The following is a 142,359-nucleotide window of genomic DNA, read 5'->3' as shown; positions in this document are numbered from 1 at the left end:
GTCCTTTCTGTTTTCTAACCCATTTTGAGCACTGTAACAGGTTGGACAAACCCAAGGTAGAGCAACTTTCTAAAGCCAGAGTAACAGATTTGAATAAACCACTAAAGGGCAGAATGTGGCAAACCCGTTCGACCTAATAACACTTTGTTAAAGAGATTTAGAGCTTTACTTGATTTAAAAAAAAAAGGGGGGGGGTTTCATTGAGCCTATGGAAGATGGGTTTGGTTTTTTATTTTTAAACTACTGTGTGTCTGCAGTTACACAAATATACTTGGAATAACCTAATCCTGTGCTTTTTTGCTCCTCAGGCAGCACTGAGAGTACTCTGCTCTACAGAGTCGATATTAAGAAACATTTAGACATGCAGGAATGTATTTAGGGTAAAACTAAAACCTTCTGTAAATCATGTGACTCAACTGGCAAAGCAACTGGCATAGCTTAAGTTCCTACTATGGGCATATCACACACACACACATACACACACACACACACACACACACACACACACACACACCGAGCACGCCCCATTTTCACAGAAACTGGCTAGGTGAGACTTTCCATTCATCCTCAAGAAACAGCAGCAGCTCAGGGTGCCCTGTGCTAAGGCGGCAGAAGCCAGCAGCTGAACCCTCTTGCTCCTGGAGTTCTTTGCACGGTCCCACACTACCTCGCTGTTTGAAATAACTGGGCATGTTTAGTCTAAAGAAAAGGAGCCTTGTGGTGTGAGTGGAAGGAGGAAATGTGTTCACAGTCTTCAAATATTTGTGGAAGCGGTGTTAGACATTTTATTCCATATGGCTCCAAGGAGCACAAACGGCACAGAAACAGAAATCCATTCAGCATAAAGAATTTTTCAAGCCTGCCAGGGAGGGTTGAGTGGGCTCATGACAAGATCCCCATCACTAGAGACCCGATGAGCTGGCAGCAGGGATGCAAAAGTCCCGGTCTTTAGCTCAATGAATCGCCTTTCAGGTTTTGGGGGTTTTTTTGTTTTTTTTTTTTTTTTTTACCATTCAGTGGAAATGAAGGCACACAGAGATGCTGGCTTGGCCAAAGCGATGCATCTGCCCAGGGAACAAATCTACCACCCAGTCTTGCCCAGTCACGATCCTCAGTCAGGGTCAGTACTACACAGGCTGTTCCCTACCTGAGGCAAAACTGCAGATGTATCAATAAACTCACAGCAACTAACTCCCCACATCCCCACCAACTCACTCTTTCTCCCTCTCCCTTTCCCTCTCCCTCCAGGACTTCCACCCTCCAACGACTGTATCTAATAGATTCCTAAGTGATAGCTTCCTCCCTTTTTGGACTCTTTTTGAAGTAAAAAAGAAATTTTGTTTTTCTTTACAGCAAAGAGCTCCAAAAAATGAGTAGTGGAGGGGGAATAATAACGAAGCCGAATAAACAAATAAGATGAACCAAAAGGACAGACAGCAGCTGTCCCCTCACGCTGCAGTATACCCCTAGATGATCTGTACCCACCCTCTACTCCCGTAATTCCACAGCCGCGACTACCGAACCCCTCTGCTCCACAGATAGAGGCCATCTTAGCCACTCAAACATCAATGGGCTTGAAGGATTCTAATTAACTAATAGCATCTTACATGTTCACAGCTCTTTACCCTTCTCACACACATTATCTCATTTGCTGCTCACCACAGGCCCTCTAAGGAACAGCGACTTCCAAACAAGCTGGCTTTCTCTTCCCAGCTGCCCAAGAAGGAAGACTAGACCGCAGCCTTCCACACTTTTTCTCTCTACCCCAACCCCGCCGCCCCGCTGGGCCCTCTTTATTTGCTCTCTGCCACAGCAGGATTTTCTCTCCAGCTTGGATGAGCAGCCCCTGGGGCAGGTGATTTGGGTTGCCTCCTAGCCCTCGGTTTACATCTTCCTCAGCTGTCCTTCCCCTGGTTCTGCAAGGGCCCCATGCACACGAGCCCTTCTGTCTCGAGGGCTCTTAATCGCCAGCAGCCTGAACCCTCTGCCTGCCTGGCTGTCCAGGCCTCACTCTACCCTTCAGCTAGACCTTCCCTGCCCTGGGCACTTACTCGCACCAGCCCTTAACCGGAGAGGTGCACAGAGGTCTGGGCTTTGTGTTCTACGCGCCCTGGTAGGAGCACCCACGCCCCATTAACCGCCGTGGTGCCAGGACTAGCAAGGTTCACAATCCCACCGAGATGTACCAGTGTCACTCGTGGGCGGGCTACAAGGGTGAGAATGGGACTAGCCCTCCTTCTACCTAATTCAGATAAGACCTGTCCTACATACAGGACCTCCCCCACCCCCGCGATGGCGGGGAGGAGGAGGGTGCACGTGCCCTTCCTGGGACCAAAGGTTTGTTCTCTCCTTAGCCCAGTTCCCAGGAACTATTGGTCCAAGCCACTGAGTGCCCGGCTCTGGCTAGAGGTCTCCAGCTCGGTGCATCAGCCCACCTCCCCCAGCCCACCCGCGTGCTGCCGCCTTCTCCCGGTCAGGCCCCAGCGCCACCTGTTGCAAAGGGTATGAAATGGCAGGCCGCACCTTTGACTTTGGTCTAAGTCGATGGGTTCTCCTCTGAATACTTGCCACATTCCATCAGTGAAAGTGAAGGCCAAGCGAAGCAGTATTTTGATGGTTATTAACTGTGGAGCCATCTTGGTGAGTCTTCTGTGTATCCGCCTTTTCTCACTTGGTCCTTACCCTTAAGACTCCCATGTTGGATCTCATTCTGAAGGCTGAGGAATGGTCTACCCTCACATCTGTAACGTTAATCATGACCTCTGTTCGTCTTTACAAAGGTAACAAACATTTCATGCTCACCAAAGTCTAGGTTAAATTTGACTTCAGTCCCTGCCTCCTTCTGCAACCTGTTTTGACCGGCACCATCTGTTCCAGCCTTCCATACACAAGCAACAGAAACTGGACATTACAAAGTAATCCCCAGGTCTAGGCAGCATGGGAACAGATTCCAGCAAGTTTCCGTTTCCTTTGCATTTTACCTCCCAAGTCCCTCTTAAATGTCCCTGACACCTTTCCATTGCTACTACCTTTTTCCTTAGCTCATACCCCCTTACCTTCTACCTGGGACCTTTCTTCCTAATTGGCTCACAGGGCTCCATGGCCACACCCTGTCTCCTCACTGACACACCTGCCAAAGTGATTTTTCTTAAATGAAAACCTGATGGCATCTCTTTTCTTTTTCACTGATGTTAAATCCAACCTGTTTGGACTGGCATCCAAAATGCTTTGTATGCTTCTAGGTCTGGCCTTGGCTTCCTCTAGAATCTTCTCTCTTACCCTCCTAGTTGTTCATTATCTCCATAATGTAACCAACCATTACTCATCAAAGGCACCAGGTGGTTTCTGTTCTCCAAGCCTTCTCACAGGTCCTCTGCCCTAATCAAATGTATCCTTTCCCACCTGTCTACCTTTAAAGAAGAATCCTACTTATTCATCAAAAGTTGGTTTCGTTACTGTATCTCTTGCTGGTTTACCTCCAGAAGTATCTCCCTCCTTCTACTGAGTCCCCTGGGCAACCTTCAACAGCCTCACTTACCACATTCTCTTGTGGAGAGACTTGGAGATCTGCCTTGGTTCGCCTGTTACATACCTGAACTCCTCCTTGAGGTCAAGGGACCATGTCATTTATTTGTGTCTCTTCTGTCCACCTAATATTTTATAACAACGAAAAAATGAGTAATTGTTGATTATTTTGTGCCAGACCCTGTCTATATCCAATGAGAGCTTCAGTTGAGGCATTGAAAGCTTAAGAAGCCAATAGTATTGATGAGAGGCTAAAGGAGAAAACAACCCTACTAGGATTTCATAGCATCCTAATTTATAAGTGTGATGAATATTTTTGCTAATAATAATCTCTGCTGTTGTTTTCCCCAAAATTCATGGCTAAGTCAGAGAACGGAGATCTAAATTGAAAATCACTAGAATATTCAAGAAGTTGTCAGAGATGGAGATACCAAAACTCTGTAAGGTCCAATCAAGTTCCTGTGTGACACTAATGCACCTGGCCCACAGGAACACTATATTACCCCAATTACTGTTGTCATTAATATAACTAGCTCTCAACACAGTGTTAGGGAAACAGTGATGTAAAAGGAGAGATTATTTAATATAGCTGTTACCAAAATAGAGAGCATCTACCATATAGAGAGCAATCTATGAGGGAACAAGGAGAGGTGCAAGGGAATTAGATAGCATCCAGAGGTCTCATGATAACAGAATTTTCTAAAATTATAACTGTACCAAAAAGATACCAGAGAATCAAAAAGGGAGGAAGAAGTCATTGAAACCTATGCTGGCTTAGCCCTGTACTCAAAGGAAGTTCCAGATGCAGCCAGAAGTCCAAGTAGGATGAGCAGGCTCCTGAACAGAAGAGCCCAGTCCCATCCCCCAGTCCCAGGTCCTCCTTAGCACGGAAGAAACAGCCAAGTACAACACACAGTGATGTGTACATTAAGAGGGAGGTAAAGGGGAGGCCAGAGACCTCCTCGGGGGCCAGCACAGCCCTTGAGAGCCCACCCCCTTTCTCCCCACCCACGCCAGGTGTCTAGCACACTGCCCCACTGTTTCCCCAGCCAAACAACATGGAAGGCTGCTTAGGCACGGACATTCTCTACCACAGGCCATTAACTTGATGTAGGCAAAACATATTTATGTTCCTTCAGTTCTTCAACAAACAGAGTAAAGAATTTTCGGTGAGTAGTTCACTTGGCCCACCCCCTGGGGAGGGGGCGCTGAGGGCGGGAGCTACTGATGGGAACGACTAATGAGACGCATCAGTGGAGGCGGGGTCCAAAGTTAAACAGAGGAACACTGTGGGTAGAATTCAGTAGATCCATCTTTTTTTGGGAGGACAGCTCGACTATCAAAATGGACTTTGTCAAACTATCCTACACGTATGCTCCCTGGCACATGTCCAAGGCTGAACAATACTGCCTTATTTAGGAAAATGTTTTTTTTTTCTAAACTGGAAATGACTTCAGTGTCCATTTATAGGGTACAGTGAAGAGGTTCCCTAAGATGCCAAACTTCTCAGTGTGGCGTGAAAGAGTAAAACCCCAAAGCCTCCTGCATCTTGTAATCCTGCTCGCAGAAAAGCATGCAAGGGCCATGGTATTAAATGTAATGTCAGTATGTAATGCCGATAGCAAGGGGTATCAGCCATGTATCAGGAACGCCTGTAACACCCTGAGGGTGACCAAGCAGGTCAGGGACCAGTCTGTTCCTCTGCAAGGTTTGGTTGGTTGGTTTTAGATTTAAATGTGAATGCCTTAGGAGGGCAGCTCCTGCTGGGTCACTTCTGCTCCTCTCCCCCCTCAGTCTGTATGTGGCCCCTAAGTATGCACAAAAGCAGAGCAGAGGAGGAGGGCTGAATGGATGCTTAGTCCCCACTTTTCATTTTATGTGACAGGCAAACATCTATCTTACATCCCAAGGGAGGGCAAGGCTCAGACCCGGATCTTCCTGCAGAGAAGTGGGAATAGGGAATGGGGACTGCTGGTCAATAGGCATCTGAAGGAAGAGACATTGCTTTAGGAGGTGGGGCTGTCGTTCAGATAAAAATTGAAAAAGGACCATCTGAACCAGCCAGGGAAGCCAGAACTTCATTTTCATTCCACCTTCAGCCACTGCAATCTGAGAAACTCTGAGCACTGTCTTTCCTTTCTCTACCATGAATTCTGAAGCCTATGGTTCATCGCCTGGGCTGCTGGACAAGGGTCTAGCATCCCAGGGAAGGATAACTCTGGTCCTGTCTCTGAGGGTCTCACTCTCCCGTATCCCTGAGTGAATTTCTCCCTCTTTGCTGTGTTGGCCCCAGATGTACAGGAAACAAGAGTTATCCCAACGGAAGCAGCATGGAAATCAAACTGGAACAGCTCTAAGCCAAGGTCTCCAGAAGACTGCTGCTATCCTGGCTCACGTTGCCCATCCAAAGGATTGATGGTTTCCACAGTTAAACAAAAAACAAAAACAAAAACAAAAACAAAAACAAAACAAAAAACAAAAAAACTTCAAGTCTGCAAAAGATTTACCTTAAAATAAGAATAAGGGCCCTTTCCAAATGAAACATACTCTTGGTTTTGGCAGCAGCTAGACAGGCTGGCATGAGAATTCTCAAGCCATGCCACACCATTTCATCTACTGGAAATTCTTCCACAGAATAAAACAATTTATTTGAAAAAGTTTTACTGAAGGAAGGTGGGTGATTTAGAGTCATCTCCTCTGTGGTAGTGTTGTGTAAGTTTCCTCTTAGATTAAAACACTCTATCCTGCCGTACAGGGAAGCTCCATAAGCAGAAAGGTAAACAATTCAAAATAGCTTCAGGAAGTCCCTAAAACTGACCAGATTCCTTAGACCACTCCCTGCTATAGTAAGCAATAAAAGCTGAGAGTCCCTGTCTGAGAAGATCTCAGATAAGATCAGCTGCCTGGGAAAGGTGTAGAACAGAGTCACTTGGGCTGAGCTTATTCTTCAACCTGCTGAGCTGTCTGCAGGGATGCAGTGCGTTCCAAGGTCCCAGCTTTGGTAAGCTGTCAGCCATACTGGAGTGGGCTTTGGTGATGCAGATGTCTATGATGAATCCTTTCTGCTTCTGTAAGGAACCCCTCACCCATATCCCTGTAAGTAATCCACAGTAAAACTCGCTGGTTCACCACGTTGGACCTTGGTGCTGTCCACACTGTGTTCTGCTGTGGGATCCCCATCTGGAGTGAGTGGACTTGTGTGTTACACCTCCCTAGGAAAAACTTTGTCACACATCAGGGATGAAGAATAGGCAATGCAGTGTGATGCTGAAGTCTGACCACCATTCACCTATCATTTTGGTTTACTTTCTTAGAAAAAGAAAACAACAACAAAATAGGCATAGACGCAGCAGGGCTAACAGTCATCTGCCACCATGTCACCTCCATTTCTGTCGGGAATGTGCAAGTCCTTCAAGAAAAACCAGTCATCTGATGACTGGATACAGTATACCATGTCTACACAGTAAAATACAGTTGACAATTAGCCTCAGACTCACAGAGCTGCATCTCCTGTGCAGGTAGCAAAAGTATGCGCCACCATGCCTGGCTCTCTTGACCTTTTATTTTAAGGCACATCTCACTAAATTGCCTACCTCAGAGGTTCAGGAAAGACCTGAGACTTTGTTTGTTTTGTTTTGTTTGGACAGGGTTTCTTTGTGTAGCCCTGGTTGTCCTGGAACTCACTCTGTAGACCAGGCTGGCCTAGAACTCAGAGATCTGCCTGTCTCTGCCTCCCAAGTGCTGGGATTAAAGGTGTGCGCCATTACCTCCCAGCTTAGCTAGAGTTTTAAATTTTCTTTCTTGAGAATCTAAAAAAAAAAAAAAAAAAAAAAAAAACAGACAAAAAAATCAGAATGTGAAATAATGTGAGCACCTATATCAACTTGAACCCATTTCCATTAAAAAAAGAACAAGAAAAAAAAAAAACTTCAAGCCACTAAAGTAGAATATGCATTATTTTTAACATGTGAAATATTTACCAAGACAGATCATTGTCTGGACCATAAGTCTCAAAAATTTTTGAAACTTATATTACCTGTTCAAAAACTATAATAGAATCAAATTAATAAATTCATTATGGGAAAGCATATGCGATTCCTCTAATATTTAGAAATTTAAAAAATAAACTAAATGATCCATGACTCAAATAATACATGAGCTGGACAAGAACAGGAGCACAGCAGAGCAGCCTTGGAGGCTGTAGCCCACCCCGGGCTAACATGGCAGGCCTGGAGGCTGTAGCCCACCCCGGGCTAACATGGCAGGCCTGGAGGCTGTAGCCCACCCCGGGCTAACATGGCAGGCCTGGAGGCTGTAGCCCACCCCGGGCTAACATGGCAGGCTTGGAGGCTGTAGCCCACCCCGGGCTAACATGGCAGGCTTGGAGGATGTAGCCCACCCCGGGCTAACATGGCAGGCCTGGAGGCTGTAGCCCACCCCGGGCTAACATGGCAGGCCTGGAGGCTGTAGCCCACCCCGGGCTAACATGGCAGGCCTGGAGGCTGTAGCCCACCCCAGGGTTAACATGGCAGGCCTGGAGGCTGTAGCCCACCCCGGGCTAACATGGCAGGCCTGGAGGCTGTAGCCCACCCCGGGCTAACATGGCAGGCTTGGAGGATGTAGCCCACCCCAGGCTAACATGGCAGGCTTGGAGGATGTACCCCACCCCAGGACTAACATGGCAGGCTTGGAGGATGTAGCCCACCCCAGGACTAACATGGCAGGCTTGGAGGCTGTAGCCCACCCCAGGCTAACATGGCAATTTGAATAATGAATGAATTATTTGGATAATGATGTGTTTCAAATAAACACTACCATTTTCTCCCTAGAGAAACCCTAGCAAGAACAGAGCAAACACAAAGTCAACAGAAGAAAGGAAATGTAGAGAGCAGAATTAATAAAACAGAAAAACAATATTGTTTTAGAAAAAAAAATCACTGAAAATGAAAGCTAATTCCTTAAAAAGATCAATGCAATTAAAAACCTCTAGAAAGCAAAGGGTATGGGGAGAATTACCAGTATCCAGAAGGAAATTAGAAAGAATCCTTAAATAAAAAAGAAATGTTATGTCAATATATCTAATAACATCAATGAAATTCATTCCTTTAATCCAAATAACCAAGCTCACTGAGGAGGGAGGCTGGGGGTATCTACTCAATGAACTAGACTCAGGGTTCGAATCCTTCCTGCAAAGAAATCCCAGTGACCTCAATTGTGTCCTTCCAAATACCTCCTGAAGAAGTAACCCCTATTTTTCCAGTCTCCTAGAGCCAGAAAAGGCCACTCTCCAGCTTGTTTTGTGAGGCCAGAGCTAGTAAGGCAAAGCAAAGGTAAAGGCAAAGCAAGAAAGTGACACACTGCACTGCTGGATCCACCAAGCCCATTTGCAGAAATCCTTAATACAGTTTTTGGCAAAGTGAACCTAGCAATATATAAAATGGATGCCACATTATAACTAAATGGAGTTTGTTACGGAAATGCCAAAAATCATTTTAATATTCAGAAGTCAATTAATATAATTCACCACATTAAAAGATTGAAAGTGAAGAGTCATCTGAATAGATTTAGAAAAGCATTTGGCAAAATTCAAACTCCACTCTTGATTAAAATCTATCATCAAAGCAGCAACAGGACCCTCTGAAATCCAACAAAGCCTCAAAGGCCAGTGCCAAGGCTTTTCCTCCTGACAGATGAACAAGGCTTTTACATCCTTCCCTCCCCTATCATTCTGGAGCCTTAGCCAGTGAAACGAGGTAACAAAAAGGAAAAAAACACAAATGAACAACAAGAACCCCATAGCTATTGGAAAGAGGAGGTTGAATGTCTCCACTGATACATGTGACACTGAAAAGCCCCAAGAATCAACACAGAAAGTACCAGAAACTATCAGTCTGTTGAGTTTGTGAAATACAAGGTTAATAAAGAAAATCAATGCTATATGTCCTTTTAACAACGAGGAGCAATCAAAAGTTGTACTTCAAAAATATCATTTATAGTAACATCCACAAATATGAAATGTTTATGGATAAATTAACTATACTAAGCAAGTGGTACCCTAAAGGAAAATCAATGATGTGAGTAGGGGAAGTGCATCCAGGTGCATCCAGCACCTGGACTGGAAGAGTCGATTTGTTGAAGGATCAGTCATCTGTTGTCCTCAAGTTGACGTGTATATGGATTGAATAAAATCACAAGAATTTCAAGTGTTAGAAAAATAGCAAACAGATTCAAGTTTATGTGAAGAGCAAAGGACCAATAGTCCATATACTTGTAGTCCCAGCACCCCGGAAGCTAAGGCAAGGGGGTTATAAATTTGAGTCCTGCCTGGGCTACATAGTGAGTTTCAAGCCAACCTAGGCTATGAAGACCCAGTCTCACAAACAAACAAACAAGCAAATAACTAAATCAAACAAGAAATGAAAAGGATAAAGACAATCAAAATCATACAATGAAGGATAAAATCAGAGGACATCAGCCATCCATTTTGAAATTTATTTTTATTAATTTTTTTCACACAATATATTTTGATCAGGTTCCCATTTTAAGAGTCACTGTCATTGTCGGAACCTTGCAAAGCTAATGTTGGTGTAAAAACAAACACACAGGACAATGTCACAGTAAAGAGTCTAGAAATCACTTTACATAGGTAAGATCATTTGATTACCAGAGAGAGCCAGGATAAGGGATAATGGACGCACCAACTTGAAGGAATGGGTATGTATGCACAAAACATAAAAAATAAAATAAAAAGCTTGGAACCTTTACGTCATTTACACACCTTTAATTTAAGATGAATCATGGGTGACATTAAAATATACTTGGAATGAGTCATGGAGCTAAATATAAGAGCCACAAGGGCTCTAGAAGAAAAATCTCAGTGGGCTATGGTTAGGCAAAGTTTTCTTAACTAGAACATAGAAATATTTTTTTTAATTCTATTGCACCCTTTAATCCTATAATTTCTACCTTTTCATAAAAAGTCTTCTCTCTCAGTCTTTGGGTTGCTGAAAAGGAAACAGGAAAAGGAAGGACCTGCCATATTTTATACTTTACAGGAGCTGAAATGGACTCAGGCCAGCGCTTGGATGCAACCCATCATGGATAGTCATCTTGTCGATTGGCTACCGTTTGCTTTGTGTTGGTTTCCTTTGGGGGCAGTTGCAGTGTTTAGTATGTATGACAGAGCTCGGCAACCCCAGAGAGAGACAGAACAAAAGTCCTGGACCAACTCTTCATGTCCCAGCTTGGATACATGGCCTTCCCAGAACATGGTTCTGATGGCCAGGCTCAGGCGCGCAAGCTTGCCCTCAAAGCAGAGAAGGGATAGTAGAAAGGTACTACTTTCCGAATTGAAAAATAAGCTGTTGTTTTCTTTTCAGTCTTTAGAATGGGGCCTATGGGTGTCACCTTTGGTGGCTCTCTAAGAACCCAGCAAGAAGGGGGAGGGGGTGGCCTCTGACCAGATGTACCAGCACTCTTGGAGGTGGGGTAGAAAAGAGTAAAGGAAGATGTCGCCTGAGGGCTCCTCTTCTCCCTCCTGGCTGAAACAGAAGGTGATCTCCAGGAAGAGGAAGAAATGAAACGGAGCTGGAAGGCTTTAGAAAGGACCACTGAGGGAAGCTGGGTAAATGAAGGACCCCTGGGCCACCAGGCAGGTGGGCCACCAGTGGGCTCCTTTCTTGGGCCACTTGCCCCCAAAGCTCCGGGGTAAAACTATTGTACTTCCAAAGGTCAGACCTATTTTGCTTGATGGTAAATCACCTGAAGCACATTTATATTAATACAAATAGGAATTCATTATGAAGTCAAATACAAGCATTACATGAATTTTAAGATCAAATGCAAATTTCATGCTTACAATAATCCCTTAAAATTGCTTTTCACTCCCCTCTTCATGCAAATTCAGGCCTCTCCTCGGCTGTTAGAAGATTTTGATAGAAACATTTGCAACTTGCCATTTTAAAGAATAAAGGCTGGGAATTAGGAATGTTCCCCCCCACCCCTGCCACCCTCCCCCATCCCCCGCCAGACACTTTGGCAGAAGAAGAAGCCAGGCAACTATTCCAAGTGGATAGATTAGGTCCGTGAGGACCGAACTGACCTGTGGCTGGGTTGGGAGAGCCAATGCCCATGCATGAAGGCTTGGAGGCTGCGCATGCAGCCCTGGGAGCAGCCGCGCTCCTGGGTAGCCTGAAAAGTATGGGAGCCTGCCCTGGTCTGGGGTCTGGATGAGTGTCTCTTGGTAGAAGTAGGAATCTGGTGTTCTTGGAGAGGCAGATTTGTTGCTGGGGTCAGAGGAAGTTCATCTAAGAACAACCAGCTCTAGCAAGCTGGCTTTCAGCTGAGAGAGAGGGATGGAGCCCAGAGGTCCCCGAGTTCAGAGGTTCAATCAAACAACTGGAGTTCCACAAGAACTTCTTAACAGCAGGAAGAAAGAGAGGGGATGGGAGAGAAATAAGACAGATAGACCTTTCCCAGGAACCATGTCTGTTAGCTAGCCTCCCTTTTTATACTTCCACATAGACTCCAAAAACTGCCTTTGTGAGAGGCCACATTGTTCAGAGAGTTTGATTGTCTTCACATCTCTGAGAGTGAAATACAAACCATACTGAACTGAATTACTGTTAATATTTTTATATATTAATCGTGCTAAGTTAATTTAAATTATGTCATTCTGCAGATTGTAAGAGGTGTATTGTATTATACAGACAAACACACACACACACACACACACACACAGGTGGAAGGATCAGCTCTTGGCCATCAACACAGAACCTGCAGCCTGATTACAACATGCCCAAGGACCCTGTTATTTCTGTCTCTCTTGGTTGGGGGTCCTCTGGAAATGTTAATCAATATGTCTTGATTATCACAGTGGATTTTGAAAGGCCAGAGAACAAGGGGGTGGAGCGTAATGAAAGAATTAAATTGGCAATCTAGCTTCTTTGGCCTAGGTGATTGAAAAAAATTAAATAAGCACAAACCCAAAGGCAAAGGAAGAAGAAAAAAAAAGCAAACAAGAGAGAGAGAGAGAGAGAGAGAGAGAGAGAGAGAGAGAGAGAGAGAGAGAATCACAATCAGCCGCAGCACCTGGAGCATTAGGCGCAGAAAATCCAATTTGCACATAGCTAGTGGAAGAGCCTTTGCTGAGGGGGCAGGGGCTGAGGACTTGTGAGGGAGCAGAGGACTGTTGCCCTGGAGACAGTCTTAGCTTGGAAATGGCAAATAGGAAAATAACAAGGACTTAAGGGAGAATAGAAGGGGGGTGGGAGGGATGGGCAGAACTTAAGATGGTTGAAATCTCAGAAACCAGACTAGACCACATAAAAGAACAGTGCCTAAAAGGACAGATACAGATTTTAACCACTTTGAAAATGAAGCTAGGAAGGAGGTGGGGACTCTTTGCTGTCTCCATGTAGCATTCAAGTTAGGTGTTCAGACACTGACAGGATTTTATATTGGAAAGGAGGGATATTTGCTCAGAGCACAAGGTGACAAATGCTTACCTGTATCTTCATTTCTGCCCCAGAATGTACCAGCAAAGGCATTCTCGGGGAGCCATGAATAAAGGAGACTAAAGCTGGCTGCAAAGGCTCCTCCCAGGTGCCCATAGTCACATGAGGTGGCAGATGTAAAGGGGTATGCGCGGAGCTATTAAACCAAAGGACTTCAGGTTAACTGATGAGTTTCGAGGCAGGGTAACCATTAGGGGGAAATGGTCTGTCCAACGGTCAGCTGGACAGATGGCTGAGCAGTGAAGGTTGTCCGGCTCTTCCAGAGGGAGCAGAGTTTGGTTCCCAGCACCCACCCTGGACCGCTTACAACCACCTGTAACTCCAGTTCCAGGGCCAAGTGTAAACACATGCACATAAGACAGTACAATAAAATAAACCTGGAAAACATGGCCAGGGAGCTCTTGAGCTAGAATTGGATTAGAATTGATCTGAATAAACCATGCGCGATGCCTTAGGATTCTGGTGCTAAATTTGGGACTGAACGAGCCCAGAGCTTGAAAAGGACTCAACGACAAGAAACAGAAAAGGTCATGGAGATAAATCAAAGGGTTCAAAGATGAGAGAAAAGGAGAGTCACGAGTTGGACAGGAGCACCAACGGCGGTAGAGAAAACACCAAGAAGGTGGTTAAACGGAGTACCCAGGAGGACCTTCCACGGCTGCTTCCACGGTTGCTGCTAGTGGGCAAGCCCTGGCTCCAGATATACTAATGCCCCACACAGCAGCAGCAACTCCTAGGATGCAGTAAGAGACTCCATTCTCCTGAATCAGCCGCTGTGAGGATGCCTCACAGGCAGTCCTGAGACACCAGGAGGGAGAAGCACCCTACTCAAGCCGCCCTGACCTGTCTAGGACAATCCTAGGTTCACATTCGCTACGGAACAGACCTCTTAAGACCACAGGTCTGTTTGGAGTAGAGACGAGGTGAGATTCCCCTCCCAGGGAGCCCTGTCTGGGTTTGAGAAAGCTGTAAGGCTGATAGTGGGAGAGATTTTCAATGCAATTAGCCAGCTCCCTAAAGAGAGGCATGTAGCACCAGATTAAGTGCTAGGACTCTGGGAAGATTCCAAATCCACTGCCCCCCACCCCCTTCTCCTCTAGAACTAGCTATGGAAAACTACTAGGTTTGTAACAGATGAATTAGTGAGCCCAAAGAGAGAAAACAAACAAAGATAACCCTAGGATCTCAATGCTGAGCACGTGTGTGCAGTTCAGAAGGCCCCTAGGAAATGAGAAAGGCCCCCTCTCAGCTTGGGAAGAGCAGGTAGTGAAGTAACAAGAAGTTTTCGACGTCAGGAACCAAACAGGCAGACATAATGGGCTGAGGTCAGGGCACTAATGGAGAAGACTGCAAATGACTGTAATTTTCAGAACTCCGAAACCATAAATCGCACCAGGAGAACTCTGCCTGTTGTTCCTGTAGCATCCCGAAGAAGAAACTGAAGGCTGTGGAGTCGGTTAACATGACTCTTGGAAAAACCAAGCAAATTGTATATAAAGGATCAGAAGTGCGGCCCAAAGGGCTGGACCACCATCAGGGGTAAAACCATGTTCGCGTTTCAGCAATGCATGGATAGATTTTTTTTTTTAAACAGCTAAAGAGTCAAGGGAATTAAAAACAAACAAAGGAACTGCCTGGTCCAGTTCTGCTCTGGTTACCATTAAACTTTTAGTTTTACACTGCAGCCGTGGAAAGGCTCTAGCTTGTCCAGGTGAGAACAATGCACAGGAAGTGTGCAGCAGCAAAGCTGTCACTCTCCCAAGGGCCTTAACTTTGGGGACATAGCTCAGGAAAGACTGAAAGACCTGATGTTTCCTCCAAGTTCCAGCCCCAGAAACTGCTGACAGTGCAACAGGAAATCAAAACTGAGACATAGAGTGAGAGGGGATAGAGAGAAATCCCAGGATGAGAGCAGGCGAGTTCGGGACCCAGAGGCGGGTGACCACCAAGAGGCCATGGCCGTCAGTCACCCCTCTCTTGGGTCTGTGCTATGCGTGCTTCTTTGGGTTATAACCAGCGTACAATAACTTGCTAAAGAGTATGTCTTCTCACAAACCCCAACACATAGGAAGACTCGGAATTAACACCACATTCAAAATAATGGACACATCCGGTATCTGCCCCCACTTCCACGCACTCATGCCCCACGATATGGGACAGAGGGATTTGTACCCACGCCGGTACCGCTCACACGGAGACATCAGTGCCTTTCCCGTCCTTGGTGGTCTCTTGGCAGTTGAAGTGCTGGAGGTCTAGTTATCATCTTGCCAGCACTTCCTGGTCTGTCTCTGGTTTGGGAAGCAGCTGTCAAAGGGAGCGATTTTGTAGTTCTTGAGTTTAGTCTTGATGTCTTCTGCCATGGTGTTGCCTCCTAAAGAGTATCCAGGAGCAGCGCCCGCACTTACACATCTTTCTAACCCCTTTCATCCCAGCTCCCATCTATTCTCCCCGACCCCAGAGCCAACCTATTGGTTCAATTCCTGTTTCTATGGATTAAGCAGTATATTCTACAGTTGTATGTAAACTGTGTCATATAGTAAGAACCCTTTAATTCTTGTTTTACTAATTTATATGTCTATGTGTGTAAGTGTACACTGTGCATACATTCGGACATCAGAGGACAATTTTTGAGGGTCAGTTCTCCTCTTCTCCTATGTGGGTCCCAGGGATTGAACTCGGGTAGAACACCTTGGCAGCAAGTGCCCCCTACCCACTGAACTGCATTGCCAGCTCCGTACGATTTTGATATCTATACATGTCCTGCATTTTTTTTATTACTAAGTTGAATTTCACTATGTGTAGACAGAATTCTCTTACTAAGATGAGTTTTTCTTAATTCTTGTACCTAATTAATGCTGACCTAAAAACGTGGCTTGGGGAGTGATCTTTCTTCATCCTCTGGAAGCTTTGGTGTGGAACAAGTGTTATTCCTCCCTTAAATATTTGGTAGAATTATCAATGAAGACATTTTGGCCTGAGGGGCTGTTTTGAAGTGTTTGAGTTGGTTGGTGGAAAAGAGGTTTTAGTCTTTACATTAGATTCCTTTAATAGATACATGACAGTTCTTGGCACCTGTTTCTATCTTGAATGGGGCTGAGTAGAATATTTTGTTGGGAATTTTTCACATACTTTCTATTCACAAATATTAATGTCCTTTTGATATCTGCAGGATCCAGAGTGAAACCCATCTCTCATTCCTTACATAAGGAACTTGTCTCTTCTCTCTTTTCTTCTTGACAAAATGGCTGCAGACTTATCCACTTTATTGATAAACCCAAATAACCAGGTTTTAAACCTCTTAAAAGGGAGGAGCTCTTTAAACGTTTCTGGGACGTGGGGCTGTTAACCTTCTATCACAAGAAGAGTGTGGTCCAGTATGTAAAAAGACTCACTGAGCCACACACAGTCAGTTGGGAGGCTGAGGCAGAAAATTGCCTCAAATTTATGGTCAGCCTGATGGGAGGAGAGGTCCTTGGTCTTGTGAAGATTCTATGCCCCAGTATAGGGGAATGCCAGGGCCAGGAAGCAGGAATGGGTGGGTTGGGGAGCAGGGGGAGAGAGGGAGAAGATAGAGGGATTTTGGAGGGAAACCAGGAAAGGGGATAACATTTGAAATGTAAATAAAGAAAATATCTAATAAAAAAAAAGTTTAAGAAAATGTATGGGCAGCCTGCATTAGAGGGTAAGTTTCAGGTCAGCCATGAGAATAAACAAATCAGTTCATCTACTAGTGCAGCTGAAGTAACCGGGCTGTTAGGGCAGTTCTCCATCTTCTCGCTACCCGAGTCCACATCAGGACCAGTAACGCTGGCCTTCATGATGCCAAGAAAGCCAAGTTTTCACTCAGAATAAAGAATCTTCAGGCACTTTTAGGCCAGTGCCGGAGTTTACTGATTTCCTATGCTTCTTGGAGCTCTGGAATATTGGAACTGGAAACCGAGTGCCTCACTGTTGGAGAGAGAAGTGTCAGAAAGCCAGATAGGACATTTAAAGTGAACTCTGTGGGACTACACGGATGTCAGAGCACCAATATGAACTCATTCATCTACTCACCTACCTCTTTCTCTGCACACACATGTGTATACCCATAAACACACACAGATGGAAAAACATTTACAGATTAGTTAATTTTATGGATTAGCATACACACACACACATATATATTTCCTAGATCAATGTGCTGTGAACTCTAAACATGGTGAGCAAATCTAGAATCAGCATAGCTTAGTGTATAACATTAATTAATAAATTAATACAAAGCCAGGCTATTAATACATAGCTCAGTGGTAAGCAATTGCATAGCTCAGGCCCTGGGCTCAATCTCCAATGCTCTAAAAGACAAAATTCATTGAATAAGACAGACATCTTGAAGACTGATACTGGAGTGGGATGGGGCAATCCAAAACAAGCCCGGAGCAAGCACACTGTAATGCCAGAAGGTAGGAGATGCTCAACAAAAGAGTAGGCAGAGAGGCCTGAAGGATCAACCTGTAAGACTGCCTAAGGTGGAAATCCCAGAGAATTCAAGTGATGACAGAATCAGCATTGAATGTGAATCCAGAGTAAAGTAAATGCTCATTTTGTCCCAAATAAGTAGATAGATAGATAGATAGATAGATAGATAGATAGATAGATAGATAGATGATAGATGGATGAGTGGGTGGGTGGATGGACGGATGGACAGATGGATGGATGGATAGATAGATAGATAGATAGATGCACAGAATAACTCAAGCTCTCCATAACACCCACCCAAATAACATCTGTATATGTTCTCTGGCTCAGCATGGAGAATGAAAATCTTTCTCCCCCTGACTCCCTTGGAAGAATGAAGTGTGGAAAGGAAAACTATCAGCCATACCATAGAGATGGCAAGCACAGACTACTCCACCCAAGGATAGAGACTATCCTCACTGGTGATGTCACACGGATAGAATGTGCTCCTGCTCTTCCTGACAAAATCCAATAACCTCAGTCTCATCGCAGGAAATAGCACCAAGGAACCCTTCAGAAGAACACTGGGTCCCATCAGAAGAGGAGAGTCTGGAAACAGGCTAGAGAAGAGTAAGGACCGGATAACTTCAGAAATCCACAAGCAAACTCAAGCTGGAGGGGGAGGTCAGGGAGAGGAGGGGGTGTGTAAGAACTGGGAAGAGGGACAGTAGAGAGAAGCGGGGAGTGCAAGCAGCCAAAATACATGATGTTGGTGTATGATATCATCAGTGAATGAGAGATGTGATGGGCACATGGGCTAGGATCCAGTAACAGAAGACCAAAACAAAAGGCTGTGTTGGTGGCAGAGCTGCGGCCGTGCGGATGGAGTCTGGAAGGGAGACAACAGTGCTGGCTTCTTGCTTGGACAAGAGCACCCTGTAATGTAAGAGCTGCCAGCGGAGAAAGGTGGAGAGCTGCCAATATCCTCAGCGTTATCTTTGGAACTTTTCTATAGGTTTAAATCCACTTCAAAATTAAATACGCAATATACGAGAAGGTGAAATAAATACATTTTTAGATGAACACAAGAGAAAGAACTGAGCCCTAATGCTACTATGCAACCCTGTTAATGAAAATTCTTTCAGTCTGAGAGAAGGTGGTACCTGAATGGGAAAAAAATGGTTACTCCTTGAAGAAAGATGCCTCGTATCTACTTCTCTCTGATGCTATGGGTTTGATCTGGACCATCCCCCAGAGGCTACATTTTCAGCATCTGGTCCCAGCTTATGTTGCTCTTTAGAAAGCTGTGGGTGCTTTCGAGATAGGGTCTGGCTGGAGGAAGCAGATCCCTGGAGGTGGGCCTTTAATGTGTGTGTGTGTGTGTGTGTGTGTGTGTGTGTGTGCGTGTGTGTGTGTGTGTGTACCCAGTGCCTAAGGTTGTCAGAGAGGGCACTGGATCCCTGGAACTGGAGTTAAGGCTGCTTGTGAGCCTCCACATGGGTGGTGAGAACAGAATCTGCTTTCTCTGCCAGCATAGCAAATGTTCTTAATCACAGAGCCATCTCTCCAGCCCTCTAGCTGCTCGCCCTAACTCCTGGTCAGCTACCATGTGAAGAACTTCAGCCTCGAATTCCTGCCCCCCTGCCTTCTCCACCTTGATGGACTGAAATCCTGAAACTAGGAGCCCAGTAAACCTTTCTTCCCTTAAGGCCTTTCCCTCATGTAGTCTATCAGGATGGTACAAAAGTCGCCAATGCACACCCAAAAGAGAACGATAAGTATATGAGTTAAAATACTTTTCTATTTTTATAGTTTCCTTAGGGGATAATTGATTGGACCAACATATTAACAGAATATTACTGAGTTTTTGTGTGTACAAGCAGTTTCATGTATTCTAAGAACAAAAAGAACGGAAAAGGCATACCAAGCCTGCTACACAGCTTACTGATAAAAGCACTGGCCACACAGTCAAGCACTCTGAGTCCAGTGCCTCAAACACACGGGTTAAGGAGAGAACCTGGAAGTCCTCTGATTTCTACATGTCCCATGGCACACACATGCCCCACACACGTAACACGGTAATGAATAAGCAAACAGAATTACAAGTCATTCGATTGCACACTTGCATACTTAACATAAAATACCAGTTGAAGAGACAATGTAATCACTAAGAACGGGCATTAAATGACATCAGAGGACCACAGGAAAATAAAGCAAAGAGCTGTCACCAGTAACAAAGGAGGCAAGATGCAGCACGGAACATACCTAATTAAAACAAGAGAAAGGAAAACAGCAAACACAGATAAAAATAAATAAAACTCCAAGTAAATAAGGAAAAATAAGTAAAATACCAAGAATAGAGACGGGTTAAACCATAGATGGTTACATCTAAATGAACAAAGATTTCTGTTGCAAGGCAGCTATGATCCCAGTGAATAATAAGACGTAAGCAGATGGTGGCTACAGAAACAGGCAAACAAGTAAAGTACCAGATACAAGAATGACTGCAGTGTGCAAGCCCGAAGCATGAGAAATCTGGAGTAAAGATTTCAGCCAAGTAGACTTCAGGATAAAATATATTACCAGAGATAAAGGAATGTGTCCACTTTTTATTGCTTTATAATAAATGACCACAATGCTTTTAATTTAACTTTAAGACAATTCCCATGTGCTAGTTCACAATGCTGTACAAGGGAAATCTGGCCAGGCATTGTTGAGTTTTCTACTCCGGTTATTACAAGGCTGAAACTCACCAAGTTAAAGCTTCATTTAGAAGCTCTGGGTGGGGAAATCTACTTCCAAGAATCCAATTCCTTGTGGTTTATTACTTAGTCCTGCTTGTCTTTGCTGCCTGTCAGCCAGAGGTCACCCTTGGTTCCCACAGATTGTCTACCATAATTGACGTGTGGACCCTTCTATCTTCAAACCAGCAACAAGGTGTTAAATCTTTCTGTTTATTACACTTCAAATTGCCGCTCGCTCGGCTTTTGGGACCAGCTAGAGAAAAACTCCACTTACAAATGGTTAGGTTGGACCCACCTAAACAATTCCCATCTTAAGGGCAATAGCAACCATGTAACAAAACCAAAACTCTAAAATCGGTTAGAATAGCAGCTATCCTCACCAGAGGGACAAGACATCTGTATGGAATGTTTTAGAATTCTTCCAGCCACAGGGATATTTCATAGTGATACAATAATCAATTTGTAGACTAATAACAGAATCTTAAGACATACAAAGCAAACACTTATAAGGCTGAAAGAAATGGACAAAGTTAACCCTTATCGGGAATTGGTAGAAAAAGTAAAAGAGAAAAAAAAAAAGATATAAATGACTTGAGCAAAACTAACAACTCAATTATTGCCCCAATCGACATTTGCAGTGTACATCCTAATGATTTTAGAATGTCTCCTTTCCCCAAATCCACGTTGATTCGCCAGTATAGACAGTGTGACTGCAGCGTAAAAGGATGAGCAGCATACAGTGTATTCTCAGACCACAAAGCCATTAAACTGGAACTCAATAAAACTCCTGTCATGGCAATTCTACCGTGACGAAGAGAACATGTTTAGATGTCAACAGGATGGTATTCCTTTGGTCTGATCAAAGAAATATTAATTTCATAGGAGTGGAGCTCTCAAATTGAGTCCTAGAGAAGAGGGCTTTCCGGGACAAAGTTCAGAACGGGAAGCGAGGAACAAGCAAGCGTGCACTGTTTTATAACGGGAAAGTCCTGTCCAGTGCGGATCCTGAAAAAGGTTCCACCCACCATGAAATTTCAGAAGCAGCAAACGTGTGTGCTTGTGAGACCGGGGAATGGGTGAACTTTACAACATCCTGCAGAAAGCAACGGACACTGGCAGGAGATGAACCTCAAAGGTCTAATGCTAACAAAAGTCTCAGGAGTCTTCATATGGTCCTCATAACCAAGCGGAAAGAACGCAAACAACACATTTATAGCTGCCTCGTGGGTCAAGGCAATCACAAAGGAAGTTAGAAGATATTTTGAACCGAACAACAATGAAACTATATCGGGAGCTGGGGAATGTAGCTCGATGGGTAGATTGCTCGCCTTGTGCAGATGAAGCCCTGGGTTCAGTCCCTGGTTATCACATAAAACCAGACACATAGTATAGGTCTGTGATCCCAGCACTGACTTTGTGGTGGGAAGAGAATCACTCACCCAAGGTCATCATTGGATAGATAATGTCTGACACCAGCATGAGAACCTGTCTTTAAAAAAAAAAATAATGATGATGATGATAAGGAGTGATAAATCGGAATTTGGGAGATGTAGCTAAGGAAACCCTTTTCTAACTCTAAGAATGTCTACAATCTAAGCTTCTACCTTTAAAAAAAAAAAACTGAAAAAAAAGGGCAAAAAAAAAAAGCGCTTATAGTCCACCACAAATTAAAGAAAAAATAAAGAGAAGAACAGAAACTATTAAGAAAATGAGAAAAGTTTAAAGTGCTTCCTCGAAATCCTCGACAAACCTGACCCAGCCTAGGCTTGAGGGAGGGATAAAGAGTGCCTGATGGACATCAAAGGAAGGGCCAGCAGCACACAGGTGGAGCAGACCGTCAGGGGCTAAAACAACCCTATTAGTAAGTGTATAATGAGTTTGACATCCTAAATGAAATGGCATCCCTTAAAATATACAACTTGTAACTTAGATCCCTGCCCCCAAATTCACAACATATGTATAAGAAAAAGGACTTGTATTCAGCATGTAACTTTTTAAATCCTCTAATAAGAAAACCAAAGGTCGGGCTGGAGAGATGGCCTAGCCGCTAAAGGCTAGGCTCACAACCAGAAATATAAGAAAACCAAAGATCTGAAGAGCTCCTTTCTAAATAACTTAAGGAGCCAAGCAAGTAACACAGAAAAAGATACAGTCTCACTAAGTTTTCAGAGACAAGCATCCCAGGCTGCCATCTTTGCAGCTACACATCCGTCACAAGGACTCTGACTTCAGAACTTAGCATCTTCTGGGCTGGGGAAAATATAGACAAAACAGAAGTCTTCTTTCTGTCTCTTGTGGAGGATGCAAAGCGTTTCAGTCACGTTCAAAGAAGTTTGTCATTTCCTCACCCAGATAAGCACACCCTTATCCAGCAGCCCAGCCATCCTGTTTACATGAGGGAAAAAAGACTGCACAAAAGCTAGGAATGTTTATAGGGGTTTAACACAGAGGCTCTAAAACCCCAAAGTTATCTGTCAGTTAACGGTCAGTGGAAACAGACTGTGGTATATCTATACTAAATAACAAAAAGTAACCCGGAAAAAAGTAATTCCGGGGAGCCCGGAATCCTGAGAAAATGATGTTCTGAGGCCAGGGGTATGCTAATTACCCCAATCAGACCATTGTATATATGCATCGAAAGGTCACCCTGAACCCCAGACAAATGTGCAATTGCTGTATCCAAATTTAAACTAAGCATATATTGTAAGACAGTATGATTAGTAGCAGTAACCTCACCATATGCTTCTATGTGGATAAACCAGAAGTGAAAAATCTAATCTGTGGTAGCTGAGGAGGACAGCAGGCTGCACTGCCTGGACAAGGGGAACATTCCGAGTGAGACAGAACTGATGGTGGCTGAGGGTCTGTGGGCACACATGCTTTTCAAGATTCATCGGGTCTTAGGTTTCAAATTGGTACATGTTACTGCTTGTAAATTGCGCCTCAATAATGTTGAGTATAACAATCTTCCTACAAGAAAGACTCCAGGCCCAGATGGTCTCACTGGTTTCTATTAAATGGTTAAGAAAGAAATAATACCAATTTGATACTAACATAAAATAGAGGTGGGGACACTTTTCGATTCATTTCAGGACACCCAGAGTACCGTGACACCAAAGCTGCATACATTACAACCGAACAAAACTCCAAGCCGACACCTACTCATCAACATATATATGAAAACAGACCAGATAGTCATACATTGAATGTAGCCATAAAAGGACACTACATCATGACCATGCAGGGGTTTATCCCGAGAATGGAAAATTGGCTTAATATTTGAAAATCAATAGGTGTAATTCAATATACTCGGAGTAAAAGGGGGGGGGCATAAATGAGTCAGATGATTCTATAGGCACACACAGGGTGTTTTTCAGAAAGTCTCTCTCCAGCTGACTGTGGTTCAGAGTCGGCTAATGTTATGTGAGTGATTTGACCCACATGCTGATTTGTCTCACACCTAATCACCGCCTCTGTTTGCGTCTGGTTGGAAAGACCTTTACATTATCAGCACCGCAGGCCTGGTGATGTACGCGGGGAGACCAGACCTGGGAAGATAGCATCGCTCCAGCCTCCTGGCCGGTGTTTGTTTGTTTGCTTGTTCTTTTGAACAGTTTCTCTCTTAGGGAAGGTTTACACTACTGTAGTAATTACACCGAATTAATTTCTCATGCTTTATTATCTTAATGAACAAAATTAAAATAATTGTTCCAGACGAGGAGAATTTCCTCCTGGTACTCCTCTCTTCCCAAAACAAGAAGGCAGTGAATGAAAAGCCGGCTGTCTTCAATAAACCCGGAAGAATCCAGAGGTCTCTCAACCACAGCCAAGTTTTACCTTAAACAACCAACGGGCCTCTGTCCCCACGTTGGCCAATCGCCATGGCTTACCCAAGGCCTTGAAGCAGCACGGGGAGTCTTTTACCCAGCACTTCTGAGGGACCAGATAGCAAGCAACGCGCCAATCCCACTGTCTGGCCTCCAGAGGCCATGGTGCCGCTCCTCTGCCACTTCCCCCAAAATAACGCCTGGAGGGAGCCTGGAGGGAGCCTGGAGGGAGCCTGGGTTCACCTGGGTACCGCAGCAGGTGGGGGAAGGATCTAGCGATGCTGTTTATTACGCAGAAAGACTCAGCTCTAAGGAGAACTGCACCTCCACCACCCTCCAAAAACTCAACTTTTCTTTTGTTCAAAAAATACTCAAGAAGCCCTCAGCAGCCCCTCTCTTCCCTCACTGGGGAGTTATGACCAGGTGTTTCATCTTCAGGTTCATTCTTGACACTAGATTGCCCATATTTCTTGCAGCGGCCCCTAAAACCGTGGCCTCGCTGCCCCTTTCCCCCCACCCCACCCCCAAGCCCTCCGCAGCTGTTGATCATTAAGATGACCATAAAATATATCACCCGAACTGGGGCTCTTTTGAGGGTAAAAAATGAACGCTATTGGTTACACTGTGTTAACAAAAAATAAACTGGGTTGTTCCAGGGGACAAGGGCACATGGCCCTCTAACAATTGCCCCTCCATACCAAGGACTGGTCCTCTCAAAACCAGCAGCAAAGCTACAACCACGACAAGACGCGTGTTCTTCTCAGCCCCACAGAAATCCAGGCGGGCTTTTGCTTTTAAAGATTTTATTTTCGAAACACTAAACTGAGAGAGAAAACAGAAGTAAGCAATATGGGCAGGTTAAAAGAATGTTCCTGGGCCATCAAGATAGCTCACTGGGCAAAGGGGACAAAGGCATAAAAGGCGCCCACTGTGAGGCCTGAAGGCCTGAGTTCAATCCCTGGGACCCACATGGCGACAGAAGGAGAGAACAGGTTCCTGGAAGTTGTCCTCCAATCGTCACAGGAACGCTATGGTACACACACCACCACTAGCAACAACAACAACTAAGTAAAACTAAAAATTTAAGAACTAATAAAATAAAGAATGTTCCTAGCTTATGGTCCCTAGTTCAAATAGCCAACCTCACTCTGAGAAGGTAAGTGAAATTTCATGATTTCGATTTTACATTTAATTTCTTTCTGTATGTTTAAGTGGCTGCTTATTGTCGTAACACACGTCACATATATTGTGAAAACTTAGAAAGTTTAAATCAACCCTTAAGAAATTATTACATGGTTGTCAGAGTTACTGTTGCTGAATGAATGATGTTAGCAAAAGTGGTAAACTGAGGGCCTTGAAATCCAGTTCTCCATGAGATGAAATGCCTTCCAATTAGCTTTTTCAGAACTCGGCGACTCAACTGTGGGTTTTAGTAATCCAGGGAGCATTTACTCACGAAAGGTTACCGAATCTCCATTAAAACCATGCTTCACAATCCGTTAACTTGCTCAACCCCTGATTCTAATTCCACAGTAGCCTTAAAAACAAAGGGGCCAGGCTTGCAATAAACCCAGAGGCCTGGCGGTTACAGAGAGAGCCCACTCCTGCCTCTTTAGAGGAATGGGGGCCTCTTAAAGCCTCATTCAAAAAGAATTGTTATTATTTCACCTCTCTGGTGTTTCCCTGGGAGACTCCATTTGCAAGGCTTTCTTTATTTGATTAGAGTTCATCAGTACAAATAAAACCCACTTTTCCCTAGGATGTTTGTCAAAAACAATTAGAGCTAATTGTTTAACTTCATGGCTGCTTGAGTCGGCAAATAATGGTTGGGGCAAATAATAGACTAACCAGGAAGCTTCAAAAGGCAAGTGTTGGGGATGAAGCGCTCCTGCGGGAGTCAACATTTCTACATCCGTGGACTGTCAGAAGTTATGTGTCTGCAGACAGCATACTGCTGCCTCAGGCTATGCTCACGAACAGCAAGACCATACATAGGTCTGCTTCCTCTGTCCCTAAAGACCGCATAGAGAAGATTTTAGCACTGTTGAAATAACCTAAGAAACCTTTGCTGAAAATGGAATGGCATGCTGCTGCTGAAAATGGAATGGCTGCTGAAAAACTGGTGGATGTTTTAGTTAAGGTGGTAGTGATCCCTGAATTGATTCCATAGATTTGGTTCAGTTCCTATAAAGTTTCAAACCACCCCTCTCCTGTGGGTTTTCTTTACACACACACACACACACACACGCGTGTGTGTGTGTGTATGTATATATGTATGTGTATATATGTATATATGTATGTGTATATATATGTATGTATGTGGAGAGAGAGAGAGAGGATCTTAAAAGATTAATGGAAACACAAGGGGTCAAAAAGATCCCAGCAATCCTTTTCAATTTTCTATATACACACATACACACACACATGCACATATCTATATCTATATATCTATATATCTATGTCTATATGTCTATATCTCTATATGTCTATATGTCTATATCTCTATATGTCTATATGTCTATATGTCTATATATCTATATCTATCTATTTATATATATACATATATATATGTGTGTATATATATATATATATATATATATATATATATATGTATATATACACTTTTTATTTATGAGCCTGTGTGTGAAGCTTCATGAGTTTATACGCACCACATGCGTTTGTGCCCACAGAAGCCAGAAGAGGACTTTGGGTCATCTGCAACTGGAGATGTTTTGAGCTTTCATGTGGGTGCTAGGAACTGAACCTGGGTCCTCTATGAGAGCAGCCTGTGCTCTTAACCACTGAGCCCTAAGTCTAACCCGATGATTTTAAAAAAGAACAAAGCGGCAACACTCGTATTTCTGCTTCCCAAACTCAAGTCGTGAAAGTCACAGTGTGCAGCCCCCTGTAACTGATGGAAATGATGGAAGAGATGAAAATTCAGAAATGAACCCAGTCATTTAGAACACATTGATGTTTGTTTGTTTGGCTGTTCATTGTTTTGTTGTTTAAGACAGGGGTTTTCCCTCTCTGTGGCCCGGGATATCCTGGACCAAGCCAACTTGAACTTTGAGATCTACTTACCTCTGCTTCCAGAGTACTAGTATTGAAGGTGTGGGCCACCATGCCTAGCTTTGGTCCATTGATTTTTGATAAGGATACTGAGAGAATTCAGTAGGTAAAAAAATACTTTTTTTTTCCCAAGCCAGGGTCTCTCAGTGTTGCCCTGAACATCCTGGAACTTAGAGCAGGTTGGCATCAAACTCACAGAGATCTACCTGCCTCTGCCTCCAGAGTGCTGGGATTAAAGGTCTCTTCCACCTCCCCACAAAGTGTTCCTTTATTACCAAGGGCCAGATGGGTGTCCCTGATCCTTGTTGTTAGCAGTGGGGGATGAGGGAGGGGATGTCTATGGTCCTGCCGCAGCCGGAGCTGTGTTGGTGTCCATGTCCTGAACTGTCACCAGAGGCCAGGTGGATATTCGTGGTCCATACTGTCCCCATTGGAAGTCTATGATCCACATTCTTGCTGACTGGAAGGATGAGGAAACTTCTTCTACAGTGGTACGGATGACTGCAGACTCATAATTGGGGGCGGGGGGAAGACATAGAAGGCTTCTATGACAATGCCAGTCTCCTGCCCCCCCCCCAAAAAAAGTAGTAATCTAGACAGGAAGCCATGGAAGAGAACTCTTTAAAAATGTGATGAGGATGCTGAAGTGTTTCTCTCTGCAACAGATGGCTACGGCAGGGGTGTGGGTGGGGAAGGAGTTGCTTTTCTTTAAGGGGCTGGCCCCTGGGAGTTTGACCACGCTCCAGTGACTTTCTGGACAACACAAATTGGACTTAATCTTTTCTTTTCTTTTCTTTCCTTTCCTTTCCTTTTCTTTTTTTTAGGTTGAGACCATGAGGTAGGGGTCAGACCTGGGAGGACTGGGAAGTAAGGGTGATTGGGGTACTTTACATAAAATTCCCGAATAATAACAATATTATGCTTTAAAAAAGAGAAATATTTCTTTCAACAAATGTTTCTGGATCAACTGGATACAAACGAAAAAAGGGTAGACACTCTCTTATAGTCCATGTAAAAATTAACACTATTGATTTAAAAAATACCCAAGTTAAAATTATAAAATTATTAGAAGAAAATGTAGAGGTAAAACTTCATAAATTTAAGTCAGACACAAATTCTTAAATTCTTAGAAATGACACCAAAGGACAAATGACAAAAGAAAAATACAGATAAATTTGACCTCAGAAAAAAATTTAAAGTGAAGAAAATTTATAGAAACTTATAAAAACAAACAACAAACAAACAAACAAACAAAACCTTTTAGCATAGACAGGGGAAGTGGGCCCAAAGTCCCACCCTTAACCAAGAATCTATTTGCAACTGGTACCTGCAGGGACAGGGAGGCTCAGCTCTTTCAAGGGAGTGATGCTGGCTGCATAAACCCCAACCCAGGGCAGGCCCACACAAAACTCAGTGGTGTGTGTGTGGTTTTGTCTTTGATTTTTTGGGGGGGGGGGCTTGGGTTTGTTTGTTTATCCTTTTTGGTCTTGTTAAGAGAACATGAAGTTAGAGGAAATGATGTGATCAAAATGGGATTTTTCTTTAATAAAAAAGATAGGAAAGTGTAAAAAAGAATAACATAGCTCACAAGTATTTATATGCAGAATATGTTTAGTATCTTCCTTGATCATAAAACACCCTAATCTTCAAATTGAATAAACTTGAATAAATGCCTCTTCAAAAGAAAGCTATCTAGAAGCCAACTTGCTCCCTGCTCTTCTTACTGTATAATTCTTTCTCCATCCGATGTCTCCTGTTCTGCTGGAGACCCTCCTCATTGCTCACGTGGAACCCCCACCCCACAAAGCTTTTGTGTTGCGATTCCTCAATGTGGCAGCTTTGGAGGGAGCCTAGGGAACCTGTAACAGGTCTTCTTTGGGCTTGAGGTCCTAAGGGAACCAAGGGACGATGCTTTCCTCGAGCGATGAGACTAGCCAGCATAGGCCAGCTCCCTTCCACTTGGAAGGGCTGGTTTTGTTGTTTGCTTGTTTTTGACAGGGTCTTACTATGTAACCCTGGCTATCCTGGAACTCACTCTATAGACCAGGCTGGCCTCAAACTCACAGAGATCCACTTGCCTCTGCTTCCGGAGTGCTGGGATTGAAGGCATGAGCCACCACTGCAGTCGTTTGTTTTATTGATTTTTATGTGTTTGTTTTAAGATTGTTTAAAATTACTTCTGTGCATGTGTGTGTGTCTGTTTGTGGGTGCCCAAAGAGGCTAGAAGAAGTTAGATTCCCCAGAGCTGGAATTACAAGTAGTTGTGAGTCACCTGGTGTGGATGGGAGAACTGAAGTCTTGTACTCAAGGAGAACTGCAAGCACTTTTTACCCAGCATGCCATCCCTGCATCCCCAAGCTCCTCCCACTCTTTGCTCCTAGTGGCTCACCCTTGTGCTTCCCATTAGGACGGTCAGCATCACGAGGCCCTCGCTGGAAGATGAGATGGTGCTGGTGCCTGATCTTATAACTTCGAGACCTGTGAGACAAGACAAAGCTCTTTTCTTCACAAATAACCTCATAGCGTACCCGCTATGAGTTTTTTTGTTACAGTCACAGAAAGTGAAAAAGAAATCTGTGTAATCTTCCCTGGGATCTGAGAGTTCCAACACTGGGACTGGGACAGCTGAGGCAGGAGGATTACCTTACATTCCAAACCAGCCTCGAGGCTACATAGCGAGTTCCAGTTCAACTGGATTTATGTGAGGTCAGAGAGGGGGTGAGGTTGGGCTTGGGGCTATTTGCCATGAATTTGCTCATTTGAAAAAAAAAAAAAAAAAGTCCTAACCTGGCTTTTCTACCTCCACCCCCAAGTCCTGGGGTTAGGGCAAGTGCTGCCTTGTCTGGTCACTATTCACTATTTTTGGTGAATCTTTGTCTCAGTTTGAAATGCTCACAGGACTTCTCTCCTGCCCAGCCTTGATCCATTTGATATCTCTTGTCAGTGGTCTCACTAATTTAGCATCTATTCAATGGCGCTCAACCTTCATAATGCTGTGAGCCTTTATTATAGTTCCTCATGTTGTGGTGACCTACAACCATAAAATTATTATTATTTTTTGCTACTTCATGACTGTAAAAGTACTACTGTTATAAGTCATAATGTAAATATCAGAATTTCTCAATGGTCTTAGGTGATCCCTGTAAAAGGGTCAGTTGACACACCCCCACAGGAGGTTGTGACCCACAGATTGAGAACCGCTGAATACCATTCATTGAGGTTCAATAGCCCATCAGAACAGCACCCAGAATAGCTATAGGTCTATCAAGTCATCAGTGGAGCTTTAGAGCCTCTGAAATCATCCAGGCATCCATTCCAACCATTGATCTACTTCATCTTCTACTCCAATTCTGCTTGATGAAGTGACCCCTCACTCCCCAGACCTAGCTCAGGTCTAACCATCTCTCTGAAAGTGAGATTACTCTCAATCCGAAACCTTTGAAAGTGACCGATGAAGTGAGTGAACTTACTGGGGAAGAACTGTGGTGTGGGTAGATAAGAACCGTGAATGAGCAGGGACCAGAATTATGAAGAGGGGGAGAGGGCCAAGGACACACCCTGAATGCGTGCACTGGCAGTGGGTTGAATGATGGAGAAGAGGTGAGCCCAAAGCAAGATGGGAGATGAGGCTCGCTCGCGATCCTTTGTCCTCTGTCTACACTGAGGGAACAGGGCCCTGCTGATGGCCTGAGCAAGGGCTGGGAGAATGAGCACCTCTGCAGTCCCTGGGGTGTATAAACTGACTGATATATAAACCAGAACACTAATACATTCATATACAAAGAGAACTCTTCCTGCCAAGCCGACCAGATGTTCATGCTGACTGGTCAGCGCATTCTCTCCTATTGGAAAATCTACATGGGAAGCCAAATTATAATCAGGAGGTTGTTTGTGAGCATGAAATCAGAACAAAGGGAGGGAGCTAGATGAGTCCTGTGGCATCCGTGGGGATATAGGGTGGACTGCATGCTTGTGTCTAACGGTCAAAAAAACAACCCTTTCCCTTGACAGGGCTGGAGACATCATGACAAATGTTTGTTCCTTGGCTCCACTCTTCAGCACTCCCTACAGACTATCCCCCTCCTGTTCCCATAGTCTTGCTTCAGCTGTTAAGACCAGTGATTAGGTTACAGCTCTCCTTCACATTCCGTCATGCCTTGATTAGATTTCCAGGCTCTGCTGCATTCTGTTACTTGGGGTGACATTTGCAGGCATTTGGGTATGTATTTTGTGTGGGTCTCATTGGTCTAACAATTAAAGAAAAATATTATCACTTTGGGAGATGATTTATCATCATGCCTTATCGATACACTAGATAGTAGATAAAAAGGTTGAAAATGTCCAGAGTAACAAAGGAGGCCGCTTTCCATGTGTCAGCCTCCTGTGTGTCTTCGCAGGAACTGTCACACTTCATTCTTGACAAATATTGAGCGCCTATCTAGTGCCAGACACCAAGCCAGGCATGAGGAATGTGAAGAATGAGGCTTGATGGAGTGTCAGGTAGGGAGTTGGAGGATGAAGGAAACAGATAAAGAGATCACAGATCCCAGGCCGGGCTGTTTTCAGGCATGCATTGGTGGCATTTGAAAAGAGTCTATCCCACAGTCTGGGATGAAGACAGAGGTCAATCATGGAAGGCTCCCAGAGCGAGGTGGGCTCCTATTTATCCTGAAGGATGAGTAGAAGGTAATCAAATGATTCAAAGTCAGACTTACCAAACAAGAAGCAAGTTCAGACAAAGGACTGATCGACAAGAGATGTCATGGCATGCTGTAAGGGCTGTCCTCCAGGGTGACAAAGGCTCTCAGGATGGTGAGAGACTGTCCTGACAGTTGGTGAGAACAAAAACCTCCAAAGACTTCACTGCAGAGAATCATTGCGTGGCTAAAGCCTAGTATGGTTTGAATGTACCCTCCAAAATACCATTGTTTGGTAACTTGATAGCCAGATTTATATGTGCATAACATTTGGACATGGGGCATTTGAGAGTTAGAAAGGATTAGATGGGGTCATGAGAGTGGGGCCCCGTGATATTAGGAACTTTATAAGACAGAAAGAGACTCTGCGTTCTTGGCCTCTCTTACCACATGACCCAGGGAGAAGGGTCCCGACAGGTGCTGAGCAGATGCTGGTACGATGACTTTGAACCTCTCAGCCCCCAGGGCATCTATTCTTCATAAATTACCTGCTCTTGAGTATTTGGTTATGCACGCTATAAATCTCATGAGACATTGTTACCACTTGTACTTAATGAATTTTCTTTTAAAGACAATAAAAATTGATGGGAAATGTCTTTTGTATTTATCCTCATTTTTTTTTTAAAAATCATTCCCATTGTTCTTAATGTCTTTGTATTTGTCACAGTGATCCCACTATAATCATGCTTTTGCATGATTATATTAAATCATGCAAATATATATAATATAAATTATATTAAAGAAGTTCTTTAACTTCTTTAATATTTTGTTTAATCCTAGACAATTGCCAATGAATTTCCCAAATTTTGTCTGAAAAATATTTGTTAATTTTTAATTAATTATTTATTTATTGGATATTTTATTTACTTACATTTCATATGTTATCCCCTTTCTCTGTTTCCCCTCCAAAAACCCCCTATTCCATCCCCCCTCCTCCTGCTTCTATGAGGGTGCTCCCTCACCCACCCACCCACTCCTGCCTCCCTGCCCTGGCATTCCCCTACACTGGGGCATCGAGCCTTCACAGGATTAAGGGCCTCTCCTCCCAATGATGCCCAACAAGGCCATCCTCTGCTACATATGCAGCTGGAGCCATGGGTCCCTCCATGTGTACTCTTTGGTTGGTGGTTTAGTCCCTGGGAGCTCTGGGGGCGTCTGGTGGGTTGTTATTGTTGTTTGACACTATACTGTGAGCCTGCTCCAGTGTAAACTTCTTGCTAGGATAGACAGAGATTCCCAAAGTTATGAGCCCAAATCAGTCTTCTGCCCTAGTAACCAACCAACCAACTAACCAACCAACCAACCAACCAACCAAAGGGTCCCCTGACTGTAGAATTTAGAACTGACCCATCCTTTTTCTGTACTTAAAACATATCCCTTAGTTTTCTGTTTTGCTTTTGGTTTTTGGAGTTGTTGTTGCTCCCAACAAGAAGTTTGCTATAACCGCATCCTTGCTCTTCTGTGTATTGTATTCTTTGTCTTTTTGAGTGCATCGACTTTGTTTCCAGGACTACACTGTGTAGGTGGCTCTGATTTCTGCTTTCATTTGGCTGCACTTACAACACTCAGACTTGCACCTTGGTTGCCTTCCACTACTTTTAGAAAACCCTTCTCTGCTACATCTCTGCCATCTACCTCTGTCTTGCTTGCATGTCTTCTTGAGGACACTCCGGTGATTAAAAAAATAATAATAATTAACTCTTGTGAGTGCATGCGTTATGTCTGTGTGTGGTTGTGCATATTCGAGTCTGTGAATAAGGGTGTGCCGGCCAGGAGCAGAGCTCTATCAGCGAAACCAAGTCCCTAGGCCCAGAATTTTTAATGTTCTTTTTGTATGTCTTAAGTAGACTTTCCCTGTGTTTCATTTTTGGATGATTCTCTTGCCATCTTCAAGGTCACGTCAGCACTAGCTAGGTTGCTGTTGATATTAGAAAAATTCTTTAACGTTTTATAAAATAGGTATTTATTTAGTGCATGTGTATTTTGTGTCACATACGTGGAGGGCAGGTGACAACCTGCAGGTGTCAGGTCACTCCTACCATCTGGGTCCCAAGGATCAAACTCAGGTCATCAAATGTTCATAGCAAGAGCTTTTTACCCATTGAGTCATCTTGCTCATCACAAATTTTTCACCGTTGGCACTATGCTTTTATTCCTCCTATTTTCAAATTTCGTAGTTTCTCTATTTGCTAAAATCCTCCACATGCTAATCCATATGGGTTTTTTTGTTTTGTTTTTTGTTTGTTTGTTTGGTTGGTTGGTTTTTTTTGTTTTTGTTTTTTTTTTTTTTTTTTACCTTTCTCACTAAGACTTTTAGCATGTTAGTCAGTTATTGTAAAATCCAGATCTGACAGATCTTTAAGAATCCCTTTCTCTCTTCTTTGTCTCTATGGCATGATTTGGTACCGAGTGGCAGCCATGATGTAAGTTGGTAGGAATGAAGTGACCTGCATTTACATCAGGGTGTGGGCAGCGTGCTCTTGCAGAGGAGGCCTGCTTCCGAGGAGACTAACTCCCTACTCAGTAGCCAGTTGATGTTTTGTGCTTACTCCCACGTCCCTGGGTACCAGACAGAGCCACAGCCCCGTGTTTGGAGCTGGCAAGGTTTCCGGTTTGCAGGTTACCTCTGGTCTTCTTGCCTCCCTGCACACTGGTAGTCAGAGACTTCCCTCACAGCTCTCCCTCTGCTCCTGTCTCCCATGCTTGTCACTGGGCTGCAGTAAGAGCAGGGAGGTAGCTCCTCTGGTCTGGGCTCCTGCCTCAGTCTCTCACAAAAATTCTTTGCCTCATCTCCAGGGGCCAGCTCAGTCCCTTCTATTTTACCTGGTCAAACACTGTCTGGCACCTTGGGAGGGCTAGGCAAAAGCTTGTTCCCTTGGCACTCTCATCTCTACAATGTGTTGGTGTTGGTGCGGGTTCTTGGGATCTAGAGATTTTTCTTGACCCACCCCATCCTGCCCCTGACACAAGCACCCCCTACCCTCCCTCTCTCTAATACGGCAGATGTCTGTGGGATTCCTGGGAATGGGAAGGCCAGCTTCCTTCCTGGCCCCAGATGTTTCCCCCCCTAAATGGGGCCCCCTATCCTGACGGTCTGTTTTATCGCTTACATAGGAGTCATAGGATATGGGTAATGTTTGTGCCTGTCCCCGGCAGTGACCGATCACTTCCTGAAAATCTACTCCACCAAGGTAGCTTCCCTTGGCTACCTTGTCTTGCTCCAAGCTTTCTGTGAGTAACCAGAGGACAGGGATGGAGAGGAAAGTGGAAATGTCCTCTTGTGATAGGATCTGAATCCTGGTCAGCACTCTCCTAGAAACAGAAAGTCGGGTGTGGATATCGTTACCCCATTTATCTACAAGAATATTTCTCTGTATGAGGGGAGGAGGAGGAGGACAGGAAAGGAGAGAGTTAACTGGTTTATGTAATTATAGAGGTTAGCAAGTCAAAGAGAAAAAAGTCTGCACAGGGTGTGCAAGCTGCAGACAAAGGGAAGAAAGTCCAAAGGCATCTTGCTGGCAAATTCTCACTTCCTTACGGGTGGTCAGTTCTTTTTCTCTTAAGGTTTTCAACTGTTTGGATGGAGCCAAACCACAGCCTAGAAGGTTATCTACTCTGCTCAAAGTCAACCAATTAATCTCATCTTTTAAAACACTTTACAGAAATACCCACATTAATGTTTGACCAAACATCTGGGTGGCTTGGTGCAGCCAAGCTGACACACAGAATTAACTAGCACAGGTTCACCCGTTACTCCACATGGCTCTGCTAACCCACATGCAGCCTAAGGGCATGGCTTTCTTCTTCCCTCCATCTAAAACCAGAACCTTTGTGTCTAGCCCGACCAGATAGCGCGGGGATCCGCAGGACTCTGGAGTTAGTTATGAACATGAGCTCACGTCTCTGAGGGCTTCGGGAAGGCATGATTTTTAGAGAAGAGTTACCTTCCTATTCGTTGTGATGGAGTGATGTTCCCTTGAAGGTTTTTTTTTGCATACTAATTATGGTAGCAGAATGTCTGACAGTGTGTTGTTGTTTTGTTTTTACCACGGATATAATCTTGATTGTTTAAAAATTATGGACAAGAATTATATTTGGAGGGAAAGGGGAGGAGGCAAAGAAAGCAAGGAGAGGGGGTGCAAGCAGTGGCCTCAGGTTTTCACACGAAACTCTGAGTTCTAATGTTATTCTGACAGATATGACTATCTAACACATTCTGTCCTTATGGCTGCTCTACTGACATGCAGGCCCACTGGCCATTCCTTGTGCCCACAGTATGATGGGTGCCTCCCAACTCTGACTCTATCTCCATTCTGACCCAAGCCCGATCGTCAGAGTGCTCTTGGTACTGGGTCTGTGACAGAACATTGTTCCCCCCAAAATTTCAAGCCAGAGACCAAAACATTCCTTGTACTATCCTAACATCCTGGATTCTGTCACAGGTGGAAGATCTTCTGGGAAGGGACATCATGTCTGACATGTCCAATTCATTCTGTCACAGCAAGGCAGTCAGTCCATGTGGCCCTCTGTTCGGGTTTGAACATGTCTCCCAAATGTCATATGTTGACAGTCGTAACCCCTGATTTATATATTTATACTTGGCTATGGGGCATTTGAGGGGTACTAGGATCCTTAAGAGCTCATGGATTAATAGATGAATAGGGTATCCTCTCTGGCAAATAAGCTCTCCAGGGCATGCCCTCTGCCATGTTATGATGCAGAAAGAAACCCATCACCAGGTTCTAAGCAAGTGCCTCTAAGGCACTATGATCTTAGAGTTCCTGGACCCTAAAACTCTGACTTAGATAAATTTCTACTCTTTGTAATTTATCTGGACTCTAACATTTCATTATAAGAACAGAAAATAGACAAAGACACAGAGGTGGCTTCAGAACTGCACAGTAGGAACATGGACTCTAGCAACAACTCACCCAGCATATCACTTACGTCTTCACTAGAAAGTAGTATAGTGTGTGATTATAGATTTGGGTGTCCATCACTCTCCTTGGACTGGCTGTACGGATGTGTAGGCAAGGGCCAATGTCCCATTCAGATTTGGTGTGTTCTTCCTTTGAAAACATTTCACATCTATCATGGGGGTAGAGGCTCATTACTTCAGCCATGAGTTCTATTTCTTGGGACCCAGGAAAGGATCCCAGGACTGGATTAGACTGGGCGGAACTATTTCCTTAACATCTGGACATGTATGTCATTTAGGAATTAAGAACAAATGAAGCCAAGGAATGGAGCCAAGGCCCGTATCCAAAATGGAACATCATGAGACAGGTCTGGCGGAGTGGGGAGTTTGGACTTTAATCAAGAAATAGACTTGACACCCAAGGGAGGCACAGAGAACAGTTGGATGGAGGATGCAGCACTGAACAAGAAAGAGGTTCAGAGTGAAGGAAGCATACGAAAGGACCAAGCTGCTGGGTAGCAAAACGCCCACTTAGCTCCAGAGAGAGGAGTCAGGGGACTGAGTGGGCCCAGAGATACCTAAATACAAACTACCTGTCTGTCACCCATGCTGACCTTACCTGAGGCTCCCTCCCCTCAAACTCAATAGAGACTAAAAGCTCCTGGGAGCCCATACAGGGTTAAAAAGGAGACATCAAACAAATGGAAGTTCATAAGAGTACTTCTAACTTCGGAGAAAAATAAGATTAATCAGCGGGAGTAGGAACTTCTAAAGAAAAGAATCAGAACTTCTTCTCTTACAAACAAAGCTTAAAGCTCTCAGCAATCATCACTGATTGCAAGGGTCTTGCTCAAGTGCCTGGAGAGTCTGTTACTGCCAAGAACTGCTGCACTTCACATAGGGGAATTACTCAGAATTCCGCTCTGGTCTAAATCAGCCGAGACAAAAGCCATAGACAGCTTTCAGGATGCAGCCAGCAGCGTGAGGGAGCTTTGTTTCTTAGGGGAAGAATAGGATTTTTAAAGTATGGAATGAGTTCATGATCACTAAAGAAAATCTGTGAAACTCACAAAATGTCAACCAAATAAAACAAATATCTATATTTTGTAATCCAGACATAGCCTTTATCTCTTTTCATTTTTTTCCCTAAAGATACCTATATTTTTTTTTTCTCCATACATTTCAAGATCATATTAAGTAAGAAGTTTCTCAGCATTCTTTTCATTTGCTGGGTCAGGAGTAGCTCCCTCTTGACCTGATTATTCCTTAAATTATATGTGTTCACAGTTCAGTAAATTACCTTTTATGAATATGACAGTATATAGTTTAACAATTTTCTTTACTTGATGACCGATTAGGCTGGTTCTAAATTTTCAGTGTTATAAGTAAGAGTCCAGTTAACATCTACGAATGCCACTACCAAAAATTATTCTGATTATTTCCTTTTGTAAAATTCTTAGGATATTAAGATTTAAGGATTTCTTTTGTAGTTCTTATTGAATTACTCAACAGGTCACACTTCTTTATATGCACATTAGCAGTATCCAAAGGTGTTTATTTCATGAACTACTGGGCACTATATGGTTAACTTTTTTTAAAAGTATCTTGTCGGTCAGTTGAAAAATGAGACAGCTCTTTGCCTTGTTAGACACACCAATGTTTACTGAATGTTATCGTCCATGGATTATCATTTGATAGCACTTAGCTATTTTTCATAGTGAGAGTAAACACCTTCCTTTAATGTTGATCCAGTTTTGACACCGTAGGATCTGAAAGGAATCTTGATGCTAAAAGCCTTTTGGTTTGTAGCTTGACACCACCAAGGAGTCCATGGAGGCCTGCGATGGAAGCGAGGTGTGGCTCTTTCTGGGCAGAGGCTCTTCAAGAACCTTTGGGCTCTTCTCCATCAGAATCCAGGGGATGGAGAAGAACCATGTGTTTAAATTGCTCCATCCCAGTAACAAGGTAGCCTTAGACTGAAGAATACACACTTCCATAATCTTGCTATATGCCATGTATGCTGCCCTAATTTGATAAACACAATGACCATGAAGGCCAATAAACTTTATATTTCCATACCCCCTGGAACAAGAGTTTAAAAACAGTCTTACAATATGCTGGACATTACATTTTCTGTTCTTGGAAATTGGATTGTTGGTCTGTACCCTTATGAATGCGTTATCACCCACCCATTTGCTTGATTTCCAAGTTGAAAGCTTTATAGCTGCCCTTGCCATAGCCCAGGTTCTCATCTTGCTTACCCCACTTCATGGACCTCTATCGCTTCACCTATAGCCTTCAAGTTTCTCCTTTCTTCCTTTCCTCCAACCTCTGGGCTTTGGCCCCTTCTTATTCCTTTTCTCCCTCATTTAGTCTCTGAGTATGCTTGCGTGTGTACATGCATGGAAGTCACAGGACAACTTGCAAGTAGTTGGTCCTCCCCTCCCCTTCCACCATGTAGGTTCCAGGGATTGACCTCAGGTCACTCACTTTGGCAGCCAGGACCTTGACAACAAAGCCATCCCACATGTCCGTTTCCAAATTTTCTACCCATAATCCCTATGGTCACTTTGAAGTGGAAATGTAAGGGTTCTCTGAGAAGTCATTTGGATGGTGTTTTGCTATGACAAACACGTGAAGGAAAGTTTCGTTAAAGTGGACACAGGTGGGAAAGGCTAAGGCCGATTCATGAGGGAACTGTGTCTAAAGCAGACACAGGAGAGAGGATGTTCTAAAGCAAGTGCATAAAAGGACAGGTGATGAAGGATTCTTTGCTAACAACACGCATGTATCGGTCTGCTTTACATTGTGTTGTTGAGCTACATTGTATTGTTGATCTGCATTTGTTCGGACACAGTAGAGAAAAATGCACCAAAAAAAACCCTTCTGGTGGTGTGCTGCAGTTTGTTGCGGCTTCCAAGGACTGGGGCTGACTGGATGCCTGTGCTTTAGGCAAGCGTCCTGCTGAGGTAAGACGTGTGCTGAGGCAAGGCACGTGGAGGACACTTGATGTGTGAAAGGCATAAATGGGACTCCAAGGAATGACGGAGACAGAGCCCGGCTTGCTCATACAGTTAGCTGTGCAACACTGGTGGGTCTCGGTGGTCTTTGCTGGCCTTCACTTTCCTGAGAGAGGCACAACAGAGAACTTCTCCTTGGGTTCCCGATGGTCCCTCCTGCTGACTCAAGTTGAGGCTGGGGCCAGGCTGTCTCTGCTAGGTCTTGTCACCACTGTTGCTAAGCCAACTTTACCGAACTGGACCCCTGGTGTATCCGTGAGGTATTTGCAACTAGATCAAGCTGCCGCTGCCTGCTAACCTGTGAATTGAACTGCCGATTTCCAGACAACACTGAGTTGCTCCAAAGAACCTTTCTAAACAGGTCCATTTCCCACATATCCTTTCTTTTCTACTACCTCTGGTGGGGTGGTGGGCTACAAGGAAGGTTAAAGCATTTAAGAACCATCGTTAATAATAGGATTTGAAAAAAAAATTAAAGCTAGAGTTACTCCAACTCCAAGCTGCACAGGGGTTCGCTATGCAAAGATGTGATAAATACACCCTATCTACTCCCTTCTAACCTTTGCAGCCCCCAATCCTTCATTCTAATAGAATGATGAGTGGGAATTTTAGAAGGGTTAAAGACTAGACATGGTAAAGGGATTTAAGATAAACCTTGGTAGGTATTAAACACTAAACACAGTACAAGGGGCAGTTAGGACAATAGTCCAAGATCCTGGAGGTCCAGTCTGAATGACTTGATCCAAGATACGGCCCTAAGAGCAGGTTCCTGAAGTTGCTATGAGGCACGACAGGGTATGAGAGACCACGTTGTTGACTAGGTCATCTGCGTAGACCCTGCCATAGTTCACATGGATGTTGTTATTAACACAGAGCTAGCCAGTATGAACAAACCAATGGAACCTTTCTCTATTCCTGGAAAAAAAAACGACTTAGAGCACAGGACAAAGGGTTACTGTGCTGTTTCTTCCCTGTAAAATGAAATAGTAATTTTGATGGATTTGGTGGGACATTTAGGAGCCAAGTCAAACTGTGTGGGTAATTGTTTTGTAAAGGTGCTAGGACTTAATTTTCAGATCTGGAATGAGAACAGGTGGTGGTTGGTGGCAGGAGTTACAATGGTTTCCATGACAACGGGATCGGATTTTAGTCATCTTTCCCATCCTCCACAAAACATACTGCCGCTTTCTTCATAAGGTGCTTATTAAATACTTGTTAAATGAATGATGAACCACTGAACGGTGTGTGCTCTTTGCAATTAAGGTTGCTGTTCTTTCGCTAGACTAAAAGCTTTTAGAGCAACAATAATTACTGTGTTTACTTATGATATTTTGCATAATTTGCATAATAACTTAAGACCTGAACATAATAAACTATGCACTCTCGTTCCAGTTGAACATCCCTGGCCCAAATCATGTCCTTTGCCGTGGAAGAAGTAGCCCCGATGTTTGGTTAGAAAGACTTTACAAAGGGTTGGGGGGACCTGTGGTGAATTTGTGTTCTCTCTCCAGCCTGAGGCCAGACCCTCCCCCCCCCCCCCTTCTCAGGTCTGCGCAGGCGCCGGAGCCCCTCCCCCTTCCTTCCCGCGCTCAGGCAGGAGCTGGGCGCCAGGATCCAAGCTGCGCTAGCGGGCGTCCCGCGTTGCCCTTGGCAACCATTGAGCAGCTTTTTTTGCTCTCCCCGCCCGGGCCGAAGCAGTAAACGGAGCTTCTATTGGCTGGCCTGGGCAGCCGAGCCAATCGGAAGAGAGGTTACAGGGAGGCGGCTGAGTGGGGGCTGGAGGGGGGTAGGAAGCTAGATTAGTAGCCAGACGTGAGGCTAGAACCCCGAGCGTGGTCGGTTGGAGCAAATATGTCTGCCCGGAGGCACATTGGGAATCCTGAGGTGAGGGCCAGGTCCGGACCCGAGAGCCGGAGGGGGCGGGCGCACCGGAAAAGGCGCCACGTGGGCAGGGACGAACAGCCGGCCACTTCCGCCGCCCGGAAGGCGGGAAGTGGCCAGCGTGAGGAGGGGGCCGAGCGCAGGGCCTGGGGCGGGGCAGGCCGAGGCTCCACGTCAGTGGCACCCGCCGGTGCCGGGCGTGCTCGCCCCACAAAGACCCACCGGACACCGACGTTCGAGGCTTGGAGGAGCCAAGTACATAAAGACACAGCCCCTGCCCTCAAAGAGTTTACAGTCTAGGAGTGACACCTGCAAACAAAGTAAAAATCAAAGACCCCCAAAACATGGAAGGAGGTGAAGGGGCCCATCACTTCTGAGTTGGGGTACCCCAGGCCAAGCCGCCCTTGCAAAGGGAGCAAAATAGGGCCCTTTGTTCTCCTTTACCCTCAGTGCCCTTGTGCATTTGTAGCAGTTTAATGTCACCCAGTGTTATTTGACCCTTACCAAACAAGTAACCAGACCTACAAAGAGAACGACAGAGTCTCTACAGTAGAGTTCAGTCTAGTGATGGAAATTGGTGAGCTTCGGGAGAGAGATGGAGGAGGAAAGACAGCACTCAAGCTGAGAGAAGGAGGGGCGTTCTTGAGCTGAAAAGGCCCCAACCCATCAAGGCCACTCGTGAGTCAGGTGAAGAGCTTGCTAGAACAGCCTGTGTAAAGCCAAGGAGAGCTTCAACTCCGACCAAGTCCCAGTAGGAGTCTACAGAACAAAAGGCAATTTGAGAGGGGCCTTCTGCACCTTCATAGCAAACACCAGTTGTAGGTCTTGGATTTCTTGTTGAATGCCTGGTGTCGGAAACTGTGGCATGTGTATTGGAGTGCCATGATAGTAATGTCTGTTATTTTGGTGGGGTTTTTTGTTTGTTTGGTTGTTTTTTGTTGTTGTTGTTTGGTTGGTTGGTTGTCTCTGAGACAGTCTCACTATGTAGCTCCAGCTGTCCTGGAACTCACTATGTGGACTAGGCTGGCCTCAAACTTAAAGAGATCCACCTGCCTCTGCCTCATAGATACTGGAATTTAAAGGCATGTGCCGCCACTACTAAACCTTGATAGTGATGTGTAAATATTACACAGTGTCACTTACATTTGGAGTCTAAAGTCCAACTCAGTGAAGTAGAAATTAGAATAATGGTCACCAGAAGTTAGGGATATAGCGTCTGGGACAAAGAGATGCTGGTCGCAGGGTAGAAAGTTTGTTAGGAGAACTAAACTTTTGAGATGGCACAGGAGATGACACAGCAGGGTGACTAAAATATAAATTTAATGTACATCTCAGATTAGCCAAGAGAACATTCCAAACCTCTCCTCACAACAAGGGAGGTAATGACGATATTTACTAACTTAATAATTGCACAGTGTGTGCATGTCAACCTTTTTTTCCTAGAAATAAATTATGTTTTGTCAACTAAAATAATATCAATATTAGATGCCTGTGATGGGGTGGGCTGGGTAGTTCAAGATTGGGAATACCATTATCCTGCCTACTGGTCAGCACGCAAGAAGCTTCTAAGGAGTTTTAGTCATGTGCTCAGACTTGCATTTTAGGCACCATCATAGCCACACTGTGGTGGATGGAGTTGGACAGGCTGTGTCGAGGAGCGGAGACATTGATGAGGTGGTTATGTTGCCATATGTCTGAACTGATGCTAGGAAGTCGGGGCAGAATGAAAGAGAACTATTAGGTGTAAAACCCACCATCAAGCATGATCGCCCTTGAGAGAGGGCATCAAGGCAGATGACTTCCATCCCCAGCTGGGACCATTCATGGGCTCTCCTGAAGGAAGCCGGAAATATAGGACAAAGAGTCCGTCAGAAGAGGAAGGATGTAAACACTTGCTGTCTTTACTGCCTTCTTTGAGTGGAGGGCCACTTCCAGGAATTCTTGAGAAAGAATGCATATGTGTTTTTGTACCCAAAATATCCTATCTAAAACTGTCTCCATTCTACATTCTTATTCTTCTTTTTTTTCCCCTGAGTGTGTGGCTGAAGATAGATTTCATGGTTGGAAAACAACATCTTGAAAACATTGTGCTGTGACCCAGCAGCCAGTGTGTCTGTAGAAAAATCCAAAGCCATCCTGTTGCTTTGTGACTTGTTGTTCCTTTCAGGAAGCTTCATTTTGTTCCCTGTGTTAGAACATTTCACAAAGGATTCCTTGTTATGGCCTGTTCTCATTCACTTTGATAAACACCAGAACCTTATATCTTTCTAGTCTGTAAATTTTTTCTTGAGTTATTTTACAGTTGACTTCATTTCCTCCACCCTCTTTCTCGGGTTCAGCATTTTGATATTATACCCATATAAACTGGTTCTGATTTTTTTCCACTTCTATCTCCTATTTTTGTCTTTCTGCTTTAAGAAATTTAAGTTTATGTTGGGTGATGGTGGCTTACACCTTTTATCGCAGCCTGATCTAGAGTGAGTTCCAGGACAGCCAAGGCCCTGCCTTGAAAAACAGGGAGGGAGAGAAGGAGGGAGCACACACTGTATTTTCTAATTCTTGTATTGATTGTAGTTTCTGCTGTGTTTGTGTGTGTGTGAGAGAGAGAGAGCCTATATGTGTGTGTGAGTATATGTATATATGTGTGAGGGTACATGTGCAGAATCCATGTATATAGGTATTTGTGTAAGTGTATGTATGTATATGTGTGTGAGTTTTATGTGTGTGGGTATATGTGCAGGATCCACATATATGGGTATTTGTGTATATGTAGGTCAGCAACCTTGGGTACTCCCCGCAGATGCTGTTGACCCTGGGTTGTGTTTGTTTGCTTGTTTGTTTTTGAGACAGAGTTTCTCACTAGCTTGGAATTCAGTCGGGCTAGGCTGGCTGACCATACGTCTCAGAACCATCTATCTCTGTCTTTTTAGCACTGGGATATCACCCCAGCCTTTTCACATGAGTTCTGGGAACCGAGGTTAGATCCTCATGCTTGCCCAGCCATCATTCTTCTGAGATGTCTCCCAGACCCCCATCATTTTCATTTTTAAGAGCTATTTTTTCCCTCTGATGTTCCTTTTTTAAAGGCGTTATTTTTATAGATTTGCAGAAAGGTGTTAAAATAGTACATAGGTCTCTTGTTCCCTTTAGTCAGCTTTCCACAGTGTAGTACACCATCAGAACTAGAGTATTAAAGCTTGTACAACTTGTGTATAGTTGTAGGCTATCTCACCACCTGTGTGCATATGCACAGAGCTACTGTTACTTCATTACCACAATAGCTCCCTCATGGCACCTTTCCCAATCACACCCGTTTTCCTCTCTTACTGCTCTCATCCTTGGCAACCACAAATATGTTTTCTGTTTCTGTATTGCCACCTTAAGAATGCTATAGGAACAGAGTCATCCAGTGTACGACCTTTTCGGATAGCTTTCTCTTTCTACTCAGGATAGTGTCCTTGAGACACCTCAGGGTGATGCATGCAGTTGACTTCTTAGTTGTTGACTAGTACTCGTAGTGTGGGTAGACCAGTACTCTGTAGTCTGAATAGACTGGTTTGTTCACTCATTAACTCATCCAGTCAGTGTAAAACATTTTGATTGCTTTCAGTCTATTAGAAATAGTCTATTAGAAATAGAGATTTCAGCTTTTGTGTGGACAGTAATCTTCATTTCTGTAAGATAGATAGGTACCCAGGAGTACAGTGGCTAAGTTATATGGTAAGCATATGTTTAGTTTTCATAGAAAATGTTGTGTGATTTTTTTTCCAGAGAGGCTGTACCACTTTTCATTCCTATTAATAGTGTATGAGAATTTTAGATTTTGCAAAATGTTGGTAACATCTGATATTGTCAATGTAGATAAACCATGTTATTTCATTGTGGGATTAAAAACGGCGGGGGGGGGTTGGGGGGGAAGGTAAGAAGACAACTTGTGAGAGTTGGTTTTTCTACCATGTATGTTGCCAGGTTTGGTGGTGAGTGCCTTTACCTACTGAGTTGTCTCGCCAACCCTCATTATGGTCTTAGTTTGTAGTCTCTAATGGACACAAAGGCTGGCAATCTTGTCATGTGATTATCTGTCATCTAGAGAACCTCTTCAGTAAAATGTCTTTGTGGGTTTTTTTTTCTTTTTTGAGATTGGGTCTCACACTGGAGCTCACTGTAGTCCTCCAGCCTCAGCCTCTGCCTCAGCCTCAGCCTCAGCCTGATGAGTGCTAGGATTACAAGTATGAACCTCCCTCCACACTCAGCTTCCTGCTTGAATGCTTGAGCCTTTTATTTCCATTTTGTTGCCATTGTTGCTGACTGAATAAATATTGGGTTTTTTTTTTTGAACAACAGATAATAATTAGGATTAAAATTCCTTACTGCCTTTTGTTTTTCTTGGAGTTTCTATATACCTTTACTTTGACTCTATACTTATGAATGTGTCTACTCATTATCACTGTAATTGTTACTATCAAATTTTATTCTTATTCTATATTTTTATAATGTAGGAAAACTTCCTACATCACTATCACTATAATTTTTCCATAGTTATCTTTTCCAAAACTTTCTCTCTATATACTATAATGAAAATTTTATGCCAGGTGGCAAAGAGAGATTTGTATTGTAATTTTGTTTTCCATAAATGCTATATTGTACATATGGTGTTTTGACTTGCTTTTTTTCCCCACTTAACAATATGTCTTGAAGCTCTAGGTGCCAGCTGATCCCAGTTCCGGTAAGGACTGCCTTTGCTTATAGATGGCTGCCTTCTTAGGGTGTCCTCACAGTGGATATAAGGAGAGAGACGTTCACTAGTGTCTCTTTTAAAATGTTATTTTTGTATTTTTTAAAAGTTGACTTGTGAAGCCAGGCACAGTGGTGCAGGCCTTTAATCCCAGAACTCAAGAGGCACAGACAAGATCTTTGTGAGTTTAAGGCCAGCCTGGTCTACAGAGTGGGTTTCAGGACAGCCAGGGCTACATAGTGAGTCCCTTCTCAAAAAAAAACAGACAACAAAAAGAGTTGATTCGTGGGTGTAGGTGTGGTATATGCAGGCACAGGTGTTCATTCCCGTGAATACCTGGTCAAAATTCAGCATTTAGTGTCTTGTTCTGCTGCTCCTCACCTCCTGTTTGGAGATAGTCTCACTGAACCTGGAGTTCATTGCTTGAGCTCAGCTGGCTGGTCCGTGAACTTCAGGAATCTGCTTATCCCCATCCTGTGTAATACCCTGTTGCCCATGACCCCCACCATTAGGCTTACAGGTGCATACATCCCATCATGCCCGGCTTTTGATGTGAGGGCTAGGGATTGGAGCACATGTAAGCACTTTACCAGCTGGCCTTTCATAAAGACACCGATACTGTCCTCAGATTTCTTTTAACCCCCTGCTGTCCATTTATGTTTCTGAGTAGATTTTAAAAGGTAATGGAGATATTTTTATTTTTTATTGAGAAGAGGCCTGTTGATGGTGAGCTACAGATGGTGACATTTACCAAGATGGGCAAGGGGTAATTGTAAAAATACAGTGGCAAGTATGTGTGTGGGTGTTGTGATACTGTGACCCAGCTCCCAAGAGCTTTCATGAACCCTTACTCAGCCACTCTGTTTATTTCCCATTGTAGGGGACACCTGAGGCAGCCGATTCTTTGGCCTGGGCTTTCCCTGGCACTTACTCAGCTGTCACAAGCCAGTCAAGTCACTTTCAGTTGTCAGTCTTGAGTTATACATGGCCTGTTCCTCTGCCAGCCACGTAACTCCCTATTCCCTAGGATTCTGCCTCCACAGTCACCAGCTTCTCTGTGGGTCTGAGCAGGGTAGTTCTCAGTCACCATCACTTCCCCCTCTTTCTGCATTCAGGGTTGTTTACATCCTTACGATATTTCTTAATGAAGTCCTTACTGAGGTTTTGGGAGGGAGGGAAAGCCGGTGTGTCTATTGTGTCTGTCCTCACTTCCAGACCGTCATCGTCACCACTGCCACCACCACCATCATCGTCATATTACTTCCTTGCATGTTTTCTGACGTGCTTACAAGAACGATAAGTGTGATGAGGTTGCCTTACCTAGTCCTCACTGCCATCGTCAGCCACAGTAGCTCCACAGACACTTTTGAATAAGTGAATATATATCTGAAACGGAAAGAAGTAGTCAAGGGTAAAATCACACCATTTAGAGATCGGAAGCGTGTGAAAGGAAATCCGTGTAAATCTGACTCAGAGAGTGTCTACTGAGTGAGAAGATGGAATCCTGAGAAACACTGTAATTAAGGGAATGAGTCATGTATCGGTGGAATGTTGAGGAGAGAGAGATTTCTGAAGCCAATGCAGTAGGAACAGGTGGGGGTTTTGTTGTTTTTAATATTCTCTCCTGTGGTATAGATGAATCAAGAAAGTTTCAGAAAAAGTATGCATTATGTTTGGCGAGTAGATTTTTGATGATAGTTAGCTGGCATGAGAGCCATAATCAAATGGTGGGGACAGTAGTCACTGCAGTGGATGATAGTAAAATCCAAACAGAGTGGTGACTTTTGCCACTGTTAGACTTAAGAATCTTGGCAGAAGAGAATAAGGGTAGGGCACTACACCTGTAATATGTTGATTTGTTAGAAATAATACCCTTACTTAGTAGCTTGATAGAAACTCTTCTTTCTTTCTCTTCTGACTCTGCTAGATGGCTCTCATGAAAAACTCATGTGACTTCACAGGCAGCCTGAAGCTACAGTTTCTTGAAAACCTCCATTTATATGTATGTCCATCGATGCAGTCTGTTGGCTGGAGCTAATAAGCTCTCACAAATGTCCTTTTCCCTGTGACCTGCACCTTTCCGTACTTGGTGGCTGAGTTCTAAGAGCAAGTGGCTCAAGAGAGCCAGGTGAAGCTGTACTGTCTTTCACCAGTGTGTCACTTCCCTCGGCGTCCCAGGGTCACCAGAATCTGGAGATGAGGAAAGCCATAGGCTTCATCTCTCAGTCAACAGACTGGAAAGCCACAATCTACTGGGATGGGAAGTTTTGACTCCATCATGAGTAATAACTACTGAGGAGAAGCTATCAGTGTACATGGAGTCTTGGGCCAAGATGGCTGTTTTATATTAACATAACTGGATCAATTAAGACACCCATTTTTAAAAGTTCCTCTTTGAAGAAAACCTATTTTATGTGAGATTACCTAAGGACCAGTACTCAGTCCCCTCATTTGTGGACATACAGGGAGGGAGATTCTGAAGCAAATGTACAGTGACTTAAAGAAAAAAACAGAAATGTGCCAACCAGCATATGAGGCCTCTGTAGAGAGATGGTGAACCAGAAAAGCACCTGTGGTCCAGGCATCTACTGCCAGTGGTTTGCTCTGTGTTGTTGTAATTTTTCTTCAGAAAAGTCCCATGCGAACTTTTCATTAACCTTTCTTTTCTAGCATTCATATCTTTACAAAGCTATGTCTTACTTTGCATAGTCTGTCGGTATGCAAAGCAGTGTTCTACTAAAATACTGTTGTGATTGTATCTCTCGGAGCTGGTCCTCACTCCTGGTCTCTAGTCAGTCTCATCATGTGGAGCCTCCCTCTCCAGGTCCAGGGTTATCACCCACGATCCCACATACTTACTAATGGCTATTGAGGTTCTGAGATTACATAACCCTTTGGAAATTTGGTGGCAACCCAGGACCCCAGCATACACAGAATTTTTCACAGGGCTTCACAACATTCATGGAAACTCACCAGTGAGCTCCCATGAAAACCCTGGCAGGAGTTCAGATTCACAGTGGCTAACAGTTAAATGCTTAGTCAGATGTCAAACAACATAGGACATGCTTACTAAATGAAAGGAGCAATTGCCATTTTGCTGACTTTCAACTTTCTTCAGCAAATAGAACAATTTGTTTTTCAAACATCCCCTTAAAATGGCTTTGCTGTTAGATTTTATTTTCACTTGGAATACTTTTTCCACCTCTCTTATTATCTAGTACCCATTCTTCCATGAAACCTGTTTTCTCAATACAATGTATGAATGGCCTTTTTTCAGACTTCTAAGAGCCTCAGATGGTGTGCTACTCCTGTGGTACTGATATGTGCATGGGCCTTCATGTTTTGTGTGTGTGTGTTTATGCATGTGCCTTTCTGTGTGTTGAGTTGGGGGGGGTGCATCTTACAAAGTTGCCCTGGTTGGCCTAGAACTCACAATCTTCCCACCCAACCTTCCAAAGGAGCTGGGTTACAGGTGGGCAACATTGTGCTCAGCTTCATTGTATTTGGCGGGCATTTCCATTGTAATAAATACTGAGAGAGGTACAAGGATGGGCCCCTGTTTCAAGGTGGACAATGGTCAGGGCATATAGTCAAATGACTTCATCCTCCTGGGGTCAATTTTGGTCATGGTATTTATCACAGACACAGGAAAGTGACTTAAACACTGCCTCTCTAGTGATGTTCCCCTTAGACATATTTGGTTATTTACAAAAAGCCTGTAGTAATTTATAAACATGAACTTTCCCAACTTCTTGCTCTCTCGTGATGAACTTCAGGATGACCGCAGACCTTATATCTTTACTTTAAATATGTGTCAAAAGTTGTCCTTCCTACCTGAGCTCCGGGCCTCTGCTCACTCACCTGTAAGCGTCCTTAAATCTCTCCTTTCTCTTCCCAAAACACATAAACAATGCCAAGCAGAGAGAAACAGAATGAGTTCACCTTGGCAACTCTGGGGAGAAAATACAAAAGACCATCTGTCTCCTTACTGCCTCCACCCCTTCTCAGACCCTATCTGACCCTTTGATTTTGTTTCTGTCCATGTTACTTTTACGATAACTGCTCCCATCAGGGCACATCAACAATGTCCTGGTTTGTAAATCCAAATTGACCTTTGTGTTCTGTTGCTTGATCTGGAATCCTGTTTGCCTGCTCTCTTGTGACCTCTTGTTGTTGGGTTTAACAACTTTGTTCTGTGTTGGTTGCTTGCTTCTTCCTATAACTCTTCTGTAATTTGTGTATTCCACTCTCTTTGGCCTATTCTGAATCCCAGCCAAGGCTTCTCTTCTCCACCTGAAGAAATTTCTTCTCAGTGTACACTGTGTTTCCCAGAGTGACATTGGTTAATCCCATGGCTTCGGTAATTCCCAAATTGTTTTTTAGCCTGGCTCTCTCCTGATCTCTACATCCATATTGCCAGCTGGACACTTGCATTTTTGGTAACCTACAAACATCTCATACTTAATATGTCCCCAAATGTCACACATGATGCTTTTGCAAATATGCTTAAAGAAGCTGCCTTATCTGGGGCTTAGGGTGCCCCTGCCCTCTTTTGTACAGTGCTCTGTGAGCAGCCATGTTGACTTTACATTTTAAAGATGGGGGCACTGGGCAAGCACTCTACCACAGAGCTACAATTCCAGTCCCCGTTTCAAAGATTTCTTGAAACTTCTTTTTAGGGCTTCCTATCCCTTAACATAAGTCTCTCAACTGGTTTTTATACCTCTTTTCTTTTTTTTTTTAAATTTTTATTAGGTATTTTCCTCATTTACATTTCCAATGCTATCCCAAAAGTCCCCCATACCCTTCCCCCACTCCCCTACCCACCCACTCCCACTTCTTGGCCCTGGCGTTCCCCTGTACTGAGGCATATAGAGTTTGCACGACCAATGGGCCTCTCTTTCCACTGATGGCCGGCTAGGCCATCTTCTGATACATATGCAGTTAGAGACACAAGCTCCGGGGGGTACTGGTTAGTTCATATTGTTGTTCCACCTATAGGGTTGCAGATCCCTTTAGCTCCTTGGGTACTTTCTCTAGCTCCTCCATTGGGGGCCCTGTGATCCATCCAATAGCTGACTGTGAGCATCCACTTCTGTGTTTGCTAGGCCCCGGCATTATACCTCTTTTCTTGACTATGATCATATTCTCCATATTGTGCAGATCAATCATCCCAAAAGATAAATAAGATCTCACCACTCCTTCCTAATCCTTCAGTGGCCTCCCATCATCTTCTCTTGGGCTCCTCAAGTTCCACACTGTTGACATCTGGACTGGCTCAGTGATATAGGATGTTGACCAGTGTCTCTTGTCTCTTCTAGGAAATGCTAGGGGTACACCCTAGTACTCTGTTGTGACAACCCAAAATGTCTCCAGACCTTGATAAATGTCCCTGGGCACAGAGCTGGTGAAATCGCATCTATTAGAGTCTACTGATTGACAGGACACCATGCAAGTGCCTTAGGTGTTTTGGATAAAAGGCCCTTTGTGATGCCCGCCCTGGCTCTGCTCTCCAATGGCATTTGTTTTCTCATAGCCCACAGTACCCATGCCTTCCACTGACCACTAGATTCCTTGAGAAGTCACCTGCACGTTGTTTTCATGCTCTTGTGTATGTCAGGGCCTTAGAGGGCCCACTGCTACTTTTGACACTTGACTAATCTCCACGACCTTCAGAATTTGGTTTAGCAGATACCTTCTAGGAGGCAGTTCTTGACCCTTGGTCTTGTTAAGGGACTGCTCTTGAGTTCCCATCCCCCTCTGTTCATCACGTTGACACCTATATATCGGCAGGCAGGGAGCAAGAGCTGATAGCCAGGCCTGTTTTTACCTCTGTGTCCCACATAGGGACCTACTTCTACTAGGCAAGGAATAGATGTCCTTGGAATGACTTGTACTAAGTCTTTGTGGAAGGAACGGCTAGTCTTCTTTGAAACAGCTTCTGCTCACAGCACTTTCAGTCCCCACCATTCCAGCCTGTGTATGTCCTGCAAACAAAGCCAGTTAGTTGGTCAGTAGGTCAAGAAGCCGCCATCTCCAAGGCAGGAGTTTTCAGGAGGAAAGTGTGCCTCCTCTTTAGAGCCTGCGGTACTCTGCTGGCAAAGCAGCACACAGAGCTTAATGTCGACTTGGGTCCCAGATCAGGCTGAGAAAGTGAACTGAAACGAGAAGTCTGGAAAGAAACCTGACATTTTTCTCCGGCAGCATATGGATTTCTCATTAGTCCATGTAAGGGAAAACCGGGGGCGGGGAGGCCTCAGCAGCTGCAGCTGTCCACACTCCCTTCCCGCACCATCCCGCCCCACCACACCTGCTCCCCAGAGGCACCCTCACTTCTCAGCTATTTTGGCTTAGGTATGGACAAATCTCCATGGTTCAGCAGAGACCAGCCTGGAATTTTTGAAAAGAAACTCTGCTAAGAAACAAAACAAAAGTAAAAAACAGGAAATAGGGTATAGAAATGATAAAAATATAGACTGGGGGGGAACAGTCCCTCAGCGTAAGATAAGTGAAACAGTGTGTGTGTGTGTGTGTGTGTGTGTGTGTGTGAGAGAGAGAGAGAGAGAGAGAGAGACAGAGAGAGAGAGAGAGAGAGAGAGAGATTTTGCTGGACTTAGTTCACTATTTAATTTTTCATGATATTGTCTGCCTCTGGAAACGCCACCTAAGTCTTTCTCCATGATTGTATTCCATTCTTTCACCATCTTTGTCTTGGGAAGGTATTGAAACTGACATCACAGTGGCTTGCTCTTCTAGGCAGCCATTACAGATCACAATGAGAAACGGGTTTTCCCCCATTTTTTCTGAGGGCAGGTCCGCTTAGTGCATGCAAGTTGTAGCAGAGGAGTGGTGCTCAGTGTTAAGAGGAGGGGTTGTCCTTCCCTGGTGAGGAATGAAGAACACAGACAATATCACTGGCTTTTTAATAGCATGAAGGAACCCAACTCTTTACCCTGAGGGCTTTGTTGGTTTTTTTCTTTTCTTTTCTTTTTTGTTTGTTTTTTTTTTGTTTATTTGTTTGTTCTTTTACCTTTCAGGTAATTGAAGTGACAGATGGTGGGGCTGAGAGTCTCCTGGCATGTGAGAAGCTCTGGGTTCAATCCTCAGTGCTAAAAAAAAAAAAAAAAAAGCAGATGGTTTTATGTTTCATGTGGTGAAAATAAATTTAATTAGAAAGTAAATATACTTACCTTAAAAAACAAATTAGCAAGTGGAAGTTGTGAGGAGTTTATGTACTTACTTGGCAAAATTAAAAATGGATAATTTTCTGTAAGTGCCCCAATTTTGTTTTGTAAGCTTTTAAAAATGACATTGTGTGTGTATCCTTGTGTGTGTTTATGCCACAGTGCTGAGGTCAGAGGACAACTTCCCAGAGTTGGTCCTCCCCTTCTACCATGTGGGTCTTAAAGATGGAATTCAGGTCATTGGATTGTTGGTAAACATCTTTCCTAGTGTCTCTTGGTCTCTAAAATCCAAAAACATTGGCCAAGAGGTATTGCATGAACCTCAGGAGTGGACTAGGCTATATTTTTTTTAATGTGTAGGCCATTTAGAAAGGTATTCTGATGTGTGTGATTCATTTCACAGTCCTCCCAACTGCATGCTTGCCCCTTGCTGTTTTCAAAGGGAAGTGATGCAGTCTTTGTAAGTTTGATGTTCTCTCCTTAGGAACTAGATAGGATGGTTCAGTCCTCAGACAAATGCTCACTGACCTACTGTAGCAATAATAGATGTACTTATGTTCCACACACATGAGTTGGACATTGTCCCTGTCTTCGAGAAAATCCTAGCTCAGGGGAAAGCTATAGTTTCAGAGGATGGGTGGGGTCCATATTTTGCCAGCCAAGGGGCAAGAGTGCCTGTTTCCAGGCAGCCTCACAGTGGATAAAGGTTTTGCCAAGGAGAAGCTGAGGAAAGACACTTTGGGCAGTTATCTGCCTAAACTGGAGACATGGGGGGTTGTAGGGTGGGGAGGAGAGATCCCCACGGGTGTAACATGGGGACACATGAGGAAGTTACCTGTACAAAACACATGCATGCTTTCCCTATCTCTAGACCAGAAACAGGCCAAAGCAAGAAAGCTCTTTATTCTGAGGTTGCCCTTCCTTAGTGGCTTTTGCATTCACCACAGGAATTTAATATGGGGGATTGTCTGCGCTTGGATTCATAGAGTTAACTACCAGAACACAGCATAACACAAGGCAAGTCTGACATAGACACCTCTGCTGGCCATAAGCTCACCCGAGCCCAACATGAGCCTCAGCTGCTACAGAGCGGATGCCATAACTGACATCTGTGGGGCTTCAAAGAGCCTACAGAGGGAACCCTGGCCTGCCAGCATCTGCAGCATCTGGATCCCGCTTGCCACGCTATAGGGAGCTGTGGACAAAACCTAGAAGTGTCCGAGGAGAGGGCCCTGAAGCCACGTGCAAAGAATAACCTTAAAAGAAGACAGCAGAGCTACCTCATTGGAGGACATCCTTTTTAAGGTTTTCTTCTTTGCACACAGTACTCTGAGCATTATTTTGATAAAATGTGGAAATGTTTTGATAGAAACAAGGTAACTACCTACACCCAAGGAAATGTCATTCTTAAGAGTCCTGCATGTAAGGGACAGTTGATCCTCTGAACCTCACTCATCTTTAGAGTCTGAAATTTTAGGATGTTCCTCACGTTAACTCCCTCCCTTGTCAACTTTCTTCTTTTGCAGTATCTGACCAGACGGATACCACAGAACCCAAGGTATCAACATGTCAAGTCAAGACTGGATACTGGTAAGTAAAAATCAGAAACAGAATTTAAAAAACAAACAAACAAAAACCTAGTAGCTATTGATAAACAGGAAAGTGCCCATCAAACTGGGATCAGCTGGAACTGCCTCCTTGCTTTGCCTGATGTCTTTGAAAGTTGTTTTTAGACTATCAGTAAAAATTTTGCACTCACGCAAACTCAGTTGTTATTGCTAACCCCATTAAAGTCATCTAAATCAAGAAAAGGAAATCCTAGGAGCTGAAGCCATTGTTCAATAAGTTACAGGGCTGACCCTGAGTAAACACCAGGAGGTCACACTCCATTTTTGAGTACCTTAAGTGTACTCCATCAAACTGACAGCAGCAGATTATACATGTGCGTGTTTGTTCGGTCCAATGTTTGCAGAGTGCCGACTGCACGTGTAAGTGTGGACTCTGGGAGACAGGAGGATGGCTGCAGGTTGTGGCTTTTGCAATTAGAACCCCAGGCCTCCCTCAAAGTCAGACTGCCTTGAATGAGAAACTACAATAGCAGCTGAGATTGAATTAGTGCTACCCTTCAGTGAAAGGCAGGTAGTTGTAAGAAAGCCGTCCCGATCATTTCCGTGCGTGCAGTCTGCATCCCTCTGAGTTCTGCTTCTGATGCTGCCCAGATCCCAGTGGATCTGCAGTCTTGTGACGGTTGGATTGCTTGTTTCTTTTTCCTTTAGCCTGTGCCTCACAACTCAGAGTTTTTGGTATCTGAAGACACCTGAGGGAGGTGAAGGGAAGCTGCCTCTGCTCCATGGCCTGCCCCTTTCCCCAGGCTCCTTGCAAATCACTGTCTTCATTCGGCACTTCCTCACTCACACAGATGCAAACGTTTGTAGTGGACCAGATTTGCACGTACTACTTTGAAACATTACTGTGCTACATTTATTCTTATACATATCCTGGGTGATGGGCAAGTAGAAATATTATTACTGTTTAAGAGGAGAAAAATGTGACCTGGATTTTGTGATTTTTCTCAGTTCTAGTTCTTGTACCACAATAAATAAAGTAAAATAAAATAAATATTTTAGACCCCAGGTTTATTCCAGACATCTTAATTTATCTATACCTTCATAACTTTTTTCTCATAGAAATCTAATAAGAATTTGTGCCACCCCTTCTATCTCTTCAATTCAAGCCATAACCAAAATTTGACTTAATAATGGTATCTGAAATTAATTTTAATTTTTAATGCAGTACTTAACATCTGATTTTGTAGTGAATATTAAATGTTGGAACCCTTTTATATCCCGAGAGTTTTTAAATGCTTTTTGTTAATTAAGCTTTTTATTTTGAGATAATTGTGGGTTCACATGTGCTTGTAAGAAATGAAATGGAAATTCCACACATCCTTTACCCAGTGTCTCTGAACCTGCACTGTTGCTATGGTGATGACAGCATCACTAGGTACAGCCAAGCTGTGGAGGGAGCATTGCCATGCCCGCTGAGGCCGCCACATGCCCTTTAGGAGCCCTGCCCACGTGTCACTCCATCCCTCTGTGAACCTCACAACTGCAATTTTCCGGTCTCTCATTCTCTCTTCTTCCAAGTGCTACATGTATGGAGCTGCATGGAACACAGCCTTCCACTTCTCCGTCTCTTTCCCTGCTCTCTGTACATGTGTATTGCTGAGGAGCAAAAACAGAGCCTTAAACATGCTAGGCTATTGCCCTACCGCAGAGCCACGCTCAGCCTGGATGGGCTGTTTTCACAGGGCCAAACTTTGTGGAGCTCAAGTGTTGTTGTATAAGGGAAGCCTGTTCCTTTGTTACTGGCTGGTACTCCCTGGTATGGCTATACTTGATTTAATCACTTAGTGGTTGAAGGACATTAACACTGTTTCCAATTGGGGATAGGTTTTTTTTTTTTGTTTGTTTTTGTTTTTTTTATGTGTCGTAGGCATTGATTTACAGATTTTTGTGTGAGCAGGTCTTAGTTTTTTGGTTTTTGGGTTTTTTTCTGGAATAAATGCCTAGAGCCACAGTTGCTGGGTCATATTGTAGTTTGGTTTGATTCCATTTGCTTTTTAGTTTGTTATTTCTCTTTTTGAGACAAAGTCTCAAGTAGCTCGGACTGGCCTCATAGTCCTTCTAGAGCTCAGGCTGGCCTTGAATTCCTGATCTTCCCGCCTCCCCTTCCAGTTTTCAGAAACTGTCAAACTGTTTCCCAGAGTGGCTACAGCGGCAGGAGATAAGCAGTGACAGTCTGCACACCTCCACCTGCAGTGGCGTCTGACATCATACTCCTAGTTTTACCCATCCTGACGAGGCTCCTCAGAAGCACAGCGTCACCCTGTCATGCCTACCCAGGAGCTCAGCAGGAGTGTCTGTGCACCTGCTTGCTTTCCGTCATCTTTGCTGAAAGCCGTGCTGCCTGGATTACTTGCATTGTTAGCACTGACTTTCCAGTCCCCTATGTAGTCTAGACACCCAGCCTTGCGGGTGGCCTGGTTTGCAGGTATCCTTTCTCCGTCTGTAACTCGTCCTTTCCTCTTTCCATCTTTGAAGAAGGAAAGCTTTTCATCTTGATGAGGTCCGTTTTTATCTATTTTCTTTTCATAATCATAATCCCATCGTCTACTTTAAGAACTCTTGGCCTAAACTACATCCCAGACACCTTTTTTTTTCCTCTGAAAGTCTTTAGGTTTTATGTTTAAGTTCGAGATACATTTTGAACTGCTTTTATATAAAGTCAGCTGATTTAGATGAAGATTGGCTTTCTAATTTAGGGGTGTCCTCCTGCTCTGACACCTTCATCTTTGTCAACAGTCAGGAGATAGGTATGTGGGTTTATTTCCTGGTCTCTGTGTTGTCCCTTTGATCTATATATGTAGCCTCTTTCCAATACCACACAGTCTTGATGAATGTAGCCTCACAGTAAACTGGATACCTGGGGTGGGTTAGCCTCATTATTCTCATTCCATTCTTCTTTGCAAAATTCTCTTAACTATTCCCTTGTCTTTCCATATACATTTTAGAGTCATTTTATTCACATTTATAAAAGGGCTGACTTTTTAATACAAATTATTTATCAGTTTGGAGAGAATTAACATTTTAACTATGCTGAGAACGATTGGCCTGTTTTCTGTTTCCGGGGATTTGCCTGTTCTGAGCACTGTATAGTGTAGTGCATTCCAGGCACACTCATGCCACAGCCTAAGTCAGCTCTCCACTCCTTTCTGTTGCCAAATAATGTCCTTTAAAATGGGTGTTCCATACTTTTTGGACATGGTGTGTTTTAAAAGCATCAGTATATGCAAGTTTTTGTGTACGTGTGTTTCTAGTTCTCTTGTGTATATATTGAGGAGTTGAATTACTGGCCATATGATACTTCTTTTTTTCTGAAGACATGCCAAATTTTTCTAATCAAGCCATACCACTTTACCGTGCCATCAGCAGGGTGGGAGGGGTGTGTCCTCTCCACACCCTCACCAGTGCTTGGCCCATCGTCTTGGTTAAGACTGCCACGATGGAGTATCTTACTCGATTTTAACTTGTGTGCTACTGATGACTAACGATGATGAACACCATTTTGTGTGCTTACTGGCACTTGTATATTTCCTATGGAGAGATGTCTATTCAGATGATTTGCTCATTTTTAAAAGTGGTTATTTTTCCACATTGTAAGTTCTTTTGTTTATTCTGGATACTAGACTCTTAACAGAAATATGATTTTCAGATGTATGCTCCCATGCTGTGGGTTGTCTGGGGGTTTTGTGGGACTTAACTAAAGGGGTAAATTATATCTACCCATCTTCCCTAGAAGCAAAAGTCTCTCAAACTAGTTCTATAATAGCTTTTGGAAGGGCCAAAATGTGCCTTATTGCTTCAAGCCCCCAAATATTTTATAGTCAGTGTGGGAACAAAATCCTGCCCTAGCATTTGATTTGGTGTGTGTTTCACATTTAGCCATCAATCAGCTTTAGGGAGAGATCTCTAGTGTTCGAGTTTTCAAATATTTTTGTGTGCGGAACTTGTGGGTTATATGGACAGCCTGCCAGCCTTTGGGGACTCTCGGGTACAGCAGCCCTGAACACTTTATTTTGCCCAAATGTTAGCATTGCCATAGGTAAAAGTGTTGAGGAGTCCTCCTTAAGAAAGCACTAAGAGGGACCTGAGAGCCGTGCTGCAGGGAGAAGGTCTCACCTTGGCATGGTTTTTAAGCTCTGCAGCCAGAGACATGGAAATGGGCAGAATGATTGAGCAGTTCTCATCTCTAGGCTAAGTAGGTGAGCCTTTAATCCTTTCTTGTGAAATAGTGATTAATTTAGAATCATTCATGCACACACAAAATCAAGAATTCTGTGGCATGTCTTGTATTCTTGAAAGGCTGCTCCCTTCCTTTTGGAAGAGGCTCTTTTGTCTCTGTCCTCCTGATCCCACGTCTCACAGAAACCTGCACCCTGGTAGCGCTGTGGCTGACGTCTCAGAATTACACGAGCTTCCAGCACTGCTTTGTGCCCGAGGTGCCTAGGTGGATCTCCTCAGGCCCTCCAGACCGTGCCTGGGGCTGGCCTCTGAGGCTCCCTGAGGGCATTTTGCCCTGTCCCAGCTCTGTGTTCTGCAGCCACAGGCTGCACTGAGAGAGTGCTCCAACCCTGCTCGTCTTGGCTCATTGCAGAGCCGTCGCCCTGTGCTGTTTTCAATCTTAGGCATGTCTGCAGCTCTAAAATCCCGCAGCCCTTCTCCACTAGTCTCTGTAGCATGAGTTTCACTTTTGTGGGTGTCACCTTCCTTTTGTTACATCTGCACAACTAATCATTTCCTTTTCTCTTCATTAGTCTCTACTTTTCCTGAATATTCGCTAATAGTTTTGATCTTAAGCACTCAAGCTCATTACAGGCTACACGCACTTCATTTTTATTTGGTATTTGATTTGTCAAAGGAAGGAATGTATGTGAAAGGCTTTTACAAACCAGAAAGCTGTAGACCCACATATAACTCCCCTGGGTTAACAAAGGCTCACTGTGCCTCTTTTCACGCTTCCTGCTTCTTCTGAGCCAAAAGAACTTCTCCATAGAGGAGGGAAATATTGAAGAAAAAAAATGAAGCCGTGGAGCTGTCTCTTAGCAACTGAATTCCTGCCTTATAAATCTCACCCTCTCTAGATTACTGCTGCTCACAAGCATTAGCTTTTGTTACATGCTCAGTACAAATAACATTATTAAATTATAGGAACCCAATGGGGAAAAACTCAAAGCCCTGAGTCACTCGGTGGATCGATTGTGCTCCGGCTTTGCATAGGGCTACTGATGGACTTGTTTCTTTCTCTTGATTCAAATTGGGGAGCTCTTGTTAGATATCTTTCATTGCAACTTCAGTGGTAAACAAGGCAGAAACCAAATACCACCTTAGGCATTTCTAGGCTACCTGAGTCGGTGGCTTATACGTGTACCCTGTAATATAATCGTGTATCAATCAAGTTGTACCTCATCATTTAAAGAAAGTCAGAAAATAGGGTGTGTGAAACACAAGCCAAATCCGAATGGGATCATTTACATTATAAAATAACTTACCCTAAGGACTTTTAAGACAGCAGAGTTTTGTAGTCTGTTCCACCCAGCCAACGTTTTTTAGTGTCTCCTACACGAGAACACAGGAGTGAAGCTTGTGAGCGTGCTTATGGATGTGCACAGATAAATAGCCTTGGGCTTTCTGTTGAAGAAGGTAGATAAGGCAGTCCAGACAGTGATAAATGCTTGCTGCAGGAATGCGGGCAGAGAAAAGCTACTTCCTGGTGGATAAGCCAGTGTAGGGACATTAGGAAATGAAGGTTAGCCGAGCTCAAGGAAAGCCATTAAGACTGTGCTGGAAAAGCCGGCAAGCCGCTGGCACCCTCCCCACTCGAGCTAGGAGCTCCGTTCAGTATTGGGCAGTGGACAGCTGCTGAGCTTTTAGTTTCCTTTGTTTGGCTTTTTAATTAGTCTTATTTAGGAAAATTTGGCAATAATACTTGATTTTTTAAAGTCTTAAAAGATTAGTTCTCTGATAGCTTTTCAGGCTCCTCTGGTATAAAAGACATGTTTGTAAATAAATGACCTATGAAGTTCCTCTGTTTCCAGTAATTTTGTTGCAATTAGATGTAGTAAGACAAAGCACTTACGTGACACACTACTAGCAAACGGGTGATAAAGTGCCACTGTTCATACTTACTGAGTCGGTCACAGGGCCTGGGGGCAGTCCTCAGTGTCTCCTCTCTCCAACTGAAGCCCTGTGGAAACTCTCCACTGTCTTCTCCATACCTGGAGAGGAGCGAAAGGCTGGAAAGAAAAGAGCCTTTGTTACTTTGTTACTACCTCTTTTAGATTTGTTCATAATTTCCCCAGGTATTTGTGAAATACGAGAGGTTTTTTATTTCCTGCCTTTTTCCTTCAGTAGGAAAAAGAAATGATGGGGGAGTGGGGGAGCCCTTGCTTCTGAGAGTCCCAGTGGGGGTCTGCTGATATAGGATGCAGTGTTGTGCAAACCCACAGGAAGTGTTGATAGTGAAGAAATTAACTTTCAGGAACAGGCACATAGCTTAATGGTAGAGCATTCACTTAGTACATATATGGCCATGGGTTCAATCCCCAGCACAGTAGAATTTTAAAAAACATACACACACATATAAAAATAAAGTTAAGATAGTTTGTTAGTAGAAACAGTATTAGTTGTAACTACAGTATTTTAATAAAAGATAAAATCAATGAGGCTGGCTGTTGTTTTCCATTCCTCAGGGAGTTTGTAGCATCAGATGGTCCTGTGATCAAAGAAGGAACACTTCCCACAGTTACAATGCTTTTAAAACCACAGGAGAACCGTGGCCATAGCTTAAGGTAGAGTCCTTTCCTTGCATGCAGGATGCCTGGGGTTCAGTCTTCACTACCAGTTACAATAAAACACCAGTAGAAGAGCCAGGTGGGTCTATGAACCATACAAGAAACCAGGAGGTTGGGAACACTAATCCTTGAATAATTGCTAAGTTGCTGCATTGCTGGGCAAATTGATGAGGCTTTTTTTTTTCTCCAAGCTTTCTTCCTAGATTGCCTAAAGCTCCCCCAAACCTAAAGGCACGGCCACTTCAACCACACACGGTGAAGGAGACAGGAAGGACCTGTCAGTAGGGTTCTTGTGTCGAGTGTTTTAAGGATAAGACTGTAAGACGCAGAACAGCAAACTAATTGGCTTTTTCTTCAGAACCTCATTGTGTTGACTGGCAAGTCCACACTTGAGTTCAGAGCTGCGGTAGGAAGAGGGGTGGGGATCCAGGAAGAGTTGATGGTTTCTGCTGTGGGATTCCTGGGTCAGCTCTTTGGTCAAAAGGCTTATTTTAGACATTTAAGAAATATTGGCTTTTTCTTTCTGTTCCTTTGTATATCCTCCCCCCTCAAAAGTAGGAAGAGAGCTTTGACCCAAGAAAGAAAAACCCAAAGCTCCTAAAACAGATTTACTTAGTTTTTGCCTGGTTCTTAGTAGCTTGGCAGCATCTTCTGAAACATACTCAGGCTCTCTCTTGAGAAGGCGTTAGGCCTCCTAAGCAGCCCCAATTGCTTGCAAGCTTCCAGAAAGACACCATCTGAGTTTAGGAGTACACTGCATCCTTACTATCATAATAGAGAGTGTGTCCTAAGATAAAAACAGGCTAAAATAATGATGACAGTAATCATAAACAAAAGCCTAAATTTGTGGATTTTTATTCTGTGATGAATCCATGGTAAAATTTTAATAACAAAGTAAGTATGGTATAATTTCGAAAATACATTTGGGGGGGTTTAAGACAGGATTTTTTCTCTCAGTTTCTGACCCAAACATGAAGAAAAATTCAGAATAGTGCTTTGCAGTGTGAGTTTATGTCATTTATTAAAAGCATTACTTTGATCAGAAGTTAGGCTGAGACTCAAGGTTTAAAGAGAGGCAACGCTGTAGAAATGAAAATTATTTTGAGTGTTTTTCATTTACCATATTTAGGTGCAAGATGGAGCTTGCCATGTTAAATCAAATCAAATTGCAGCACATTCAGTTCAAATAACAATAATAATAACAGCTATGGCTTGAAAGCTAGAATTTAATTCATTTGGAAACCAGAATGATCAGTTTTAAAGCATGAAACTGCTCCAGACCACCTTGGCCAGTGCTGAGTGCCGTAGAACCAGACCATAAAACATGAGGGTTGGGTGTGCTCCACGGCAGTGGGAACCTCGGCACGCCAAGCCCATGATGAGCGCTAGTGCCCAGATTGTGTGGTCTAGTTCAGGCTGCAGCATCAGCATGAATAGTGAAACACCATGGGGGAAGGGGAGGGGAAGCCACAGAGACAGAGTGGAGTGGAAAGAGTTGCTTGGGCAGCCACAGAGGCAGATTTTACACTTTCAAAGATGATTGCTTCTTTCTTGTCTTCCTCTGTATATCTAAGCACAGAAGACTGTGGGGGTAGAAGGAGGAAGAACACCACTGACTCTAAAAAGGAAACACAAGGGAGTGTGGGATCATCTATTTTGCCTGAGGCTGAGGAGGTTAAGGAGGTGCACAGCAAAGGGGAGCACTTCACGGGTTCCCTTTCCCTAGCTGTCGCCACCTAACCTGAAAGGCTGTTGAACACACACACACACACACACACACACACACACACACACACACACGGCTCATTTGCCGGTTCTCCCAAGTTCTCTAGTAACAGGCCAGAGGAGCCGACAGGGTGCTTACTCTCAGCCTGATTTCACAGTGGTACTCAGTTCCCAACAGTAAAGCATAGCTAAGATTTGCCTTCTCTTTCTAGGTAACAGCATGACCAAATACATTGAGAAGCTAGAAGAGATTAAAAAAAGTGAGTACCGCTATCGATGGCCTTGGAGAAAAGATGGGACCCTGTAGTCATCTATCAGCTGATGTCAGCTGGCCGTTGCTTCTACAGTGGCCATGTGTGGCGGGCTTTGGGGGTCAGGTGAGCCTGGCAGACACCCCTGCGGCTAATCAACTTCCACCCTTAAAGGAGCCTTAGTGTAGAATGTGGGGACAGCCACAGCCCAAGCTTCTGGTTTTGTTGGACTGTGGTCTTTGTGGTCTTTTTATCTGATGCCCAGTCTTCTTATTCAGTCCATACCTGAGTCGGAGTAATAATAGCTCTCTTCATAATGTTTTCATGAATATTCGTAGGTGAGTGTTCATGACCTGACCTTAGTGTTCTCCATTGGCCACCCATTGCAGTCTGCTTTCTTTTAATTAACAACCATATTTCACGCATATCCCTTTTAGAAGCTAATATTCTGCAGAGATGTCTGACTGGCCACTGAATTCGTTGCCCTCACCAAGAATCGTCATTTTTCAATCTGTGTCCAAAACCAATCAATATAAAATTTAAATATTGGGGCCAGAATTAAAGAAGATGTAAAACATCTGTTTTCTAAGATGGATTTGACTGGTGTGAAGTAGGAGAACCCAAAGCCAGGGTTTTTGGCCTATGACAGGAAGAGGCTGTCTTACCTCAGTTCAGGAGTTGGCTCTGCTAACATGCATCTTCTTGGAAGGGAAATTACAATTCTGAAATACACCAGAAATTATTTTTGATACAGCAGATAATTTTAATTAAAAAAATTATGCCCCATTTTAATTGCACAGTGTAAGAGATCCACAGTAGATGCAGCTTGGGGGCAGTTTTCTGCACTCTTTATTTCCCTACACTCAGCTAGAAGATCTGGTTCTACAGAGATTTTAAAATACATATTTAATATTAAATAGGTATATGGTTTCAGGCCCTTCTTATTCACTTTACATGACGTCAGTTATATGTCTTAATTAAAATGCATTACATTTCTGAACTATAAAAGAAAATCCTGTTTACTCACCGACACTGCCCTGCCGTCATTCTCGGTGCACGTGAGGCAGGCAGCACCCAGCTGGCCTGCTTCTGTCAGGGGCTTGTGTGCTCCTTCAGCTCCTTTCATCTGAAGCTAGATGTGAGCTCACATGTCCTTACCAGGAAGTTGTCCCATAAGAAATGGCCTGTTGCACTCAGATCAGCTAAACCTTGTTTTAAAACATTTCTTATGAGTACAATGTGGTTTTCAGAGTCTCTGACTTTAAATGGAGACTGTGTCCTGCAAAGAACCATTCTTGGAATCGAACCCTTGAACATATTCCCCCCCTCCTTCCTCCCTTAGAAGTCACCTCCCCCTGATGCTTTGTGTTCATCCCGACAAAAGCACTTTAGATTCAGGTTTGGCACCTACATTCCCCCTCATTTTCTGTTGCAAGTGTTCTCTAGGGTCTGGAGGGAGGAGAATGCTGCCTTGTTTCTTGACATCCTAGACCCAGCTCTTTGCAGTCCTCACCTCAGATGCCACACTGTGAAATCACAAACCTTGTTCTGTTACTCTTTTTGATTTGTCTTCCTCTGTGAGTTCAACTTCCTTTTCTTTGCTAGTAACTTGCTTTGACAGAACCCTGGAAATGCGGAGTCCTTTGTAACCGGAACATTCTTTGGGCTGTACCTGGAGAAAACGATGCTCTCTGCTATTGACCATTAACAAAGCCCACTCTTGGGGCCTGGTGGTTAGATGACACTAGTTGGACCCAGTGTGAAACATCCTAGATAGTCAGGTCTCTGTCCTTCCAGTAACTCGAGAGAGGCTGACTCAGCCCCTCCACTCACTAGAGAAGCACAACTCGATCGTGTACCTGAGCTGGGGTGATCTGTGTCCTGCAGAGTCTGAGAGGAGCCCAGGAAGCAGAAGCCCCATTCTTAAAGCCGAGTTCTTTCTTGAGAGGACAGACTAACAGAGTTGTCCAAGCCTTCCTTTTTTATAAAATTTAAAACTCCGCATAAGGCTTTGACTTGAGTAACCATGTCTGACAGTCCCATTGACGGCTCTCCTCAGCCAGAACCAGGTACGTGATGCCCAGGCTACATGATGTGGTGGGCTCAAGGGCTGTGCAGAAGACCGTCTGCAGACTATAGCAACGCATGGTATTTACCCTGTATAATCTCTGCTTAGCTAGAGGGGATTTTAATGCATACTTTTTATACTTAAAGGTATTTCAAGCTATGTAATGATTCCAAAAGAGTACCGATGGATAGATGTCAAAATCCAAGCTCCTTGAAAGATATTGGCTCTCCATTTTCTAATTTATTGCTATTTTGATTTACAGAAATGACTTTGGGTGGGCAGGTTGGTAGCAATTTGGAGGAAATGTTGTGGCAACTTGCTTGTTCTTTTAAGGACTCTACTCAGCCTGTTGGGATTTGCATCCAGGCACATTTATTAACTATTTTATCCAGCAGAAGCTGCTCTAAGAACTTTCTAGAAATAATAGTCTACTTGCCAAATTGCTCTCTTCAAGACATTTTAAAATAGAGAAGTTTTAATTCCCTGCAAGAAGGAGCCGTACTATATTTAACAGATGGCTAGTTTTAAGGTAGTATTATTTCCTGACTCTAATTATTAAAATATTTGGTAAATCAGGCTTAGATTACCCTCCAAAGCAACCATCCGGTTTGTGCTGAGTTTTGGGGGAATTCATGGAACTGATTAGTAACACCAAGTAAATGATCTTAACCACCTTTAACCCTTTCCTTTGTTGCTAGGAGTCCTGGTCAATGAGACAGTCTGTGAAGGCCATGGCAATTATCCAGCTAACCTTTAGTAATTCTGAAATAATGAGGTGCTCTTTAAGGAGTCCTGGGCACCAGTGTAAACACCATGAACGGGAAGGAAGGATAAAGGCGGGCAGAGTTCAGCAATGTACTCTTTAAAATTAGCATCATTGTTAGAAAATTTTCAGGAAGTGAGCTTCTGCTGAGAGTCTTCAGAGCAGATATTAGAAAGGTGAGGTTGAGTTCTCATGTTTATTCGCTGAGATACGAAGATGTATTTTTTCTTTGTTTGAAGACAGGGTCTTGCTGTTAGTTCAGGTTGGTCTTGAACTCAGGATTCTTCTGCCTCTGCCTCCCAGATGCTGGAGTTACAGTGTTCTACTATGCCTGGCTGATGCAAAGAGCTGTTGCTATAACAGTAGAAGCACCCTCATTTGAGTTATATTTCAAAACTATAAAGATGATACTGAGCGAATACTGATTGCTTAGATTGGTTTTGATTTGATTTGATTTTCGTTGTGGTAAAAATACAAAACATAATTTACCATCCAAATCATTTTTAAGTGGGCAGTTACTGCAGAACTGTTGTATGTTCTTGTTGTTGTAGGATGTACCTCCCAGAACACCCACACATAGACACACACTTGTGATGTTTCGGGTCTCTGGCATAGTTTACAACCACAGGATAAAATGATTGCTCTCTTTGAAGTCAGAGTCAGAACGGCAGGGTATAAATGCCTTAGCAGCTGTTTGGCCTGAGGCAACTCAGCTTCTCCTAGTCTCTGTCATCATTTGTAAAATGTAGACATTTATCCCTTGCTCTGTTCTGCCAAGGATTTGAGGCAGCTCACAAGAATGCACACCACACAATGTGGCCATGCCATGGCGGAGGCAGCTTAGAGGAAGGCAGGCTCCCCAGTCAGCCGAGGCACGGGAGGATGGAGAAAACATCACCTTTCCTCTTCTGAGCACACCGTGAAAACCAAATGATCTGTGTAAAAGCACACTCATAACTTGAAAGTGATACCATATAACTTGATAACTGGAGAAAATGTGTAGCTCAAAGAGAGCAAAGTGAACCCACAGAAATGCATGTTGTATTTTGCTCTTTCAGATTATAGATACAAAAAAGATGAACTTTTCAAGAGACTAAAAGTTACCACTTTTGCCCAGCTGGTAAGTGTCATGGTTTTCCTGTTGGAGAGAAAAGGAGTTTGTGCTGTTCTACGAGAGCATTTCTAGGTATCTCTGGGGTCTTTTTGCAAAGAGTGGTTTCTGATTATTTCACTGTGAGGGTAGGAGTTGGTATGTATGGGGGTGGTGTTCACAAAAGGATAGTGTGGCATTCCTCTCTTTAAGGGTTCCATAAAATAAATACATCTGCATTCTATTCTTAGTGACCAGATCTGTGGTTTAGGTTTTATTCACTTTTATTTTATTTACTGATTTAAAAAAAAAAAAGCCAAAAAAACCCAACAACAAAACGAAACAAAAAAACTAGTGCCTCCCCTTGTTCTGTCCCTGAGCGTCTTTCCAAACTGCTCTGCTGTGAGTAATTTCCTTACTTTGGGCAAAGCATTTTCTAAAAAATCATTTTCCCCCCAAAAAATAATGGACAGGGTGTCTCTATCACCTCCAACCAAGAGGTTTACCAGTGTGACTCAGTTTGATCTGCAATCCTATGGACAGTGCTTTAAAAATGAACACCGTGCTAAGGCATGTCCACAGTTCCTTTTATTTCTCAGTTGTACAGGGACATGCTGACACCATTTTGTATTGTTATAGGTCAGTATCATGTTTTCAAGAAATATGCTATGTTGTGCTGAACCAGGCTCTATAAAGATGAGACTTGAAACTCTCAGCCAAGATTCTCATCCTACCTGATCCTTTTGGGCTTCTGTGTTGATACCTAACATGTTTGTTTGTTTGTTTGTTTGTTGTGCTGTTCATGTTTAATGTCTTAAATGAGTTTTGCTTTTTTGTTGTTGTTATCTTGGGTTGGTTTTTGGTTTTTGTGGAACATTCATCTGTGGGATAATTACCACCCTGATGGTTCAGAGGCCTGAAATTCAATAAGATTTGCCAGTCTGGACACTGACAGCGTCTTAAAACAAGATGTCTTTGATGTTTGGAGTTTCCCCGCTCTTTTGTAAAAGACAGAATCGCCTTTGTTTAGAATAAAATATGCACACATCCACAGGTTTCATTCTTTTCTATCAGGTCATTCAAGTCGCTTCCCTGTCAGATCAAACACTGGAAGTGACAGCTGAGGAGATCCAAAGGCTCGAAGGTAATGGGAACTGAGGACATTGGGAATGGTCAGATTGACCACAGCCGGAAGTGCTCAGCCTGTCCATTTATTGTTGTGTTCACAGGAACTTGGGTCACTGATACGTCTGTTTGCAATTAGTCACTCTCAGAGAAATGCTGTCTACTGCCCTAATTATTCTTGTTTCTTTTTAAAGAAATGTTTTCTGACACACAGTTTCACTGTTTTAGATGTTTAAATATATACTTTTTTCCAGCAAATATTTCTAATGTCTTCTGCACACACACATGTTACAGAATTCGAGTGGTAAAAGACTAAAAAGCTGAGCAAACATCTCTGCTTCCATGGGATTTATAGCTGTTCTGTGCACACACAACTATGCACATGTGTCAAGGAGAATGATACAATGCTACAAAATTACCCAGGTTCATTGAAGGAAGGCAGTAACCATTTGTTAAATGTGTATCACTGGGCACTTTGTGTGAATTTTATTGTTTAATACTCTCAGAAACTATCAGGAAGGTGCATTTCATAGATGGGAAGTCCAAGCATCTGAGGTTAAACCCCAGGTGGCGTATCTGGTGAGTGGGTGGAGGACACCAATCTAAACATCTCCAGTAGTCACTTTCTCATTGTATCACCAAGGGATTCTGCAGAATTCCTTTGAAAATATGTGAGATACTGTGGGAGTTCTCAGGAAGGATGTTTACCAGTTAGACAGAAGCAGGTTTCCTGGAGGCATCTGAACTAGGCCTCAAAGGGGTGCGAGTTATGGGGGCAGGGAGTGAGCAGCCCAGCAAAGCATGGACATGAAAGGCCGATGTGTATGCCGGGAATCTGGTAATCCAGGCTGGCTCTGGTCTTCAGGGACAGTAGATACTGGGTTCGAGATAAGGCCAGGAAGATAAGCAGGCTCCAGATTTCCTTGCTTAAATACCAACTAGAAAATAAAACCTGTCTAGTTGTACACTCATGAAAGGAATACACAGACTTCGGGTCTTGATTTTATCCTGAAGTACCCTGCAATCAATGTGTGCCTGTTTACTGAAGAGGAATGCGTTTGTTAAGGTTGATGTAGGTCAGGAATTTAACTTCTGATTTCAAGACAAGGTTCTCAGGAAGTCTGAACACTGGTTTTGTGCAACTCAACTGCCATTGCACTGGGCTGGTTTTTGTTAGGGAGGATAAAGAGAATCTGAACACGACGGGAATTTATCTTTGACAGATGCCTCTCACCCAGCAGAGGAATAAGGGCCCATTGTAATGGAGATAATTGCGTCTCCTCATACAAGCACTCCCAATTTTAACCGGGTTATATAAGCACCTAGATTTGGCCTTTAATTCATTATTGAGAGTGGTGCCCCAGAACATATGGGCACATGCAATTTTCTCTTCCGAGATAAATTTGCAGAGCAAAATAGGCTCTTGTAAAGTAAGATGGCATAATGTGTGAGTAATATTAGTGTTTCTGCAGTGCACCCCAGATGATGATGCAGTCAGACGTGCCTGAGAACAGACTGTTCTTGTGTATGGGTTGCTTGCCTCTGAAGAATGCAAACCTCTCTTTTTACAGTGCTAGTGCTTTTTCCTGACTTAAAAAATATACTTCAGGATGGCAAAAATATATCCGGAAGAAATAGGATGATGATAAATGATACTCGGTGTCCATGTTTGGGTCCATTTCCTGCATCCCCCACCTCGCCCTGGCCACTGTGTGCTCTCTGTGTATAGCTTTACTTTGCTCTCCTTAACATTTTTTTCATGCATATTTTCCATATCATTAAACAGACTTCAAAAACGGGATTGTACAAGTTGTGTTCTTGTCTATATCTGTCCTTGGGACATACATCTTAATTTAATTATTCTACTGTAGGGTATACCAGGAATTTTTCTGATTTGTCACTTTGATGACAGAGTGCCACACTGTATATGTGCAAACAGGCATGTAAGTCTTGTTGTTCCTTGAGAATGAGTTGCTGCAGACGGTTGAAGGTAAACTCCCACGCCACCCCCAGTGTGGTCTGCCCTGCACTCGCTCATTCCTGTCAGGAGTGAATGGGAACACCTTGCCACTAACACAGAATAATCATCCCTTAGAAACTGCTCACTCACGCACTGGATAAAACTGTAGCCAAGTGGATTAATTTCTGCAGTAATGAAATGGAGATGTCTATATATGTGTATGTATGTGCCACGCACATTCATTTATTGGACCTCTCTCTTTTAAAAATAATTTTATATGTTGTTTCCTATTTTTTTCTAAAACAATGCTCATCTCGTTTTCTTACTGATTTGTGAGCACCCTTAATAATTAATGTCTTGCTACAACAGGAACTGTTATAATACCGTAAATAACGAGAAAAATCTTTGATTATTTGTAACAATTTCCACTAAGAGCAGTATTAAAGATAAAAACTCAATTCTGACGGTCAGGAACAGCTACAAGTGGCTCCTCTTTACTGAAGTCTTCTCTGAGACCAGAGTAAAACTGTGTCTGAGACCAAGGAGCTTAGAAGTTCTGAATAGATACTTACGGTGGCCATAGTCTGAATAGATACTTATGGTGGCCATAGTCTGAATAGATACTTATGGTGGCCATAGTCTGAATAGATACTTATGGTGGCCATAGTCTGAATAGATAGATACTTATAGAGGCCATAGTCTGAATAGATACTTATGGTGGCCATAGTCTGAATAGATAGATACTTATAGTGGCCATAGTCTGAATAGATAGATACTTATGGTGGCCATGGTCTGAATAGATACTTATGGTGGCCATAGTCTGAATAGATAGATACTTACAGTGGCCATAGTCTGAATAGGTAGATACTTACAGTGGCCATAGTCTGAATAGATAGATACTTATAAGGTGGCCATAGTCTGAATAGATACTTATGGTGGCCATAGTTGTATTTCCATACGAAATATACGAATAACCATACGAATAACTGCTGCAGTTACTGTGATATCTTTTGGGTTTCTAATCATTGTACAGAAAAGATGTTCTATGTGGTCAGCAGCATTTAAATCATAACCTCGGGTTTATGTGTCCAGTTTCTAGGCATATTATCATATACAAATTCAATTGTAGTCTTCTTAAATAGTTAGGCCTCTTCTATATCTTCTTTAACTGTTTTTGTTAGAATAGAAAATTCCCAAATGTTGTGGCCTCATTTCCCCCTCTACATTCTTAAAGATTATTTGAAGACACAGAGAGCTTTGGTATATGTAAACTGTATCTATTCAAATTTAGTGTATAAAATTTTAACCTGAGAACTTAAGCAATATTCATTAGTGCAGATAAAAATATCAATCCTAACCCCATCACAAATACTTTGTGTGTGTGTGTGTGTGTGTGTGTGTGTGTGTGTGTGTGTTACTAGGGATCAAACCCATAGCTATGTGTATATTAAATACACACTCTTCCCCAACCCATAAAAACATATTTTTATATTGAAAAAAACATTAATTTCCAACCTAGAATTTTGCCAAGTGGCTTAAAGTATTTTGTAAATTTCTTTTATGTCTGTTTTAGCAGACAACAGCTGATTCTGATATCTGCTTTTGCCTTCAGTTGGTACAATGTGCTGTTTGGGTTGAAGTCTGTCAAGAAAATCTGGCTCCCACAGACCTGTAGTTAGTCGGAGACAGAGTATTTCCCAAGCCCTTTCTGTCAGTTTATGCTTTGTCAATACTACACTAAAGCTTGTCAGCTGGTTCATCCTCCCTTGCTGTTTCCCTCCGTAGCCCTCTCTTCCTTCCTTCTCCTCCCTTTCCCCTTCCTTCTTTCTTCTTCTCTTCCCACCCTTTCCTTTCCTTTCAGCCCACTTCAAACTCCTATCCTCTTGCTGGAGTACAGGCCTGCACCATCTCAGCCAGCTGTGTCCTAAGGGTCTGCTATAGTATGGCTTCCGACCCCTTACCCATGGGCCTTTGTGCCCTGTTAAAGTCCTTTGCTGTCTCAGGGGTTCAGTGCTTCTTCTGCCTGTGTGGTTTCCTATCTTCTCATTTTTCAGCTGTCATTTCACTGAGTTATGGAAATCAGAAATGTGTTACTACAGGGGGCAAGGGAGATTTGTCACAGTTCACCTCTGGATGCCAGACACAGATTCCAAAAATCTGGGCTTTGTTCAAAAGTTAGCCACTGACAAGAAATACCATCCATTGTTTTCTTTAAGAGAATGTTCACTCAATTCATCTATGAGACACTGTCTCTAAAATACACAAGTCTAAGGACCCAGATTTTCTTACCAAAAAAAGATGCCTACAGCAAAATAGTTGTCTCAGCCACAGCCTAGCAAGCCTTCTAATACGTATCCCTGACATTGTCATAGTATATGGGTATCTAGAAAACTACCATCTCGTCTTTCATCACACAGCATATTCCTACTTCAGAGACAGAATTCTCTCTCTCTTTTTTTTTTGAACCCAGGGTCTTACTCTGTAACTCAGGCTGGCCTGGGACTTGCTGTGTAGCAAGAGCTGGCTTCAAGCTTACATCGATCCTCCTGTCTCATCCTCTGAAATGCTAAGACTATGGCTGTGAGCCACCACACCCATTCAAGGTGAGATTTAATGAAAATTATTAATCACTGTTTTATGAAGGGACACTTTTTAATATGACTGCCAAATTTATTTACTGTAAGAGCTCGCGCAACAGAGAAAAAATATGACTGCTAATAAATGTGGTGCCACTTCCTCAACGCTTACCGGAGTGCTAGAGTTTCCACACTGTCCTCTTTGTACCACTAGAGCAAATATAAATACAGTTTAAAAAAAAATGATGGAGTGTAAATTTAGCTCGGCTGGTAGAACCCTTGCCTAGTGAGTTCTGAGCAAGGTTCTGTCCTCAGCTGGAGTGGGGGTGGGGACACAAAACATCTTAAGAAATAGTTTTCACCTTGGGGAACTCCTGGGGTTTCACTGCATTTTGAGAGCTCCTTGTGTTACAACTTTTAGAATAACTTACTGATAGTGATGTGATTTTTTTTAAACTTTGTATCAATGGAAATAATAAGTTACTTCAAATTCTGAGATTCCATTTGATTACTGTTTTAATTTTTAAAACTCTACATTTGTTTGTGGTGTGAGTGGGTGGACACGCATGTCACCATGTGCTTGTGGAGGTCAGAGGTTAACTCTTGGGAACTGATTCTCTACTTTCACTGTGTAGATCCCAGAGATGAAGCCAATGTCATCAGGCTTGAAGGCAAGCGCCTTTGCCTGCTGAGCCATCTCACCAGCCCTAAGCATTTCTTCATTGCAAATTTTAGACAATGATTCTGCAACTTCAGAGGCTGATGCTGAAATTGCTGCCAAGACAAATGGGAAAGGGAGCCCTGAGGAACAGTCACCCAGCCCTGTCCAGTTCATCAACAGCACGGGAGCAGGGGACTCCAGCCGCTCCACTCTGCAGAGGTACTTGTGTTGGGTCTGTGCATTCACTTGGCATCGTTCTCCTAACCCATCTCAGAGATGTTTACCCTGAGCAGAGCCAGCAGCAGTGACACCCCTTGTCTTCATCCCAGACCTAGGCATCCTTTCTACTTAAATGCTGCCTGAGCCTTCTCACTTCGTACTGAGTTCACATGGACGTGGATTAATAGGCAAGGATTAATGTTCACTTCTTGGTTCCCTTCTTCTCAGCCCTTCTGCATGCAGGTGGGCTAATTAGGGTCTAACTTTTTCATGTTCTGGGTTTCTGCTCTGAGTATGAGTTTTGTCCTGTCTACTGAAGCGCATATTGTCCTGTCTACAGTAAGAAAGACTCGGTGCCACAGAGTCCCCTGGCATGGGACAGGTACAGAGGAAATTGATGACAGCCACTGCTATTTGTGCTGAAACTGCACATGGCTCATCCTTTGTATTCACAAGAACCTTATTCCATGCGTTACTTCTCACAAATGTTAACTGTTGGTTATAAGTAAGTGCTGGTCTTCAACACAGTATAGCTCAAAACCATCTTCTGACCTCTGGGGCTTCTGAACATGTGGTGCACATTCTCTCTCTCTCTCTCTCTCTCTCTCTCTCTCTCCTCCTCCTCCTCCTCCTCCTCCTCCTCCCCCCTCTCCCCTTCTCCCCTTCTCCCCTTCTCCCTCTCCCTCCCTCCCTCCCTCCCTCCCTCCCTCTCTCTCTCCCCTCCCTCCCTCCCTCCCTCCCTCTCTCTCTCAATATTAACAAAGAAGATATTTAAGCCACCAGTGCTTCCACCAAGAGTGCGGGTTCTTATCAAGTAGGGTCCTTTTCCCATTTGCATCATTGAAATGTGCACTGTGTAGTATGGAGTCACATTGTTTATTGATTTAAATGCAGACAGTGAGGTCCTGTGATAGAGAGGAACTAGGCAACACACAGATAGCCGGTTCATCAGCGCCTTAGATGTCCGAGAACAACAGCATCTTCATACTTCCTTACAGTCATTCTGCTATTTGCCATTTTGTTCACGGCCCTTGGTCTTGTTAGTTCTCTGATGTTCTTGTCACATTTTCTCTATGACATTAAGATGGCAGCTCATGTTTAATGACCTTAGAAACAGAGCTGTCAGCAATGAACTCCCTTATTTTAATCCCAGCTCTTCCACTGTCTCATTATATGAATGCCAATAACTCTAAAAGCCTCTTCAGGCTCCTCATCGCCCCGTGTAAATTGGAAGTAAGTGCAGATAACTATTGAAAATTAGGTTCAGTGTCCACACCAGATAGGTCGTTGTGTAAGTACAGTCACACGTCACTTAATGATGGGACAATCTGAGGAATATGTCATTGGGTGATTTTTTTTTCCCATGATGGAGCATCAGAGAGTGTACTTAACTAACTAAAATGACTCACATATCACTGCATATCATCTTTGGGAGTGCCACTATAGTCTGTCCACATTTGACCAGATTGTCTTCATATGGTCCAAGACTGTACATGAAACATGTAAAACATTGCTGATACTTTATATTGTGTTTAACATAGAAATCATTTGCATTTCTCTTGTTCTGCAAACCTTATTCTCCGTGCATTTATCCTGCTGGGTTGACTGTCCTCTCTTTCCTTCTCTAAATGTTACCTTTGTTGCTGAGGGCAGCACAAGCCCTATAATCTGTACTCCCCAGTCCTTCAGTGACTTGGCTTCATTCTCTGAGTGAGGAGAAGAGTAGGTACACAGTAACCCCAACTTGGGGTCCAGGAGTGGAACAGCATCTACAGTCCTGCCTTCTGGGCAGAACTGAGGCACTCTGCCCATTTCCTTTTTCTTTGGGGTGCTCTTTGAAAAGACCAGGCTTTCTCATCTTTCCATTCTGAAGACATGCATTTGATCTCTAAACCTCTGACCCCTGATTTGTTTCTGGTGAACACTTTTTTTTTTCTGCTGACAGCGTCATCAGTGGCGTTGGGGAACTGGATGTAGACAAAGGGCTCGTAAAGAAAGAAGAACCCAATGGCAAAGACAAGCCTTATCCGGACTGTCCCTTCCTGCTGCTAGATGTTCGAGACAGAGATTCTTATCAGCAGTGTCACATTGTCGGGGGTAAGAGAGAAGGGGCCCCTATGTCCCAGAAGCAGAGCCTAGCCTCATTCCAGGAAGTGTAATGCTAGCACGGGGTCAGCAGTCAGGAAAGCCGTGCCGGCTCCATCATGGAAACCCTTGGAGTAAGCACCACTGTGACCTCTAAGAGTAGCTGACTATGCCTCCCGGGCCCAGGGCACAGTGCAGTGAGCAATGCCATCGGCCTTCCTCCTCTGTCATGCAGCCCTTTTGCTTTTCTTTCTTTCATGAAATATTAAGGTGTATTTTGGCTCATGGACTTTGAGCTGGGAAGTGGGGTCAGACTGTAAGAGAGCTCTAGGCTTTCTGATTGTGTTCTTCTCTTTGTAGCTTACAGTTACCCCATTGCAACTCTATCCAGGACAATGAACCCCTATTCAAATGACATTCTTGAGTACGTATCCTTTGATGTATTCTAAGGCATTGGATGTTACCGAGATTTTAAGACACAAACTTAGTCAAGACTCAAACTTAGCCATGAGCCATGTTCTTAGTGTGAAAACTGCAAGGGACCTTTGGCACTAACCAGGTTAGTATATTTAGATTTTGGGTTCCTAGCAGCCACTGAGCCTCCTAACCATTCAGACAGGTCCTTTTAACTCATGCTTCGCTCTACCAGCTGAGCGTGTATAATCTGTTGAAAACCCTGAGACTATGGTTTCTCTGGAAAACTTGCCCAAATTAAACTTAAGAAGTAAAGATTTTTCTATTTTCTTTTAAATGTTTTAATTTTTTTCACTCATAAAAATCATACAAGTAGGAAAAATACTGAAAGTGTTAAAAAAAAAAAAAAGTAAACTGTCCTGTTATCAGACAATTGAGTGTCTGCTGCTACCACCACGCTGAGATATTTTGTTTTAACTAGTCTCTATATGTGTGCGTATGATTTGTCTTGAGAAAATTCATGTTTGTGATTTCCCCGTGCTAATGTAAGCTGTCTGGGAGCCCCAGTTTTGACAGTGTGTAGTATCTCTTTGTGAGATCTACTTCGGAAACTGCCCCTTGATTTTGGAAGGTCAGGTGGATCTATTGTACTGTGGTAAGGAAGCCTTCCTTCAATGGTGTATTTGACAAAGGAACTGAAAATGGAGGCTATAACTTTTCCTTTCCAGTATTGTAAAGGTAAAAGGGTAAGAAGGTGTCAAGTCTACAACTCATGCTGTCAGGACTTGAGTCACCGTGGGTCCAGAAGCAGAGCGGCCATGCCTCATGTGGTTTCTGTGACGAGGTAACCGTGGTAAGAATGAGGTCTGTGTCCCTGCACTCTGCAGGAGGAGCCTTGGCTGCTCAGTGTTGTCCTGTAGCATTAGCTCTGTGGTTGGAACCTTAACTCACCTCACAGAAGAACGCCCACGGCAAGATCATCATCTTATACGACGAGGACGAGAGGCTGGCCAGCCAGGCGGCCACCACCATGTGTGAGCGTGGGTTTGAAAACCTCTTCATGCTTTCCGGGGGTGAGCAAAGTTGCAGTCTGTCTTACAGGTTGGGTTTCTACACTCAGCTGCCCTGCAGACCCACACTGCCTCCTCCAGCGCTCAGTGCTAGGACCTGAGTGCCAGGCACAGAGAAAGCTTTGCTCTCTGAGGGAACTGGAGTCAAGGGAAATGTTCTCTGCTTCTGTCTGCACGTTGGCTGGGTTTTGTTTTGCAGGGAAATGGAAAGTTCATTTTTTTTTTCACTGTAAGCTTTGTTGATTTGAGGCTTTTATGGTTTTTGAGAAAGGATCTTGCTACATAGCCCAGGCTGGCCTCAAACTCTTAATCTTCCTGCATCAGCATCCTGACTGCTAGGATTAAGGCAGGCACATGTTTTTAATTCCTAAGATAACAGCATCACTGCAGGGTTCTGTAAAAATGCTAAAACTTGAGCAAACAATTTCCTATGGAATTCTCAGCTGAATTCCATTTCTAGTTTATTTGTTGACACAGCAGTAAAGGATGATTTCAGATCTCTAGCCTGGTGGTGAAGGGCTAGAAGACACAACACACAGGCCTCTTCCAGCTTTGCTGTGGCCTCACTATGTTAATCCTGCCTTTCCTGGTGTTCTCCTATGATAGGTCTGAAAGTCTTAGCTCAGAAGTTCCCAGAAGGACTGGTCACTGGTTCCCTGCCAGCCTCTTGCCAGCAGGCCCTCCCTTTTGGTTCTGTCCGGAAACGACGTGGCCCCAAAATGCCAGCCCTGCCAGCTGAGAACAAGTGGAGATTTACCCCAGAAGACTTAAAAAAGATAGAATGTTACCTGGAAGAGGACCAGGGACCAGCAGACAACCCTAGTAAGAGACTCTGACCTTTGTTTGTGTGGAGCTGAGCTGTGCTCCTTTGAATATCCCTTGTCACGTGAAAAATAGCTTTCTATCCATGCTCTTAAAGTGCTTGGGGCTCTGTGCGTCACACAGGTACTGGGGGAGGGGCGGCACTGGTATTGGCAAGCATTGGGTGTTGAGAACAAGCATGGGGAGCCTGTGTCTTAGGCAGAGAGGACACACGAGGTCTGGGCACTCAGGTTCCTTCCTGGGAGACTCCCTCCAGTCTCTGCTTCTGGGTTTGCTTAAAGCCCTGCCCAGAGGCCCTGCCTTGCCTTCCTGTCTTTGCCTTCTGCCTCCTCTTCTCTCTCTCTCCTCAGTCACCCCTCAAGAAAGGGGTGAGAGACCAGGTTTGTTGAGGATAAGGAAGGGGAAGAAAGTCTCTCCGTCCCCACCCTTGTTCCCAGCACCAAGCTGATCTCAGGGATGAGCAGGAGGTCACCCCTGGCCCACAGGGGATGCTGCACCCCGAGGGCTTCACTGGCATAGCAGTGGCCACAGACTCAGCAGCAACATTAGCTTAAAAGTGGTCTTGGCTGACTTTCCTTGGAGACCCGTCTTGCGGCCCTGCTCCCTCTCTCTCTCTTGCTCCTTTCAGGCCGACTGAACCAGAATAACTCTGCTGGAAAAGACTCGAAGGTGGCTGCTTGCCGCGGTGGCCAGAACCTGCCCACCAGCTGTCCTGCCAGCCACTCGAGCCCCCGCACGCTCACCAGCGGTCACCTGCAAGGCAAACCCTGGAAGTGAAGGCCTGTGTTGTTTACTCAAATAAATGCCCCCCTCCTTTCGGAACCCTCAGCGCTCCCAACTTGGTCCTTTTCAGAACTGCTGTAGAGAAACAGCCATGCTACACGGGCTGGACCAGGCCCACTTGTCCGTCTGCAGCTCCACTCCCTTCACTCAGGAAGGAGTCTGACAGATGACCACAAAAACCAGAGGCTTGGCAGGCTCTAGTTGCCCTCCATTGTTTACAGAAGATTCATGTCTTTTGAAATTGAATAGGAAAAAAGAAAGATACTTTCTTTTAAATAAGGTCCAGCCTGTTTGGTCTGTAACCAGTGTTGTTCTGTAAATAATTCAGTCACATCTGCTGGTGTGTTCTTCCCAGCTAGCTTTTTTCATTCACTGTTGATTCATGAAAGATTCTCCAGGTGGGCCTGGAATTGGCCGCTGTCCCCACAGGTGCAGATGAGTTCTTGGTTTCTGCAGCCCACAGTCCTCACACTGAGTCTTAGCTCGCTCTGGAGGCTGCAGGCTCTGCTGGGCATTTGAAGCTGAGGGGTGGTCTGTGAGCATGGGTGCATCTTGCTGGTTTAGCAGAGAGGCTCTGTGCAAAATGATCCTCTCCTTAAATGGTTTCCTGGGACCACAAAGATGTGTGTTCAGCTTTCCTCACCAGAAGGAGGGCCCAGTACAGGAAGACCCCAGCAACCTGCGGGTCTGTGCTGAGAGCCTTGGAAGGCCACCACAGCTGTCCCCTTCATAATGAGCCTTATATCAATTAAAATTTCCCATTGCCTGATGTGAGTCCAGCTATGTTAAAGGGATAGAAATCACAGTCATTTGAAAGCATCAGCTTCACACGGACAAGGGGACACACAGGTGAGGGGGACTCAGGAGTCCTTTGTCGGGGCTGACAACCCCTTAAGCCCTTGCTTAAAAATACAGTATTAGTCTAATTGAGTAATTAGTGCAATTTCCTGCTTGCTTTTCATTCTCAGACTGAGCTGTGATTAGGAGGCTGTGATTATAGATTCTGGTTTTGGCCGGAATTTTGAATCGGCATTAATTGAATTGCTAGATGACTGACATCCATTCTATTTAATTGGGGGAACAAAAGACCTCAGGTAAGGATGAGGCCCATGAAGTCAGAGGGAAGGACGAGCCTTGTTAATTTTTATGGTCTGTGATCGTAGCTGTGATAAGGGACTAAAGAATAAATTGTGCTCTTTGTCATGGCAACCAGCTTCTGAAAAGCCAGCTGAAAATTGCCTACCCTTAGGTTACTGCTGCTGGGTGAGAGTCGCCTTAACAGTGCTATTTTCTCACCACTTTAGGAAAAAAAGAAAAAGGCAAAGGCCCACAGTATTTCTAGCAGGGAGGCTGTGTTTGTAAGAGAAATAAACGTAATAAATATCTCATGGAGACATATGGAAAAATAACTCAGTCAACCCAGCCCCGCTTCAGAGTATGTTTATTCTTCTCCACTTGATTTCCAGAGTGCAACATTTTCCAATGCTTTAGAAATCAAACAAACCAGGGACATTGTTCAGATGTCAGGCCGTGCCCAAATTTCCACAAGATTCAAGAATCGTGTATAAAATTCAGCCAACGTACACATAGCTTTAATGAGGAGCCTGTCGTGTTTCCCCATAAATTTATTGCCTGAGAGCTTGGTTCAGCCTTTTGCTAATGCCAACATGCACTGGCTTTTTATTTTCTTTACAGCATAGATCAAAAAATGCAAATTTTTCCACACTCAACTTTCCCCTAGCATGGACAAGATTTTCAGTCATCTTTGACACGTATACATTTGTAATGAAAATACCTTTCCTCGGTGACAGAGTTCTGGTTTGCCAGTTTAACATCAGCCAGTCAGGAGGTAGACCTCTACACCCAATTCTGTTTTGGAAGTCTCTGTCTGTTCCTGATCTGCATTCCCACCAATGGATGTTAGTGTTGGAAATGACTGTATATACGTACAGAGACTGTTTCGGCAAAGCTGTTAGAATTGCTGTGTATTTACTGGCGTGGTCTAGCAGGCTGAATGTATTTCCATGTGTTTCTCCATAGCTCTTTGCCCTGTTGGCAAGAGTCTCAAACTTCAAGAGAGCCGACCCCTTCTGCACTCAGTGTTCCTCTCCAACACTGTTGCTTCCTAACGTTCCACTTTACCAGTTTCTTCATTAGATTATTTGACATGTATTATTTAAATGATCAGTGATACTTTGTGCAATTATGAATGTTGAAGATTAAAGAACGTAGTTACTAATTTGTCGTTTGCTATTAATGTGCTGAAACCTGCCAACTTCTCCCTTCCTTTCTGTCAGAATGATTTGGGGGAGCCCCGGGAGACTAGAGTGATTTGAAAATGTACCTCTCTTTACTGCATTTCCCAGAAAGGCGTATGTTCTTTGCATCAGTGAATCTGGAAATCATTCCAGTTTAGAGCAAGAGACCATAGCTTTCTAGTCGGGAGACCCATGCTTTTCCTGGAACCCAGGCAGGACCGGATTGCTACCTTGGCTGACTATCTCATGGCTTTTGTGTCGGTTGTGTTGGGGACTAGCTTGCCCCCTTGTCTGGAGCCTTGTGCGCTCTGTGAGATACGTGATATCCTTAGGCCAGTGTCTCGTCAATAAAATGTTTATCAAGGGGTATGTGTTTAAGAAAGGGAGGCCATTTAAGGGGGTACAGGCTATTTAAGAGGTCAGGCAGGAAGGAAGCCAGGAGACAAAGGAGGGAAGATAGAAGAGAGGCAGGAAGTGGCGGGAGAGAGGAAGGAAAAAGCTACAGTGTTCATTCAAAAAGGGGGGGGGGGAACACATCCTGGGCTGTAACCTCAGGCTGGCTCTATTGAAAATCTGTGGAATGAGTAAATAGCCTAGAAGTGATTTTCTTTTTTCTTTCTCTGTGGTGGGAAGCCAGAGCCGGGCAGTCATATTGGACTTGGTGTAAGCAGGAATTAGAATAAATAATGTCCGTTAGTTGCTCAGGGAGTTTTTCCTGTGGTGCTGTTTAAATTCTACAGAACTTAAGACATTAAGCTACTCAGACACAAACAGAACAAAACCAAACCCTCCTCCTCTTGCTCCCTTGGGGAATATAAGTTGTCAGGCTCCTGGTCTGGGAGAAATATGCCAGTGATTTTTCTTGTTGGTTTTTGTTCCCGCCAGGTTGTTTATTGTCTACAGAGTCTGTCTTTTATGTTGTCTGACATGTTTGGGAACATAACGAATTTCAGTCTGCCTGCACATAAATCCATGACTACCTCTTCTTGTTCAACCCTGAAGATAATCAGTCATTAAGAATATTTAACAAACTGTTGAATGTCTTTAATGTGCATTTTTGTTTTTCATAGTTCTTTCAAGATCTAAGCCCCATAATACTTCTCTCTCCAAAACAAAATTAGGACCATGTGGATTATAATTCATCAACCAAATTATGTGAGCATGTTGAATGCTTATATCAATTCAATTATTTTTGTTAACAAGTATATTTTTCTTGTAAAACGTGATAAAACAAGGCCCAGTGTGCTTCCCGGGGTTGAGAATGCATTTGGGTAGTTAAACCTTTGCAGGCTTTTAGTAATTATTGCAATCAGGGGCTGGAAATGGCTCACTGGGTAACATGCTAACTGTGCAAACATGGGAACCTGAGTTCAGATCCCAGCACCCACATAAAAGGGGAGGTGCCGGGCGTGGTGGCACACGCCTTTAATCCCAGCACTCGGGAGGCAGAGGCAGGCGGATTTCTGAGTTCGAGGCCAGCCTGGTCTACAGAGCGAGCTCCAGGACAGCCAGGACTACACAGAGAAACCCTGTCTCAAAAAACCAAAAAAAAAAAAAAAAAAAAAGGGGGGGGGGAGGCAGAGACAGAAGGGTCCCCAGGAGCTGTGCCAGGCCAGCCTGTTTGCCAAGCCAGGGAGCTCCAGGTTTGGTGAGATAGGGTGAGTCTAGCCCTGCCTCATAACACAAGGTAGAGGACAGCTGAGAAAGACCTCTGGCCTCCATGCACACACATGAGCACACCCACGTGAACATGTATGTACACATACACCACAAACAAAAATTACTGAAATTATAATGCGAGCCTTAAATTGGTACCCAAGTCAGATAAGAGCGTTTAGAAATGTGCCAGCAGAAGTACAATTGGCTTAAATTCTGACAGACCAGGATTCGGCACACACTTTTACGTGCGTTCACAAGCCTCTTTATTTGTCCCACTGGTCCCCTCGTGAGATCACTGGTGCTGAGTTCCCCTGGCTGGAATGAAAAGCAAATTTTCTCTACCTGTACTGTGTTGAGGCTCCTGGTAAATTGTGTAGTAAACAGAGGTCAGTTACTTAAGGGCCATTGACTGCTAGACCACATTTTTACAAGAAAATCAATATGGCTTCCCTTTGAAATTTAGACAAGACACTCACAAGGGGTCCAGTTCACTTACTCTGTGACAGTAGCCCTTAGGTAAATATTCAGAATAAATAAACTATCAGATCTGTGGCTGGTTCAGGTGTGGTGGTCAGCCTGCTGTTTGAGAGACTCAGGGAGCTCATTATCTTTTGTCCCTTGTACAGCTTCCTCTTGTCTAGGCATTTGTCGCCAAGACTTTTCTCCCCTCTCCAGCAGATACCCGGAGAGTTGACTTATATGGGTGATTTTCTATGGGTTTGCCTATTTTCACCGTCACCTTCAGAATCCATCATCACTGGGAGCCCCCACCATCTCCATCTGAGGGTTATTTTCTCTTCTCTTTCAAAACTCAGAGATTCAAGATAGTGCCAGCCGTTTGTGATAGGCAGCACACACGGGTTCTCTTCGGTATATTTTGACACATGCAGTGTTCCCAGCGGTCCAGGGAGATGGAGAGCCCCGCCCTCATTTCTAGAAGAGGAGACAGGGGTAGGCTGCTCACACTGTATTATGGACTAGATGAGAAGCTGGTACCCAACCCAAGAATGGTGACTCCCAAGCAGAGCCCAGTGGTCTCTTGGCTTTGGCTTTGCAGGGGAGACTCAGCCATTTTCCAAAGCCTTCCTGAGTGTTTCCTCAGTCTCCCCATGGAAATGTAACGTCTGCTTGGCTTTGGCTTCTCTGCCTTCCTCATCAATGAGATTGTTCTGGAAATTGGCTTCTTCGATCTCCTTAGGCAAAACGCAACAGAGCTCGTGCAATAGCTGCCCCTGGGAGTGTTGTCACATTGCCATGGTGGTAGGGGTCAGGGGTCCTGTCTCCAACAACAGTCGCATTTTTTTTAAAGGTTTCTTTTGTTTGTCCACAGACACATGGTAAGCTTTCACTTATGGAATGAGAGTTACAAACCCGTAACTGACTATGGAGGGGATGTAGACCACTGCCCTCGTTGTCTAAACTCTTCACGCAATAAAGCACGCTGATGTGATTGCTGTTTAATCTCTTCTTCCTTGATAACATTTCTGGTTTAGGCTGACACCAATTTCAAGAACTGGCCAATGGCCCCAGACCCATGTTTCATGGGGAAACAGAGGCACAGCTGCAGCCTGTGTCAGCACAAGCCTTACCTCACCACATTCTCCCCCCACGCAGCTGGCACTGTGACTGTGGATAAGAGGGACTTTTAATTTTCTCCTTTTACTTTGGCAGTGAACACTTGGCCGGCTCCATCTCTGGGGTTTTTAGATGATGCTCACAGTTGGAGTTGCCAAATGAATGCGGCTCCTGAAAGCTTTAGGGAAGAATTCATTTCCCTCTGACGCGTTCTCAGGTTTGATGGGGCTCTGTGCCTTCCCCAGAGCTCTTCTTGGCCAGGACACTTGCAAACGTTACGGCTGTTCATCTCAAGTTCCTCCAGGCAACATCTGGGGCTTAGCATGTTCACAAATGATGTTTCCTTAGTCCTTCGAGCAGGAGTCCCTGTGCGGCTTCACTCTACCTAGCCCCTCTCGGCTTGAAGAACAATTGCCAGGATGATGAATAGCTCTGCATGGTGAGGGCGGGTGAAGTCATATCTGGACTACATTCAATGACACTTTAGCTGCAGGCCAAAGCCAGAAAGCTAAACACCCATATCAGAGTGCTAATTCAAGAGACTACCTAAAATCTTCTCATGGAGTAGCGATGGCCCCTGGGCTTCACCGAGAGCCACCTGTCATGGCCTGAGAAAGAAGTGGAATGAGTTCACTTGAAATAAAGCCCTCCAAGGGGCCCTGGAGACTCAGCCTCAGCACAATACACCCCCACAACTGCAATAGGAACTGAATGTGAGCAGAAAGGGCTCTTGGGAGTCTCCACTGGAGTTACAGCAGAGGATTTAAAGTATGTCCCAACTGGGAACCTTTGTGGTCCCAGCCTTGTTACTACCACAGAATATACATTTTTCTAAGTATAAACCATGGGAAAGTAAGTGAAGTGAGATGCTGGAACAGGAGTCTGGAGTTTAACCAAATTATTAAAAGAGTGAGCTGAACAGAGACTAAGATGGCCGTGAGATGCTTGAGGCTGGTGAATTACTGCTAAGTAATTTTACACAGGTTTCAGATAGCCCTCCCCATCCCAAAGCTGACTGTGAGCGCCCATTGCTTTTACAGTGGAGAACTGGGACGTGTAAACAGCAAAACCACTGCCTATGATTGTGTCTTGTGTGTCCGTGCATGCATGCATGTGGGCGTGTGCACTTTTGTGTGTTTGTGTGTGGCTTATATGTGTCTGGTTGCATCTGTATATCTGTGTGTGTGTGTGTGTGTGTGTGTGTGTGTGTGTGTGTGCGTCTGTGTATCTGTTCATGTTTCTTTGTGTGTCTGTGTGTCTCTGTGCATGTGGGTGACTGTGTGTTTGTGTCTCTCTGTATCTGTGTTCGTATGTGTGTGTATCTGTGTGTGGGTTTGTGTGTTCACATGTGTGCGTGCATCTGTATGTGTATATCTGGGGAGGCATTGGCAAGTGTGTATGCATCTGTGTATCTGTGTGTGTGTGATACATCTCTGTGTGTCCTTCTGTGCATGTGGGTATCTCTGTGTTTGTGTCTGTGTGTGGGTTTGTGTGTTCACATGTGTGTGTACATCTCTGTGTATATCTGGGGGGCCATTGGCAAGTGTGTATGCATCTGTGTGTGGATTTGTGTGTGTGTTAGACAAAATGATGTTCATAACATTCTGTTTTGTGGGTAACTTTTTACAGAAACAGCTATGGGTGTACAAATCAGCTACCCTGCATCTCAGCTATTTGAAGAATGCAGTAATTTTAGTAAATTTGCAGAACTGTTCTACCATCAGCACAGTCCGGTTCTAGAACATTCCCATCTTGTAGCCAGCGTCTTTCACTTAATATGCTGTGGTAAACACGGGCCTGGGTGGTTTTATGATCCGCTTCTGTGTGGCTGTGTCCCTGTGGAGAAGGTTCCCTGTGATGTACTGTGCTCCTTTGCCAGTCCAATCTTTCATTACAGTCCAAATATCTTCATAAAATAAATTCTTTCACATGGGTTTGCTGAGTCAAAGAAGTACTATATTTAATTTTTAAAGTCAAATTGCCAAATGTACAGAAAGCTATCCTCGTACCCGCAGGACAAGGCTGCATTTACTTCATGCCCTCGATAACCCTGTGTGGCCAATCTTATGTTGTCCTCTATCTGATGAAAGAAAAAATGTTTAATATCCACGAGTTCACTGAAGCTCACATCTTTCATGTTTTATTGGCTTTTCCTATCTCATCTTTTTGGGAAATAGCTGCTTTTCTTTTGAAATGTTCCTTTTTTTGTTTTGTTTTGGAGACAGGGTCTCTCTCAGTCTATTTTGTTTACTTTTACCCATTCGAGGTTATTAGTACTTAGTTTCATTTAAGTTGTAGTATTTCCTAAAATTGTTATCTTTTATTTATTATATTTATGACTGCATACAAATTGTACCTATAGATTTCTACCTCTGAGAATTGCATAGAGCTCTTCTCACAGCTGAAATGTATCTCAGTATGAGCAAGCTCCTTATCACTAATGTTCATTTGTTATCAAAATTGCTGTTAACATAAATATCACTCTTGCTCTTGGCCTAGCAGTGGAGAGCAAGTGAAGTGACCCAGTGCAGCCTCTGTCTTCATGGAATTCACGTTGCTCCCTTCCTCTTCTTTTCTCTTCTCTTCTCTTCTCTTCTCTTCTCTTCTCTTCTCTTCTCTTCTCTTCTCTTCTCTTCTCTTCTCTTCTCTTCTCTTCTCTTCTTCCTTTTCCTTTCCTTTCCTTTCTTTTCTTTCTTCCTTTCTCTCTCTCTCTTCCCCCCTCTCCCTTCCTTCCTTCCTTCCTTTCCTTTTCTTTTCCTTTCTTTTCTTTTTGAGATAGATTCACATGTATCCCAAACTGGCCAAAGATGGCCTTGAACAAACTGCAAATCCTCCTGCCTCCACCTCCCAAGTACTAGGATTATAGGCATGCAAGTTACACATGGCTTCATGCCTACTAATTAAGCTGTCTGCCAACTAAGGTACATCTATAGCCCAATATTCTCTCTCTCTCTCTCTCTCTCTCTCTCTCTCTCTCACACACACACACACACACACACACACACACACACACACACACACACACTTGCTCAGAATCTTATTTTTTGAACCACAATTCTGAGAATTCATAGTAATTTGCACATGGACTATTTTAAGGAACCTAAATGACATGCAAATCATAAAAAGAATTGATTCAATGTAGTCATGGCGACCACACACCTTTAATACAGCACTAATGAGGCAGAGGCAGAAGGATCTCTGTGAGTTCCGAGGCCAGTCTTGTCTACAGAGTGAGTTCCTGACTAGCTAAGGCCATGCTTTGAGTCAGTGTCTATCTGTTCCTCCCTTCTTCCTCCTCTTCTTCCTCCTCCTCCTCCCAACACCTCTGTAAAGGTAGAATTGTTTCAACAATTACTAGGCACTTGTATTCCAAAACATGTTAATGTTGGAGATGGAATGGCAAGGTGATCCTTAATAGTAAGGAGAGCATGGTTTATTTTAAATTAAAGAGTTCTACCATCTGTTATTTGTAAAATAATGTCCTCATATTAACTTAAATTTTTTTTCTTACCAGTCTTTATTTAGAAGGCGACCAGCTAGAGCAGTTAAGACATAGCTTTGGCTGACCTACAGCCTCTTGTACCATGGCTTAAAGGGAAATATTTTCCCAAAAATAAAGGAGTCTTACCAAATCTTCAGTTAAAAATACCTGTTTGTTTGTTTGTTTGTTTGTTTGTTTGTTTGTTTGTTTGAAACAGGGTCTTTCCAAGTAACCTAAGGCTGGGTCCAAACTCACAATGTCCCTCATGCTGGAACCACAGGACCATACCATCAGCCTGGCTGGAAAGACCTTCCTCTTGGTCTCCTAATCTTAGGATGAAGACATTTATGTATAATCAGCCTTGGTCTAATTTTTTAAATATTTGGTAGGAAAAACTATTAACATAGAACCCACAATGAAAAGCTTTTTAACCTCCAAACCATTTTCTATGAAAAAGCAAAGCCTTATGTCCTAGTGCTGGAAGCATCTTGAAATGCAAGTGGCAGAGAGGAGAAGCCCCCAGCCATCCCAGCCTAGCTACGTGCTTCCTTGTGTGGCTGTACCTCTAGACCCACGCTCACATCTGAGGGTACAAAGGTCACCAGTGTCAGTTCTTGCTTTAAAGGCCGCAGAGGATTCGTGCATTGTGATGATCACTGGTAAGTGTGCTATCCCAGACCGAGGGTCACCATGCCAAGGGAGGTGAGCTTTCCCGAGAGGGGTATTCCCGGACAGGAATATAGGAAAGTGGACAGAAACAAGAGGCAGCAGAGGTCATACACTGGGGACTTCATGGAGGATTTGGCAAACAAAATGTAAGTTCTTCCCACCATTCCCATTCCAGGGGAAGCATCCCCAATACACTAGAGTTAATTAATGTCCCTGGCTGGGCATCCATCCCTTATCTTCAAATGATTTCATTCCACCTCAATGTTTTCTTCCAACTTATTCAGGGGTGGGAGGCCACATTTTGCTTCATGGCAGTCTGTTTGACTCACCTGCAACATCGCCTTTGGACAGCAGTGGCTGGCAGGACTTTTATATTACATACTCCGGGCTACTGCTTTTACAGATGAATGGATACTATCAGCTAGCCTGCTGTCCGTGCCAAATTCCTCCTCACCATGGGGTGCTGCACATTTGGTTAACAGCTGTGGCTGTTGCCTACTACTAAGATATGAACAAACCACCCCCCTGCCTCTTAGATGCAGCTTCATGGGACCCTGGAATGCAGGAGAATTTAGGGGTCATGTAGTTCAACCACCTGCACATTTCCATCGAGACCCTCGGGAGCTTAATCACTACTGCCCCCCTAAAAAGGTGGACGTTCCATGTGCATTCCCTACAAAATCCCAAAACCCTAGTTTACAATCAGACTTTATTGGGTTGCCTAAATGGGGCTAAGGAGAAGAAAGGGGAAGGGAATAAAAGCTTCTTCAGTAGGGGTGTTTGACAGTGTGGTCCATGATGGTCAAAAGGGCCAGCCATGTCTCCTCCGCTGTGGGGATGATCTGGGAGGCAGGCAGCAGGAAACCTCTGAGCCCAGTGTCCCTCAGCTCAAAAGTGAAGGAATACTTGATGCCCTGGCTGTAGGTCCAGTCAATAGTGCTCCCACTGGCTTGATCTGGGGCAAAGACAAGGAGAAGGGAAGGGTTGATCACTAGAAATATCTACATGGACTGACTTAACACCCAGAGCCCAAAGCCTTGTGTAATTTCCAATAGAGTCAATGTCTTCTAGGGGCTGCTATTGACACACAGTGGGGCTTCCAGGAAACTTCTGGGTCTAAGCTCGAGAGGCCCAAGTAGGAGACCGGCAACCAGTAATGGCCATCGTATTCATTAGCAGGATGCCAAAAAGTCTGTGTAATTGCAAAAGCCTGTCTGAAAACTGTCTCCACCCAACAGTCACCTCAATGACACCTCTAAATATGCCAGAGCCCCCTGCTTGGGTAACCAGCAATTGATCTCTGGGGACTCTGGTCTGCAGAGGAAAGTGCAAAGATTCATAGTCAAAGCAAAGCCAGCCTGCCTGTCTGTGGGAGGGAAAACCTCACGGGCTTGCGGCACACACTGGCTAACAAAGCTGCTTTTATTGAACAGGGCAATAGGAGAGAGAGGGAGGTGGGCTTCACATTAGAATTTCACTTCAGGGCACAAAATAGAGCAAAATCATCAGGCTCAGGGTGGAAACCATTTCCAAAGAAAGCCTGGAATCCCAAACAAGTTCCTCCTTGGGTAAGACTACAGCCCACTCCCGCCTAAAATCGGAGGCTGCCGTCGAGGGAGCGTGTGAAATGGGTGTGTAGTTCTCCCACCCTGGTACCCATATCCTGCTTTTGCCTGCCAGGCAAAATTTTTGAGGCAAAAAAAATTCCCCCAAACACCCCATACCACAGCACACAGCACACAGCCTTTACTCTAGAAAGTTCTTCTGCCTGGAGGCCTATTACCTAGACAGATGGCCTCTCCTGGCTTCCTTCACTTCCTTCACCACTAGCCCAAATTCTTCTCGGTCTGGAAGCCTGCCTCTTAGCCTGGTATTCAACCTCCACCCTAGTACTCCTACTGCCCCTGGCCGGCTCTGTTATTTCCCCTACATCTATCACCTGATCCACTGTGGTTTCTGAGCACACAGTCAATCTTCCTGCCTAGACTAGACATTTACTCTCTTTACACACAGCTCAATTCTAGGCACACAGGGCAAGGCCCGGTGCAGAGCAGACAGGCAGTAAACACCCCTGCCGACTGCCTTCCATGTGTGTGTATCAGTGGTCCTCCCAAGGGCATCTCATGTATCCTGTGAGGAAGGGAGTGGAAAGGCGTATCTTAAACAGAATTTTATGGAGACCTATAAATCCCATCAGAGTTCCGACTCATTGGTGCAGGAGTCCAGATGTAGCCATAAGATAAGGGGACAGATACGCTTAGAGGACAGATAAGAGGCCCTTTGAACAGTGTCCGAGAAGTCAGGATTCAATATCAGGAAGAGGCACTGCCCACCCTTCAAATAGTTCAGTTAGCAACTCCCAGATCTGAGCACCCAAGGCAAGAAGAGCCAGCTAATGCCAGTTTCCAGGCCACCAGTAACTTACAGATCGTATCAATGATACTGCCATACTTGAACTTGGTCCCGTGTAGAGATGTCAAGGCTGTCACAGCAGATTTTGCTAGCTGATCCTGGGGAAAACATTGAACAGTGCCATGGTTAGGGCCAGAGTAACCCAAGGACTGTCAGGGTGGCCCAGGAGTGGGCAGCAACAGAGTCAGGGCCCCGTGCCCTCTGCCAGGGTCAGCCCTACACTGTGACAGCTTCATGTTCCCTCCGTCTCCACAGGATGGGTAGATGGATGGGGTATCCCTTCTCTCCAGAGCCCACAGCTTCAGAGTCTAGCCTTGCCTCTTGCTCTGTCGTGTGAGAGAAGTGGCTCAGCCACACACTACACTTCTATTTCCCAGCAAATGAAGCAGGTCTACCTTGTTGGTTGACACAAATCACCCTGCCAGACTTCCCAAATCATCAGGAGACTGGGGGAAAGGTGGGCACTGGGCCCACTGGTAGATTCTTAGCCCTTAATCAGCTCTGAGGGGTGAAACCCAGTTTCCTTAAGATGGTAACACAGAAGGAGCCCTGACAGAGGGCAATCGGGGTCATCACCCACCAGCTCCTCCTTGTCAGGAGCTGGTTCTGATGTGTAGCCATAGGGGTAGAGAAGGAGCTGGGAGTAGCTGTGGATGGAGATGAAGGCCTTGATGTTCCCGTGGCTCGTCACAAAGTCCACGATGGACTTGACCTCCACTTCAGAGTTGGGAAACTTGCCACGGTAAGTTTCTGAGCAGGGGTTGCTACTAGCTCCGGGCACTGTGGAAAGACAGAAGACACAACTTATGACTTCTTAACCCAAGATGTCCATGGCTTCCAGTATATTTCATGGACTTAGTGGGAAGTGGTCTGCAGGGAGGCCTCACCCCCTCCCTCGGGTTAGGGAGCAGCCAGCCATCACACTAACTGGATGGAGCCCTGCCTCCTTTTCCAGCCAGGCTTGGGTAGTGCAGAAACAAGTTTACACAGGGTCATGACCAAGGATGGCAAGAATTGATGGTAAGCTAGGCATCCCCAAGAGAAGCTCTCAGACCCAAGTTGCATCTAAAAGGAACTTTCTTTATACAAACAAAGGCCCAAGTCCCTGAGTGTCACCTTCACCCAGAGAAGCCTCTGGCAGAGCTAAGAGCCCACATTCACCCTCACTGCTGGGTCAAGGAAGGGTTAGGCAACCAAAACAAAGAAAGACAAGAAGCCATGTTGTCCCATCCCTGCCCCATGGGAAGTCTTACTCCCAAAGGCAGCATCCCAGTTCCTGTTGGGGTCCACCCCGACGCAGAGGGAGCCCTCGGTGTGTGATCGAGTTTTGCGCCACATGCGATTCTGAGGGAAGAAAAAGGGTAAGCCAGGGGCCAGCACAGCTGATCTTCTAACTTGCTGCATTTGCCACAGAATAAAAGTGTCTATGGAAATCGGGACTGAAGTGGAGGTCTCATTTGAGGACAATGTCAGCTCCCCTAAGACATTTTACAGTGTCTAGAGATGCCTTGTGTTACTGTAACAGTGAAGAGTTGCTAACAGAATCTAGTAAATCAAGAAGCTTACTAGACTTACTAGACTAGTAACCTATCAACACCTTCATGCACAGACAGCCCCCAATAGCAAAGAATCGTCCACTTAAGATAGCAAGATAGTGCCTAGGCTGAGAATCCCAGTTCCATGAGGACAGACCTACTTGCCCCTTCCTCCACTTGTGGGGCTCAAAGGTACATCCCACTGTCCCAGGGAACAAGAGGCAGTCCGTACCGTTTTGTGGGTGTAGACAAAACCATCAGGGTTAGTTACAATCTCCAGGAAGATGTCCATGTTGTCAAGAATGGCCGTGAGGGTGGGTTCCTGGCCATAGTCCTTCGTGATCTGGTAGGTGGAGGAGGAAAGATAGAGGGTTAGCCAGATTGGTATGATGGACACACCCCCTGGCCTCCCTTTGTGGGCATTGCTTCTAGGAAGGGAAGGGCCAGCCTCCATGGTCTGTGAATACCAGTTCCCCAGCAAGCAAGAGCCCTCCTTTATCGCCCCAGCTTTACCTTTTTTGCAAACCAGACCCCACTGGCCTGAGTGACCCACTCCCTGGAATGGATGCCAGTGTCAATCCAGATTGCTGGGCGATTGGTCCCTCCAGTGCTGAACTGGAAAAGAGGCAGGGAAATGGTTTGGGGGCAACTTTCCGGCCAGGCCTGAGTTCATCCCCTGCAAGGGAGCACACCTTGGTCAGAAGCCCCCTGTTCTCTGTAATCTAAAGTTGAGAGGCCTGTTTGTGGGCCCATCCTTTGGGGAGCTATGGGGTCAGGGGTCAGACAGGGACCCTATAATGCTTAGACTCTTGACTTCCAGACTCTGACCCAGTTCTGATGCTCAGATGCACTGTAGAAGGTCACCAGGAAAACATTTTATCTGAATGCCAGACCCTATGATCTTCTAATATTGCAGCACCAGTTGGTAACACTGGTGAACACATGTATAGCCACCTAGGTAGGAATGCTCAGACCTCCCCAAATATCTGCACAGAAACTGTGTAGAACAGTACATTCCATTACTCATTTATGAGTCCATAGCCTATATGGAGGTCCACATGGGGACCCATTTTTGCACGCTGTGCCATGGCCTCCATGTTGGCTTCATTTACCTTCAGCACATTGATGGGACGACCTTCAAAGGTGCTGCCGATCTGGATCTTGCTTACAAGCTGTGGGTGCTCTGTAACCAGCAGGTCCATGAATTCATAGATCTGAGATCAGAGGAAGAAAGGGGACTGATGGCTTCTGCCAATACAGGTGTCTCCTACCCACAGCCAGACCAGCCTTGGCCCTGGTCTGTATTCTGCCAAGCATGGAGAAAAGTACGGTGTTGTGGGAAGAATCTTTCGGGGTGGCCCTCACCTCATCCAGAGTATGGTAGGTGGCATAATTGAAAGCATCGGTGGACAGAGCCCTGGCCTGGAAGGCGGACATCTGCTGCTTCTCCTCGTCGAGCAGAGACTGCACATCTTCGATCATGATCTCATAGCTAATATCATGATATTCCAAGAATGCTTTCACGGACTGGATGGTGGGGAAGGGCACTCGAACATCGATGGGGAGACCAGCCCGGGCAGGGTCCCGCCAGAAGTCCAACTAGGAAACACAGACGCCAGAACCATTTCAGTGGGCTAGAGGCACCAACTGGGGCAGCAGAGTGGGAGGGCCGGGGAAGCGGTATCGGCACTAGAAGCTCCCACGTGGCTGGAGTTGAGGAGTGGGTGCTGGAAGCAGAGGAAGAGTGGGGGAGCTTGGGAACTGGACAAATTCCAGGATGGGCAGGAAATGGCCAGAATGGAGAGGGTTGGAGGAGCAAGGCAGACAGGAAGCGGGAAAGGGTCCTAGTATGTCATCGGATTCTCAGGGGTACTAAGATCTGAGTCTGGGGTCTGAAGTCATTTCCCAGCCACTCTGTCTCATGGCTCTTTGCCAGGAGGCTGGGCCAGAGCCTAGAGACCAACTAGGTGGTTATGGGAGTTGGTCCCAGATGGCCTAGGAAGTCTCCCGGATCGTCAGGGAACCCTGCACGGAGTCTCTAACCTTCAAGTGCTCCAACTCCTCCAGCTCCCTCACTTTCTGCACCTGGGCTTCGTCGGTGGCAGAGATTCGGAGAACCTGGTGCCTGGGCAGAGGGGGGGAGGGGCTCTGAGAACCTGCGGTACCCCCCCCCCCACTTCACAGGCTTCTTACAGGTCTACTGAACCCGTAAAGGCACAAGGAGGGTCTAAGCAATGAGAGACCTGAACTTCATCTCCTTGTTCCCTGTCTTTGGAAGATTCTAGACTTTCATGCTGTCCCCACCGCAGTTTAGACTGAGTTATTCCCAAGCCAACCAAGCCTCCTCTTTCTCCTTCTAAAAATTCCTTCTCAGAGTTTAGTTCTCTCAGTATCCAAAAGAAGCTGGACCCTTCCAAACCCTGCCCTGCCCGCCTTCCCCCAGGTTGCTGTCCCAGGGTGGTATCGGTCTGTCTTCTCTGGCTGTGTTTCCATGTGTCTGTCTGTCTCTTCCAGACACCAACTTGGGGAGGGCCATTTCATCCCCCCTCCAGATACCCGCTCCTCCCCACAGCCCTACCCCACAAAGTTCTCATTGCCGAAGACTGCTGCCAGCAGCACACTCAGAACCAGCAGCCTCTTCATGGCGAGACGGTCAGGCTGAGACCAAGACTGAGGTCTGAGGCCTTTTTAAACACTGACGAGGGTCCCTGGGGACAGTTCCCCTCACATCTGGATCAAGTCTCATGGGGAGGGAGAGGCAGGAGTTCCAAACTGTGGCACCTTTCCTCTCTTCCTGATAAAGTATCAGGGAACAAGGCAGGTGGAGAGATAAGCCAGGCTTTCACCCTTGACCATGGGGTCAGCTGTCCCTGAGGTCTCCCAGCTGGGACTACTCATTCGGTTTCCCACAGCCCCAGATACATTTGTTGTTGGTTCACTATGTCAGAAACAAGGATGGGCATATTTGTGTTTTTACAGTGTAAGGATTCATTGGACAGCAATAAATGCACACATTACATCAATTCCAATGGCTTTAGTTCACCAACTATGAACTTTGCTTGCTATCCATGGCGGTTGGCAAGCACAGGTTCTCCCTAATTACTGGTATTAACTCTTTGGCCACACATTATGTTTTACAAATACTAGAGAAGATTCCCCCAAAGAGTTAAAGGAGCTGCTAGGTTCAGAGGGACTTTAGTAAAGGCAGAATCGGGTGCAGGTGGTGAGATAAGATATTGATGTAGCCAACCCTGTGACAGAGCTGTTCAGGCACAGGGCTGCCAAGTGCTAAGCTCACTCAAGGTCCTGAGCTGGCTCGAGGCTTTCTGCGTCTGAATGAGGATGGAGGTTGACCATGTCAAGCAAGGAGATCTTGCTGAACAGAAAATCCAGGAAGAGACTTGATAGCTTATTGCCTGCCCAAACCCTACCAGCTGTACCTGATGGTCTGATGATGGGTACCACTAGCACCCACCCCACCCAGTATTAGGTGACCCAGGTGACAGAGTTGCATCATTCACTGTTTTTAAGCTCACAGGCCTTTCTTTTTCTTTCCTAATAGCCTTGAAATGCCCGAGGCCCAGTGTTCCTGAGTTAAGCTGGTAAGTTTCTAGGTGGTGATATCTTGTGTAAATAAGTTATTTTTCATCCTGTGCCTCATGGCCTGGGCCAGGTAGCTGATGGCCGCATACGGACGTGAACAAGATGCAGAATCATTCTGTCTCAGCGTCTACTCTCATAATGGCGCACACTGCCGGGTTTGGTCTGCTCGTGTGTTTGTGCAGACGGAGGCCAGAGCATCATCTCAGGCGTTGTTCATTAGGAGACATCGCTTGGTTGTTTTTTTTTTGTTTGTTTGTTTTGTTTTTTATTTGTTTGTATTCTCATTCCTCATGCAAAAGCCACGGCTCAGGTGTGCCTCGTTCGGGGTAGGACCAACAAATTCCACTGTTTTTTTCCTTACAAGTTTTTTGGTTTTTTTTTGTTTTTTATCAAGTTGCTCTTCTGATACATGTGGGAAAAAAAAAAAAGAAAAGCCTACAAAGATGTTCGTTCTCTAACCTCAGAAGAGAACAGAATAGGATGGAGAGGTGTCTGCCGTTGAGTAGGCAACCATGACCATCTCTGTGGGGCCCTCCAGCTGTGACACATTAAAACCCCAGGACACTTAGATTTCTCCTTTACTTTAAAAATCAAGCCATGGAAGCACATCTCAGTAGGACGCCGAGAGCTTCATCAGGTCTTGAGGCAGTCAGAAGCCACTGTGGGTAGTGGACTGGCAAGGGGTGGGGTGGCCAGGACGGTGTAAATTGAAGATAGCCATATTCTGCTGAGGCTTTGGTATGACAAAGTCGCCAGGCTTGAGCTTGGGTTGAAGTTTGGGAGGGCGAGGGCCCATCTGCACCCTCCTTCAGTTTTGCCTTCTATCTGCTCCATGAGACCCACTGGCTACTTTAAAGATGCAAAGTTGTCACTGTACAATGGCTACCGGCATATGTTTCCAGAAATGGCAGAATTTAGGCTTGGAATAAGGGCCCTCTAAAGAGACTTTCCAGTGACAAGGGTTTTGGGGGAATGTCACATCAAAGCCCAAATCTTTGCCTAAGACAAAGAAATAAGCAGGCATACACTGCCATGACAGATGGTGGGGACAGAGTGCCTCTGCTGAGCTGAGGGAGGGTCCGGGAAGCTTGTCCCCATCAACAGAGCAGATTTAATGGGTTTCCTCATGAAGGACAAGAGCGTCACCAGCCCATCCGGCTTTCCTGTTTTCTATAGTGTATTTCCCGTTTGCATCCCAAGTACAGTTTTATGAACATCTCCTCTGTGGTCTTCCCTCTGCTTCAGGAAGTTGAGGGAGGTGGGCTGGGGGATCAGGGACAGATGAGAACCACAAGGCTTTGTTAAGCTAGTTTGGAAGAACAGAAGGAAGGTTTAAGATCCCAGAAGAATCCCAGAGAAGAGGCTAGCCCACCATGAGGGTTTTGAGCCTATGTCATTATCTTTACGGGCTGTTCCTAATAATGTGTGTGTGTGTGTGGGGGGGGGGATTGGAAGGATAAATAGGTTGGAGTTGCCTCTCTCTCATGCTGAAGATGGGGCAGGCCTTGCCCAATTCAGTCATCTGGAGGGGTAAAGGGTAAGAGGAGGCTGGCAGTGTGGCCTGTGAAAAACAGGGACAGTTGACAGAACTTCTGGCTGTAGCCAAGGAACTCTTCCACCTTCCTCGGCCCCTGTTCCAACGTGCTTGGGACCACGCTTTGAGTAGAAGCATCCCAGGCGTAGCTCTCAAACATCAGCATAGTAACAGAGCTCTTCTGGGAAAATGGGGGGTGGGAGGCACTGAAGGACAAATTTGGACATCTGTCCTTCCTCTGTGGTTCTCAGAACCCAAGTATTTAAGACAACTTTTGGACAATGGTAATGCATTCCATAGCTCCGTGTGGTCTGGCCTGCCTGTGGCTAGCTTCTCCTCTCATCCTTCAGCAGGGCCCCTGATTTTTCCCAGAGGCCCCTCCTGGCCAGCTTGGAAGCTCTTTGAGGCCCAGTGTTCCTTGGACTCTCCTGCAGCCTGCAGCCTCTAACGGCCCCCATCTTCTTGCTTTTCTAAAGGAATGTTTTAAACCATAGCTCTTTTCTGTAGTTTTCTCTGTGTTTCTGTGTCTCGTTGGAATGGTCAGAGGGGAGAGGAGGAGGCTGGGAATGGAGACAGCACAGGGCAGCCCTCCTGAATAGAGGGCAGTGGCCCTTCACCCTGGGCCTCTGCCTCTGGCTGGCCTCACACAAGCTGCTCACATTCCAAGCTGGCTGGCTGGTTTGTTTTCTTAAGAAAGCAATAACTGTGCACATTCACTGAGGCTCTTATGGCTTTCCATATGTATAATCACTCTTTCTCCTTCAGTTTTTCCAATTTTTTTTAAGCTTTCAAATAAATGCTCATAAATTTTATGGGTGAAAAGGACCGGGAAAAAAAAAAGTCATACCTAAAAGGAGCAGCTTGTTGGAAAAGGGAAGAAAAGGGGGGGGGGGGTAAAAATGTAGAAAAACTGAGGTCCCGCTCAGCTTCACGTAGGAGAGAAAATGAGAAGGGGAGATATTTCAGGTTTATGAAATAATTTTTAAAATGATTTTCGAGCACTAGCCCATTTGAGTCTTGAGCTGTTGGTCAATTCACTTATATACTGACCAATCTCTCCCTCATCTTGCTGGGACCTCGTCTCTTAGCCACAAGGGTCCCGTGAGCCTTGTGCAGATCTCAGGATGCAGAGGCCCCATTCTTTCTAACCTCAGGATAAAAGGGTCTGGCTACATCTGGGAACTTCTAGATTAACTAGAACAAGAAACTAGTTCTGCGGCCCTTCCCACGCTCCCTCCCCCCATAGAAGCTGTCACAGACTCCACTGGGTGTCTTTCCAATGTCCGTTCTTCCTTCCTCCTCATCAGCAGAGGAACTCTGCTTTTATTTGAAGCTGTGATGTGAGCAGCTGCAGAGCAAGTTCCCAGCCTCCCTTGTAGCTGACCGGCGCCACATGGCACAGCTCCAAACCATAAGATAGGAATTTGAGCCCCATAGATCGGCCAGCGTGGTAGCTTACCCTTTAACCCCCTGCTCTCCCTGCCTGGAGTTCAGACTTGTGTTAGAAGTAATGGCACCATCTAGAAAACAGAGGTCAAAATCCAACCGTGCTCCTCATAAAGGCACTGACAGTGGTCCCACAAGATGATAATGGAGCTGAAAATTTCTGGTCACCTAATGCCACTGCAGTGATAAAGTCTGTTTCATAAAGTCTCTAGAATGAAATGCATCACTCACACATTTGGGGGGCTATCGGCCTAAGCAGACACATTAATGCACTAAAACAAAATATAATACAGACAGTTAAACACATCACATAATTCTTGATGAAAGTACAAACCCGTGTCCCCAGTTTCTCTCTGTACCAGCCTACAGTTTTTATAGCCACTTAGAATCCACTTGTGGTGATCTGAATGAGACATGACCACAGGCTCAAATATTTGAACACTCGGTCACCTCATTGGTGGCGATGTCTAGGCAGGCCACAGAACCTATAGGAGATGGCGCCTTGCTGGAGGATGAACATTGCTTGGGGGTGGGCCTTAAGAAGCTCTCCCCATTTCTGGTTGGTTCTCTCTGGTTTGTTTCCTGTGCCTCCATTATGGACTCGTCCTCTGGAACCACAAGCCCTACTCTTAAGTTGCCTTTGGTTGTAATATTCTATCACGTCAGCAAGAGGTAGCGAATATAGTACTGTTTCTTAGTCTAAAATCTGTTTGGAGGATAGCAGTGGGCATGTATGCTACTCCAGAGACAGCCAAATACGCCTTACAGGTGGCAGAAGTGACAGAGGTGGGGAGTTGTTTCTGCGTGTGCTGGGGCCTTGAACATGCTGGACAAATGCTCTCCCACTGAACCACATCCCAAGCCCCAAACCCTGTGCTTACTGCAGCTCTCTTTTTTTTTTTTCCTTCTGTGTGGACTGAGGAACTAGGCCCTGCCACGTGAATATTCGATGAAACCTAGATGTGCAGTGGCTAAAGAGTCTAAAAGTCTATGTAAGAACACACCATGGCATCTGCTCAATGGTGAAGGATACGTCCCCACTGCTGTGATATAGGTGTCAGTGTGGCAGATTGACAAAACAGATCAGAAAGATCTGGGTCCCCACTGTATCAAAAACAATCACAGAGACAGCCTTGGGCTCCCCTGCCCAATTAACCCCACCTGTTTTGACCGTCGCACGGTGAGCTTCTGTCACTCCAGCAGGGCTTATGTGAGGCTAAGGTTGGCCTTCCATGAGTCTCTAGTGTATAGGTCTGGTGCTCCCAGGAGCTAAGGGAGTATAAACAACCCTGATGCAGAGCTCTCAGAAAGAAAGAAAATCAATTAGTTTCCAATGATCATTGCTTCCAAAGAGATAAATGAGGCCTTAGAAAGGAGGATTGTGGGAGACAATGATCTATGGCCAATGGACAGTCTGAGGCCTAAGGCTTATAAGGAAATGTTCAAGGGGAAATTGGAAGAAAGAATGTTCCTGAGAGAAGAAACAGCATGCGATAAGATCTCTCATGAAAGGAACTGGGAAGGAGCTGGTGAAGGAGGGCTGAGGGGACAGAAACATGGTGGGAGAGAGGCGGGCTGGTCATGTGACCTTGGGTGAGATTTGGTTGGTTGGTTGGTTGGTTGGTTGGTTGGTTGGTTGGTTGGTTGGTTTGAGTGTTTGGTTTTGTCTTTTGAAAACAGACCACATCCATACAAGAAGAGAGGCAGAGACAGGCAGATCTTGAACTCTCTGAGTTCCAGGACAGCCACTCTTCCCTGTGCAGGAGGTCTTGCTAACGGGGCTGTGAAAACAGGTTCCTGACACCTTGTTCTGGGAGACTGAGTGTGAAGTAGCTTCCTGGTTTGAGGCACCTGAGGAACTCGGGGTCCTGAGGGCCAGCCACACCCTGCCTCATGATAGTCTTTGCCTTTTGCAGCTGATACCTCTATGAGTCTGAGCCTTCTCATCAAAACTGAGGTCACTAACAGTCCCATCTAGGATAGCTAAGAGAAAGCAGTGTGCTGAATCCCGTAATGCACTGGGAACTGTGCATGGCCCACAGTAAGAGCTGGGAAAGAACTTAAGACCAGATTACCAGTCCTCCTACGTCTGGGACAACTCTGCTCCAACTCCACAGGAATCATCTCCTCCCCCCCCCCCCAAGAAATGCTGGTTAATTGTGAAGTGACATCCTAATACCTTCCTGAGGAATAGAAAGTTTCCTCAGGCTCTGCTATAGGTAGCCCACTTGGACAAATGGCGACAGACGTTTCAGACTGTGTGGCCTTGTAAGGCTTTTTAAATACTCTGAAATAGCATTCCTTGTCTTAAAAATGAATCTATTGAGCCAGGCATGCTACTTCACAAGAGGTTGAGGCAGGAGGATTGCCATAAGCTCAAGGCCAGCCAAGACCACACCAGTGAGTTCCAGGCCAATTTGAACTACAGTGTGAGATTCTGTCTCAAAAGAATTTTTTAATGTAAAAATGAGTTTATTGATACCAGTAATACACTTTCCCATGAGGATAAATGAAAATATTTGTGCAGAAGGCATACAAGTTTTAACCATGGCTCTCGTGTGCAGAAGTAGAAGCCGTTTCATTTATCTATAGCTTATATAACGTAGCTCATGGCCCTGCATTTCCACTAACAGAAAACTTCAGGTTGGAAATTCCAGCTTGATTAAACCACATCCAGCTTTAAAAATAAAAACACCTCAGTTTCTTGTGACATTTTTAAGCAGAATGTTCTGACCTCCTCCACTGCTGGCTCAGCCTCTAAAAAATAGTCCAAGTACTTTAGGGGTTAAATACCCTAACTTCCTTGGGGTTACCACAGCTGGTCTTTTACATGTCCATATAATGGCCAATGTCAGGATGTTATACAGGCTGTATTTTCTCTTTCAGCCTCTGCCTCTACCTCTGTCTCTCCTCTGTCTCTCCTCTGTCTCTCCTCTCTCTCCCTCCTCCCTCTTCTTCTCTCTCTCTCTCTCTCTCTCTCTCTCTCTCTCTCTCTCTCTCTCTGTGTGTATGTGTGTGTGTGTGTGTGTGTATATGTGTGTGTGTGTCTTACTCAGAGCTCCCAATAGCTGCAGCTCATTCAGTTGCCTCTAACATCAGCCCAGCCCCTCCCTCAGATGCTCAGTAATTTACTGCTTCAGCACTGCGGTGAGTATGGACCTTGTCTAGGTTTGATCTAGTGAATATGGGTTTGATCATCTAAAAATCGCCTCCTTCCAGCAAATGTCTCTCTTTTTTGCAGGATGTTTTGAAGCAAGAGGCTTCTTCCTATATCTTTCTGCGTTCATTCTTCTCGGTGTGGGTCAGGAACTGGTTTGTAGGCATTTAGAGTCCTTACACACACACACACACACACACACACACACACACACACAGCACATGTACTCACAAAGGGCCTGACTTTTACAAATAAAAGGCTTGTTCTTAAGCTAGTGTTTCTGCCTCAGACTGCCGCAACACGTCCAGCCCTCCTCTGATTTCCTGCTTCTGGGACATAACAGCAGGCCCTCTCCCAGCTCCCCAACAGCAGGCGCTGGAGAACACACCTCACTGGGGTCTCAAAATGTTGCCCTCTTACTCTCTCAGTAAAGTCCAACTCAGTATGTGCCTAACCTTGATGGTCACAAACCAGGGACTTGTTCAGTTTCAGACATGGGGTTAGTACAACCCTTGAGTGAGCCCCTTGAATGTGTCCTTCACCCCGTCCCTAGTCTAAGAGGCTGGAGGGTAAGGACCCTCTTCTCTCTCAAGGGGACAGAAAGTCCGCCATTTGATATCCTGTTGTTTAAATCAAGCCTGGTCCCCTCTGGATTTATTAAAATATTTTACAAAAACTGCTAGGGCAATGTAGATTTTGGCCCTTCCCAGGGATTGGAAGCAAAGAGAGCTTGGATGGGCCTCATATTTTCCCGAAGGCAGCAAGGGGTGGGGCGGGGTGGGAGTGGGTGTCCCAGACATGAGGGGATGCCCAAAGAGATGGCAGCCAACACTAGAGGCAGTGAGGCCTGCTCAAATTTGCTTCTATTTGCTAAGGGTCCAACGACGGTTTGGGGAAGGGATACTTAATTCAGGAGGGTTTTCAGGGAAAAGGGTGAACCCCAACTGCTCCGGCCTGAGTAGCGTGGCTAATAGGGGTGATTCAGGGTGTGTTTCATGATGGTCTGTAATGCCATCCATGTCTCCTCGGCTGTGGGGACAATCTGTGAGGCTGGCAGCAGGAAGCCATATTGTCCAGTGTCCCGGAGCTCGAAGCTGAAGGCATACTTGATGCCGCTGTCATAAGCCCAGTCCACCGAGATCCCACTGGCTGAATCTAAAAAGAAAAGGGCCAAAAAATGCCTGGGAAGAAGGAAGAAGGTGGAGTCACAGGGCACAGAGGAATCCTGAGTGGGAAGTGGGTCCTGCAACCCACCCGAACCCGATCACATCAAGCTTCCTAATTTCAGGCCGCATCCAGGGTCCTCCCCTGCCCCCCACCCCCCAGCCAGTTTTCCCCCTGGACCAATAGACCGATAGACTGAGAACCTTTCCCCTCGGAGGACTTTGTAACAGGGTCTGTGCACTGATGCTGCCTGGGTACCACCATCCACCCAGCCCATGGAGGTCAATGGTACTGCTCATGCTGCACCTGCCCTGCCCCAGGCAGACATGGCTCACTCACAGAGGGTGGTGCTGATGCTGCCAAAAATGTACTGGATCCCGTGAACCTTGTTGAGAGCCTTTACTGCATCCTTGGCAAGATTGAACTGCAAATGACAGCCAGAGAGTAAGAGGCACGGGATGGCCAACTCTTGCACGCTCAGCAGCTGGTGAGAAGGTTGCGAGTGGGGACCACTGTATGTAGATAGTACAGTTCTTCCAGCTTTGAACTTAATCACATATGGGAACAACTCTACTGATTCTTCCTACCATGGACTCTTCCTATTACTGGCCCAGACCCTCATATTGGGAACCAAAGGAGCTACCTGCAGATGCACTAGGTGGTGTTCCCCAGAGAGAAGCTTTCTGCTATCCCACACTCTATCCAGCCAATCTTACCAGCTCTTCGTGGTTAGGTACAGGCTCCAGAGAATGGCCATAAGGATACATGACCATCTGAGAGTAGCTGTGGATGGAGATCATAGCTTTGAAGTTCCCATGGCCAGTGATGAAGTCCACAATTGCAGCTACCTCTGGCTCTGACTCAGGTGCAGGCCCTCGGTAAGTCTCTGAGCAGGGGTTTTTGTTAGAACCATTTCCTGGAAGCAAAATAAAACCACCCAGTGGATTAAAGTGCCCAGGTGTGATGAAACAGTATTCAAAAAACACCTTTACCTCTTGCAAGCTCCTTCTGCAAGTTGGTTGAGGTCATGTGACTGCTTCTGGCCAGTGAAAATTTGCACAGAAATGATGTGTCATTTCTGGTTTGAGGCCATTAAGGGGAAAGGTGGCCAGACCTTGTAAGTGCATGTCTTTAATTTCAGCCAAGGCAGAGGCAGACAGATCTCTATGAGTTCAAGGCTAGCCTGGTCTACAGAGTGAGTCCTGGAGGCCAGCTGAAGATACATAGAGAGATCTCAGCTCAGAAAAAGAAGGAGAAGGAGGAGGAGGACGAGGAGGAGGAAAAGAAAAAGGGTGACTGCATTCTCTTTTGTCTGTCTGAAGCAAAATATTCTGAAGAGAAGCCCTTTGTCACCACTGAAAGACAGGTGCCATTGAGAGCAAGCTGTCCACATGGGACTTTGTGTACAAGATAAACTCTGTGTTAGGCCATGTTTATTGTTGGATTTCTTCTCCTCATACATCAGGACAAAGAAGGGAGCCACACTCTGACTCAGCAACTCTGTGGGCTTACAGGGAGCACCTACCACTCATGCTCTGGGTTAAGTCTTGTCCAAGTTTCCATCGGAGAGGCAGGCCTGCCTGGAAAGATGTATCCAGAGGCAACCTGAGCCTTCTGTCCCAATCCTAACCTCACCTAGTAAGCAGCATCCCTTTGGATAGCTCTTTTGGAGTCCACTGCTGGTGTCAAGGGCCCAGATACAGTATCTGCCAAAGCTTTGTTGCCAGCCTAGAAGCCCATGGACTTGTGTACCAGGGAAAACCAAGATGGGGTCCCAGAGTTGCTTCAGGCTGGGAACCACAGAAGAGGCTTTGGGAATTTTTCTCAAGGAACCTACTTAGAGGAGAGTGCAGAGCGTAGGTGTGTGTGTGTGTATGTGTGTGTGTCTGTGTGTGTGTGTCTGTGTGAATGTGTGTGTGTGTATGTGTGTGTTGTGTGTGTGTGTCTGTGTGTATGTGTGTGTGTATGTGTGTGTGTGTGTTGTGTGTGTGTCTGTGTGTCTGTGTGTGTGTCTGTGTGTATGTGTGTGTGTGTATGTGTGTGTGTTGTGTGTGTGTGTGTGTGTCTGTGTGTGTGTGTGTCTGTGTGTGTGTGTCTGTGTGTGTGTGTCTGTGTGTGTGTGTCTGTGTGTGTCTGTGTGTCTGTGTGTGTGTGTGTGCGTGTGCACTCGCGCATGTGTGCGCATGTGTGGTAAGTGCTCTAATGACTCAGCTCTACCATCAAGCCTGTGCCTCCATTTCTTGGTAGTTGAGCCTTTTGCTTCTCTTAGATGCTCTGCCTGCTTGCTTCCTTTCCCTGGAACCTTGTCATCTAGCGCTGGTCAAGATCAGTGGGTTAGGAACTCACGGGGAAAGAAAATTCCTACTACTTTTCCCTTCTACCTCCCCAAAATGACTGCATCCAAGCCTTACAGAGACCAGAGAGCTTCCCCAACTTCTGAAGCTTTGAGAGGGTACTCAAGCAGCCCCAGGGCCAACAGCAGTCTACGACAGACTGATCCTCTTTGTAGTTGAGGTGAGGGAGACACGGTGCTCTGAGGGAGGATCTCCGGGCTACCTTCATTACAGCAATTAAGAAAATATGAAAACCATGAACTAGGTCTTCCTGCCTGGAGTCGCTTGTTATTCTTGACGCCCCCCCCCCCCAACACACGGCAGCCCAAGGGCCATTCTATCAGCGAATAGCACATCCCCTCTTGGTTGGGTGGTCCTTGCCTAAGGTTGGGGACCCTGGCTAGAAGGGGGAGCACGGCAGCCCCTCAGGCTGGCAGAAGCTAAGCTCACAGTGGCCCTGTTTGTTGTGTCTGTTGAGTTCCTGCACCTGCCCCACTTGATGAATGACAAATGGCAACAGATGAGCAGAGAGAGGCTGAAAGCTTTGTCTGTGTTTGCAGCCCATGCAGGCAAGAGCCGTTCCCCTGCCAACGGCCAGGTGGCTGTGCCCAAATATGGAGAAACACTTCAGGCCATTAGTTCTGGTTTGAGCTAAGCAGAATAAACCAATCATCCCCTGACCAAATGGGAATTAGCTGCTGCCTCTCTGACGTCCACAGTCAAGGTCCTCTGAGTCTGCCTGCCTCACGAGTACCTGCTAATGGATTCATTAGCTGTTTATTTTTCCTTCCCTAAAAATGTAATTTGTAGCAAGGGGAAATCTCTGAAAGTACATGATGAATTATTAAAGCACTAATCTTTGGGTAGTGGGATTATGGGAGCTTTTCTACCCCTTTGGGCTCCTCTACCCTAATAATTGTTTTTTACATTGTATATCCACAGATCTAGCTATTCGGTCACAGAGAGACCCACAAATGTTATTTTCTTTAAGACAGGATTTATCTACCTCTAAACTGGGCTACCTCAGGATTTATGAGTATTGTCAGGCCAGGGTCAACCCTGGTCAATTGGGAGGCAGACAGGTCTAATTTTGCACAGCCATGATCTCTTGCCACAGTGGTTCTCACATGGCCCTGACCCTCAGGCCCCTACTACCATGTGACCTGAGGGCTTTGGTCTCCATCCTTTAGAAATTTCCTTATTTTTCACCGTGAACGGCCTCCAAGAAGTCAGATTTACAAAGCCAGACACCTAGATAGAGAATGTTCTACTGATAGCTTGGCCATCAGCTTATGGATCTGTTTGTTAACATCAGGGGCTTGGTTTCCCTTGGAGAGCCAACCCTTGTCTCCACTGTGGAGTATAGATACCACATCTGGGGCTGAGGTTGAATGTATCCTGTTGATTATCCTGACTGGTCCTGGGATCCCACCCATCCCATTGCTGATTTGCTGGGGTCCAGGTTATTTCCTCTGGGTGTTCTAGAAGACTCGGTTTCCCCATTTAATCTCCGTGTCTTTGTCATGTGTGTGAAAGAGAGAAAATCAGAAAAGATCACCAAAAAACCAAGCCATCCATGGACGGTATAACCTCGCCAGAATGAGCTAGCCTCCTTAAGTCTTTTTCTGCTAAAGTCAGGATCTGATCCTCGCAGTGTGTCCACATTTTAACATCTATGGGTTTGACATGGGTTAAATATCCCCATGAAGGTTTGACATATAGATCCATGTACCACACGTGCAACCTCACCTACATCCCACAAGACACGTGCAACCTCACCTACATCCCACACGCTGGCTGTGTGCTCACCTGACCCTGGTCATGGCACACACAGATTAGCCAACGATGATGTCCATGCCTCCCAATGTATGAGTCAACACACTCTGATGGTAGGAAAGGACCTACCTAAGACCAGCCACTCCTCCTCAAGTCCTGCCCCTGGGTGCAACAGGCTGCCATACCTCCGAAGCCTGCCTTCCAGTTCCTGTTGAGGTCCACGCCAATGCAGAAGATGCCGGGTTGACTTGACTTGTTTTTTCGCCATAAGCGGTTCTGAGAAAGCCCAGGTCATGCAGCCTCATTAATTGGGCCCACCCCCAGAGATGAGAAAGCTGAAATCCTGACCCATGAAAGGGGGAGAGGGGCCTAGTGGGGCAGGAAAGAGCAAAAGGAGGGAGTCCCTGGGGACAGAATGGGCTGACATGGAACTGGGCGTGTGAGCAGATTAGATCTGTGGTTCAAGTAAGCATGGCAAGACATCTAACCATACGCTGGTAGTAGAAGCTTCCTTGGGCAGTGGGCAGGTTACTGGGCAAGACGGCTTTAATCCCATAGCTTTAATACCTCAACAGCCCCCTTTGTGCTAGCCAGGCTCTCTGCAGAGAGCTTTTGAAGAAGCCAGCTCCAGAGGCCACCATGACATTTCTCTGCCCTGACACACACTCCAGATGACTACTGCTGGGGATTTCCAGCTATCCTTACCATGCTATGAGTAAAAGCAAAGCCATCGGGGTTAGTGACAATCTCTATGAAAATGTCCATAGTGTTCAATATCCTCTTCAAGACATGGTCTTTGCCGTATGCATTGACAATCTGCAAGAGAGGGTGATAAGAAGAGGCCCTTGCCAGGTATTCTTCAGAAGTACAAGCAGGAGTAGAAAACAGCCCAGTGGCCACAGGAAGGGGTGGCACTGGGTAATCAAATGCATCCCACATAGAACCAAAAGCTTAAGTTTTAAACACCTGGAAAACAGGATAGCCTGAATTCCCTACTTGCAAAAGGTCAGAGCATATGATAATGTTCCCAAGAACAGGAGGGGATAGAGAAACCTGAATTTAAAGCAACTGAGTTGAATTCTTCAACTTGGGGTCCCTTTAATAAATACCCAAGCATCCCTTACCCCTGGTCCCAGTCCCTGAGGCTATTCCTCAGCTGCCATTCCCAGCTGACCTTCTGCGAGATCCAGATGCCGGTGGCATGGGTGATCCACTCTCTGGAATGAATCCCAGTGTCAATCCAGATAGCCGGGCGATTTGGACCTCCAGTGCTGAACTGGGGGGAAAAATCAGACCACAAACAAAGGTAGGCTCAAGACGGTGCTGTCCTTCAAAGATGCATCCTTACTGTCTGGAATGAATCTGTATGTCAGAGTACTCAGCCTGAGACAAGGGGGACATGCTGGTCTACGTACATATGTACATACACCTACGAAGTTCGAACACATGGGGTGGCCTTTGCCTTACAGCGCTGTTCTTGGAAGGCAAAGTCACCCAAGCAGAAATACAGAATTTCTCAAGACTGAAAGTATCTTAAGACTTGTGCCTCTCAAACTTCGATGGGCACGTGTGTCTCACGGAAATATGAAACAATAAGCAGGCTATGGTGCAGTGGACCTAGGGAGGGGTTCAGACTTTGCATTTCTAACGCACGGGCTTTCAGGTGATGAGGGTACTGATGTGCAAAGCCACACTTTGAGGAGCAAAGACTTAGTGAGAGACTGTGGTGGTGCCTGGTGAGAGGTCAAAGGAGAAGCAAGTTGAGTCACAGCAGAGTCAGGCAAGGCTACATGACTGTTTAGAAGTACCACACTCCGCCGTGTGGGACCTAGCCTCCTTGACAACTGATGCTGAGTCCCCTGTGCTTCACACGCTGGAGCACAGGCTACAGGTTGAGTCTTTTCTGGGACTTGTGCTACTACTCATCGTGCTTCCCTCGTGAGCAAGGGCACTACAGTGACCATATTTGCTCAATGGGCCCCATGAAGGGCTGGAAGGTTTCTCCAGAGCTGCATGCCCATCTATGGGGCTGCCTAAGGCAGATGACCTCAGTCATTGTCAACTGAACCCTATATGCACCTCTGTTCTCACTTAGCAGGTGAAGCAAGTTTGGCGACAGGAAGGGCGCTGACTCACCCACACTCGCCCGGAGCTGAGGTGATGACGGATGCTCCACAGCCCTGGCTCTTTAGCACCTTCCACCTCTTCCTGCCCAGGTTGTCGCACTGCCACTTGTCCATACTTACCAGGGTGAGTCCCTGATGACACAAGTCTGTAGCATGGGATACATGCAACTTCCCTAGCCAGACACTGCTGCCCAGCCGCTTACCGGCGAGCTCAGTCTTAGGATATAGACACTCACTCTGTAGTCTACAGCCTGATTCAGTGGGCTCTTACCTTCAGGACAAGAATGGACCGGTTTTCAAAGCTCTTGCCAATGTGAATTTTGGAGACAAGATTAGAATGTTCAGCTACAAAGTTGTCGATCCAACTATATATCTGAAAATGATGAAGTCTTCTCAGACTGGGAGTTTAAGTGGGGAAAGGGGTGAGCCCCAAGCATGTCAGCGAATGGGGTTCCTTCATCCACCCCACTTTCTTTATTGCTTCCTACCTTCCCTGGGAGTCTAAAGGAACACAGATCAAGAATTACAAATCCTAAAGATACCCTCAGAGCTAAAGGACATCGAGCTGTGACTTGTGAAGAACTCCAGGCTCTTTGTGCAAAGCTACACTTTCACCTCACCTGAGAGAACAGCTTGTATTGAGCTCACTCAAATCCTAGACATGAGCTGCCTGTGATAGCACATGTGTGTAATCCCAGTCCTTGGGAGCCAGAGGCAGGAGGACCAGCAATTCAAGCCAGCCTGGGCAACATAGGAAGATCTAAATAAATAAATAAATTCCTAGACATGGCCTACATGGGTCTCTCTCTGTTGAAAATTCATTCTCTTGCCTTCACCCTGTGGTCTGTTTTATCCATTTAACAGATCTCATGAACTGTGGAGCGCTGTTTTATGTCATTTTCACTCCTTCTAGACTCAGCAGCTTGAAGAGAAGGGCAGTGTTTTATTTATTGTTGACATCAATAACAGTGACAGTCTATATTAGTTCATTTTCTTGTCCTTTCAATACATATATATCAATGAATAAACATTAGAAAGAAAATGGATTCTCCATTACAGGTCTTGGGAAATGAGAAGAATGATAGAGTAGACATTATCAATAATGGCATGTCCTTTAACAGGCAAATGAGGTCTTTTCCTTGGGTTTCTTTCTGAAGTGGAAGTCCCTGCACCCGCCTGTATGTTTTCTCTTAAACACAGTGACTGTCGCTAACATCTAGCTGGGTGTCACTACATCATACATTTTTGCCAAGTAAAAGCAACTGCCTATTTCCACGAGCATGACTTCCCAGTGTTCCTGGGTTGCTGCCACTTGTGCCTTCAAGAATCCACAGTTGGGGCCACGGAACACCATGACTGGTCACAAGGAGGTCAATGAATCACTTAGTCAGGAGATGAGCTATGAAGGCAGCCTCCACCTACTTTGTTCTGGCCTAGAATGGATCCGCACCTTAATGTGCCTACCAACAAACCATTTCGTAGACTCTGAGCCTACCTAGGTGTGCTTCTCCACTGTTATTCTCTCTATTTGATTCTGGAACCACCAAACATCCCTTCACCTGATGTCTCTTCTCTGTACTCTCCCATGTTACAGTCTCTATAGTCTCAGAATCCTTCTCAGGCCTCTGCCTGATCCTAGCAATCCCAAGGAATTCAGAAGCCTTAGCGTCTAGAGCTTGCCCAGATGGACCTACCTCGTCCAGGGTGTGATAAGAGGAATAGCTGAAGCTGTTGGTACTGCGTTCCAGCCTGCGAGACTTTGCCATGGCGTCTCTCTCTTCATCCAGTAGCACCTAGCAGATAGGAAAACACACTGGAAAGGTAGAAGAGGGGCTTTGGACCCGCAGCATCAACACCAGGAGGGATGAACCACCATGATCACATGCAACAGAAGAATGTATGTGGTTGAAGGGTGACTCTTCATGTGCTGGCATTCATGCTAAAGTTGCCCAAATGAGCACAGGACCCATCAGTCTGGAGAGACAGACTTTAAGTCCAACTCTGCTCCCAACTTATGGTAGAACTTGCTGTAGCCTTGGTTTGCTCAGCCCAAGAATTAGGACAACAGTCTATGTTGCGCTGCCTTGCAGGATAAAATATAGTGGTGGATACGAAGGTGTATTAAGAAAGATGAACATAGGTCCATGCCAACGTTGTTTTTGTACCTTAAAAACTGAACCACGGAGCTGACCATCCTGGAGGAGCAAATGATGGCTCTGATTCCCAACATCAATTCCTCTCCCAGGAAGTAGCTTAGACAACTGGTATCCAGGCCATTTCAGAAAGCCAGATATGGACAAAGCCAACCTAAACCATGATGAGTGTGGAGTATGTCAATGTTCTCAACATGTTAACTGCCTGCCAGATACAGCACACGTTGAGCCAGAAGCAACAGGCTTGAGAGATGGTTTGCTGTGGCATTCAGCCTTCTCATAAAGCTTTCCACTGACCACAGGGATGGAGGGCAGTCAAGTGCCTGGGTTGAGGTGACTACTGACTGCTCTCACTACCCCCCCCCCCCCGTGAAACCACTGCTCGGACACTTTTCCCAGCTTAGGTCAGAGTGTGATAGGCAGACTCAGGACTAACACTGATTATGCAGAGCGGAAAGCTCCCAAGCCCTTGTGCCTGAGAATGTCAACCAACATCCTCATGCACTCAAAGGGACCTCTCCTTAAGCTCTGGGTCACAGTTTGGATCTTGCCTTATTTGGGGACCAGTACCCTTTGGTCTATGGTATCTTTATTCTCATGTTCTTCTCTCTCACTCGATCTGGTCAAATGACCAGATTCCAGGGAAGGAATTAACTCGTGGTGTTTTAGAGATAAAACAGATTGGGTAGTGACAGCGCTTCAATGCATAGCTAAGAAGTGGCAGAGATGAGATAAAAAGCAGATCTTCCTGTTCCCAGCCCTGGATTCCTCAAGCCTAGCAATAATAACATATACACACAGATATGCATACTTGTGTGTGGTATAAATAAATATAGATAAAGAGAGGAAACAGAGGCATGCACAATGTTAACAGCTGAAAACTCTATCATACTATTCTTGCAATTAAAAAGTTTCTTCAAGTAATGAAAATCAAGTACCCTCAAGCACAGGAAAACAAGACATTAAAATGCCAAAAATAAATATAACAAAATGCTAATGGCGCCTGTTCGAATAAGATTAGAATTTTGAACATTTCCCCCACCCCCACCCCCACCCCGTACTCTCGTCTTAGGTTTTGGCAGCATGCTTATACCACTTGAGCGAGCAAGGGCTTTTAAGAGAATAGATAATACCAGAACCAAGCTTTTCATGGCTAACGTGAAGTGCCAGCTGCAGTGTCTTCAGTGCTTGGGGCTGGGGGAGAGCGCGGGTCCTCACCCGCTGCTATGCATGAGGTGACTCGCCCAGAAACACATTCTTCCCCGAAGGCCCTGTCCACTTGTTCCCGACTCTCAAGTTCATAGATTCCAGATTTCAAAATGGAACTAGAAATCAATGTGTATGGCTCAAAGGACTTCATGTCTCAGCACCAAGTACATGTTCAGTAATTATAATTGCCATGTTTCTAGCGAGGCTGGCCTAGCTTGGGGCTTTGCATTTGGGCAAAGCCGGAATGCCTGTGTATGTCAGGCACGGCTGGGGCAGGCCTTGTCCTTGTCGGTCACTCTCAAGTACCACCCTGGGAAGCTCTCACAAAAGGAATGTATCTTCTTCCCAGGAAATCCACCTAAGTCCACCCAGCCCACCATGACCAATGTGTGTCTGTCACTGAGGGCTGGTAAAACCAGCTGTGCTGAGCAGCTGTGAGCAGGCCGGCAACTGGCTGACAACTGGGTTTGGGCAGGCCTAGTCTTGCTCTACACCCAGTAGAATGAAGTTACAAGGGGTCAAATGTCCCAGGATGTAGTAGGGCTTGCGTAGGGGTTGGATGATTTGGGGGGGGGGGCAGGGTGAAGGGGAGAACTCGGAAGAAAGCTGTAGATGGCCCAGTTCTTGCAACATGGCCAGAGACGCCCGTAGGAAACAACTTTGAGGAATTGAACAGACTTTGTTCTAGAAATCAAGTTGGAGGCAAACAGGAGGTTGGCACCAAATTGCAAATGTCTTTCCAAACATCCTCCCAGTCCCATGAATGGAAAGGACACCCTCCTAGGAGCTAGGAATCCTCAGTCCTCCCAGCTGGACCTCAATTCCAGGAACATTAATCTACCCTGGCCTGAAAACTACACAGATGTTTGCTCCCTTCCAGGGCTAAGGAAGAGGGTAAGAGCTGAGAATAAGGCCTCGAATGGGTTCAGGATGACAAACAACCCTCTCAGGCTCCTGGGGGAGGAGGAGGTGGGCGGGGACAAGATGAGAAGCTCAGAAGCCAGCCATTTTCCTTCTTGAAGGCCACTAGCTGACCTGAACAGTAAGAGCTGATTGTGAATTCATTCATTCCAGGGATGCGGGAGACTGAGAGCTTAGGTGGAAAACAGCATCCCTGTGAGGAAGAGAAGCAGCAGCCCAGGACCCCGACGGTGGAGCTGAGGCCTAAAGAATTCTTGATCTCCTTACAGCCTTGCTCCAGCCACAGACCTCCACAGACTCAGCACACGGTGGGGAGCTGTGTGCTTTTGGCAGGCAGGTCCCTGGCTTTCTTTTCTAGAACTAATGTTTGCTATGTAAGTGCCATTTCTGGAAAGTGCTACCAAGATGATATTTTCAAAATGGAGCCCCTCACAGTCAAGGCTGAACCCCTGAACAGTGAGACCCAAGTTCAAACACCACACACCACCAACCATCTTGACTACTGAGGTGATAGATGGTATAAAACACGGTGTGGTCCCTGATGACACACTGATGCGATCACTAACCTGGGCTCTGCCTCAGTTTCCCCTCATGAGACAAGGATCATTTTACCACACACTTCAGCCTTTTACTCTAAAGTGCTGTCATATGGGTCAGCCCGGTGTGCAGTAAATACCAGCTAACTTTAGCTAGGAGGAGGAGGGTAATGACCATGACGGGAGAGAGGACAGATACAGTTAAAAGAAGGACACAAGCTGACACAGGAGCAAGACTTTGAAAGCCGTGAGGAAACGGGCCATGCAGATACCTGCTAGGACAGCATTCTAGGACTGACCCCAGAGAGTACAAAGATGTGATCTCAGACGAGGGCCTTGAGGCAGAAACACATCAGGTCAGTTCTAGGAGCATCAAAGACTGCAGACTACAGACACAAAGCAAGGGAGAGTACGGATGATGGGGAGGGGTGGGGAGTGACTCACTTGGAGCCTTGGTCTTTTCAAGAACTTTGCATTTATAAATGCCTGCCTGCACTCCCTTCTGTGTTCTTTTGTTTGTTTGCTTGCTTGCATTTATTACAATCTTACTATCTAGCCAGCCTGGACTTTAACATCTAGCTCCATCTCCAGGGATGTGCGATACTCAGCCCCAACTGTATTTATATATTTTGTAAAGGACACATCCGGCTGCTGCCTTGAGAATGGATAATAGGGAAGCAAGGATAAGATTGGGGAGAACAGTTAGAGAGTTCCTGACAGAGTCTGGCCCTCCTGTGACCCCCAGTTCTCATGAAGACAGAAGGATGTTGAGTTTTGGCGAGACCCTTTGTGGGACACTGCTAGAATAGTCTCCCAGTTTTAGCTATGCTGACCCACAGTAGCAGTTTAGATGCGTCCAAAGTATTTGAAGAAAGATTCTAGGGTCTGCAGTAGGCTGAGTGGCGTGTTTGAGTCCAGAATGACTCCCACCTCTGTTCCCTGGAGACACCTGAGCTCCCAGAGGCTGCAGAGGAACAGATGGGGACTTGGGACGCTCCCTTTGTGCTGTAGAGTTTGCAAGGACCCTCAGACAGCCAGTGCTGGAGTTCAGAACTTCAGCTGGAGACATAAGAGGGGTCATGAGGAGGTGGGGAGATTTCGCTCTGTTCCCCTGGAGTGTAGAGAACAGTCTTGAGTTTTCCTGCAAACAGGAAGACTGGGGTTGACAGAGCAACCAGGGAACCAGGCCAGTGGAGGCCAGTACAGAGTCCTAGGGGGCCAGAGGAGAGACATCACTGAACGGCATGCCAGAAAGACGTGCAATTAGAGCTTGAGTGGACCGGGTGTTCCTGTGCTTTGTCCAGGGCCCTTCTGGGGAAGTTAGGGGCCCGACAGCCTGCCAAAGGGGATGATGGGTAAGCCGAAGAAATAAAAAGTCAGTATTTCTAGTTTTGTTCTAGAAGGAAGCAGAGAGATGGATGGTAACTAGAGAGGGGAAAGAGACGGGATCAGAGAGATTTTTTTTCGGATGGGCTCAGCCTATTTGTATGCAGATGTGGACAAGCCCACAGAGAGAGGAGTTGGTGAGGCGGAATTCATACTAAATTGTATTCCTCTCTGGATGGTCAGAGCCCGGGTGATTTTTGTTTTCTTCTTGTGCTTTTCTCCTGTTTTTCCAAATTATCTAACATGAATATTTATTAATTTTGTAATCAGAAAAAAAGCCATTAAAATCCCAAGCACTGATTGCTCAAGTGAAGCCTTTCCGTCGTGACTCATCCCAGGGAGGGGGAAACACCGAAGGACTGAAAAGAACGAAGAGGTGAAGAGAAATTAAATGCAAATCAAGCACCCTCGGAATCAGATAATTTCTTGCCTGGCCCACTGCAATTTCCCGACCAACCTCCTGCCTGTCACTCTCCCGGGGCCCTGTCCCCAGCTCAACACAAGCTCAGTAAGGAGGGGGGTTCAGAAATGCAAATCTGATGGTGTAAAAGACCCTCCTGAGTCTCCCCTCTGCCCACTTCACGGGACAGAAGATACCCTTTACAAGGAGCCCGGTCCCATCATCAAATCCAGGTGGGGGCCTCCTTCCCCTAAAGCCCCCCTTCCCCGCTCCTCAGCCGCACGCAGGCACGCATGGGTAATTACAGCTTCACAGCACCAGTGACGTGCAGTGCCTCTGGTATTCGCTCCCATAGCAACCTGTGCGCACTCCATCAGGGCACTCACCCACTCCACGGTAATCACGCATCTACTCCCCCCCCCCTTCCCATCCCCCCCACCCCATCCCACTCTTTCTAGCTCTCCTGGATACAGCCCCTGAGTTTGGTGGGCTTGGTTTTGTTTTCAGTTTCCGTGTTTCCAAGCTCCCTGCCCGATACTCAGCACACAGTAGGGGTGTGTGTGTGTGTGTGTGTGTGTGTGTGTGTGCACATGCACGTGCTCGGTGGGTGCTGTGTATGGAGTACAGCTGTCTTTCCAAGCCCTCCCAGATGCAGAGGTAGAAAAGGAAGATACAGGTCCCCTCCTCAAAATTCTTCCTCTGGATAAAAACCAAAACCACCAGCAGAGTTTTCCATGATTGGCTGTGCCTGGCCCTCACTGCCAAACACATCTCTTTTCTTCAAGTTCTCATATATAGTCATTCAGCTGACATTTATTAAGTCCTAACCAAGGCCAGAAGTGTGCAGATGAGCAAGAGAAAAACAAGGAGAGACCAACGTATCAATAAAGACTCCCTGCGCATGTCAGTCCTGAACACCTTGACATCACTCAAGCTGCCATTACTGAAGGCTCACGGGGGGGGGGGGGGGGGACGACACACACAGCTAGTACTAGAGCTGAGCCCGTGTGTCTTTAGCTCAAATAAGCTTGCTCCACATCAACCTGGGTGTGCAAAGCCCCTTCTAGTCTTGTCAGTGCTTCTGAGCCTCTCTGACCTGCCCCCCTCCCCCGCTGTCACCACAAATCAACCAGGAACAACAGCCTCTCCCCACCCCTGGCGCCCTCAAAGCCACAGCATGACCTCAAGGAGGGCAGCCCGGGCTTAATGCTTTGCAGATTGCACGTTGGAGATTTGCTTGCAGAGGTTAGAGCAGAAAGTTCAGGCATTTTCCTGGGAAGGAGTGACAAGTCCCACAGGAGTTCAGGTTTGGGGACTTCAGGAGAGGCTCTCTCTAAAAGGGGCCAGCGAGGGAAGCTCGGGGGGGGGGGGGGGGGATGTCCCCAACATGCAGTAATCAACCAAGTTTGTTGAGACTTCCAAGTATCTGTTTGCCGAATGCTGCTGGGTTCCCAGGGCTGGCGCAGCAGAAGCAGGGAAACGGGAACTTCAAAATAGAGGCATGGGCTAAAAAGGAGAACTCAGTTCTGTTCTTTTGATGTGGTAGCCTCTTGTCTGTGTGAGTTTCCCCATTTTTGTTTGTGGGGGATTTAATTAGAGAAACATCCCACCCCCACATGTTGAGCGGGAAAACAGATGTGTCTGTGAAGGATAAAGGACTTTGAATGGACCCAGTGCCCCAGCCCTGTGCTGCCCTGGGAAAGGAATGTTGCCTAATGCGTTGATCCCTTGGCATGCGGTGTCAAGTGTGTGCACATTGGGGGGCTCCCTGTTCCCACACTCTGAGTCCTTAGAGGAGATTAGTGCGAGCAGCATGGTTGTTAGGAATGAGTCTCTGTGGAAACGATTCTACAGGTACATAGGCAACCACAGAATCTGCACGAGGACGCAGCCTGGGAGCCTTTTAACATCTGCATGGTACCCAAAGATTTGTTATGAAAAAAGGTTGTGCTACCAATACCTCTTTCTCTCTCCATTATACGCATGCAATACAAGTGAGCGCAGGAAGTCCATGTTAGATGTTTTATTCAATCACTCTGCACCTTATTTTTTGAGACAAGGCTTCTTGCTGAACCTGTTGTTCTCTGATTATAAACTGGCTAATCAGAAAACCTCTGGATCCCATGTCTCGCCCCTTGCCTCTTCCCCCTCCCTACCCCCCCCCCCCCAAGCACTAGGATTATGGGCAGCAGCTGTGCTTGCTCTGGGTTCTGGAGAGAACTGCACCCACCCTGAGCCATCTCCCCAGACCTGCGAGGGTCTTTGGGATGTCTGTGAACACAGGGTGGCTGAAGTAGATTTTCACAGTGCTCAGAAAAGATAGTGTAAGACATCAAGAGGGAGCTTAAGATGCTGTTCTCCTGGTCCTGATCTGGGTCTGCCATGTTTCCCAAGCCATCGGAGGACTCTCCTCTGGGGGAGATGCTCAGAGTGCAGAGAGGGAAGGAAAGAATGACAGGGTCGTTGTATGGGGTATCTTTCCTCCGTGGAGCCCTCTCAGACTGGGTGTCTGAGACATAACAAGGGGAAGCCATTAGAGAAGCAAAGGAAGCCACCAGAGGTGCCTAGGAAGGACCTAAACTGTCCCTCCTGCCTCCACTTTCCCCTCTTATTTTTTGCTGGTAGCTGCCAGCTCTTCCAGAGGATTAGTCCACAGCTGCCGTACTCTCCCTGCCTCCATGAGGAAACCCTGTCCAAAACTTAAATGTTCTCTTAGAAATGTACATTTTTTTTCATGGTCTATTTCGTTTGGTTTGGTTTTGCACATGTTCATGTGTGCTGTCTTGCTTGCTTGCTTTTTGTTCTGAGACAGGCTATCAGGTACCCTAGACTGGCCTTGAACTTTGGATTTATGATGTCTTTACTGGAATTACACATGTGTGTCACTTTGCCCAGTTTTCTGGCTCATCCCATGCAGAGCCAAGCACTGGACCCCGGGCCTCACGCATGCCAGGTAAATAGTCTAACAGCAGAGCTGCATCCCCAAGCCCAGAAATGTACAATATAATGTCTTCCATAACATGTCCATAAACAGGCAGCTGTGTACCCACGAGCAAAATGTCTGCTCTTAAGCCTGAGGCTGTCCCCAGCCTCCCATGGTACAAACCAACCAAAAGGAAATGTGGGAGGTGAGCTCCTTACTGTGAGCCAGGGTAGGCTCTCACCTGGATGTCCTTTATCATGATGCTGTAGGCAAGGCCATGAGACTTCAAATAAGCTTTAACACTGGGCAGTTCAGAGAAGGGAACTCTCATGTCCACAGGGAGGCTAGGTCTGGCTGGGCCACGCCAGAAGTCCACCTTGTTCACAAAGAAAAGAAAGAAAGGAAGGAAGAAAGAAAGAAAGAAAGAAAGAAAGAAAGAAAGAAAGACAGCTGTGTTTATCGACTGTCCTTATATACTCGGTAGGCATCGAGAGGACAGGGCTTCTTTTATGCTTCAAAGGGATACAGTTCCATTTAAAAAAAAAAACAAAAAACAAACCCATGGTCTACAGACAAGAATAAAGCCCCTCCTCACTAAGGCTCCTTCCTCATTTCCTCGTCTACATCCCGCTCACTCACTCATTGCAATGTCATCTGGATCCACAGAGCCTAGAGTTCCTACAAATGAGACTGCCACCACTGGACATTAGTCTGGACGGGAGAGGGGACGTCACCTCTTCTAGTCCCGTGAGAAGCAGGAGAGGCAAATCTGGAGCCCACGCCCTCTATCTGCCTGTACCTTTGTAAAATGAAGGCACTCGGAGAGTGGTGGACCCCCCTCATTGAAGGGGACACTTGTACAAATAGCTGCAAACGCTCTGGGTCCCATCCAGAAAAAGCTGGTTGTTTTACAAGCCCTCAAACAAAAGCCCTCCATTATAATTGTCAAAGAAAATGTTTCCCATTGTGAAAACTTGGAGAGGACAAATGTTCTTGGAAACAGATCCCCAGGCTGACAGACACAGACCCAAATACAACACATTCGCCAAGTGAAGCCATGTGCATGGCACCGCAGCAGGGACATCTGCGCTTTCCTATGGCTTTAGGACATTGCAGCTGTTTTCAGAGTGTGCTCATAACCCCCCCCCCCCCACAACGACAGAAGGGAAAGCTAAAGGAATCACAGCTTACAAAGGCCACCCAAATTTATGGGGACATGTCCCTAACATGGCAGAGAAGCCACCTTGGACTTGTCCAGAATCTAGTGATCCTTTTTGGAGACCTCAGGAAGGAAGTTTCAGGGTTGGAAGATGTAAGGGGTCAAGACAAGGAACTGAGGTGCAAATGTGGTGACAGTAGTATCCCCAGGAACAATCCTCACCTTCTGGGGCTTCTGGGTCTCCAGATCCCTGAGAAGTGACAGCTGCTTCTCATTTTTGGCCAGGACTCGAAGAACCTGGTCTCTGGGAAAAGATGGGAAGGGTGAGGAAAGCTGTGGAGGCTAGGGCGATTGACAGAGCCAGTGTGGAAGAGAGGGGACACTGAAGTGAAGGAGCCCTGGCACATAACAGAAGGGATGAGGGAGTGGGCAGATGGACTAAAGGGAACTGGGGAACCAATGACAGTTCCTGTGCTACCCACCCCCCATGAAAGGTGATATAAAATAACCCCAACCTTGGGGCAGAGGAGCCATGCTTGCTTCCTTCCATGGGGTAGGTGGAAGATGACAATGTAGAGTCCCACATCTCAAGCTCTGGGGTCTGAACCTGGGATGCTTCTGGCTCTCAGCCTATCTGGTTCTGGGACCTGGGAGATGACACCCTTTCTAAGCTGTGCCTCTTTCTTACTTAAAGTCTATAGACTATCTATCTACTTTCTGGGACATTGGGAGGCCTAGCGTGGATACTTGAACTTGATGCTTCAAAGATAGATCATAGCACATCTACTTTTGGGGTGAGTATGTAGTCTAATAAGGGTTACTAATCTCCTCAAGAATTTTAGGAGAAATATAAGCCTTCAGCCCTAAAGAAGGACGTGTATAAAATCTATCGCAAGCAATTTTCAGAGTTTTTAATTTGTTTTTTTTTTAAACTGGCATATATTAATTATACTTGGTAATATGTTTTATGCACACATAATACATTTTGATCCTGTTCACCTCTTCCTCATTTCTTTCTCTTGTCCCCACCCACTTATTTTGATCTTTTTCCTCTTCCCAACCAGTCTCAATTTTAGAGGATCCTCTTGGAGCACTGAAAACTTAACACAGAGCTTCAGATGTAGAAGAGACAAATAATAATACAGCCAAGATGTCTGGCCTGGCTTATGAGTAGGAGACCAAGGGATCTGAAGTGGGCTCTGAATGAGAGCTGAAACTTTTGTCTGGTCCCACCCAAAGAGACAGATGGACAGACAGACACATGCAGACATACACAGACACATATGCACAGAGACACACACACTCCAACATACACAGTCACATACAGATATACACAGAGACACACACACTCCAACATACACAGTCACATACAGATATACACAGACACACAGAGACACACACACTCCAACATACACAGACACATACAGACATATACAGACACAGAGACACAGACAGACACACATACACACTCCAACACACACACACACACACACACACACACACAGAACATAGGTCTTCTCCCACCCAGCCTCCCCTCCTCCCACCAAGAAGCAACCACTCACCCTGTGAAATTCACTTGGCCCCAAGCTACAGCCAAGATAAAGTTGCAGAACAGAAGTGTCCGTCTGTCCAGAGGGGACAGCCCAGGGACTAGTCCTCCTCTTTGGGTGCCCTGCATGCTTCTCCTTCCAGACAAGCGTCAAGGGTTTTCCTCCAGCTTGGGCATGGCCTAGGCCTCACGACAGCACATCACCTAAGGGCCAGCAGCCCGGGCCTGAGAATGGACATGAGACTTTAAGGAGGGTCTGGCATGTGGTATCCTCATGCGAGGCCTTGGGAGAGCTGGGCCACCCTCCTCCCTCCTTTCCTGGGAAGGGAGTGGAAAGATGGAAAAATGAAGAAAAGACCCTTAGCTTTTCTTTCCTCTGCAGGATGGGTAGGAAATTCCCTGTTCCAACCTCCTCAGGAGCATCAAATCCTCCCTCGCCAGAGAAAGAGAAGTTGCTAGTGGCCCTAGGCTGCCTCCTCTACACAGCTGCTCTTCTGTTCCCCTTCTGTCCTCTCACACTGTCACACTACCCACTGTACCCAGAGCACTGTGAGCACCACCGAAGGGTCACAGGACTGAGAGTCAGGGAACTGGGATGCCCAGTCCCTGTCTAAAAGAACTGGAGCCTTTGAACCTGGTCACAGTGAACTGACTCAGCAGTCAGGTGGTGCTGGAAATACCTTCCTTCCCTCCCTACCCCACAGGAGGCCTGGGATATTAGATGAGACAACCTGGATGAATTGGCTTGGTGCAGCCTGTGACATGGAATGGCTTATTATTTCGAAGGCATTAGCTCTTAATCACAGGTCCGTACTGTTGCGACAGGGAAAATGAAGGGACGGTGTGGCAGAGGGAATAAATATTGTACAAGAGAAGAACTTCAGTCAGGATCCCTTGTCTCTGTCAGCAGGCAGTCACCACTCTACTGAGACAGGTGGAGTAAACTGAAGGCCAGGAGTCTTTTGTACAATTTTCAACAAGCAAAAAAGTCCAATTCTCAGTCCTGCTGAAGCCCTGCTCAGTCTCCTTATGGCTTGGGAATAGTACAAATAGAGCAGAGGTCAGTACACAGAGTAGTCATCTTGAAAGAGGAAAGCAAAAGATGGGGCCTAAACAACACAGGATGAATCTAACAAAATCCAAAGAGGTAAGAAGAATCTTAGCTAAAATCCAGTTGTTCTGTCCACAAAGGCCACCTGTCACCAGAGATTCTTAGCAACCCACCCCCACCCCCACCCACACACACACACATGCACACATACTTTCCCACAATGGCCAATTAGCTGACCGTGTGCGGAGAGGGGGGTCACTCTTCTATTGATAGCTGGCCCTGCTCTCCACCCCGCCTGCCCTACTCCTTTATTTCATGGGTCAGCCGTTCAGGCACACCAAACTCTCCTAGAACCCCAGCTTTGGAAATGCTCAGAAAGTAACATTAGCAAACGGCTTAAGGACCTAGAAAAGAAAGCAATTGTACAGCTTTAGTAGCCATGAGAATAAAAGAGAGAGCTGGTAAAGAATAGCTCAGAAATTCAGAAGGAAAAAAGGTGGGGATGGTACTAGTCACTGAAAGCACCCAGCATTCTCATGTTCAAAAGCATCATTTTAAGCCACTAACAATGAGACAACTATTCCTGCACTTGGTTTAGAAATGGAAGATGGAAAGAGAGAGAGAGTGAGTGAGAGAGAATTAGAGTGAGAACAAGAGCGAGGCGAAAGAAAGAGGAGCGGTTAGAAATTCTGGAGAATTCTACAGCAGCACTTCCAATAGAACGCTCTACGATAATGGAAGCATTCTATCCCGCATCATCCAACAGGACCATCAACTGGCCCCTTGACACACCTGAGAAATGCTTGTGTTTCACTTTTATGAATGTAAGTAACCCCATGTAGGGAATGTCTACCATTTCAGACGGCAGAGTTCAATGGGAATTTACCCACCCTCAGACTAGCATAGCCAATGGCTGAATTTAGGAGCAAGAGAAACATGTATGCATTTAAGAAAAAATACTTCATACTGGCTTCTCATTCATAATTAATGGTTCATTAACCATTCATTCAATAAGCAGTCTACTGGAACACTTATTATGTGCCAAACACTCACTGAGTTCTGGGAGTGAAGCTGTGTGACATAGTCGTGTCCCTTACATTTCTAATAGGTAAATTCACAATGAGGAGCACACAACACTGAGTATGTTTATGCTGGGGGGGGGGGTACGTGGGGTAGCACCTAAGGAAAGAAAATGCATCGCTGGAAGTATCCTTAAACAAAATTTTGTTGAAAGACTTTTATTTCCTGCAGATAGGCAGGTGAAACATCCAAACAACCATGTCCAAAATGGAACTACTGGGACGCAGAATCCAATAGCTTCCATAATGTCTTTCTCAATGCGTCACTGGGGTGCCACAAAAGTAGGTATTTGCAGATCCATACCGTCCTAAAAAGCCGTCCAGACAATTGAGAGGTGAGAAGCCTTCCCATGGGTTCTCAGGGCCCTGACCTCTCCTCGTAGAAGGTGTGCTTCATATCCAGGGAGAGTCTCCATTTGCTTGGAGTCGCTCTCCTGAAAACGTTCTTGGTTTTGGTTTGATTTCTTTGGAAACTCTCTGTTGTGCTTCATATCCAGGGAGAGTCTCCATTTGCTTGGAGTCGCTCTCCTGAAAACGTTCTTGGTTTTGGTTTGATTTCTTTGGAAACTCTCTGTCCTCTTGTCATTCTTGAAGGCGTTTTAATGGATACAAACTCCACTCCATCACTGTTTTTCTCTCGACACATTGGAAATAGACCCGGCAGGGCTCTGGCTTCCATTTTGCTCTGTAGTCAGCTGGTCTATCTGCTCTGGGTTCCTTGGTAGGTTTTGCTCATTTCTGGTTGCTTTCAAGCTCTCCTTGCTTCTCATGTTCTGCAGTTTTATTGTCATTTATAACGTCAGGGATGGTAATATGCCTGAACACAGACTTCTTTGTTCTCTTGTGCTTTAAGCCATTTAGTTTCCTGCGTTTGGCTAGTAAATGCTATTTTCAAATTTTCTCAGCCATTGTGTTTTTCAAACATTGTCTCCTTTCCAGTCTCTATTACATCTGTCTGGAGCTTTTGATTAGATGATGGCCTTTTTCTGCCATCCTCTCCGACTTGAAAGCATTTCTTAATATTCTTGTTTCATTGTCTTTCTGGGTTACACATAAGAGAATTAATTTACATCAAATATTTGTACCTTTCTCCTCAACTGAATTTAACAAGTAATTTAATTGATAAGCTGAGTCTTACACTTCAAATGCTTAACACATCAATCCTAAAACAAATTTCCCTCACGTTTCAAAGTCTCTGAAATCAAGAGGCTTTCATTGTACAGTTGGGTCACACCTTCTAATAAATGGTGGTGGCTTTGAGAGAGCATAAAAATCATGCTGTTTCTTACGATCAATGCTATTTTATCATCAATAAAACAGAATATTTACATGTTCATTTGTAATTCTAGTTGATATTTTTTCAAGCTCAACTAACCAAATTCTTGGTCCTTTCCCATTCATGCCAGGCAAGTGCTCTGAGCTATATGTACGTAGGGTTTTTTGTCTGTCTGTCTGTCTGTTTGTTTGTTTTTTTTTAACAGTTGCATACATTTATATACACCCACCTCTGTTATCACCCTCTTCTCTCTGAATCTTTTCCTCTTTCCAACAAATCTCTCAGCTGGCTGTACCATTAAAGAAAATGAAATTACCAGGCAACCTTTAAATGTGTTATCCTCCTGCCTTGGCTCCCAATAAACTGTTTGCAAGGCCTTAGCCACCAGGACAGCTGTATTTTTGTTTATTTAAACTTAAATATTCCAATATACAGAGATTCCGTGAAATTCCTTTCATGCCCCCCCAAGCCTAATAATGGTTATGCAAAACTTAATAGCTGTATTTGTCAAAAACAAAAATTATAAGTCAAGTTAACACTGAAGGGAGAGACATTTTAGTCTATCATCTATGAGACAATAAAATGCTAGAGAGAGTCAAATAGATCATACAGAGCACAGAAATAAGCCAAGCACATTTGGAAACTTCACCTTTTCAGACATGGCCCAACAGGTCAATGTAGAGCAGACAGACCAAACAATGAATGTGGCTGCAACTCTTATAGATCTGTATGGAAAAATGAAATGAAATCTCTATTGTACCACATACAAAAATCAATTCCAGGGAGATTAAAATTCTTAAATGTAAAGGCAAAACTATAAAGTTTCTAGGAGGCAGTATGAAGGGTACTTTTTTATAACATTGGAGTATGAAATAATGTTTTGAAATAAACATAACAAGCAAGAGAATATAAAGGTTTGCAAAAAGGCAAAGATGAGCAAAAATCAACTATATTAAAATAAGGAACCTCAGGCTAGTTTTTTTGTTTGTTTGTTTGTTTTTGAGACAGGGTTTCTTTGTAGTCCTGGTTGTCCTGGAACTCACTTTGTAGACCAGGCTGGCCTCGAACTCAGAAATTCGCCTGCCTCTGCCTCCCAAGTGCTGGGATTAAACGCATGCGCCACCACGCCCAGCCTTAGGCTAGTTTTAACTAAAGCTTCATTGACTTGGGATACTCGAGCAAGGAGATTAGTTGAAGCCAGAAAAGGTAACGTACCAAGACTCTCAAGAAAGAAAGAGCAAAAAGAAAGAAAAGATTGCCAGGCATGGTGCAGGCTCCTGGGACCCCATCACTGTTGAGGTGAAAGCAGGAGGACCCCAAGTTGGTAGATAGTCTGGCATACATAGTGATAGCCTATCTTTAAATAAAATTAAAATTTAATTTATTCTAATTTTTTAAAAGAAAACTGTCTAAATCTGTCACAGTGGTGCACATTTATAATCCTAGCTACTCAGGAGGTTGATATAGAAGGTCCACAAGTTCAAGGCTAGCCTGAGCTACATAATGTGTTGGAGGCCAGATTGGGCCACTTAACATGGCTAGATCTGAAAGAAAGAAAGAAAGAAAGAAAGAAAGAAAGAAAGAAAGAAAGAAAGAAAGAAAGAAAGAGAGAGAGAGAAAGAGAGAGAGAGAGAGAGAGAGAGAGAGAGAGAGAAAGAAAGAAAGAAAGAAAGATAGAAAGAAAGAAAGAAAATCTTAAAATTTAGAATTTTAAGATTCTAAATTAAGAACTGGGAGGACATATTTGCAACATATGAAACTGATGAAGAATTAATAACCCCAAATTATATAAAGAACATTTGAGAATCAATTTCTATAAATTATTTTTTAATGAAAGGTTATGTTACAGAAGACGACTCATAAATATTCTATATACAGACACAGTTCAATCAGATAAAAGCAAAATTGAGACCACATCAAAAGAACTATCTCATACCACCAAATTAGCAAAGTTTAAAAATTCAGTCAATGGGAAGAGTTAACAAAATTCGACGTGGAACATACAATCTCTCCTCTACGCCTGGTAGAATTTAAAGTGAAATACTGTCAGAAACAGGCCAGAGAGAGAGCTCAGTAGCAGAGCACCTACCAAGTCATGTCTGAGGCTCTAGGCTGTCTCCCCAGCATATGAGAAATATCCTTGTTGGCATTACATTAGCTAGTAACAGAAAATGTACTGCACACCCTGTGCCCTTGCATCCTACCTACCTGTACCTGCCTGAAGAAAGTGGATGTGCCAAAGCCTGTGCACAGGACTAGAGAAAGAAATGGAAACAAGGGCCAGGCATGGTGGCAAACACCTTTAATCCATGTGCTCAGAAGGCAGAGGTAAGCAGATCTCTCTGAGTTCCAGACAGCCAGGATCACCGAGTGAGACCCTGTCTCCAAAGCAAAGACAAAGAAACAGAAACAAATCCATACTGGGAACACATACCCAAGGGGACAAACCTCAGAAATGGAAAGTGGGTGGCAAAGACAGAAAATGTTTGTTTCCATTTACATGGGCCCGAAAAACAATAGATTGCCTAAAAATATGTACCTATGCGATAATTAAGAGAAAAATCACAGAAATCAATAGCACAAGTTGGTGAGTTTGTCTGGGGGAAGGGAGAGCGTGCATTTGAGGGGCTGTGAAGCTCTTTGGTAATGATGTCAGTCCTTGTTCTTAGGCCAGATTGAACATGGAATATAAAACCAGCCTGTGTGTGTCTGATATATTTTTAAATGAATGGATGAGTATTTTATAGAAAACACTGCGATGTTAAATGTTATTTATAACTTTTAACGTTACACTCAGGAAAAAGGAGGAGGAGAAGGAGGAGGAAGAGGAGGAGGAGGACAAGGTAAGATAAGAAGGAGTTAAGTAGCCAAGGCAAAGGTAGGAAGGCTCGGAGAAACCTGATGCTAGCTAGCCCTGAATCCCTATCATTAAAGGTATTAATTCCCACTTCTGTCAGAGACCACCCTGAGGGTCTCCAAGATCCATAAGGTGCCTCAGAGCTCACAAATAAAACTCCCAGACTAAATTATGTTTAATCTCCACAAGTCCCCTTTGGCTGCTCTACAGAAATAAATACGTCAACTATAATCTTTAAAACAACAGAAAAACAGGAGAGCGCCGAGGTTCACATCGGAATCTTGTGATTAACAAGTTAATTTTCCACAAGTCTTTAAAATAGCAGATCCCCCCCCCCCCAGGACACTCAAATGTGATTGAATTAGCTGAAAAACAGGTTTATCCTACCTTCCAGAACAACTCCAAAGATGTGCTTTCAGAGGGAATTAAGTATTGGATATCCCAAGAAAATAATGAGCTACCAAAAGGTGGGCTAATATTGCTGGAGACTGGGGTCTCTTAAAAAAACAAAAAAACCAACTTCCTCATTTAGAATTCCGCACAGGGTTCACCCTCTAGGGAAACCACAACCTCCCTAACAACACCTCCCTAACTATACCTCTCTGGTTTAGCTGCTCATGTCTTGAGCTTCCTGTTACAATCCACCACACACTTGAATTCTTTCCAGGTAGCTGACAATACCCAGGTAACCCCTCGAAGGCTGGGGCTTGCTCTGTCATCTGTTTGACTTCAGTACTCGTATGTATAGACCAGACCACGGCCTAAGACCCATCTGTTGTGTGTTCTGTCCTTTCGTTCACTAGAATGATTTCTTCCGATCTTAGAGGGGAAAACTCTCAGTTCCTGGGCCTTTCCCAGTGCCTGTTTCCCTTTCTGCATCCATTGCCCAGATCTCTGAAACCTTTGTATGTCCTACACCTCCGTCTTTAGTTCCTGGACTCCCAGTCTCACTCCAACAGCCAAAGACCCCACCTGATGTCATCCCTAAGTGTAACTTTCCAACATCACCACCTTGCACTCTCCCCTTTTCACCCAGACTGCTGTCCTTGCCCCAGTAGTTGATGACAAGCCACATGGCTGCTCCCATGCAGGTACCCAGCTGTTGTCTCTCAACTGTTCTCTATCTACTGCCCTTTCAGCTGGTCCTGATACCCACCACGAGAGTTCCGGTACTGACCCCGACCATCAATCTCTAGACTGGAGGCTGTACAGAAACATGCCCTGAGTCTCTTCCACAGCTCTTGCCACCCTGTGGCTGGGAGTGGGGGAGTCTGGCTACCCAGGATCCAGCTAATGTCCACGGTAGAATGTACTAGCATTCTTACATGGAAGGCTGTATAACACAAGTAGAAGCAAGGTCAATTCTGCTGGCTATAAGGTGGGTAACCCTCATCCTCTTGCACTTCAGTTTGTCTTTGTGTTTTATAAAATACGAAATATGGACACGATGATATCTGTGCAGAATTCCGAAGCTATGTAATTATACAGGTTGGATGTGACATGCTAATTTTTTAAATTATAGGAATGCAGCAAGAAGGAAAACTGAAGCGCGGTCTAATCGAGCATCAGTTAATTTTGAAAACCTTCACACTGTCAATCCTTTTGTTTCTAGAAACATCTCTCACACAGTGCTGGGTGGCAGAATCTGATTTTTAATTACTTTTTTTGTTGTTGTTAAGTAAATGCTGATAGACATCGGGGAATTTCACTCTCCTTGAAGTTGCACTATGGAGGAAAAACTGAACAGAGTCATGAACAGGGGCCTGCCTGTAGAGCTTGCCGTCTGGTCGGGATTTCCTTGGCTGTTCCTGTTGTCAGACGCATCTAACCCCAAGGCCTGCCTTTGGGATCAATAATTTTCAAAGCCCTGCTGGGGTCATGTTGGCTCCAGGCTGCGCTGGCCTAACATAAATTACACAGCAATGTTCCCTGTCTGTGCTCAAGTCAGTCTCCTGAACAAAGCCAACTTTTGTACAAGAGTGGAGAGACGGGGGGCTGGGGGAAAAGGGGGCCTGCCAGGTGGACCAAGTCGCCACCTTCCTTGTCTTCACCTACACAGCAGTGTTTCTGTGTGCCTTCTCCAAATTAGTGGAGAATGGAGAATTTATTATTAGCTAAATAGTCTTTGGTAACCTTGATACAACCAGAATAATGATGAAAGTGACATATTGAAGGCAATATGTATATATTAGCTAATATATATGAGCCCCCAATTGACTGTTATTGGATTAACCCAGATAGCTGAGGCTTAATTTGGATAGAAAAAAAAAAGTAAAAACTGGGGAAGGTGTATTCAAGGACTGTGAAGGGAGATTGAGAAAATAATGGCTGTCAGCATTTTTATTTTATTTATTTTTAAAAAAAATTTTTGGGGGGGGGGCTTTTCAAGACAGGGTTTTACTGTGTAACCCTGACTGTCCCGGAACTCACTCTGTAGACAAGACTGGCCTTGAACTCAGAAATCTGCTGGCCTCTGTCACCTAAGTGCTGAGGTTAAAGGCGTGTACTACCTCCACCTGGCTGCTGTCTGTCTGTAAAATGTTTATCTTGCAATCAAGAAGGCCTGAGTTCAATCCTAGACATATTAAAAATGTCCAGGACGGTAGCGTGCCATTGCAACCCAGTGCTGGCGAGACAAGCTCCCTTGCCAGCCATCGTACTCTGCTCAACAAGGCAGTGAGAGACAGTATCCAAAAACGAGGCAGATGGTTTCTGAGGTCCTCTCTGTCTTCCACAAGCACATACAGAAACCCACACATAGAAATAAATCAAAATAGGGCCTGGGGAAATGTGTCCGTTGATAAAATACCTGCTGTGCAAGATGAGGACTGAGTTTGGATCCCCAGCACCCACGTAAACACACAAGCACAAATGTAACCCCAGTTCCGGGAGGACAGAGGTGGAGGGATCCCGGGAGTTAACCGGCTAGCTGGCCTAGCAGAATCCATGAGGTCTAGGTTCACAGAAAAACCCTGCTCCTGTCCCCCACACCCAAGAAGGTGGAAAGCAACTGAGAAAGACTCAGCATTAACCTCTGGCCTCTACACACTCACACACGCGTGCACAACCACACACGTGGAAACACCCACACGAACACATAAATATACCATAATACACAAGGTAGAGCTTATTTTTTAAAAAATAAAAAGAACTGAAGAGTTGGGGACTTTTTTACACTTCTTATAAAATGATCAAGTTAGGTTGGCACAGTTTGACAGATGCCAACTGAAGATACAGCAACCCCGACCCAGGGATGACATCAACACTTGCACTGCCTGCCTGAGCTGGGTTTCTCACAAGGCAGTGTAAGAGGAGGCCAGGGACACCTGCAAAGCCAGAGGGTTGAATTCCAGAAGAGTCATGAGCCTGAAGAACCTGAAACATTTTATGATTTCCATTCTTACAAACGTTTTGAGATTTATGGCCCAGGCTGTGTCTACCGGAGTGTGCTTCCCATGGGGTCTTAGGAAGAATGCATACCCAGTTGCTGTCGCATGCTATCAAGCTGGTGGGTGGCACTTTGCAGGTCAACCATATTTTTACTGATTTTCTGCTTGGGTTGCCTATAAATTACCAAAAGATGAGATTTGAAGACTTTATAAAGTCTTCAACTATCACGGTAGATTTGGGTTTTTCTTGTGGTTCTGCCAAGTTTCACCTCATGTATTGTATCATCCCTTAATCTATAATTGCCTCTCGTGTATAAAACTCTTTCAAATGATACTATACTACTCGGCATGTGCCTTGTAACTGGTATCTCTGGTTCCTTCCTCTTGGCCTTTATAGGATGGCTATATTCACTCATTACTCCATATGCTAAATTCACAGCACACAGATGTTTTACTAAGCAGTTATCCATTAGATACATTAAGAATGGGAAAGAGAAAATCATTAGATCTTTTCCCTTCAGCTATGCCTTTCTCCTTTCCTTTCTTCATATAGATCTGAATGGCCAACCTACATCATTTTCTCTGTCCTGAATCACTTCTTTTAATATTAGTTGCAGAGCAAGTTTGCTGTGATGAATGCCCTCGGATTTTGCTTGTCTGAGGAGGTATTGATCCTTGGCTCTTGAAGGATGATCTCACTGGATATAGGATTCTAGAACAGTGGGCTTTTCTTTCAACACTGCAGATATTTCACTCTGCTCTTCTTGCTTGCGTAGTTTCTAACAAAATGTCTTAGTGATTCTTAGTCTTGATTCTATATAAGGTGGCATCTCCTCTTGACTTCTTTGCTTTTCTGAAGTTAGATTATGATGTGTCTAGTTTCCTGGTGTTTATGATGCTACTTTGTGAAAATTCTCAGCCACATTAGTTCAAAGTTTTCTTCTGCTCTGTTCTTTCTGTCCCTTCTAGTGTCCCAATTACACGTATATACTACCTTTAACTTTTCCCCCACAGTTCTTAGGTATCCTGTTGCTTTCTTTGGAAGGCTTTTCCCCCCTCTTTTGAATACTTTTTTCCAGAAGTTTCTATTGACAATATCACACTGATTCTTTCTTCTCGCCATGTCAGAAGCAATCTTCAATTCTATTACAGCACTTCAGATTCCCGGAGCTTCCTTTGGGATTTTATTTTCTCTTTGCTGGAATCAAATTAAGAGTTTCCACCATGTTGGGCAAGTGCTGTACCACTGGGCTACATCCCTAGTGCTTTTCATTCATTACCTGAGTCCCATCTCTCTGCTGCATATATTACCCACTTGGTTTTATATATTTACTCTTTCCATACTGGTTCACTATTGCTTTTTAAAGCTGTATTTTATTTTTGTCTGTATCTATGTATGTGGGGCCAGGAATGGATGCCGGAGTCCCTGAGGCAGAATTTATAAGCAGTTATGAGCCTCCCAATGTCAGTGCTGGGAACTGAACTCTGGTCCTCTGCAAGAGCAGCAAGTGCTCTTCGGCACTGAGCTACCCTCCTAGTCCCAGGTCACTGTTACTCTTAGTTCTCTGTGTGATGGTTCCCCAAGATGACTTTGGTCCTGATGCTTGCCTTGTCTCCTCAGGGTTTTTTTTTTTCCTTGCTCTTTAGTATGCCTTATAACTTCTTGTTGAAAGATGGATACAACATATTGAGTAACCAGAATTGAAGTAAATAGGCCTTTGGTGTGAGATTCTACATTAATCTTGACAGGACCAGGGCTGTGTTTCATATTGGTCAGAGGTATACAAGACTTGAGCCTTCAGATGCCTCAAGTGTCCTTGATCCATAGTGAGCCCTATTGGTGTGATAATAAGATGTGAATGAGAGCAAGACAATGCTCTATTGTGTTAGGATGAAACAGGAGTCTTGATGAGTTCCTGGACGAGCTTTTCTTTTCCCCCTTCTCTCCCTTAGGTGAGAGAGGAAGACTAAAAGGCTTGATAAAGCCAGGCAAGTCTCTCTCACTCAGCACTTAGTGGTAGTCATTGCATCCCTGCATCCCTGCATCACTTCATGGGGGTGGGGAGTGATATTTTGACACATGTGCTTTGATCCAATGAGAGTCACCAGCACGTCCATCACCACATCCATCACGTGTATCTATTCTCCTTCTGGTTTTCTTTTCTTTTTTTTTTTTTTTAATGTGTATGAGCCTGCATGTACATCCATGTACCACTTGGTGCCTGTGGAGGCCAAAAGAGGCCATGGATCCCTTAGAAATGGAGTTACAGACAGTTGAGAGCCACCATGTGGGTACTGGGAATCGAATCCAGGGCCTCTGGAAGAGCAGCCAAGGCCCTTAACCACTGAGCCATCTCTCACATCAGCCTCACACATCAGTTCTGTATGTTGGAACATTCAGCATTCTCTCCTTTACAGAGTGAGGCTTGGCTGTGGAGAGCACGCTGGCCATGCTCACAACTGTTGACTTTCTCTTCCTGTCTCAGACAACAGGAAAGGTTTGTTGGTTCGTTTCCAGGAGACCCTAGTGAGTTTCTAGAGAGAAGACCCACAAAACAAAACAAAACAAAACAAAACAAAACAAAACAAAACAAAACGCACAAGAAGGAAGATTGAGATGGCGTGTTCCTGGGGGTCTCACATACTCATGCAAGTCCACACTCATCCTCCAGACACCACATCCAAGTCACTGTAGAATTCAAGTCTCCCTATCCAGCACGGCTTCTGCTCTGGGTCAGTAGATCACATCTGTGACTCTGAAAGGGCTGTCTCTCCAGATTGCAGGACATCAGTTTGCCCTCTGACCTCAATTCTCTGGGAAGTCCAAGAAAAGTCATTGCTTTTCAGTTTATTCAGCTTTTTGCTTGTTGATAAAGCAGGAGAGGCGGGTTTCAGAGCTCGTCACATGTCAGAGCTGAAGCCCAGAGACCCTGAACTTTTGTAAAGGGCAGTGAACCCAACCATCCTTTGCTTCAGAAACAGACATTATTTTTATTATACTGGACAGTAAATAAATCTACCCTTCACTCCAGAGGGAAACATTATCTCCAGCTTCCAGCGCTGTTTATTGCTCTAACATCCTTGAAAAGACAGTATGGATGTGCAGAGATGTAAAAGATCCACAGAGGAGTGTCTCTCGCCAGATTTCTAAACACTGGAGAAACCACCTGGAAACTGGGTTGAAAACCACTCAACTCCGCTTCAGCCATGGACTACCACCCGACGTCCATGGAGCTGGGATACAGAGGTGCTGATTTACCAACGGGTGTAGAGCCCCAAGCAATATTTTGCTGATGTCACCCCCATGACTCTAATATAAAGCCTGGGTAAAAATAACCTATCATACTGAAAGGTATAATAGTAACATACGGGAGTGGGGTGGCAGGGGCATGATCAGTGTGTCCCAAACCTTGCGACATACCTAAGTCATCTGGGAATTGATATCCGTGCAGGTCTGATTCCGTATGTGGCAGTGGGACCCAGGCTCTGTATTCCTCAGTAGCTCTGCAGCTCCTGGTGTTGCTTCTCAGTGCAACCTGTCCTTCCCTCTGGATTTGAGTTTCACGTTCTCTATAGCTGTGTTCAGGAATGGGTCGCGTGTGAAACAAGAAGACCACGTTGCTGGAAGAAGGTTCTTGTAGTTAGAATGAGGATGTCCTTCATATGCCTACAGCAATCTCGTGGGCATTGAAACCAAGAGACATTTGAAATATATATCAGGGTGGAGAGAGAGATGCAAGCTGACAAGACAATTCAGCAGGGAATAGCACTTGCCACATGAGCCCACCTGGGTTCAGTGGCTACCATACTCAGTAGAATGTGAGGCCCAACACCTGAAAGCTGTCCTTTCACACACACACACACACACACACACACACACACACACAGACATATAAAGATACTCAGACACACAGACACAGAGACACACACAGAGAGAGAGAGACATATAAAGATACTTAGACACACACAGACACAGAGAGACACACACAGAGAGACGCACACACACACACACATCTATCCACTTGTGCACACTCGAGCACATCCGTACACACAGTGTGAAATCTAAAAAGGAAAAAGGAAGTCGAATTTGGGATATTAAATCTTAAGAAAAACACTTGACTCTGGGTCTCGGGTTGTTTAAGTGTCTAGATCCATCTGAGGAAGGATCTAGAAATTTGGATTAAAGAATTAGAAAAATTCAAAGTAACTTGCTGAAGAATTTGGATTAAACAATTAGAAAAATTCAAACTTGATGAAGAAAAGGCTTCATCAGACATGTCCAGGAGAAAATGTCTACCTCTGACAAGCAATCAGGTGGCTTTATGTCCCCTCTTGGCAGTGAGGGGCTCATCCCCGGTACCAAGCTGGCACCTGGACCTTTCTCCCTCTCTGCTACCTTTCCCAGCTCAGTGCTGCTCTTTGATTCTCTGCCAGGCCTTTCCAACCCAGGACTCCGTCCCCAACCCTGTATGAGCAAGAGGTGTTCTGACCAGGAAAGTCCTTCCTTCATTCTCCAGTGTAACTGAGAACACCCTGACAGGAGCCACTAGCCCAAGAAAGCCCAGGCACATACAGAGGTCATTTACCCTGTTGATGGCCCTGGAACAGGACAGAGAAAGACCTGGTGTCTTCTTTGACAGGTCTCCTTAACCAAGTTAATGCTGTCTCCTCACCAGTACTTTAGAAAGACGACTCCACAGTGCTGAGGCAGCTCGTCCTTTCCCACGGGGCCCGGCGTTTCCTAATACACGTCTACTGAAATTGAAGCAGAGAGTGTTTGCTTTCCTGACCTCTGTGTTCTCTCATCCATCAAAGAGGAATAAAGATGGCTCGGCAGGTAAAGGCTAGTGCCGCATGCCTGAGTGTGATAGCCATACCCCACATGGTAGAAGGACTGAGCTGACTTCTGGAAATTATCCTGATTTCCACTCATATAGTAAATAAATAAATGCTATAAAAAATTGTTTAAAGTGCAAAGCCACAAGAGTAAGGAAGGCGGTCACAGCTAGTTAGCTAAGTGAAAAGACCACACTAGGCTCCTGGTTGTGAAATTGACACAGCTGTTCAAGTCTACACAGTGGGTTTTTTTTGTTTGTTTGTTTTTTGGTTATTTGGGTGTTTGCTTGTTTTTTATTTTTTGGGTGTTTGTTTGTTTGTTTGTTTGTTTTATGGTGTGCCATTATGTGCTGAAGATCTCAACCATGCAAAACTGTGGCTTTGCCTTGACACCTCAGACCCAAGTTAATGGGTTTGTAAAGTCTAGGCCAAATTGTTTAAATATTGAAACAGAGTGTGTCTATTTGCCTGTTGACAGGAGTGGACAATTTAATCATCTAAGGGTAAGAGGCTGATGGTCAAAATGAGGCAGGTGGCTCTCCAGGCTGTGCATACAAAAGCACTTAAGACCCCCGAGGGGTGGACATAGTGGCTGTCAACTCACTTTAGATGCTCCATATTCAAACATTGCTCATGGTCTCCCCTGGAAGAAAATCCTGAACATAGGTCCATGGGTTGGGGAGGGCATAATGAAACACATCCCCCTGTTGGTCACGTTTCCTCAGCTAGCAACAACAGCCAGTAAGGGAGACCTGACTCCAGCTTCCTCACACATCCCCTCTCTGGACTGCAGACCTGGAGAGACTCAAGTGTCAAAAGGCAGGTAGATAACACAAGGCTGTGACGTCAGTGTCACCACACACATCAAAGGCATTCGAGTTCACAAGCAAAGTTAGAAGTATGTTGCTGGACTCTGCTTTCTCATCGAGGACTCAGAGGATAGCTTCATTTCCCAGCCTGTGTGCTTACACCCACAACCACCCTCTTCATCGCCTACTAAAGAGGGCATAATAGCATTCAGCCCGCATACATCACCAGGTGGTTGCAATAATTTAATTATCCAATATCTATAAAGCATTTGACAACTATAAATCACCGGAAAATGGCAAACAACTTAACCAGTATTGAGCCTTCCTTATGGCCCCATGTTTAATTTATGCGGTCTCTCTCGGAACTTAGGGACATGCGTTTCAATCTGTTTTCCAGAATTCAACATAGCATTTTTGTTGGGAAAATGCCCCCTTTCCCTGCCATCCTAACATGTTGAGAGTATGGCTTATATGATTGTTGACTGGGTGCCTCTCGCAAGTCAAATCTACAAATATTTACTAGCGGCTGAGTACGGCCTTGCTGAGCATGACCTTGTCAAAGATGGCGGTGGGTGCGGGTGGGTGGGGCTGGGGAATGGGATGCTGGGGTGGGGGCAAGATTCACTTTCTGCACCGAATGAATAAATTGCCCAGCTGCACCACAGTACCCCCAGATATCCTAGAGGAGAGGAACACACCGGCCTGTGTTCCCTTGATGCCCCCCAATACACATGGAGCTTTATTTTCAATACACAAAACAGCTGGTGTTCATGATTTAAGGCTCAATGCAAACAGCAGAGGGAATTTATTTTACAAGCTGCCTGGCTTGGCAAAATTCCAGACTTCATCAAACAGAAAGATAAGGATGATGGTGGTGATAATGATGGGAAGATGCTGCCTCCCTGTCTTTGTAAAGAAACATAAGAGAAGCTCGGCTTCCGTAGGAAGTTCCAGGATTGCAACACGTCTTCAACTTGACCCAGAACAGACTTAGAGCAGAGCCTTCCCAGGACCTGTGGAACTCAAGAGATGACCCCATATGCTTGTCAGGGCTGGGCTAGAAGCTCAGAAGCTTCCAGGCAATGGTCCTTTGTTTGAATCTAGAGCTTAGGAGTAGAGCACTTGTGGATTCGGGGCCCTGGATTTATCTCCAGTGCCTCCCCTAAATATAAGAATGAGAAACTGAGGCTCCCAGAGAGTACATCACGGTGCAAGATCACACAGCTGAAGGAGCAGGGCCATTCTGTTGCTCCTCGTCTTCCATGACCATAAGACTGAAGTAAATAACATGGTGCCTAGGTGGCTACAGTTCAGTGGGTGGCTCAATTTCAAGCTAGCAGCACAGGCAGCTGCAAATCGCAGCCCAGCCTCAGACTGCTCTCCTTAATCAGTGATTTCATAAACATCATCTTTTGGTCCCAAGAGAACATGGAACAAAACCTAGATGTGATTCAGAGTCCTGACCCCACTGCACGCGCTCACACACACACACACACACACACACACACACACAGAATGTGAAGAAAACTAGGGGCTGGGAGATAGCTTAGTCTATAGAGTGATTTCCACACAAGTACAAGTAACCAAATTTGGTCTGCAACCCCCCGCCCAGCAAGTGTTTATGAGCCCAGCACTGGGAGGTAGAGGTACGTGTGTCTCTGGGGGATGGATCCCTGGCCAGCCAGCCCAGCTGAATTGGCAAGCCTCAGGCCAATGAAGAGGGTCCGTCTCAAAAACCTCGGTGGGCAGAAAGATAGCTTAGCAGGAAAGAACATTTACCCAGGCCCGACAACCTGAGTGCAATGCCAGGTACCCATTCCTGCAAAGTGTCTTCTGGCCTACACACACAGACACACATACACACACAGACACACACAAACACAGATACACACAGACATACACACACAGACACACACAAACACAGATACACACATACACACACAGAGAGACACACATACACACACACAGAGAGACACACACAGACACACACCCGAGCATCCGAGGTTGTCAGCCAGCCTTGACTCACATGTGTGCACTTGGAACATGAGCACATACCAAGAGAGCCATGGCTGATGAATTAGTCCCTCTCTACTCTTATGGGTGGAAAACCCCATGGTCATTTGGTTTTCTGAGGTGCAGAGGCCTTTCCAACTTAAATGCTTTTCAGAAATTTTAGCTGTTTCTGTGCAAGTTTATAAGAGTTCAGATTTCCTTTTTTTTTTCCCTGTGGGGTTTTCATTTAGAAAACAGAACATATTAATTATTCATCTAAGACAAGAAACGTGTGGCCCTTGAGACATTTCCCTCCATAAACTGTAGAAAATTAAATCTAACGCCCCCCTGTTCATGTGGCTTAGGGAAGGAGACAAAGAATAATGTTAAGGATAATTTAAAACAAATGCCCAAATGCTATCTCCTCTATTCCTTCAGCCCAGAGAGGTCCATTATCATCCATCACTCCCCTTAAAGCAGCCTGTCTTATTTATTTATTATTGTTTATCCAAATGAACTTCTTACTTTCACCTTAACAGGGGTCTTCCTGCCTCTTCATCTACAAGTTTCCAGGCAGGAAGAGACTTTTGTTCTCATTTGCTGTTACAATGTAGCATCCAAAACCATCCCCAGTGCTAATAGAAGTGCAATAAATTCATGATACATGTGAGCATTTTTAAATTAAAATTCCTATCTTTATTCATATCTTTTCAAATGGATGCAGGTCTAAGGGAGTAGATTCATCATACGCCTTGCTGAATGACATTCTCATCAGCCATGGGGCTTATCTGAGGCCCTACCCTTCCTGCTGCCTCTCCGACTGTGATAATCATCACTTGGAGTCCTGCGTTCGCTTCCGGTTGTCTTAAGCCATTCCCCCTGGAATGAGTCTGAAGCCAGTCTTCTGTGAGTGATACCTCGAAAGGCTGATCCCCAGAGACCAGCATCTGTGAAAGAGGGCTAAGCCAAGATGACTTGCCTGAATCTGTTGCCAACCGGATCAATCCTGACCCCTCAGAATATTGATGCCCAAATATTGGCCCCACCTTGAAGCAAAGAATCAACTATCTGTACCCTTGAACCAGAGTCATGAACCACATCGGAGAGGAGAGATAAAGGCAAAAAGCATAGCTTCCTAACTGAGGCAGACCTTATTTGGTCAACATCAAGTCTTGAGGATTAGAAGGGGAGAAAGACTGGGGCCAGTCAGATGGCTCTGTGGGTAAAGGCACTTGCTACCAAGCCTCAGAACCCATATGGTGGAAGGGGAGAACTGACTCCTGAAAGTTGTGCTCTGACCTGCATGAATGGAGGAGGCGGGAGGGAAGAAGAGGGAGGGAGAGGGAGGGGAAGGGAGAGGGGGAGGGGGAGGGGGAAGGGAAAGGAGAGAGAATAAATAAATGTGGTATTTTGGGTTTTTTTTTTTTTTAAGAAGAAAGGAAGGAGGTGAGATTTGAACTGTGAACAGTGAACTCCCACAGCAGCTAAGAGATCAGTGCATTTCACAAGGAAGGAGGGCTCGGAGTAGATGGGCTATGTCCTCCTTCCCTTAAATAATTTTATCAAGACATATATGTCTTCCTTATACATGTATACATTGTGCATGCATGTCCATGTGGGTATGCAGTTTTAATTCTCAAAAAAAAATCATAGTAAATTTTGATTGACACACATGACTTCAGCCTGTGGCCATGGCACGTTTTATTTATCAGTGCCAACGGTGATGATGCTCTTCCCGTTGTTCCCAGGCCTTCGCTGGGATGAGCAGTGCCTCCATGACTGTTCTTCCTGACTCTCCCATTGGCTCTCTCAGGCTTGCTTCTGGGGTGGAAGTAACTGGATCATCAGCTTCAGGAGATGGTGACAGAATGGTTTCCACATTAGCGGTTTTACTAGCTCAGCTGTCCACTAAGGATGTACAAAAGAACCTTCCGCTCACATCTGTCCCATCGTTTCCAGTTCTGTTAACTGAATGAGCAGAGTGGCCTCCTTGCTCTGGATGTCCTCAGTCACCCATCATCCCTACAAAAATATGTTTGTCAGACATCCGCCCCTCCTCTTGCATGATATGCTTATATGATTAGATATGCTCAGACAGCTTGCCCAGTTTCCCCACAGCATTATCTGTGTTCTTACTGACCTGCAGGTCTGCATACATTCTTTGTTGTAAAGATTGTGAATGTTGTGAATCTCTTCTTATAACTCATTTTGCTGTGTTTCTTAAAGAACTAATGTCCTAGGTTTTATTCTAGTCACACGCACCATTATTGTTATCATTATTCTCCTTTGGCTCTTCATGCCCTGCTTAAGAAATCCCTGAAGAATCTGAAGGAAAATCTCAATCTGAGGGGCAGTGGCCAGAAATGGAGCTAGGTCACAGGTGGGTCACAGAGACAAGCATTGTGGCGACTACAAAGATATCTATTGCATTTGTAGCAGCCCTTACTACCCAACACAAGTGACCAGCTGGCAGGTGTGTTCTGGTTGTAGAAGTAGACATATCATTCTATTAGAGCTGGGTGCCATTAG

At 45.0% G+C, this 142,359-nt stretch overlaps 4 protein-coding genes and 2 long non-coding RNA genes across 26 annotated transcripts in view; 2 read left to right on the top strand and 4 right to left on the bottom strand.

The window, feature by feature from the left end:
- The window catches only part of Mest (mesoderm specific transcript), a 14,961-nt gene extending 13,194 nt beyond the window's left edge, over positions 1 to 1,767 (bottom strand). The window contains exon 1 of the mRNA NM_001252293.1: positions 1,660 to 1,767. The gene's annotated coding sequence lies outside the window, so the exon portion shown is untranslated. The remainder of the gene's footprint in view (positions 1 to 1,659) is intronic.
- A 22,988-nt stretch (positions 1,768 to 24,755) lies between these two features.
- Cep41 (centrosomal protein 41) lies at positions 24,756 to 81,816 on the top strand. Of its 11 annotated transcripts, NR_130781.1 has the most exons (12): positions 41,524 to 41,636; positions 55,079 to 55,142; positions 63,903 to 63,950; positions 67,831 to 67,892; positions 68,937 to 69,006; positions 73,418 to 73,550; positions 74,259 to 74,403; positions 76,349 to 76,500; positions 76,849 to 76,916; positions 77,861 to 77,975; positions 78,579 to 78,794; positions 79,423 to 81,816. NR_130781.1 is itself a non-coding variant. In XM_006505209.4 (11 exons), the coding sequence occupies exons 1-11, from the start codon at positions 25,163 to 25,165 to the stop codon at positions 79,569 to 79,571; spliced, it is 1,089 nt and encodes a 362-aa protein (XP_006505272.1). In that variant the 5' UTR covers positions 24,756 to 25,162; the 3' UTR covers positions 79,572 to 81,816. The 11 variants fall into 11 exon arrangements, 9 of the variants coding, with proteins under 9 accessions (XP_006505272.1, XP_006505270.1, XP_006505273.1 ...); XM_006505209.4 differs by lacking the exons at positions 41,524 to 41,636; positions 73,418 to 73,550 and adding an exon at positions 24,756 to 25,201 and having other exon boundaries at positions 77,861 to 77,936; XM_006505207.4 differs by lacking the exons at positions 41,524 to 41,636; positions 73,418 to 73,550 and adding an exon at positions 24,760 to 25,201.
- Positions 50,954 to 67,722, bottom strand: Gm13782. Of its 3 annotated transcripts, XR_377396.3 has the most exons (6): positions 64,969 to 67,722; positions 64,607 to 64,663; positions 61,301 to 61,407; positions 60,664 to 60,730; positions 53,399 to 53,477; positions 50,954 to 53,250 (listed from the first exon to the last, which is right to left on the bottom strand). It is a non-coding gene; the product is annotated as a predicted gene 13782 (long non-coding RNA). The 3 variants fall into 3 exon arrangements; XR_377395.3 differs by lacking the exon at positions 60,664 to 60,730; XR_377397.3 differs by lacking the exon at positions 60,664 to 60,730 and having other exon boundaries at positions 50,954 to 52,355.
- Positions 81,817 to 89,911: 8,095 nt separating the features above from the next.
- Positions 89,912 to 96,055, bottom strand: Cpa1 (carboxypeptidase A1, pancreatic). Its single transcript, NM_025350.4, has 10 exons — positions 95,745 to 96,055; positions 95,210 to 95,291; positions 94,532 to 94,765; positions 94,279 to 94,380; positions 93,680 to 93,781; positions 93,399 to 93,509; positions 92,885 to 92,975; positions 92,212 to 92,411; positions 91,645 to 91,729; positions 89,912 to 90,174 (listed from the first exon to the last, which is right to left on the bottom strand). Exons 1-10 carry the CDS (start codon positions 95,807 to 95,809, stop codon positions 89,987 to 89,989), a joined length of 1,260 nt encoding a protein of 419 aa, NP_079626.2. The 5' UTR covers positions 95,810 to 96,055; the 3' UTR covers positions 89,912 to 89,986.
- A 7,472-nt stretch (positions 96,056 to 103,527) lies between these two features.
- On the bottom strand, positions 103,528 to 124,263 carry Cpa5 (carboxypeptidase A5). Of its 5 annotated transcripts, none has more exons than NM_144537.4 (12): positions 123,830 to 124,263; positions 122,555 to 122,766; positions 121,215 to 121,296; positions 120,075 to 120,209; positions 112,000 to 112,098; positions 110,577 to 110,678; positions 109,354 to 109,455; positions 108,885 to 108,995; positions 108,365 to 108,455; positions 104,787 to 104,986; positions 104,410 to 104,494; positions 103,528 to 104,061 (listed from the first exon to the last, which is right to left on the bottom strand). In NM_144537.4, exons 2-12 carry the CDS (start codon positions 122,668 to 122,670, stop codon positions 103,874 to 103,876), a joined length of 1,311 nt encoding a protein of 436 aa, NP_653120.1. In that variant the 5' UTR covers positions 122,671 to 122,766; positions 123,830 to 124,263; the 3' UTR covers positions 103,528 to 103,873. The 5 variants fall into 5 exon arrangements, with proteins under 5 accessions (NP_653120.1, XP_006505253.1, XP_006505251.1 ...); XM_006505190.4 differs by having other exon boundaries at positions 103,533 to 104,061; positions 123,804 to 124,260; XM_006505188.1 differs by lacking the exon at positions 123,830 to 124,263 and adding an exon at positions 123,273 to 123,777 and having other exon boundaries at positions 103,533 to 104,061.
- Positions 124,264 to 124,279: 16 nt separating this feature from the next.
- Gm31453 lies at positions 124,280 to 141,138 on the top strand. 5 transcript variants are annotated; one of them, XR_001785205.2, is made up of 4 exons: positions 124,280 to 124,416; positions 124,844 to 125,006; positions 129,944 to 130,182; positions 140,555 to 141,138. It is a non-coding gene; the product is annotated as a predicted gene, 31453 (long non-coding RNA). The 5 variants fall into 5 exon arrangements; XR_377391.3 differs by lacking the exons at positions 124,280 to 124,416; positions 124,844 to 125,006 and adding exons at positions 128,769 to 128,790; positions 129,472 to 129,542; XR_377394.2 differs by lacking the exons at positions 124,280 to 124,416; positions 124,844 to 125,006 and adding exons at positions 128,774 to 128,790; positions 129,472 to 129,489.
- The last annotated feature ends 1,221 nt before the right edge of the window (positions 141,139 to 142,359 follow it).

This window comes from Mus musculus, chromosome 6 (assembly GCF_000001635.26).
Source record: "Mus musculus strain C57BL/6J chromosome 6, GRCm38.p6 C57BL/6J".
Lineage (NCBI taxonomy): Eukaryota > Metazoa > Chordata > Mammalia > Rodentia > Muridae > Mus > Mus musculus.
This window is presented reverse-complemented; position numbering and strand designations above follow the sequence as displayed.

Bases quoted from the DNA above. Each gene is read 5' to 3' on its own strand.
- Cpa5 (NM_144537.4), bottom strand. From the start codon at position 122,670: ATGCAGGGCACCCAAAGAGGAGGACTAGTCCCTGGGCTGTCCCCTCTG. The intron at 110,679-111,999 runs GTAGGTCCATCT...CATCATTTTCAG, and splicing joins CTTATCACACCCTGGACGAG to ATATATAGTTGGATCGACAA. The intron at 108,996-109,353 runs GTCAGCTGGGAA...CCTCTCTTGCAG, and splicing joins GCATCTGGATCTCGCAGAAG to ATTGTCAATGCATACGGCAA.
- Cep41 (XM_006505207.4), top strand. From the start codon at position 25,163: ATGGTCCCTAGTTCAAATAGCCAACCTCACTCTGAGAAG. The intron at 69,007-74,258 runs GTAATGGGAACT...TGCAAATTTTAG, and splicing joins GGAGATCCAAAGGCTCGAAG to ACAATGATTCTGCAACTTCA. The intron at 76,917-77,860 runs GTATCCTTTGAT...CTCACCTCACAG, and splicing joins CAAATGACATTCTTGAGTAC to AAGAACGCCCACGGCAAGAT.
- Cpa1 (NM_025350.4), bottom strand. From the start codon at position 95,809: ATGAAGAGGCTGCTGGTTCTGAGTGTGCTGCTGGCAGCAGTCTTCGGC. The intron at 94,766-95,209 runs GTTAGAGACTCC...TGTGTTTCCTAG, and splicing joins AGGAGTTGGAGCACTTGAAG to TTGGACTTCTGGCGGGACCC. The intron at 90,175-91,644 runs GTAAGTTACTGG...TCTTTGCCCCAG, and splicing joins CAGTATCATTGATACGATCT to ATCAAGCCAGTGGGAGCACT.